Source organism: Dermacentor andersoni, chromosome 3, assembly GCF_023375885.2.
Source record: "Dermacentor andersoni chromosome 3, qqDerAnde1_hic_scaffold, whole genome shotgun sequence".
Lineage (NCBI taxonomy): Eukaryota > Metazoa > Arthropoda > Arachnida > Ixodida > Ixodidae > Dermacentor > Dermacentor andersoni.
The window spans coordinates 12,898,408-13,015,716 of NC_092816.1; the positions used below are offsets into that span (position 1 = coordinate 12,898,408).

General features: G+C 48.3%; 1 protein-coding gene across 1 annotated transcript; it reads right to left on the reverse strand.

The window, feature by feature from the left end:
• Positions 1 to 37,056: 37,056 nt before the first annotated feature.
• LOC126520590 (carotenoid-cleaving dioxygenase, mitochondrial-like) lies at positions 37,057 to 97,248 on the reverse strand. The gene is made up of 12 exons (XM_050169379.3): positions 96,798 to 97,248; positions 64,248 to 64,384; positions 62,980 to 63,104; positions 62,249 to 62,390; positions 60,942 to 61,083; positions 58,746 to 58,954; positions 58,045 to 58,202; positions 49,617 to 49,710; positions 48,454 to 48,565; positions 47,380 to 47,480; positions 40,074 to 40,188; positions 37,057 to 39,327 (listed from the first exon to the last, which is right to left on the reverse strand). The coding sequence occupies exons 1-12, from the start codon at positions 96,856 to 96,858 to the stop codon at positions 39,173 to 39,175; spliced, it is 1,551 nt and encodes a 516-aa protein (XP_050025336.1). The 5' UTR covers positions 96,859 to 97,248; the 3' UTR covers positions 37,057 to 39,172.
• Between the last annotated feature and the right edge of the window lie 20,061 nt (positions 97,249 to 117,309).

The following is a 117,309-nucleotide window of genomic DNA, read 5'->3' on the forward strand; positions in this document are numbered from 1 at the left end:
GCGCGAGTTTAATTGATCTCGTTGCCTACCATGGACTGATAGTTTTGAACGATGGCAGCCCGACTCATCTCCGAGGAGGGACTTACAGGAGCTGTTTGGACTTGACATATTAGTGTCGTATAGTTTAAGTTACAAAGTTCAATGGTTCACGGACAATGAAAGTCACGGAAGTGACCATATCCCTACGTACATGACCATCAGGGGCCTCTCTTCCCTGTGCTCTCAAGACAGATTGACTAGCAAATGTACCGAATTTTGATCGAGAGCAAGTGCTGACATGAACATCGCGAGGCCCTTGAAGACATGATCGTACAAGCAGTACAGGCTTCTACATGGACATATAAAACATCTACAAGACGCACAGATTTCTACCAAGAATAGGAGAGGCTTCGGGCGATCTGTCAGCAGGTAAAGAGTCGATATACGCGTACTAAGACCATTTATGACCTGAGGGAAGCCCGACGCATTCAGAAGAAAGTTCAGCGTCAGATTAACAAACTGAAGGAACAACAATGGAAGAGCTTCTGCGAAATTTCGGACCTTCGCAAGCTCTTATCACCCGTGAGGATAACTTTTCAAGGTCTTCGCTCACTTCCACAACAACTTCGGCCCTTCACAGCGCTGGCCCTACATCAAAGTCGTCCAGAGCTTTAGGTCACTGGTGATTTTTACGCGAAGGTTACGGCGACTTCGTTCTACTGACTGACCTCTCGCTACGTGACGTCCCTGTCGCGAGAGATCAAAGTATGGAAGTGCCTTTCTCCATGGAATAACTGCAAGCGGCTTGGGCTATGTGCAGGCGGTCGTCATCACCCGGTCCCGATGGGGTGACCTATGCTGCCTTAAGGCGCGTAGGTTCAACCGCGCAATGCTGCCTTCTGGATATCTTCAATCAATCTTGGCATGACAGTATAGTCCCCGACATTTGGAAGTGTAGCCGACTGTTGCCTCGACTGAAGCCTGGGAAGTCTCCGCTGGACCTTGCATCGTACCGGCCGATTGCACTTGCGAGTTGCATCGGTAAGGTACTAGAGAGGATGTTGCTGAGATGTATGGAATAATAGCTCGGATACTATAACATTTACGTTGAGGCTATGGATGGTTTTGACATGGACGGTCTTCAATTGACAGCGTCTTTGATCTCGCAACCTCTGTGCAGCAACAAAAAGTTATGAAGAGCCTCTCTGTGGCACTCTTAGATGTAAAAGGTACCTACGGCAGCGTACCTCACGAATCCATTCTCCCAGCTCATGAGGCCGCAGAACTTGGAGGCCACATCTTTAGGTAGATAAGGAGTTATCTCTCACAGAGATCTGTATTTGTCCTTACAGTAGATGACCCGACACTCCGCCTGGAGTGTAGAGCCCGACTCTCTTCAATCTTGATGTAGTGGGGCTCGCCGAAACGCTACCACAGATGGCTGCGGTCTCACTCTACGCCGATGATATTTGTTTCTGCGCTTCCGGCGTGACATGGCCAGAAGTGCGTGCCAGAATACAGAAAGCGGCAACCCTGATAGCGGCATACCTTCACCGACAAGGTCCCACGATATCTACAGAAAAATGTGCACTAGTGGCATTTACACGAAAACCAATGTATTTCTACCCAGTGTCCATCGAGGGCCAGTCAATGCGTATAAAAAAACTCAGGGCCCTCCCACTCTGTGAAGAAGGATGACCAGCTTCGCTGTTCACCCTTCTTCACGGGTCATCTTTTTTTACAGGTTCCTTCTTCGCCCGTATGCGGGCCCCTTAATGGGGAACTGCACCTCCGCCACGGGTCGGCCCGGCATTGTACTATCTTCACGAGAGTGGCTTGTTGGGCTAGTTGGTGTATGTTTATGCTAGGAGAACGCCAGTAAACTAGAAAATAGAAAAAATTGAGTGACAGACATAGGCAAAGCGACAGGAAGGTGGCTGGACTAACAACTGAAGTTTATTCATGACGTGGGGGACGTAGTTTTCATGAATAAACTTCAGTTGTTAGTCCAGCCACCTTCCTGTCGCTTTCTGTATGTCTGCCTCTCTACTTTTCCCTTTTTATAGTTTGCTGGCGTTCTCCTAGCATAACCACGCGCTATCTTCGAGGTCGGCGCACGTATGGGGAGTCCTTAACACCTGCTTCACCTCCGCAGCGGGTCGGTCCGGCATTGCACTATCCTCGGGATCGGCCCACATATGGGGAGCTTTGTGTCTACACACGGACACGGTCCTGGGGTAACTCGCTCTTAACAGTTTGCTGTAAAGACTCGCAGGTTCGTAGACTTTATTGTGGATCGTTATCTACCCTGGAGTCCCCAAGTCTCCTACATTAAGCAAAAACTCACCTGTATTGACAATACGTTTAAATTCGTAGCTGGAAAACTGTAGGGGCCCTCCGCGCGCTCCTTGTTACAGATATACACAGCAATTTCTCTCGGGTTTCGTTCCTGTCTTTTCTTTCGCCTTCCTGTCTTGTACAACGGATAGAAGAATAATCTCCTTGCACTACAGAGCGTTCAAGCCCAAGCACTTCGGACTTGCCTTGGCCTCCCGAGATGTCCTTCGACAGCGGCAACGATTGCCATTTCACAGGAGCACCCGATCACCCCTCACATCGTCGTTGAGACGCTAAAAGCGCACATTCAACACCTTTCAGGGCTATCATCCCTCCGCTTAGGTGGTTTGTCAGCGCGAAGGTGACAGGCTACATTCTGTGGTATTGTGAGGAGACTCCATGACTCGCTACCATCTGGCTTCAAGCCTGCAAAACGGGCAAAGTTGCCATTGCGATGTATCCGGCAAATTCAAATGTGGCTCTCGGTTCCTGGGATTGTTAAGAAGGCAGACTTTTCACCACTAGCAGTGAAACAGTTGTCTCTCATTCTAAACGAGTATTATTTTGACCGCATACACATTACATAGACTGTCCCACCAATTCCGACAGCTCTACCGGGGCAGTGGTTATTCCATAGGACGCCGTCTCCTTGCAGTTTAAATACTCTCACAATACCACGTCGACAGCAGCAGAACTTGAGGATCTTGGTGCACTCAATTACGTGCTCTAGCAACCATTTGGGCCATTTTATGATATTCGAAAGCAGCACTACAAACTCTGCAGTTTACCCTGATCGCGACGCTCATCACCCTCATCACGACGCGCTTGAGAAAGGACACGACATTGTATTTCAACGGTTTCCGAGCCATTGCGCAATTGTTGGCAACGACAGTGCAGATGAAGCTTCACGCTCGGCTCATCTAATACATCAACTTGTGGCTATGTCTTTCTTACGAACGGATATGGCGCGGCAACTTGAATCACTTGCTAGCCACATCATACTACTACGATGGGATTCACTATGCTTCATTAACTCACGTTTGCATTCTTTCGACCCTTAGTTGTGACGTAGCCTGCCACCTGGCTTCTCCCGTCACGAAACTACTTTACTGTGTCGCATGTGCGTCGCCTTTACAAATGTCTGTTCATTCCAAGTGACACTGAGCACGCGCTGGTGGGCGAGTTGCTTATACACGAGACACAGCGCCTACGTCCCGTGTCGCCTTCCTGCGTCCGTTGTTTTATTTGGCGCCTTCGTCGTAATCTAAAAGGAATGGCAAACAGTGCGGCGTGCAATTCGTGAGGGTGCGATGAAATCCTAGAGCACCTTCTGTGTCACTCCCCATCATTTGATGCTTAACGAGGTGCTCTACAAGCTAAATTCAGCCTGTTAAATAAAAGAGCGCTCTCGGATGAAAAAATCCTGGGACCATGGCCTATGCATCCTTGCATGCAAAAGGCCACAAACGCCCTTCTGCACTTCTTGAAGACTACTAGACTATACGAACGCTTGTGACAGCGGGCATTCCTCGCCAAGTGACTCTGCGAATGACTGACTTGTTGTTATTTTTCTTGCCTTACGGTCTTAACTATCCTTCCCATTTCCCCTCCCCAAATGTAGAGCGACCAACCGGGCACGCCTTTGGTTAACCTCTCCACCCTTCCTTCGTTTCTCTCTCTCTCGCTCGAACCACTCGAATGATCACCACAAAACCTGTTATACCAGCCGCTATAGCGACGGGCAGAAGTTAAGACAGCAGGGTTAACTTCAGTATATCTGCGGTTCGCTATCCTGTACTGGGGTAAGGGGAAAAGTGGTAAGAAAGATGAGAGAAAAGAAAGAAAGAAAGAAAGAAAGGAAGAAAGAAAGAAAGAGAGAAAAGCATGAATGAACAATATAAGTCTATTTGTGTGGGCGTTGTCACACAGTCTGGCAAGGCTTCACACAGTGTCGCATAGCGCTACTGTCACCTACACAGACACGCAACATCACGCAGTGCGCTGTGTGGGCCACAAAGTCACCGATTTGTGGCGCAGTCCTTCATCTTTTTAAAAACGCAGCAGCCCCTTCTCAACCGCTCGCCCTGATGTGTCTGTGTAGACCAGCGTCCAAAAATTTTGGTTCCCATGGGTGGGCATTGTCCAGCTAGGTAGAAGAGAGCGCTGCTATTCAACGTTTAAAATGAGTACACTCATAGACGCCGACTACGGGGGAAGGCTGTGGGGTGCGGGCCTCCTCCGCAGTTTTCCGGGAAGGGGGGGGGGGGAAGAGGCTCCCCCCTAATGTGTCATTAGCCGCATGATTGTCCCTTACCTGCATCGTTTGAGGTTTTTTTTTTTTAATGGCCTGTACCTTTTCACTTCAAAATTTACTGCAGGTACAAGCTTACTGCACCATTGTTGGCGCGGACGTGCACGGCTTTTAATTTATCGTTTCGTTTCATTTCTACAAATCCAGACAAAAGGAAGACAAGCGCATTAGAAGCACAAGTGGTGGTTACCTCTTCCGCATTTTCTCACTTCAACATTTTTTTTTTCAATTTTCACTGTGAGAACTACACACATACACAATATACTTAAATATATACATAGGACAAGGTCTATTATATTTTTAAAAAGGAGGTAGCCAATTAACAATTATTTCTGATGGTAATTAATAGCTTATGCCTAGAGACAGGATATGTTGCTGTATGTTCACCTCGCTTCAAATTGCTTTACGTCCTTTTTTGACCCGGCAAAGAAAAAAAAAATCCTGCAGACTTCGGTGACCTCTTCGGCAGAGTATTTTATCAATGGTGTGTGAAATGCATGTGAATGATATGCGTCTCAGTATTGCTTTTTTTCCCAGTAGGCAATGCTAACCAACTCATAAAAAATCTATTCTACTAATTTACAACCTTCATTAGGGATGGAAACATCGTAACTCGCATACAGAGGTCATACATATATATTTAATTCACTCAGCAACCAAAATGAGGCCAAGCCGCATTCACTCGAAATCGGAATCAATAGCAATCATGCTCTGCGGCGCTTACACTCGGACTCTGGAATAACAAGATGAGTCCACACTTTTGCCGGAAAGGCGAAGCATATAGCGATATCAAACTATCAGAGAAAAACACGAGGGAAAATTCTTACCGTATAAATCAGTGTTAAGGGCCGCACCCCAAACTTGAGAGCCAAATATATATATATATATCCAATCGAGAGGCAGTCGCGTCCGGTGCGCTGATTCCGATCGCGCTCAACGGCGAATTTTCGCGCACAGCGTACTTTCGCGCGTCGCTACTAGGTTTGCTGTCACAAGTAATGAAACTATTGCGTTGTGGAGTTACACTGCTTTACCTAATAATTCTAGCCATAGGTTGTGTTCATAAATTGTTATATATTATGTAATTTTTATATCTGTTATATCTAATCTTGTCAACTGACTTTTCGTCAGGAAAAGATTTCTTGATTGCATTTCTGCGTATTAAGCTTTCACAAGGCGTTACATGACTTTTTTCATTGATGTCCACTTTTGCGACTTCATAGGCACAAGATGCATAAATCTCCCTAACGAATGTTTAACTGAATCCGCTTGTGGCTCATCCGAGAGACGCCAGTCTCTCGGTGGTGCGACGGGACTCAAGCTGTGAAGTTGAGCACTGCCTCCTACTATGAGATCTTGTAAATAATCATATAAGGCCGTCACTTCAGTGAAAAATTCTTCAATTCTGCCAACAAATAATTGACAAAGTTTGCGCTTTGTGGAAGACGAAAGCTTCACGAGAAACTAAAAAAAAATGTAATTATGGGGTTTTACGTGCCAAAACCACTTTCTGATTATGAGGCACGCCGTAGTGGAGGACTCCGGAAATTTCGACCATGCTGGGGTTCTTTGACGTGAACCGGAGCCTAAGTACACGGATGTTTTCGCCCCCATGGAAATGCGGCCGGGGTTCGATTCCACGCCCTCGTGCTGAGCAACAACACTGAGCATCCGCGGCGGGTGACGAAAAATGAATGCGGCGTTGACGTCGACCGCACTTTGCGAGCTTTGAAAATACTTCCTCCTCTTCTGAAGCAATCATTAACGCTGAAAAACAAGGGCTCTATGCACCTGGGCCAAGGAAGTGACATCCTCTCAGAATAAGGATGAGCCTTGCCACGTGACTCGGTGACCAATCAGAAGGAAAACTGCGCGTCTTTTTTGCCTTCACCGGCCCGAGGTCCGATGATTGCTTCTATTGTCACATCGGACCTAGTTAAGCAGTCAGGTAGAAACTCTCTCTCATCTCACTCTTCCCTCAACATGTAAATGAATCGTTAAGCTTTTACAACAACAACGTATTCGTCCCATCCCGGTCGCTAGGTCACCTGATGCCCATGGCACGTCAACCTCGGTCACCTACCATTTAGTAATGGCGGACGGCAAGCTACACGGAACGAGAATCTGGCATCCTAGCAGTACCCACCATGACACGCTAGCGTACGCTGAACACCTCGCGTTTTCGATTACATACTTTCATGGTCAGTGAAGTCCGAATAAAAGGCTTTAATGATCTGCGTGACTGATGATGAGATAGAACCTCTGTCTCACAACACAGCAGCCCGATACTTTAGCCATCAGAGCACGATCGCACTTTTCTTTTTTTTGCTTCGATTTGTATACGCAATCGCACTCAGATCTCACCCATCATCGAAAGTCGCTCCCTGAAGCGTCCGCCGCGTGCCAGTTTCTCGTATTCTTCCCTCGCGCTTTGAGACGCAGTGTTAGACTGCACTGAGCTCGGTATCTGCCGACATTATTAGGCTGCGTTATCTTCGGGATCGGCTCGTACTTTTTGTCAGAGGAACGTTACAACTTCAAAGTTAGTGTGGTCAATCTATAATGCTGCCGCATTAAAAACAATAGCTGAGGTTTGCCATGGGAGCGATGCCAGGCAGCATGGTAGGTCCGTACACATCATGACAGCTGAAGGGGGAGAGAGAGAGAGAGCAAAGGATAAATGAAACGCACGAAAGTTAACCAGGACTGAGCCCGGTCACACTGGGGAAAGAGAAAAGGGTTGGAAAGATTAAAAGAAGAATGAGAAAGTCCACTGGGGATATCGATCGGTCACTCAGTCCTGATCACAGACAGTGACTCAATCAGGTAGTTTTCAAATATCGCAGCAGCGCTTTTGTCGCCTTTTGTAGCTGCGATATGCGAGGCTATCGTCCCAACATCTTCTTCAAGGTGAACAATTTTCTTTCTAACTGATTTAGAGCTGTGAAGAGGTCATGTCTTTCATTTTCAAAAGATGTGCCGTAGCACAGTAGATGAAGGAGTTTATGAACTGCTTATGAATTCTGAACTGACAAAAAGCGGTGACGTATAACAAGTATTTATTTAGTATTAAATGTCCACTGAGCCATCACGCGAAAAAAGAAATAGTGGAAGCTGAGGAGCAATAAAATGTTGGCAACCCTTCCACTACCGGAAAAACGGGGTAAGCGAAGCTTGTTCTGCGTGTACCTGATCTTCGTCACGGTTAAGTAACTCACGGGTTCCGGTGTTGGATTGCTTCGGCCCCCCACGCCCACAGCTCGCGATCTTCTCGTTGCTGTTGGATTGTCTGGGCTTTAACGGCTGGATCGGCGCGTCGATGGTAAGCTCATTCAAGGGCGAGTTGTCGCCCGTGAATGAAAACTCATTCACAGTCGAAAGCTGTTCGTTCCTCGGGGGAGTGCATAACGCGTGGCTGTCCCAACCGTTTGCCGAGACTGAAGGGAAACGAAGCCGGCGGCAGCGAGCGCGAGAACCTTTTCCGCCCTTTCCCTTCCCGGCGGAAGCGAAACGGCTCTTCAAACCGCCCTTTCCCGCAGCTGCTCTTGTCTGGGAGCAACTGTTATATTTTTTGTGTGTGTCTGTGTCACCACGACAACGCCACTTATAGCGAATACAAGCTGCGCTTGAAAAAGAAGAAAAAGGAAATGCCAGTTAGAAGTTGAAGCTTGGAGTGGCGACTGACACCGGTGAAAACGCCAAGAGAAAGTGGGGCTATACTAATCCAGGCACAACCTAATTAGGAAGACCCACTAAGCTTCAACAAGACACTACCTCACGAGAAGAGGAATTGGCTTCGCTGGTGCAGTATTCGGCCACTCCTTCCCAAATGACTCATTTGATTACCCGATAGCCCTCAGTCCCCAGCAGCTGCGGAGCACCTGACCAAGCGGGCGGTCAGACCTGCAACGCACCAGAAGGTGCTAAGAATCTCTGGACCCGGACAGGACGCCAATAGAAACTGACCCTTGCAACGTTTAACACCCGAACCCTCTCGAGTAAAGCTAGCCTAGCAGGGCTCTTTGAGGAACTGTCATGCGTTGTTTAGGATGTCATTGGCCTTAGTGAGGTTAGAAGAACTGGTGATGCTTATACAGTGCTGACAAATGACCACGTCTTCTGCTATAGAGGACTACCAGTTAAGAAGCAGCTCGGAGTAGGATTCCTAATCCATAAGGACATAGCGGGCAACTTTGACAAATTCTACAGCATTAATGAGAGGGTAGCAGTAGTCGTAACAAAGCTGAATAGGAGGTATAGAATAAATGTAGTACAAACCTACCCTCCAACCACCTGTCACGATCATGAAGAAATGTAACAGTTTTATGAAGATGTCGAATTAGCGATACGAAAAGTGCAAACTCAGTATACTGTAGTCATGGACGACTTCAATGCAAAAGCGGGGGAAAAAGCAGGCTGGTGAGCAAGCAATTGGCAGAGAGAGAGAGAAAACATTTAATTATCATGAGTTTGGGCGACTTCCTCGCAGGGTGGAGCCCTTAGTTCAGGGTCCCATTGGCTATTACGGCGTGGATTCTAGGAACATTCGAGGAGAAATGTTGGTAGAATTTGCAGAAAGGAATAAGCTGTGAATAATGAACACCTTGTTCAGGAAGCGTTGGAACAAAAAAGTGGACCTGGAAAAGCCCTAATGGTCAAACAAGAAATGAAATTGATTTCATACTTTCTGCCGATCCCAGCATAGTGCAGAATGTAGAAGTGTTAGCTAGGGTAAAGTGCAGTGATCATAGGTTAGTGACGGCCAGGATTCACCTCAGTTTGAAGAGAGAAAGAGTAAAATTGGTCAAGAAGAAACAGGCCAAGCTAGACGTACTAAGGGTAAAAGCAGACCAATTCAGGCTAGGACTTGCAAACAAAAAAGCAGCCTTAAACAGAGAGATGAAGATGATATATATATATATAGAGGTAATGAATGAAACCGTACCTACGCTAGCTTCAGAAGCAGCAGTTGAAGTTGGAGGTAAGGCACCAAGGCAACCAGTAAGTAAGCTCTCTTAAGTAACAAATGACCTAATAAAGAAACGACAAAGAATGAAAGTTTACAACTCAAGAGATCAGATAGAATTCGCAGAACTGCCAAAACTGATCAACATGGAGAAAGTAAGGGATATTTGAAATTATAACACGAGAAAGACTGAGGAAGCAATAAAAAAATTGACGCAGCATGAAATCGGTGAGAAGAAAATTCGGCATAGGACAAGCCAAAATGTATGCACTGTAACATAAGCAGGGTAATATTGCTACGGAATAGATTTCCAATGACGAAGAGGCGAGCAGTGAGAATACGACGACGACGATTGGAAGCTAGCGCGGGCTGTTGCCTCTTGGCCAAGTGCGGTGTATTTTCTTGTAAATAAACTTGTATATAGCTTTTCGTCTGCGTCTTCCTACGTAACATATCTGGTGGAGGTGGACGTTCCCTGTACCTCGTCCCGGAGCTTCGAAGTGGACGGTACGTCGAGCCTTCCTTCATGACTCCCGGCGACGACAACTCGACTCCGCCGGCTCCGACACCTGCTGCCACTTCGACGACCTACATCACTCTCCCCGCTCCCCGTGATCATGGCGTATTCTCAGGCAAAGATGGGGAAGACGTCGATGCCTGGATCAGCCTGTACGAACACGTCAGCCGCAATAACCGGTGGGACCCTACTATCATGCTCGCCAACGTAGTCTTTTACCTCGGTGGCACACCTCGAGTTTGGTTTCGGACGCACCAAGATGAGCTCACCAGTTGGGATTCACTTAAGCAAAAGCTTCGAGACTTATTCGGCAACCCCTACGGTCACCAACTTGCCGCGCAGAAACCGCTTTTCGGCCGTGTGCAGATGTCAACAGAGCCCTATGTCACGTACATTCAGGACGTCTTGGCTCTGTGCCGCTAAGTTGACGCACACATGACTGAGTCAGACAAGGTTTCCCACATCCTTATAGGCATTGTCGATGACGCCTTCAACTTGCTCGCTTGCAACAACGTGGCGACGGTGGATGCAGTTACAAAAGAGTGCCGCCGCCAGGAACTCGCTAAAAGCCGACGTATTGACCAGCAGTTTGCCCGTCTGCCCAACACCCCAGCGAAATCTTCCTGTGCCGACGCTCCTCGTCCCAACAACACTGGCGATGTTACCAGGATCGTCCGGCGTGAGATCGAGGCCGCCTGATACCCACCCGGCTTCTTCGATTCCGCCCCGTCCCGCATCTTCTTACCCACCACGTTTCCGCAACCCATCTGAATGGCGCACTGCTGACGACAAGCCCATTTGTTTTCACTGGTATCGAATCGGGCACATTTCTCGGCACTGTCGCAGTCGCTGGAGTTCCCCGACCCGGTCTACTTATACTGCCTACTCTCGCCCCCCGGGTGGCCCTTCTCGTCCCTATGCCGCACGCTCCAATAATGCCGCCACTGATTCTCCTGCACCAAACCGCCCCTATTCTCGTTCGCCTTCGCCCCAACGACGAAAATCTCGCTCTCCTCAGCCTCGTCGCTCCTATTAGGCGACTTCGGACGCCGCTCCCAGCCGGAAAACTAGACGATGCAGCGCCTCGAGATGACGCTGCATTGCTCCCTACGCCACCAAATCCTCTACTGACGTTGCCCACTCATCTGAACCTCCTTGACTTGCAAGTCGACAGTCTTTCTGTATTTGCTCTCATAGACACTGGGGCGCATTTGTCGGTAATGAGCGCTGACCTTCATAACCGGCTGAGGAAAATAATCACGCCCGCCACGACGCCTGTTGTCCGTGTCGGCGATGGCGGAACAGCGCCCGTAATTAGTATGTGTGCCGCCTGCGTCTCCTTCGCCGATCGCTCCACCATCGTGCTATTCACAGTCATTGCCCACTGTCCCCACGACATCATCCTCGGCTTAGACTTCCTCTCCGCACATTCTGCTCTCATCGATTGTTCCGCCAGTACTCTCCGCCTTGACCTGCCTGTTCTGGACCCCGCTGAACCACACCCCAGTCGCCTCAGTTCCGTCGACTTCGTTCGCTGGCCACCTTCGGCACTGACTTACGTTGACTTAGTGTCATCCCCACCAGTGCCCGACGGTCACTACATCGCGGCTCCTATGCAAGACGTCCTACTGACACACGGGATCACAGTACCTCATACCGTTTTATCTATTACGGCGAATTGCGTCTGCCTGCCAGTGGTCAATTTTGGCTTGACGACACAAGTGCTGCCACGCGGGATGTCTCTGGCCCAGCTTTGCTCACTCGAGGATCACTCAGTAGCATCTATTGCAGTAGACGACGATTCAGCCTATCCTCGTCTACCATCGCAGTCGGCAACTTGTACCATCGCAGACTAACAGAAAATGATTGCGCCCGACGTGCCATCCGAGCACGCTCGTGAGCTCTACCGCGTTCTATTTTCCTACCACGATACTTTTTACTTTAACGATCGTCCTTTGGCCCAAACTACAGCGGTTAAACATCGCATTAATACCGGCGATGCCCCTCCTATTCATCGCCGCCCGTATCGAGTGCCGCCGGCTGAGCGTCAAGTTATTCACGCGGAAGTTCGCAAAATACTTGCCAAGACCTTTATTGAGCCGTCGTGTAGTCCATGGGCGTCACCTGTTGTACTGGTAAAAAAGAAGGATGGCTCATGGCGCTCTTGCGTGGATTATCGGCACCTTAACAGGGTTACCAAAAAGGACGTGTATCCCCTACCTCGGATTGATGACACCCTTGACTGCCTCCACGGTGTTCGCTACTTCTCCTCTATTGATCTTCGCTCCGGCTACTGGCAGATTGCCGTGGACGATCTCGAGCGCGAGAAAACTGCTTTTGTTACACCCGACGGTCTTTATCAATTCAAAGTGATCCCGGTCGGTCTATGTAACGCTCCTGCCACTTTTGAACGCATAATGGACTCCCTTCTTCACGGTTTCAAATGGTCCACGTGCCTGTGCTACTTGGACGACGTTATAGTATTCTCCCCAACGTTCGCTACGGACCTCGAGCGCCTCTCGGCAGTCCTGGACGTTTTTCGTCGAGCCGGTCTGCAACTCAACGCATCGAAGTGCCAATTCGGCCGTCGCCAGGTTACCGTCCTTGGGCATCTCGTTGACGCGAACGGAGTGCAACCGGAGCCAGGCTAGATCCATGCTGCTACGTACTTCCCTGTTCCGAAGTGTGTCAAGGAAGTGCGCAGCTTCAACGGCCTTTGTTCGTACTTCCGCCGTTTCGTGAAAAATTTCCCCGCCATAGCACGACCACTAACCGAGCTTTTGAAAAAAGACGCCCCTTTCCAGTGTGACGATAACGAGGCCTCTGCATTCTCGCTTCTAAACGACCTTCTCACAACGCCTCCCGTGCTGGCCCATTTCGATCCTACTGCGCCTACCGAAGTCCGTACTGATGCTAGCGGTCACGGAATTGGCGCAGTACTGGCACAACGCCAGCGCGGCCACAACTGTGTTATCGCTTACGCCAGCAGGCTCCTCTCACCCGCGGAGCGCAACTATTCCATTACTGAGCGTGAGTGTCTGGCCCTAGTTTGGGCGGTTGCGAAATTCCGCCCATACTTACATGGCCGACTCTTTTCCGTTGTCACAGACCATCACGCGCTTTGCTGGTTATGCTCACTGAAAGATCCTACAGGAAGACTTGGTCGCTGCAGGGCCTTACGCCTCCAAGAATATTCGTGTACTGTCACCTATAAATCTGGCCGACTACACAAGGACGCTGACTGCCGGTCTCGCTACCTGGTATACGAGCCTGACGACGCCGACAGTAGTACCACCAACGGCATTTTCTCTGTGTCTGTCTTCGCTAACATCGCCGATGAGCAGTACCGAGACCTATCGCTGCGAGCACTCATCGAGCGTCTGCGCTGTACACCTACCGACGCATTGGTTCGCCGATATGTGCTCCAGGGCAGCATTCTGTATCGAAGGAACTTCCTCCCTGACGGCTCTGATCTTCTTGTCGTGCCAAAACATTTACGACCGACTGTGCACTTTGAGATGCATGACGCACCCACTGCAGGACATCTTGGGGTAACCCGCACGTACGACCGCGTCCGCCGCCGCTTCTATTGGCCTGGTCTCGCTCGCTCCGTCCGACGCTATGTTGCTGCCTGTGATCCCTGCCAGCGTCGGAAAACACCTCATGTGCTACCTGCCGGTCATCTCCAGCCGATCACCGTCCCTGTGGAACCGTTCTTTCGTGTTGGATTAGACCTCCTCGGTCCCTTTCCCACGTCATCCTCCGGGAACAAATGGGTAGCCATCGCAACTGATTACGCCACCCGATACGCTATCACGCGGGCTCTCCCTACCAGTTGCGCCACTGACGTCGCGGACTTTCTCTTGCGTGACATTATCTTGCTTCATGGCGCCCCGCGACAGCTGCTTACTGACCGTGGTCGAAACTTCCTCTCGAAAGTTATCGCCGACATTGTGCGTTCCTGCTCCACTCAACACAAGCTGACTACCTCATACCATCCTCAAACCAATGGCCTGACAGAGCGGTTAAACCGTACTCTTACCGATATGCTGTCCAAGTGCGTTTCCAAGGACCACCACGACGGGGACATTGTCCTTCCTTACGTCACAATTGCGTACAATTCTTTCCGGCACGACACCGCCGGATTTTCTCCATTTTATCTATTGTACGGTCGCGAATCGACCTTGCCCCTAGACACGGCACTTCCTACTGCTGCGATTTCAACCAGCGAGTATGCGCGCGACGCCATCGCCCTCGCCGACCATGCACGCCAGCTTGCCCGTGCTCGACTGACGGCCTCACAAACCACTCAGCAGTGTCAGTACAGCGCCCGCCATCGTGACGTACAGTTTTCGCCTGGTGCACTCGTGCTCCTGTGGTCGCCCTCTCGTCACGTCGGACTTTCAGAGAAGCTCCTTTCGCGATACACGGGGCCCTACTGCGTGCTACACCAGGTGACGCCTATGACGTACGAAATTGCTCCTGTGGGTTCAACCTCGTCCTGTCCTCTGGCATCTAGTGATGTCGTGCATGTCAGTAGGCTCAAGGCCTATTGCACTGTTTCCGAGTCCGACTTTAGTCGCTCCGGGACGGCGCTTTTGCCGCCGGGGGTAGTAGTGCTACGGAACAGTATTTCCAATGACGAAGAGGCGAGCAGTGAGAAGACGACGACGACGATTGAAGGCTAGCGCGGGCTGTTGTCTCTTGGCCAAGTGCGGCGTATTTTCTTGTAAATATACTTGTATATAGCTTTTCGTCTGCGTCTTCCTACGTAACAATATCAACAATTTCGAAGATATAGTAAAAGCAGCGGAAAAATTTTATACTGATCTGTACAGTACTCAGAGCAGCCACGATACTTCCATTCAATATAGTATTGAACAGGTTACAGAGGCTCCTTCTATAACTAGCGATGAAGTTAGAAGGGCCTTGCAAGACATGAAACGGGGAAAAGCGGCCGGAGAAGATGGAATAATATTCGACTTAATCAAAGATGGAGGAGATACAATGCTTGAAAAACTTGCGTCTCTTTATGCGAAGTGTCTCATGACTTCGAGGGTTCCAGAAAACTGGAAGAATGCCAACATTATGCTAACAAACAAAAAGGGAGACGTTAAAGAATTGAAAAATTGTAAGCCGATCTGTTTACTTCTAGTATTGTATAAAATATTCACCAAGATACTTTCCAAGAGAATAAGGGCAACACTGGACTTGAGTCAACGATGAAAAGAGGCTGGCTTCAGGAAAGGATAGTCTACAATTGAGAAACCTGCAGAGTACAATCAGCCTCTCTATATGGCTTTCATATGGCGGCAGGTCGCCTAGGTTTTTAGTACTGACCGCAACCGCGACTTCTAGTTCACTGCGCCTTGATAAAAACGTCCATGCATACTCGCGTTGTCCTCTTCTTCATCGGAGTAGAGGCGCGGCAATATGTTTTGTAACGTGTACACTAATGAGGACTTTGCGCGTATGATCGTTCATTTAGAGAACGCGTAGTTTTCTCGCGGAAATGCCGATGGCAGAACTGACACCTTTGGCAGCTGAACGAGGCGGTTGTTTACGTTGCTGTATCGAAGGCGCCTACGCTTGCTGTCCATTTGGGATGCGAGGCATGCAGTGAGCCTCGGAAGCTAAATAACGAGTCTACATAACAATACCTAAATATACCCCTATGTTCGTAGTCGCATTTAATTTAGGGAAGTGATCGCGAGTTTGACTGGCAGCTTTCCGCTGAAAACGGCAACGTACCGATGTCGATACGGCTCCGCACATTCATCACATCCTGTCATCCCCGCACATCATACACATCCTGAATATCGTAATAAAGAAAGTAAACGCCGAATAGAAAACACTGTTTAGCGTGGATTGTTGTTTGACGTCACGGGCTCTATAGGCAAACCACGTAGCCTTATCTCAGTTCGCTCACACTTGCACAACAGGTATGCCGCGTGCAGCTAGGACTGCGCAAGAACAGCGCGTCTACGAAAAACACCGTCGTAAACAGAAGCGGGGCGCGGCGGCGGCGGGTGGCGCGTAATATGGACGAAGATTGTGGCGCAAACGCCAAGCGTATGCACCTTTGATAGGACCACCCTACTGGCTCCACTCCCATCGTAATTGTAGGTGATTTCAACATAGACGTGCCTCGGCCAGACGGCAAGTGGTTCGTGGCGTTTCTCTAGGAAAGGTTCGGCATTCAGTGTTACACAAACATCAATATGCCCATGACGCGGCATCGGTCGTGTACAGACCTCACATTGGACAACCTTTCCAGTGTCGCCTCAGAGCCACTGGCCGTATATCATAGCGATCATAAAGCGATAGCCACCTTGGTGACCAAGTAATAAATAAAAAAGCGAGCAAAAGGAAGTTAAAAATAAAAAGAAAGCATTGAATATGGAAGGTAATAAAGCAACAAAGCAAAAATTGTGAAGAAATGAAATTCATTGTGGTATGTGTGTTTTATTTTCAATCAACACATTTATTATCACCGTACTTATCACCATACATACAGTCCCGCTGGTCATACACCTTCACAGAGTGGAATGGCTCTGAATTTTTTGCACATGTTCCCTTAAGCGGTTTTTCACGCAACCTTCGGTTTGTGCGATATACAACTGCCCACAAGACAACGGCATGGCACACGCAACCCGTCCAGAGCACTTAGCAAAGGGCTTCTCATGCTTAGTGCGGTAGCCCCGTCTGCTTTCACTGCAAGCGCCAGGTACAGCTTCGAAAGCTTGTTGTGTGCAGAAAAAACAAGATGCATACAATGACGGTTTGCAACCTTTTTTAAGGTTGTGTGGCACCTTGTGCCACGTAGGGTATAACCTCCGGCTCCAATTTCGATCGTTGGATTTTTGCTCCCGCCCTCCGCGCTCCAAGCTTCACTTTTTGCAGCAGAGACTCGGCTGCAGCGTTGGCGACCGTCAAAGAAAAACCAGCTGCCGAAAGGCGGCTATACTTGGCTTGAGAAACTAGACCGCACTTGGTGTTTGCACGATTTGCGGAGAACGGATTCCTACTGCTCGCTTCGCCAGTTTAGAACGTGATGAATCATACGGCAGCAATTGCCTCAAGGGACGCGATCGATAAGCCCAGCAGACGTGACCAACTCAATATGACAGCTTTAAACCTAAGGACTGCAGGCCAGTGACATCAGAGAGTTCATGCGTAAAAAGAAGGCCTTGGTTTTCGTTGTTAGAAGCTTCTAAAATGATAGCATGCAGGAGATGTGTGGTTACCTTGTTTGTTTGAAAGCACTCAAAAAATCATCAACATAATGGAAACCTTTAAAACCTGCCGCCCATTATACTTGCCCCCTCCCCATCAATGCTCCGAAGACCTATCAATAAAAGAAAAAAATAATGTCACATAACATCGGAGCGACACATTAGCCTATACACACTGCAGTGCGCTGTAGATATGGCTGCTCGTTAAAAAATATAAAAGTTACACCTAAATAAAACTAAAGAACAGTTAAAAATTGTATTGACAGGCTCGCTCTGTTCTGAAAGTCGGTTACATGATTATACTCAATACATTCCTTTAAGGAAACCAGAAGCCGCATCCCAAGGAACTGAGTTGAAAAGATGTTCTACACCAACAGACAAACCGTAGGCAATGCCGGCATTACACTTAACAAATTGAGCAACCTCCGATGAACATGGTATCAACATCATCATCATCATTATCATCATCATCATCATCATCGGGCAAAGGCCTCTCCCATACTTCTCCAACTACCCCGGTCATGTACTAATTGTGGCCATGTTGTTCCTGCAAACTTCTTAATCTCATCCGCCCACCTAACTTTCTGCCGCCCCCTGCTACGCTTTCCTTCCCTTGGAATCCAGTCCGTAACCCTTAATGACCATCGGTTATCTTCTCTCCTCATTACATGCCCATTTCTTTTTCTTGATTTCAACTAAGACGTCATTAACTCGCGTTTGTTCCCTCACCCAATCTGCTCTTTTCTTATCCCTTAACGTTACACCCATCATTCCTTTTTCCATAACTCGTTGCATCGCCCTCTATTTATGTAGAACCCTTTTCGAAACCCTCGGGACAGAGACGACGACGACGAACGTGCCAGTAAGCGGCGAAGACCGGCTCCCGCTTCAGAAAATGATTTCGGTGATTTAATTTGAGCCCAGTTCGACGATTTTAGTACCAACGGACTCGTTAAGTTGTGGCGATCCCGTAGACACCCGACTCTTGAAAGTGGGTGGCCTTGTTGCGATTTCATCGGCCTTTACCACGCCGGCCTTTACCATACCACGCCGCTGCGACGCTAACCCTAGCCGCGCTTGGGTTAGCGCGGCGAAGTGCTGCTGCGGTGCCAGCTTTTAACGCCTGTGTCTGCAGTGATGGAATGTGAAGTGGAAGGAGAGCTTCTGACTCCCGAGGAATTTTCCAAGGATCTCGGATGGCAAACAGTTGCTGCCAGGCGCTCCGGAGCCAAATCGGCGCCCGTCGAGCGACTTGGTGCCATTTCTACCGGCGCTAAGCCAAATGGCAACGTGACCGCAAAGGGTCGCCGAGACCGCGGTAGCGCTAAAGCGAAAATTATTCGGGGTGGAAGGATGCCTCCGCTGCGCAAAGAAGACGCGAAGATCATCGTCAAGCCGAAGGGAGGTCTGAACATCAGCAAGGTGGGGCCGACAGTTGTGGCCATATGGAACGCAGTCGGTTTCGACCCGGCGAAGCGGGACTCCGACACGATGTGCCCGAATTTCCAACAAAATATCATGGTCATCAGCACCCCCAGCAGAGAGAATGCGACCCACTACGTCATGGTCGAGTGCATCGCTGTTGGCGGTCAGCAGCACGAGGTGAACGCGTACGAAGCAGCGCCCAACTCTACGTGCAAAGGCGTCATCCGCGGCATCGCACCGAGTGACGGCCCGGAGGAGCTCGACCCCAAGATTGTCAAATTGAAGAACCCGCTGGCATTGGGAGCCAAACGAATCAAGAGCACGGGCACCGCACTTGTGGTCTTCGACGGCTACAAGGTGCCAAACTACGTTTCGTACGGCGGCATACTTGTCAGGTGTGCATTGTATAGGAAGAAAGTGGAGGTGTGCTACGCCTGTGGCCGCCTCGAGCATCGAGCGGACATCTGCCCCTCGCCGGACGAAATTATGTGCAGGGGATGCGGCATCGCCAACCCGGACGAACAACGCAAGTGCGACCCCAAATGCAGGCTATGCGGAGGCCGACACTTCACCGCTGCCAAGGAGTGCAAGCAGAGGTACCAGACGCTGTACCTCGTCAGACGCAGGCGCGGGGACCAATCCCGAGCCAATAGAAGCAAGTATCCGGCCCTCGCCATGGGTGAGCGACAACTACCGGCCGCCGCCGGTCGCTCCGCGGCTCGCGGCAGCTCTAGATCCAGGAGCTCTTCTCCGCCTTCCGGACGCCGTTCCAGGTACAGGGGCAGATCTATGTCCAGGGGCAGATCCGGAAGCCGCTCCAGGAGCCGCTCTGTCTCCAGGGCCCGGTATGGGTCCAGTGCCGGCCAGCAAAGGAAGATAAAGTCGACGATATCGTGGGCAGATGTGGTTGCTGGCGGCGCCGACGCGAGATCCTCCCAGGGCCCACGCGACCCGCTTCCAGAGCAAGCCAGGGACGCCGAGGTAGCGCACCTTCAGAAGGAAAACGCGGACTTAAAGGAAATGGTCAGAAAGATGGCTAGTGAAATGAAAGAGATTAAGAAATTGGTAATTAGTCAGAATGCTACGTCCAATGCGGCGGCGCCGACCGCCACAGAAGCAGCAGTTCCGGCCTGTGGCTCTGCCGGGGGCGCCAAGCATAGGGCAGTTTCCAGTAAGGAAGATTCAGATTCGCAAACTTATGAGATCAAATGCATGCTGGCCAAGCTCACTAAGAGCATGCAGCAGTTACAGCAAGGCTTAGCACAGATGCAAGTCGCCCTAGGAGACCCGAAGAGAGGCGTAGGCGCGCTGGCCGATCGCATGGACGCCCTCGAGCGTCTGGTGATGCTAAATAATACGTCCGTAACTCCGATGCAGGTCGTTGTTCCGAACGCGTCGGGGACTCAAATCAGGGCTACGAGAACATCGGTGCGTCAGATTGGGGGGCACTTTTTTGCGTGCACCTGTGCTTACAGCGGGTACCCCAGACAATTTATCTAATCATGGATAGTTCCAAAGAGGAGTTCAAAATTTGGCAATGGAACTGCAGGGGGGTACGTACTCCAATAAGAGGGCTCCGTTGCAGCGATATTTAAGATCGCTACCTAACAAACCACAAGTAATAGCATTACAGGAAACCTTCGTCTCTGGCGCATCCCTCTCTGGTTTCGTGCCGTCTCCGTGCAGGCCGAAGATCGGGGAGTATGCACGTTAGTTGACAGGAGGCTTACACACTTGTCTCACGACCTGAAGCTGGCGAGTTACAAGTCCGAATATGTCATGGCGGAGGTTCTGCTCAACACGAAACAACGCAACCAGCGGAGGAACAGCGTGTTTATACTTAACATCTACAGCAATCCTAGGCACTCGCGACAGCAGTTCAAAACGATACCCAAGAAGTCCGTCGACCTGGCCGGCACCCATCCCCTGGTCGTTGTCGGAGATTTCAACGCACCGTACGGAGTGTGGGGGCACGTCTACGACACGAGCAAGGGCCAGGGTCTGTGGCAGAACGCCAACGAAATGGACCTCACGCTCATCACGGACAAGGCGTTCCTCACCCGAATCGGCAACTTGGTGAGCTGGGACACCACCCCCCATCTGGTGTTCGCGAAGAACGTCGAGGGAGCCGAACAGAGTAACACCGCAATAAATTTTGGTAGCGACAATTATGTGCTCGAGACCCGCTTCGAAGTCACCCGAAGTTGCACCCGCCGTGGTTGCTCAGTGGCTATGGTGTTGGGCTGCTGAGCACGAGGTCGCGGGATCGAATCCCAGCCACGGCGGCCGCATTTTGATGGGGGCGAAATGCGAAAACACCCGTGTACTTAGATTTAGGTGCATGTTAAAGAACCCCAGGTGGTCGAAATTTCCGGAGTCCGCCACTACGGCGTGCCTCATAATCAGAAAGTGGTTTTGGCACGTAAAACCCCATAATTTTTTTGAAGTCATGCGAAGTATATCCAGAGAATTCACTATCACGGACTGGGACCGTTTTCGCAAGCTCCGCGGCAACGACAGCGCACCCGTTCCCAAGGACCTCGAAGATTGGTGCGAGCGAATCAAGAGTGACGCCGAGTCATCCACTAAGAAGATCGTCAGCGACCTGGAGGTAGAGAAGATGGACAGTAGGCTGGCCCATCTGATCGAGGCCAAGCAGGCGCTGCTTGTAAGATGCAAAGGACAAATGTTTAACCGAAGATTGAGGAAAAAGATCTGCGAGCTTAACAAGGCCATCGAAGATCACTGTCGGACCCTCGGCAGGCAGCAATGGGACGAGGTCTGTGACTCGATCGACGGGCAGATGCGTAACGGCAAGTCCTGGGGCATGCTAAAACATCTCCTCGACGAGGGCAACACCAGATCCAGTCAGAGACACACGCTCGCCTGAGCCCTGCACGAAGCTACCACATCCTGTTCCGGGGACGAGCTGGTTGCCAAGCTCATGGAGCAGTACCTTCCCATCAAGCACAGAGACGAGGAAGCCCGGTTTCCCGACTACCTCGGCCCAGCCCGTCCGGAATTGCACGAAGACATTACCGTGGGGGAAATTAGACAAGCCATTTTCGCGCTCAAGGGGAAGTGTGCGCCAGGTGCCGACAGAATCACCAACAAGATGCTGCGGAACCTTGACGACGGTTCGATCGGATACCTCACCGAGAAGATCAACGAGACGTGGAAAAACGGCAGCGTCCCAGGGCAGTGGAAGACCGCCAACGTCGTCCTGATCCCCAAACCCAGCAAGGCTCCGAACTTGGACAGCCTCCTACCCATCTTTCTCACCTCCTGCGTCGGGAAAGTGGCGGAGCACGTCGTCCTCAACAGACTAAGCAGATATCTCGAAGAGAACAACATCTATACTCACAACATGATTGGCTTCCGTGCCGGCTTCTCGTCGCAGGACGACATGAAGATGATCAAACATCAAATCATCGACGGCAGTACCAGAGACACCAGGGCCCTCTGCTCGGACTCGACCTCGAGAAAGCGTTTGACAACGTTCTCCACGAATACATTCTGGCCTCTGTGGCAGACCTCGAGCTGGGCCCCAGACTATATAACTACGTCCGTTCGTTCCTGACGGGGAGGAAAGCGAAGCTGCGGACCGGCGACTTTGTCTCCGACGAGGTGCTCCTGGGCCCACGGAGCACGCCGCAAGGCTCGGTCATTTCGCCTGCTCTATTCAACATCTGCATGATCGGCCTCTCGAGGAATCTGGCCCAAGTTGAAGGTATCAAACACACCATCTACGCAGACGACATCCCAATCTGGTGCACGGGCGGTAGCGAAGGGCAAGTGGAAAGCGCCATGCAAGAGGCGGTAGACGTCACGGAGCAGTACCTGCTACCCACCAGACTCAGATGCTACCCGACCATATCTGAGCTTCTGCTTTATAGAAAAGAAAAAGGCCGCAGACCCAAGGGCTGGAAACCGGTCTCGGAAAGTGACATTCACCTGTTCACTCGGAGTGGTGACCCGATACCCAGGGTCGACACCATCAGAGTCCTGGGTATGTTCATCGAATCACGCTGTGGCAACGGCACGGCGTTACACAAGATAATTGCGAAAACCGACAACGCTTTTCGCCTCGTCCGAAGGGTCACGAACAGACATCGTGGCCTCAATGAGGACAACCTGCTTCGGCTCATCAACGCCTTTGTGCTGTGTCTCTTCACCTACATGGTGGCCATGCACAACTGGCTCAGAGCCGAGCGGGAAAAGCTTAATGCCCTCATTAGAAAATTCGTCAAGAAAGCCCTCGGGCTGCCCGTCAGAACGCATACCGAGGACCTTCTTCGGCTCGGCATACACAACACCATGGAGGAGATAGCCAAGGCTCAGGAACGGGCCCAGGTAACTCGGCTGTGCGCCATGCCGGCCGGCAGGCATATCCTCGAGGAGATCGGACTCGCACCCACCAAGAACTTGGCGGAAAACACCCAAATCCCCATAAAAATAGGGGAGAAGATCGTGGTCACCCCTTTGCCCCGCAACGTTCATCCCGTTCACAACGCAAGCCGTCACAAGGCAAGAACATGGAATATACTAAAGCAAATAAACAAGGACAAGATCGAAGCAAGCTTCGTGGACGCAGCTGCATACTGAGACGGCAAGGATTTTGCGGTTTCCGTCGTGGACACGCTGGGCAAAGTCATCAACTGTGCTCCCGTCCGGACGACGAACCCAGAGGTGGCCGAGCTAGTGGCCATTGCACTCGCCATGCAAGACGGTCGGAGAGAAAGGGTGTATAGCGATTCGAAAGTGGCCGTCAGTGCATTCCAGGAAGGCCGGGTAGCGCGGCAGGCAATTCAAATTCTGAAAAGCGCCAAACACGGCAACACCTCCAATTCTGAAAAGCGCCTAACACGGAAACACCTCCATACACTCGATCCTTTGGTTCCCTGCACACGTCGGGGCGATTGAGGGGGTTCCTCTGAACCTCAACGAGTCTGCCCACGAGGCTGCGCGTGGCTTTACCGACCGCACTGCCCTCGGATCGGGTGACTCTCTCCCCGGACAAAGAGACCCTCCTGTCACGCACAACGCAATCACTAAATTCTTTTACTTAGAGAGAGGGATTTTCCCGCCGCCTCACTCCAAGTTAAGCAGGCCGCAGGCGGTCACACTCAGACTCCTGCAAACGAACTCCTACCCAAAGCCAGCGTCCCTTAACAGCATATATCCCGAGATTTATCCGAATTGTTCTTGCGTGGCCTGTGGCCAGGTAGCTACGTTGCCTCATATGCTCCGGGAGTGCGGGTCGCTGGGCCCGAAGTTCACCAAGGAAAAGTGGGACGCGCTCCTGCGAAGTCCCGTCTTTGAGGACCGAATCCTGGCCGTCCAGCGCGCCCGCGATCGGGCCGGCAGACTAGATCTGTCAGTCCCGTCGTAGGATTAGCCGGGTGCGCGTTTTATCGCATTTTGTTGGACCAAATAAAAGTATACTCACTCACTTACTCACTCACTCACTCACTCACTCACTCACTCACTCACTCACTCACTCACTCACTCACTCACTCACTCACTCGTAAGCCTCCAGGTTTCTGCCCCATACGTGAATACTGATAAGACACAGCTGTTATACACTTCTCTCTTGAGGGATAATGGCAAACTGCTGTTCATGATATGAGAATGCCTGCCAAACGCACCCCAGCCCATTCTTATTCTTATTCTTCTGATTATTTCCGTCTCATGATCCGGATCCGTGGTCACTATCTGTCCTAAGTAGATATATTCCCTTACCACTTCCAGTGCCTCGCTACCTATCGTAATGTGCTGTTCTCTTCTGTGACTGTTAAACATTACTTTAGTTTTCTGCAGATTTATTTTTAAACCTACCCTTCTGTTTTGCCTCTCCAGGTCAGTGAGCATGCATTGCAATTGGTCCCCTGAGTTACTAAGCAAGGCAATATCATCAGCGAATCGCAAGTTACTAAGGTATTCTCCATTAACTCTTATCCCCAATTCTTCCCAATCCAAGTCTCTGAATACCTGCTGTAAACACGCTGTGAATAGCATTGGAGAGATCGTATCTCCCTGCCTGATGCCTCTCTTTATTGGGACGTTGTTGCTTTCTTTATGGATGACTACGGTGGCTGTGGAGCCGCTATAGATATCTTTCAATATATTTATATACGGCTCGTCTACACCCTGATTCCGTAATGCCTCCATGACTGCTGAAGTTTCGACTGAATCAAACGCTTTCTCGTAATCAATGAAAGCTATATATAAGGATTAGTTATATTCCGAACATGGTATCACAAACAGCTAAATGGCGTGCCATTAAGACCAGTCGCGTGGCTGATGGCTGTACAATGACCATGTCGCCGAAAAGCTCCCAAATTTCCCACTCCAATTACGCACTTCTGTTGGAAACGCAGGAGAAAACGCTTTCTCCTCTTGTCCAATGGAGTGCTGGCAGACTCGGCTTTCGGTAGCACGGTCATAGTGCGCGCGGGTGCCATGATGCCGCTGCGTTTCGGCGAAGTGAATAGTCTGCTTTTCCATGTCCGAAACCGCGCCCGGCCGCGATGCCGACGCAGCACATACATCACTATCAACAACGTTACACAAACTTGACGATATATTTTTGTCGTCTAAATATTTATACTCGAAAAGTGACACTAATATAACTTTCGCATAATTTACATCAGCGCAATCCATTTTACGTAGTAAAATTGGACGCTGTGCTTTTCCTTTTTTTTTCATGTTTTATGCCCAGGGAAGAAAGGAGAAAAATACATGAAAGAGCGTTTTCTTTTTCTTTCCCCATAAATCTGCTTTTTTTCTTTCAAGCACTCACATCTTGCGACACTCTGCCGTCATCTTGTCACGATTGTGTACTTATGTCTCTCCCTTTGCAAACGCGCAGCTTAAGCCTACTTTCTTTTTCAGCAACGATTCCACGCTCTCATGAGCGCAGTGTCGATATTGTCACGTGGTAGCTAGTTACGATGAAGAAAACAGCAAAACTAACGAAACTAACGTTTTATTGAGCGAACCTGTGTCCTCAAAAACAGGCTACACTCAAAGCACAACGATAGCCCAGGGAACATCCACAGTCGGCGTTTGTCGAAAATTTCCTTTGTGGGGCTAGCGCGTCGGCTTTTATACATGAGTCATCGAAGGTTGCAGAATAATCGCTGGTGCCCGCGTGTCTTCCAGAAAGTACTACACAATTTGCTTAGAACGACAGAAAGCAGAGTTAGTTGGCAAGGATTCATAATGAAAAGAACGGGTAAGGCGTGCAGACACGGACACAAGAGAAGTGGACAACACCTACGTTTGTATTGTCCACTTCTCTTGTGTCCGTGTCTGCACGCCTTATCCCTTCTTTGCAATACACAATTCGCGTCGAGCATACATGCAATCAGGTTAAACGCGGTTCGGTGACAAGAGACAATGGATAGTATCATCGATAACATTCGAGAAACTTCCGATACATGCTGGCGCGTCCCGCGCCGGCATGTATCGATAAACAAGTACACGTGTCACCACCCCCGTCCTAAAAAGCATCGTCCCGATGCTGCGAACATAACAGAAGAGCGAGAAACAAAAGCACATTTAGTAAAAAAAAAGTAACAAGCCAACGAAGAAAGGAAGTAACGAAAATCTAAATAATTGGAAGATATAATGTACAGCGCGCGCGGAAAATCTTTGAGGCCTTTTGCATATTAATAAGTGGCGACGCATGCGTCAGTTCTGCGTCCATCAAGCTATCAACAAAGGAACTGGATTATCTCCGTGCGCATATGGCCCTAACGCTTGTTGAGACGCATTTCTCAACACGGGAGCTATATATACTTGGAAAACAGCAGTCCCCTTACTCATTGCTGCGGTACGTACGAGCAGCAATGTGCTTAGTTATCGCCTCACCACTGGATCAACATAAACCCTTCCCGGATGTGTTTACGCGGATCCAGCGGTGAGGCGATACGGCTCTTTCGCTAAGCATTCGTTCGATAGTGAGTGAAGGCATTGCCGACGCTGCGAGCACCACATCGCACGACATGCGCGGATAAGACGCCGCGCGCGTCGGTCGGTTCACTGCCCATATATGTTTTATAAAAAATTGGAGGACGCTTAAGCTTCGCCTTCAAGAGTGGGACGCGACAGCGTTCCCGTCGACCCGCCAAGGGGTGTAAGACAATGGGCTATGGCGCAGCGACTACGCGCCCCGCATCGGACGCGGTGAGCGTCGAGCAACGCAGCGTTCAGCGCGACAACGAAATGTGCGCCTGAGCAAGCGACGCACGCCTGAGCCTTAAAACAGCTCGTTTCTAAGGCAACACCGCGTTCACTAGAGGCGCTTTTGTACCGCTTGGAAGCATCGAACTCGTGGCTCAGTGGTAGCAATAAAGAAAAAAAAAAACTCGTGGCTCAGTAGTAACGTCTTCGTCTCACGCTCCGGAGACCCTGGTTCGATTCCCACCCAGCCCATCTTGCAAGTTGTTTTTTATTCATGAAGTGCCTGCTGGGATTTATCGCTCACGGCCAACGCCGCCGACACCGGCTTTTCTGCGACACGAGCTCCTTAACGCTGTCGCGTTAAAACTATTGGCACACGTACAGGCGATCCCAGAATATTTCGGAACGCAACACACACAGCCGCTCGCCGGCGGAGCGCGCCCGTGAAAATAGTAGTACCATGGTCTGCGCGTGCGCGGTCTCCCTAGCGAGCAAGGTTGGTCCCTAGTGCATCTAGCTTGTGTTGCCTGGCTCCAAAACGGCAGCCCTAGGTGCCCCTTTGCGTTTTGTCAAGGGGGCCTGGGCCAGTGATGTCTATGACAAGCTGTGCCTGCGCATGCACTCGAGTTGGAGCATAAGCGTTCGTTTCTGCATGTTCGGGTGCTTGGGGGCCTTTTTCTTTCCATTTTTCATGTGGGTCGTATTTATCGTTTGCTCAAAATATTTATGGTAGGTGACCGTGACTAGCGCTGGCAAAGGGCGGCGTTTTTGTCTGATGCAACCGTGATGCTATCGGCGGCTCGATTCATAAAGAGATACGAACGTATTTAAACAATGACAGTTACGCGAATTCCGCCCTATTCCATTCGAAGCAACATGCCGAAAAGAGTGCCGATGAATGTGCGGGGAAATATAATTAAGTTCAGTTCGCAAGATATACCACAATGTGAGATATGCTGCCTCACAGGGAAGTCTATAAGTCTATCCAAGCATACAGGAATGAAGATGGCCGACTCAAAGATGCAGCACGATCGGGACGACACCGATGCACGTCGGAAGATTCTAACCTTCTCATTGTTGTTGCAGCCGTTGCCAATCCTTTTCAGAGCGCCCGTGATGATCAAGAGAACCCTGAACCTGCACACCAGTGAGGAAACAAATAGAAGACGCATGCGAGAGGCTGGTCTTCGTGGATTTGTCGCGGCACAAAAGCCACGCCTTACGGAGCGCGAAAAATGCTGGCGCCTTGAGTTTGGCAGGGCATATGAGCGCTGGGCGACTGAAGAATGGAAGGACGTCATATTCTCATATGAATTGACATATTCATCTAGATGGGATCAAGAGCGCCGCGTATGGAGACCATACAAGTGCAGGTACTTTCCTTTCCTTTCTGATCTTTTAAACACAAATTCTTCGGACGCGCAAAAGCTATCTCATCTGAAAAGACCATTATCTATTGCCTTCTTTTCGTGTAGATACGAGCCTGGGTATCTTTCCTAGATCTACAGCAGCGGCCGCTGTGCTGTCAACGTTTGGGGGTCAATTATCAAAAAGGGCATCGGTCCGCTAATCCGACTGTCCCCATCGTTCACACCTGAAGCTTACTGTGAAATTCTAGGCTACCACCTATTGCCATACGCTCTGGACGGGCCATTTAAAGATGGCTGCTACTTGTTCCAACAAAAGCTGAGCCCGGTGCGCACCGCCAGAGCTGTGGAAAAACGTCAAGAACGTGGTGTTCGCGTTCTTGACTGGCCTCCGAAAGGTGCAGATTTCAATGTTATGGAAAACATGTAGGGCACGATGAAGGAAAGTTTATCTAAGCTGAATCTGGGAGGGGCCAGTGCCGACGAGCTCTGGCTCGCCATAACGCGCGAGTGGAAGCGCCTTGGTGAGAGGAGGGACTTCTTAGATGCGAGTCAATTCCACGCCGCCTACAAGCATCGCTTCGCGTGGACGGCGCATTCGCGAGATATTGATAGCGGAAGATAGCAACCTCTTTAGACGAAACGCAGCTACGTTTTGATTCTTTTTGTTTCTGTGGAAAAAATAAACCCAGTGTTCTTCCTATTATTTAGATTTACTATGTTCTCCTTACTAATTATTTTTTTTTTTGCATTCAGCTCAGACAGCCTACCCTTGATTATCATTGTATTTTCCCTCTGGGCAAAAAAATAATGAATATGAAAATGATTATCTACGTCAACAAACGCGAACATGCGATCAATACGTAAGGATACTCGCTACCAATGGTCCAGATTCCGTCATTGATCGGCGCACGATATATGCGAACCACGTAACGTGGTGCGCCAATAAAGGACTGGAGTCGTGAAGAGTTCATTGGAGTGCCATTTGCATGAAGTGACTTCCTGTGCGTGAAATTGGCCTTGATGAACGTGCCGCGTTATTTCATTTCGTGAACTCTTTTATTGCGACTATCGCAGACACACGCGTTAGGAGGGGTCATGTAATAGTGGAAGTTGTCTTATTACGAAGCTCGTAGTAACACGGATCGGGAGATAATTTAATAAGAACGAATACTTCGTAGGACAGACTAAGAGGGTGGAAAAATCAGACAGCGATGCCGTTGTAGCCAAGCCGCCTCACTAGCACGAAATCACGCAAAGCATTGCTATCTCCCAGACGGGATGCAGACCATGGCGAGAATACGCTGCAAGGAATCCACAAGCCTTTATTTATAGATTACGGTGCATGCTGTGCCACAGACATTCATTCGCCCAGCTCCCATTGAACAATGCTAAAGGGCACCTAGCGCTACCTTTTTTTTTTTTTTTTGAGCAAAGCAACGACAATCGAGATGCACTAGGGAGCGAAATTTGCTCGCTAGGAAGACCGCGGATGCGCAGATGTTGCCTGTATTTATCCGCCGGCGCGCTCTGCCGACGAGCACCTGAGCGTCCGGCGTTCCGAATTATTGTGGAAGCACCTGTACATTGGCTATCTTTGTCCGCTGACTGATTTGATGCGAAAGCGTCAAATGGCTCGTCGAGCGAAGAAGCCGGAGTCCAGCGTCTGCAGAAGCGAAACGGCATCTAAATTCCCACGGGCTCGTCGCCAAGTCGCGAGCACGCCTCGACGGAGCAGAGCGGGAGAAAGGCTTCACCTGCTGCCGCAGTAGCGCGAGGTGTTGCGTACGGGAGAGGGCATCGCCGCGACGCCACGTCACCCTCGCTTTCGGAAGCCTATGTTATCAGCGCGTTTCTTGCCCGTGCAAGCTCACACCTGCGTTTTAATTACGCCTCGCTAAAGTCAAATCAAAACGCGTCAAGCGTCTCAACGCGCTCGCTTGCCCGTGAGGAGTTCAGAACTCGAAGGATCACTTAGCGGCGTTCAACATTAATGCTTTCGCATTCACAACAAGCGCTTAGGTGTTCTCGGATTTTTTCTCCGTCTAATCCCCATTACAAGGCTATGGTTCGGCGCAAGACGCCCCCATATACATACGTCTGAAATGTGCAGAATGTTGTCGCCGATTCTTTAGCGATACAGTATTATGTAATAGTATAGCGCGCGCGACATGAATAGTGGTGGAATAAATACCATCCGACAGAGATTTCACGACCTCTTTAATGACTATAGACGCACGTTTGTATTACCTGCGTATGAACGATTGCTTTAAACCATTGCGACCAGCCAGGAGGAGTGCACGGCAATGAGCTTGAAGAGGAGCGCATGAGCTGACATGCACGGGCACCCGTGCCCAGACAGAGCTGAACAGCTGTGTCGCAATTTGAGCGCTCAACGTGAAGGCGCGAAACCCTAGCATGTGCTACGAAAGGATGATCCTGGAGCGTGTCCTGGAGCCATACTCACGATCTACTTGCATGCAGTGCTGCCCAAGCTGTGATCAGCGCCAGCCGACCAGAGAAACCAACGTATACAGATAGTGCCCGTCTGGGACGCGGCCGACGAATTAATATTTGCCAGTGTCGCCGGCTCTGAGGAACATAGCCGATGCCAAAGCAAACTCTATTGCCAAAGCGCGGGACTACACTCTGTTGCGGACTAAGTGGCCCCTCAGCACACCTCTTAGCTTGCTGTACACTGCATAAGTATCTATAAGCGTTCAATAAAGATATGTTTATGCTCTCTTTCCCTCCACTCGATAGCTTTTGCCTTTGTTGTAGGCGCATGAAATTACGGCGGCAGTTGTCCCATTCTTTTGACAACTCATGCACATGCGTCGGAGGTTTCAAGGAAGTGTGCTGTCACTGAAGAAACAGATGCTGGTGCGTAAGCACGGATGCACGCACACACGTAGACGCACAGAGAAATATCACTTCATTGTTATGCGAGCACTACACTAAGAAAGTGAAGCATGTGCCGACAGCATGCAGCAAAGATACCTTCGTCGTGTATGGCGTCACAGAGTGGTCTTGCAGATTGACACGTGTACTTGTTCATTTTTATCGGGTGACCGCTTTTCGACATCTGACAAATGTTATCGCCTGTATGTATCGGAAGTTTCTCAGACGTTATCGATGGTTCCATCCGCTGTCTGTTGTCACCGAAACTTGTACAATCGGATTGTATGCGCGATGCGTATAGTACAGTACTTTCTGGGAGACGCGTAGGCTCATGTATAAAAGCCGACGCGCTTCCAGCGCAAAGATTTTCGACAATCGCCGACTGTCTTCGCCGCTATCGTTGTTCCTTGAATTTAGCCTGTTTTTGAGGGCATAAGTTCGCCCAATAAAACGCAAGTTCTTTTATTAACAGTTTTGCTGCCTTCTTCACCGTCGGTACTACGTGACAATATTTATGTATTTTGTGCGAACGTATGCAAACGTAGTATGCATACGTTATGTGTGTTTTATGCAAATATATATATATATATATATATATATATATATATATATCTGTGTGTGTGTGCGTGTGTGTGTGTTAAGTGGCCGAGGTGGCCTAATTGCTTCGGTGTAGCGCTGCTAAGCCCGAGGTTGCGGGATCACATCCCGGCCACGGAGGCCGCATTTTGATTGGCGGTGAAATGCAAAAACGCCTGTGCATTGGGTGCACGTTAAAGAACCCCAGGTGATAAGAATTGTTCCGAAATCCGCACTACGGCGTGCCTCATGTTCAGTCATGGTTTTGGTACGTAAAGCTCCGGAGTTTTTTTTTTTATTCTTTAAAACAAATTTTCGGCAACTCACTGAATGTGTGAGTCCAGGTCTCAAACCAGAGTTCTGCTTCCTATGTTTGCTACGACACAACGTTCTCTTTCATATGCAGCGAATTTCATTCAAGATTATTCCAGCAGTTGTCTCATAAAAGCATTTCCGTGTTTTACTTGCGTTTGAAAAGGGAAACTGGAGTTGTCCCTAAGCTACCTTTTAAGTTTAGGCCATTTCGATATCACACAGAGGTTTCCTCTGACTCGCTAGCAATCTTTCTGGTCTACACGCCACTTATACCGCTTATACCCATGCACAGTGCGACTCATGGTGCGACTGCTACTCGGTGGTGACATCTTCCGCTCATCGCTTGTACGTCTGTAGCCTTTTCAAACGCGCGAAATACAAATACCACGTGACGATCTCTGATCGGACGGACGGAAAAAACTTTAATGGGAAAAGGACCTGCGAGGTTGCCAGCCCGGGCTCAGGCCACCCGGGCATTATGTGCGGTGATGCATAGCCTTTACACCGCTGCCCGGGCCCGCTGGATAGCCCATAATTGGTCGTGTAGTTCTGAGCTAGTCAGAGCGCTTAGCCATCGCTCCTCGAGAAGGTCCGGTTCTATCTTGTCCTCTACATATACTGATCTGATCTGTGTGCACTTCCATAAGATGTGTGCCATGTCTGCGTGTTCGTGTTTGCAGAGCTTGCAGCTCACGTCTGGATATCGTGTTGAATTTATTCTGTTTAAGTGTACTGGGTTTCGGAACGTTCTGGTTTGCAATCTTCTCCAATCTGTTTCTTGAGACTTGTCGAGTTGTTTGTGGGGTTGTGGGTAGGCGTCTCTTTGTTTCGTGTAGTGTGTCAGTATGGCGTGGTACGTAAGCAGCCTGTCCCTGTCGTCTTTTATCGCTTCTTCGTCGTCCTCGCCTCCTCTGTCTTCCCCATCGCCTCCGCCGCAGTCCTTCCCCCTTCCCCGGGGGTTGCGGGGTGTTGGGCCGTCACTGTCCGGGCCGTGGTGGGTTAGTTTTCGCGCGACTCGGTGAGCCTTCTCGTTGAGGTTGGGAGGGGCATTCATGGTAACTTCTCCCATATGTGCCGGGATCCACTTGAGGTACTTGGGTGTAACTGTGCCGTTCTTAAAGTCTTCTGCTCTGCGGTTCAGGATTTTGGCCTAATCGAAACCTCAGCAGTCATGGAGGCATTGCGAAATGAGGGTGTAGACGAGCCGTATGTAAAAATACTGAAAGATATCTATAGCAGCTCCACAGCCACCGTAGTCCTCCACAAAGAAAGCAACAAAGTCCCAATAAAGAGAGGCATCAGGCAGGGAGATACGGTCTCTCCAATGCTATTCACAGCGTGTTTACAGGAGGTATTCAGAGACCTGGATTGGGAAGAATTGGGGATAAGAATTAGTGGAGAATACCTTAGTAACTTGCGATTCGCTGATGATATTGCCTTGCTTAGTAAATCAGGGGACCAATTGCAATGTATGATCACTGACCTGGAGAGGCAAAGCAGAAGGGTGGGTCTAAAAATTAATCTGCAGAAAACTAAAGTAATGTTTAACAGTCTCGGAAGACAACAGCAGTTTACGATAGGTAGCGAGGCACTGGAAGTGGTAAGGGAATACATCTACTTAGGACAGATAGTGACCACGGATCCGGATCATGAGACGGAAATAATCAGAAGAATAAGAATAAGAATGGGCTGGGGTGCGTTTGGCAGGCATTCTCAGATCATGAAGAGCAGGTTGCCATTATCCCTCAAGAGAGAAGTGTATAACAGCTGTGTTTTACGAGTGCTCACGTACGGGGCAGAAACCTGGAGGCTTACGAAAAGGCTTCTACTTAAATTGAGGACGACACAACGAGCTATGGAAAGAAGAATGATAGGTGTAACGTTAAGGGATAAGAAAGGAGCAGATTAGGTGAGGGAGCAAACGAGAGTTAGTGTCATCTTAGTTGAAATCAAGAACAAGAAATGGGCATGGGCAGGGCATGTAATGAGGAGGGAAGATAACCGATGGTCATTAAGGGCTACGGACTGGATTCCAATGGAATTGAAGCGTAGCATGGGGGTGGCAGAAAGTTAGGTGGGCGGATGAGATTAAGAAGTTTGCAGGGACAACATGGCCACAATTAGTACATGACCGGGGTAGTTGGAGAAGTATGGGAGAGGCCTTTGCCCTGCAGTGGGCGTAACCAGGCTGATGATGATCTCTGATCCTCCAATGCGCAACCTTCCATTCTGAACTTAACTAAATTATGGAGTTTTGCGGGCCAGAACACGCTGTAGTGGGGGACTCCGGAAATTTTAACCACTTGGAGTTTTTTAACGTGCACCTAAATGTAAGTACACGCGTGTTCTCGCCCCATCGAAATGAGCCCGCCGTGGCCGGGATTCGATCCCGCCACCTCGTGCTCAGCAGCCCAACACCATAGCCACTAAACAACCATGGCAGGTCTATCCTGAACGTGGTACCTTCAGAGTCATTCATCCGACAATGCTTCGCTACGTCTGCTGCTTTCTCAATGGGCGCGAAATACAAGTAGCATTTGACGATCACTGGTCCTTAAAACACGCAACCTTCTATTCTGAAAGGGGTGTCTTTGGAGTAGTTCATCCGACATTGCTTCTCAACCAGCTGCTTATACAAAGTGGCTTTTGAAAGTTCAAAAAAAATTAAATTATGGGGTTTTACTTGTCAAAACCACTTTCTGATTATGAGGCACGCCGTAGTGGAGGACTCCGGAAATTTCGACCACCTGGGGTTCTTTAACGTGCACCTAAATCTAAGTACACGGGTGTTTTCGCATTTCGCCCCCATCGAAATGCGGCCGCCGTGGCCGGGATTCGATCCCGCGACCTCGTGCTCAGCAGCCTAACACCATAGCCACTGAGCAACCACGGCGGGTTTCTGAAAGTTTGCATACCACCTAATATGAGTAAAACTGTCATGGTCTTCCGTTTCTGCAACTCGCAATGTGAAAGAGATCGGCAATGAAGAAGCTTTCTTGCAAGCTCTAATTAACTATGATAGCCGGAAGCTATTTTATCAATTTTTGATGAGTTTGCGGGTGCGTTTCTTTAATTACAGTGGAAATTAATGAAAGTGGTTGAGCACAGTGCCTCCACACAACCACTTATCTGCTGTCATAATGTGATGATGATACATTCACATCACGTAAAACCACCCTGGTATCACTATATTGAGTGATTCAGTCACTTCCTAAAATTAACTTGTCTTACACTTACGGTGTGTTACACGTAACTTGAACCAAGGATTTAAAAGAAGTGGATAGCCGCAGCTTAATGAAACCGACGACATACAGTTTGCCGTCAGGAGGCGCTCCTTAGAGTAGTTCTTCATATTCCGTCTAATTAGTGAATTAACTAAGATGATTTATGCAGAATTTGTAATATTCACTTAAGGGCCAAATGCGTTTCGTTGCGTTGTAGAGGGGATTCAGAAACGAGCGATCCAGTTTTTTGCGACAACGCACAGGCGCCGACACAAGTGGTATACTCCACGCAGCGGGAGCCGGAGCAGCGGCACACTGCATCGCGACGCCATCTACATTGACACGAGTCAAGCGACATGCTTGCAGAAATAAAGGGCACCCATTGGCTGTCTCGATCCCAGATGCTGCTTGCAGATGGCGTTGCGATGCAGTTTGCCGTTGCTCCGGCTCCCGCTGCGTGGAGTATACCACTTTTGTCGGCGCCTGTACATGCTGCGCGGCAATTTTTTTTTTTTCGGCGTTTAAAGAAATCCTGCGAAATATGAAATAGAACCACGTGACTGGGCTCATGCGCTGTGGTGTTGCAGCGCTCTCAGCCGCGCTTCGTGCGAAAGAACCGCGCTGGCGGGCCGTGGCAAAGTGAGCGGCCGCGGCTCTGGGCATCGGCTTCACGGTGCGTCGGCATCCGCGGCGCAGTCGTCCCTGATAGGCGATAAGCTTGACGCACGGTTGAGAGCACTGCAGTAGGAGAGCGCACGAGCGCGCAGTCACGTGCTTTTATTTCATATTTCACGGGCTTTCTTTACACGAGGAAAAAAAAACGCCAAGCGGTATGTACGTTGCCACAAGAAATTGGATCGGTCACTTCTGAACCCCGTCTACTCTAAAGAATACTCTAAGGAGCGCCACATAACGACAAACCATATGCGGTTGGTTTCATTCAGCTGCGGCTATCCACTTCTTTTAAAATCCTTGGCTCAAGTTGTGGGAAACACCCTGTATGTGTAAGCTGAGTACGAACACTGCACTTTACTGTACAGGATTTACTACATCTTTGCATCTTGTGGCTCGCACTGAGCCTCGCACTGAGCCTCCATACAGCCCGCGGGCGGCAGCGCTGTATGGAGGCCGAACGCCCTTTTCGTTTCGAGAGAAGGATGTTTGCGTGTCCCTCAGTGAAACGGGAACAACTCACTCAGAGAGAACAGCCATGAATCCGGTGGTACGAGGTTTTAAAATAATATAATTATGAGCAAAATAAAATGAAATAAAATTAGGTGCTGATAATCGCGAAATAAAATGTTAACGGGTACAGATATGGTGTGAAAATAACTAGATATTATCGAAAAAAAATTCGAGAAAATAGAAAATCTTAGCATGCAAGTCTTCATCTTCTACCTGTACGTCTACAAAAAGATTACGGAGGGCACCGCAAACGTTCCTGTCGTTAAAGCCTAGCTCGGTAACCTCAAAGACCACCGGAAGAGTCAAGTACATTCGATCCAAGCTTTCGAAGGGTTGCGCCGGAAACAACTACGCGCATTTATAGCATTGGCCGTAGGTTTTCCTCATGAAGTCGAGCGTAAATAAGGCTCGCTCTGCTCACGCATGCGAGGCGAGCAACCCATCTACGATGATGCGAGACATCAAACGAACAAGGGTTCGTTTGTGCTTGCAGTTCGCAATCAACGAATAATTCAGAGAATATCAACGCAAGTCGATCCGTACTGTTTTGTACTCGTTATAACTCGATTCTTGTCTGTATTCCAGTAAGGCTGCACTCGGGACGTGTTTTGTTTTCCATGGCGTCGGACGTGCGTGTCACGCCGGTGAATCGGTACACTTGGGTTTACTTCGTTTGGCTGTCGATGTGACCTTACCTGGAGAAAGCGTTAGGACTCGTCGGCACTTTCTGCAACTCTGTTCAGTGTCGGCACCAGTCGAGATCGGCGAAGAACAACGAGTACACAGTGTCAGAGCACAGGCGACAGAAAAGGCCTCCTTTACTAACAATCGCGAAAGTGGGAACACATGCGTGGCCTCCCCATTGTAGCCTCGGTCGAGTAACCGCATGTCGGCCATCGCAGATGAAGACACACGTGCCCGAGTTGGACGCCCCCGTGTAGAGAGAGCACATGCACCGGCCCCGAAGAAACAGAGCGAATGCATACACCTCGCTCCGGACACCCTGTTTGCCACGTGTTCGTAGTTTCCTTAGCTATATAAACATAAAGAGTACAGTACTGTTTATCAATATCCAACTTAATGTTAACAAAAACATCTGTAATACTCCTTCAGGGCAAGCTATGACGCTACTGTGAGGACCGCTAAAAGCGAAGGCCTGCTCTTCACGCTGAATTGTTTTTACGGAGTGAAATATACTCTCGTGCTGCTTCGAAATAAACATTACTTTTAGTTATAACTTCCTCAACACCTGCGCAAGGCGAAAATTTTATCAACAATTGCATACCTGAAAAAGCTGCGTGATGTACTGTTATATTCGGGCCTTTCGTTAGAAAAATACTTTTTGAATGTCTTTCTTTTTCATTGCGTTAGAACTTCACACGCACTGATTCATCAACGTATCAAATATTTTCTGTTACGCGGATGCTAGAGACATTCACTGAATTGATATCCAGGATTGCATGCGACGCTGATGGGTGAAATAAAGTTTCTTGCTGATAATTAAAGAGACAAGCACAGTTGCGCACGAGGCATGCTCGCGCCTCGAATAAGCCACAATAGAGAACAACCACTCGTGGCAGTATGTACGCCAGCAGTTCAATAGTCTGTCCACTCGTCTGTCAGTAGAAGCTGTTTTCCTTTCCGACTGCGGCAATCGTAGACGTCACACTATACAACATCTGCCACGAATAACACTAACGTTGCGACATCATGGCGAATTACGTTGGTTTGGAGCACAAATTGCTCCTTTCTATAAGGTCATCAATACTGCAGACACTTTCATTCCTACTTCTGTGAAGCCAACTTGGGTCACATACCTTCAACAACGAAGGCTTCAACAATGACAGTTGTAAAAAAAAAACAAAAAAAACAAGTACCTTAACTCATGAAACTAAAAGCGATATGCAGTATAAACGGTTCGATACATAATAACTTATACTTATTTACAGATGACCTAGCTCGATCGCTATCGGCATGACAAGATATCATTGGTAAGCTAGTATACGTGAGTGTGGACTCGAAAACAAAGGCACACACATATATTGCGGCTTCAATGCAGAAGTAATGTTTATACGAAGTTTGCCACTTATAGTGTAGTATAAATGTAGCGGCGCAATTTTCTTACGTTTCTCAACTAATACTTGTGTTTCTGAGTTTTGAAGTTTTTATCTTCGGCAAGAGCCCCTACATTTACTTTCAATTCTAGTTTTACTTTCAGCAAGTAATGTTGCTTCCAATAACGACGTTACTCCAGCAATGCCCCTCTTGCTGTATCAAGCGATGCAAAATTTTGTTCACGTGCGAAACCAAGCCGCGAGACGAGAAGCATATTCTGGTGCACGACTACAGAATAGCCAACGTGCTGTGAACGCTTTTAAACAGCCCACGAGCTTTGGTATCGACAGGTCACAACTGTTTCGACGGCCACATCATTCTCTGATAATCAGCAACCAGAAAATTTCATTGCAACGAATTAAAATCGAGACATTTCACTTCAAGCCCTTGCCGTCTCGTATGAAACTGCTCGTGTAAAAACGAAACGAGCAAAAGCACAGCGCGCAAACGAAGAGAACGCTCGTGCCATGGAAGACGTATAAGCAATCGAGCGCATCGTCAGTTCGAGCCTGTCTTCGGAATGGCGCTCGCTTCAGCTCTTGATGAAGCAGCCGTGGATCGATGTACAGGCGCGCACTGGACGGGGAACTTCTGCCCGCGCAATCTCGGTCATCGTCCTGGCGTCCAGCACCAAGAGGAAGTCCGGTTTGTCGTAATCTGTGTCGTTCACCACCGACAGCAGGACACCTGAAAGAGCAGACGGGCGGAGAGGTGGAGGCGTCACCACAGACGATCAGTGGCGGATTCGGCTGCGTCACCCCCTGTGACGTCTATTGCTCATTCATTTCTCTCATTCATCCGATGTACGTGTCTCAGAACTGTAAACAGTGCACAATCGTTTTTCTTTATTTTCTATCAGAATTCGATAGCTTGTCTCGTGGCATAAAAATGTGCGATGCATTTTATATATACATCAATAAGTTGTTCCTTTCCATACAGCCTAGTAGAGGTCTACAATAGGAACCGTGCATCCACTGGCTGTATCTTGGTGGGAGGCTTGGACGTCGACCCATTTCGGACACGTAGAGGCATCTTAATAAGTGCCGTCCAGAACAGAGGCATGTGACAGCCACTGGTGAATGAAAATTTTGCTGAAAGACGGCCGTCACACTCGTGTGTTATTAGCAGCAGCTCTGACGTTGGCATGGCTCCTTATTAAATTGAGCGTGGTGTCAGCGCCTCAGTAAGGGGCTAATTGCATACACATGAGCTAAGCACTAGCATGACTGCAGTGCGCTACTCGCTTTCGTCCACTGTGACGAATTCACTCAGCGAGTGAGCCTGAAACACTTCCTCGTTTACTAGCGCACTTTCTTGATGGCTACTCTTGTGAGCCTCTCGCTTTAGGCTGCATTCGATCTAGCCCAAGGTCGAGCTGTACAATTTTGTGCGAATAAAACAGACCTAGCGAAAACCTTTTTGTAAATACTCACCGTCGTCCTCATAGATTCCGTCGGGGTTGGCCATGAAGACAGCTTCGCTGGGGTACTGCGTGTCGGATTCCCTCCAGAGATGCATCTCGCGCCTTAGGACGTCCAACTTGCAGATCTGGATGCGCCGCCCGCGTAAAACGAAGCACTGTTCAGCACAGCGACGCCACACGAGAAGATCTCTGATTTGAATCAAATCTCACTACACTGACCCCTTTCTCCTGCGGATCTACATCAAACTATCACCTTACGACGTGCAAATTTTGACGCTCAGCATTGCTTTAACAAGCGTTAAAATCTCCTTTGAGTCGGTATTTCTTCATTTCAAGTGTAATGGCTCCTCGCATTGTGGCAGCAGCGTGCATCATTCCTAAAGAAATTGTACCTCTCACTGTCCTCGCAAAAAATAAAAAAAGTAAAGGGAACAGAAAATGATTCCTTGTTTTCTTTTTTTTTTTTTGCAGCTGTGTGAAGGGCGAATTGCGGAGTTTACAGTGATATGGCTTGGTAGTATACTGAAAGTAGATCGTCCGCGACCTAGTTGAATGAATGTTTGATGTTTTGTGGCGCAAGGGCCAAGTATGGCCAAAGAGCGCCATGTCCGTGTTAATGGGCTTGCAGTGAAATCATGAGTTCGATGAAGTTGGTGTGACGTGGCTGTAGAGGGGCCTTAAAAACGGTCGCGCTAAAGTGCGCAAAATCTGTATAATAAGATTATGGCGATGACTTATGACGTGTGCTATGAACATTAAAATGCATTTAAATAGAATGATACGATGCGTAAAAATATATAAGGTTATAAGATATGTTCGAGCACTACTGCCTCCTTAGAGCCCTTGAAAAAACAAGGGCCTGGAGGCATGTGCTAGGCAAAACTCTTATCGCAGCGGCATCCTCTGGAGCGAGGATGCTCTACGAATTTCTTGGGCATATAATGTGTAGTACGACATTATTTAAGAAGCTCAGGACTGTCTTGGTGTCAAAAAGCGGTTCCTTACCAAGAAACATAACCGGGTGTAGAGGGATGTGATGTTTGTAAGCAAGCGGAAAATGTTTCTTTCTCTCCGTTTCGGCTTCCCGACACTCCAGGAGCACGTGGAGGACAGTAAGCATCTCACCGCATCTACCACAGATTGGAGGTTCACTTCCAGTAAGCAGGTAATTATGGGTGCCAAATGTGTGTCCTATTCTGAGGCGACAGAATAGGACATCTGTTCGCCGAGATTTTGTTGGGGAGGGCCAAAAACCTAACTGCGGCTTTATAACATGCAGTTTATTATTTATCTCTGCGTCCCACATGCGTTGCCAGCGGTTTCGCAGTTTCTTTCGTATGTAAGGTTTCAGATCTGTGAGAGGCACCAAATGAGTATTATTAACAGCAGGGAGTGCAATTGACGTAGCCATCTGGTCTGCCAAGACGTTACCCTCGATTCCCCTGTGGCCGGGCACCCAGCATATGATGATTTGCTGGTTAGACAGATAAGCTTTGCACATGTCGGAATAGACCTCAGTAAGTACAGGATTTTTATGTTTGTAGGGTGACATTAAGGCCTTCACCACACTTAGGGAGTCTGTATATATTACGGCCTTTTGGAGTTTTGCTTTCTTTATATGCTTCACAGCCGACCATATAGCGTAGGCCTCTGCCGTAAAGATACTTGTTTCTGGATGTAGTACATCGCATTCCGAAAAAGAAGGACCGACGGCTGCATAGGATACTCCGGCATGTGACTTGGAAGCGTCTGTGTAGAACTCTGTGCACGAGTGTTTGTACTGAAGTTCTAGGAAATGCATTCGAATTTCTACCTCTGGAGCATGCTTTGAAACTTTTAGAAAGGATACGTCACATTCTGTGACCTGCCAGTCCCAAGGAGGTAATAGCTTGGTTGGGCGCATTAAGCGGTGCTCCAGGAGTGGGACATGCATTTCATCGCTAAGCTCTTTCACACGCAGCGAGAAAGGCTGTCTTATAGACGGACGGTTGCGGAAAAGTGTAGCATACGTCATATCGGTAAGGATATTAAAACATGGGTGTTCAGGAATGGAATGCACTTTAAGGAAATAACTAAAGCTGACGTATGATCTCTGTAAGTGGAGCGGCCACTCATTCGATTCGGCATATAGGCTTTCGATCGGGCTTGTTCTGAAAGCACCAGTGGCTAGTCGGATACCTAGATGATGGACAGGATCCAGCATCCTTAGCGCGCTCGGGGCGGCAGAGTTATACACTACGGCCCCATAATCCAATCGCGACCGTATTAGGCTCTTGTAGAGATTCATTAGACACTTTCTGTCACTACCCCACGTAGTCTTGGATAGAAGTTTTATTATGTTCATTGTTTTTAGACATTTTTCTTTGAGATATTTGATGTGTGGAATGAAAGTGAGTCTATCGTCAAGTATAATACCTAGGAATTTGTGCTCTTTGTTGATAGGAATTTGTTGTCCACACAGTTCTAAGCAAGGATCCGGGACCAGGCCTCTCTTTCGTTTAAAAAGTACACAAGAACTTTTGTGAGGATTGATTTTAAATCCGTTTTTCTCTGCCCATTTTGATACTTTGTTTAAACCATGCTGTACCTGTCTCTCGCACACTGCGAGGTTACAGGATTTAAAAGCTATTTGAATGTCGTCCACATAGATAGAGTAAAAAATGGCCGGAGGTAATGAAGCACGGAGCGTGTTCATCTTCACTATAAAGAGCGTGCAGCTAAGCACGCCTCCTTGGGGTACACCAGTTTCTTGTGTAAAAGGACGTGACAGTACATTGCCGACTTTTACACGGAATGTGCGATTGGACAAATAGCTTTCTATGAGGTTTAGCATATTACCATGAATGCCCATTTCTGACAGGTCTCTTAAGATTCCGTATCGCCACGTTGTGTCGTATGCCTTCTCCATATCGAGGAATATGGATAGGAAAAACTGTTTGTGTACAAATGCGTCACGGATGTTTGCTTCAATACGTACAAGGTGATCAGTTGTGGAGCGCCCTTCCCTGAAGCCACACTGATAAGGATCAAGTATTTTGTTCTGTTCAAGGAAATGGATGAGGCGCCGATTTATCATTTTTTCAAATACCTTACACATGCAACTTGTGAGGGCTATCGGGCGGTAGCTTGCCACTGAGGAAGGATCTTTGCCTTGTTTTAAAACAGGGACCACAATGGCTTCTTTCCATGCAGTCGGAAGGTACCCTGCGTCCCAGATAGTGTTGAAAAGTGTAAGTAGTGTAACTTGCGTGTCATTGTGTAAGTTTTTCAGAATTTCATACATGATTCTGTCAGATCCCGGTGCAGAGCTCTTGCATGCGCTCAAGGCAGCTCTGAACTCTGCAATACTAAAAGGACGGTTGTATGGTTGATTTTGACGACATTTTCTGTTGAAAGGCTTACGTTCTTCTATTTGTTTGTATTTGAGGAAGGATTGTGAATAATTTGATGAACTTGACACGTTCTCAAAATACTCCCCAAGTGAGTCTGCCTGGTCTTGTAGTGTATCGCCCTGTGTGTTTACCAGGGGGAGTGAATGTGTTTGCCGCCCTCTAATCCTATTAACTCTGTTCCAGGCTTTGGCCTCATCCCTAAACGAGTTAATACTCGATAAAAACTTGTGCCAGCTTTCTCTTCTGGCCTGTCGGCGGGTTCGCCTGCCTTGGGACTTTATTTTCTTAAAGTTTATAAGATTCTCTGCCGTGGGAGAAGCGCGTAGCAACGCCCACGCCTTGTTCTGATTCTTACGGGCGATCCTACATTCGCTGTTCCACCACGGTACACGTCGTTTGCATGCCAGACCACTCACTTCGGATATGCATTTTGATGCGGCATCTATTATGAATGATGTAAGATACTCTACAGCAGCATCAATTTCTAGAGAAGACATGTCGGCCCATGAGATGTTAGTGAGACTTCGAAATTTCTCCCAGTCGGCTGTGTCTATCTTCCACCTAGGAGCTTGCGGAGGATATTCGTTTTCTTTAGATGTTCTTATCAGTATGGGAAAGTGGTCGCTCCCGTAAGGATCCTTCGTAACTTCCCATTCAAGTTCGAGCAGTATAGACGGGGAAACTATACTAAGATCTATTGAAGAAGATGTTCTGTTTGCTAGAGTAATATGTGGGTTCCTTTTTATTCAGCAAGCACGCACCGGAAGAAAAGAGGAACTGTTCAATAAGACGACCTCGCGCGTCTGTACGAGAGTCGCCCCACAGGGAGCTGTGGGCATTTGGAGCTGTGAGCTGTGAGCTGTGGACCTAGTTAAAAACAAACTGCTCGTCATGATGACCTTGTGGTCGAACGACATAGCCTTGCGCGACGGAACAAGAACAGCATCAAGCAATAGACAATCGAACAAAGACAAATCGCAGCACATATCGTAGGCATTCGCACATTATAAAAACGATCTGGTGGTACCATCGTGTCAGATCTGTTTTTAGAACGAAGCGCCTGTTCGCTAAGAACAGCAATGTAATTGATAGCTTTTACCTGGTGCAATGCTTCCAATGTTGGCAGCATTATTTCTAGACAGAATCGAAAATCACAAGCAGAAAAAAAGCTGAAAAGAAAAGGCATGCAGCACACGCACGGCGCACTATTTCAACAGCACTTTTTGAGACAAGAAATGAAGTAGGAGAAGGAAAAAAAATCTTGAACAGTGGTTTTGTAGAGTTCTATTGGCTATCGGCATTACTGCCTCAAGCATCGCGTGAAACTGCTCCCATATTCTAAATGTTTTCACATAACTGAGCGCGGTGCGTACCGTTCCGATATGCTAAATCATGATTACAATTGCATTGAGGACAGTTGATTTTATATGAGACGAAGAAAAAAAAACGAATTCTAGTGATCTGACATTGTACATAAAAAGTAGTCGCAACGTGAACATACGCAAAGGCGTGAGCGGCGAACACTGTTTGGACGAACAGATCTTGTGGGCCTCGCAGTATACCAAACATATTTCTTCCCCAATTTGCCGAGTCTCCTGCAAAATACTTAATTCTTTTTCGCACCTCTTTATTGTCAGCGGAATTGCCAGCCGACTGGAGAACAGCACGAGTTGTGCCGATATTTAAAGAAGTTGACCGCCTACTCCTACAAAATTATTGCCCAATCTCGCTGTCTTATTTATGTTACGAACTCTTTGAACACCTTGTGGCTCACAATTTGAGCGAATTTCTAGAAGAACATTTAGCCTTACGCAACCTCCAACATGATTTCGGAAAGGTATATTCTACTACGACTCAATTGGTTACCGTAATTCATTCATTTGCAGCTCGGCCTGATACTATAACAGCCAAATTGATAGAACATTTCTTGAGTTCAGTAAACCGTTTCATATAGTCCTCCACAATACGCTCATTGCAAAGGACCGGTTAAGTGACATCCCAGAAATATTTCTATCATGCATGGTTATAGGCTTATCTCTTAAAACGTAAACAGTTCGTGGAAATGGGAGAGCAACGCTCGGGCTGCCTTCCATCAACGTCTGGTATTCCGTAGGGCAGTATGCTCGGCCTATTGCTCTTTCTCATACACACGTGAACGATATTGTGAACGCAGCAGATTTATCAGCGCAGATTTGGGTATTTCGACGAGTGTGTCCTGTTTAGAGAAGTTACCTGCTGCAGTTTTCAGTCAGATCTTAAAAATAACATGAATAATCTGTTTGAATGGCGTAAGCAATGGTATATTGTTCTCAATGCAAATAAATGCGTCTATCTTCCAATAAAGCGCGAAAGAATACCATTAACATATCCGTATGAACTGGAATCATCCCCTTTAGAGTAAGTATCACGCTATAAATACCTAGACCTAACAATAGCAGGTATCATACCTTTGGCGACAGCGGACACCGCCAGGGAACTTCGCCTGCTTGCCCGCAAGAAGTCGCAAGCTTTCTTGAGTTCAATTGCCTTCCACTGCCAATTGCATGTGCTGGACCCCTCCCTGCGGCTACAACTGCCATCTAGCCTTTCCCGCGGCGAAACAACCTTGTTGTGCCGCTTGTCGCGGGCAGTGGCGTTCACGAACGCTTACTCCTGTCGTATGGGAATGGCCCAGAGCCCGATGCGCGACTCCTGTAGGTGCGAGAAAACCGTCGAGCACCTATTGTGTACATGCCCTCGTTACGACGTACAACGCCTCTCTCTCTCAGTACAACTTTAAACCGACCGGACTCGAGACCGTTCTCTGAGTCAAAGATCCTCGGACCATGGCCCCACCTGTCACTGGCACAAAAAGCGATTCGTACACTAGTACACTCCTTGAAATGCACCGGTTTGAGAGAACGCTTATAGTGACCCTATGCATCATCCCACGTGCACTCAGTACTGACTTTCTACCTATTTTCCTCTTTATATTCAGCCTTAACCTTACCCCCAGTGCAGGGTAGCAAGCCGTGCGCCTGCCTGGTTAACCTCCCTGCCTTTCTTCACCTGGATATCTCTGTTATCTTGGGATGCGTACATCAGCAACATTCGCTCCTTCTCTTTCATAAAGCTATGCTTTCTAAGTCGTAGGCTTCAAGCCCTCTAGTGTACCTTTCTTTAATCAGGCCCAAACTCGAGTACGCCTGAACAGTGTGCGTCCTTTTTACAAAAGATATGATTAAAAACTTGGAAACAACCCGAAGAAAGGCCGTACGGCTCATCTTTTAGCAAATTTTCAGGCACTGACTCTCAAACTGCATTATTAAAAGCTAACGAGTTATACATGTCAGAACATAAAAAGCAGAAATGCAGATTGGAGTTCCTTTTGCACCTACTTGATAAAAAGCCGGCCTTAGATCCCTCTCCACACATATATCCCTCCATAACCAGACATGCTAGGCACCACAACCCTCTTGCTCTTACACCACTTTACGAGAACAGATACATTTAAATTCTCTCTCTCTCTCTCTCTCTCTCTCCTTTTTTTTTTTTTTTTGCTCACGAACAGCGGAATGGAATAAATTAAGCGCATTGCCCATCATCAGTGTTGTAATTATTGTTTACTTCGTATCATGCCCACCCTGCTTGGACCTCCCATCTGCAGTATGTTGTAAATAAAAATAATAAAAACTGAAACTGACAGTTGGGAAAGGCCTTAATATGCTGAAAACAGACGCAGAGAGCGATGGTGTCAAAATCAGGCCCGCCAGTGTCAGCTCTCTCGGAGTAACAAAAACAATCTCAAAGGCGATGATATTGTGCGCGATGAGAGCCGTAAACGATCGCTGAAGGCGGAAATCGGCCATGGTCGCCATGTTTGGACACCACCCCTAAAAGGCACACTTTACGTAATGTTCCCATACAGGATCAGAAGTGCATTACCGCATTTCGGCACTCGCCAAGTCGCTCAAAGTTTCCGCTGCCGTACGAGTACCGGTACGGCTTTCCTTGGTACTTGGGGTTTATGGTCGGCAGGTCGTAACCTGCAAGTAGACATAACACATCGTCGGTACCTACGTATGTGCCACATGCTCGCTCGTGTCTTCGCTGAACAGACGGCAAGCCTAGATGCAGTACTGATGTCTTTCACCTCCTGGTTATTTGACATGTCGACTGCAGTGCATAGTAAACTAGCAAAGCTGATCAAGCGGGGCTAGTTGGTTGAGCTGTAGGGTAAAGCGCGCTGCCTATGGCTCTCACCTGTAGCGCACCTGTATACGGAAAGGAAGTGATATGTTCGTTGTCTTGGCTATAAAATGAAACGCATGTTTATAAGAATTAACAGTTATTTCATGCTTCATTTCGTCCGTACCTTCTGTCACGTTGACTAGTTACGTGCGTCCGCGTCCTCTAGTGCCATAACCAGCGTGCTTTAGCGGCCTGGAAAGTAGCGCACTTGTCGGGAAACGACAGTTCGAAGTTGTTGCCCGCATGTCGTCCATTCTATGCGTTACTAAGTCTTCTTCGTCCTGTCGCACTTACTAAACTACCTTGAGGGCACCTGATACGGCTGCGCTCTTGCACAAGTACATGCTTTCAGCAACATGCAGTGCATTTAAACCTGCCTTTTCACACACTTTCTATTCGCTCTTCATGGCGAAAAGCGAGAAGTTGGCGGCAATATGTACTGAACGTTCTTCTCCTTGTTCGCAAGTCCTCTGTCCTGTCTTTCCAAATTTGGCAAAATATTCTTTGCCAACAAGCCCAAGCAGCTGCCTCGCAGAATGGACGTTAGTAAACATGGTAGGCCGTGGTCCATATTCTCAGCTCATTATCGTGTGACCCCAAGTGTCAGCTCACTAATACGGGCTTCGGTGCCGCATGCTGTATTGACAACGTAAGCAAAACTGGTAGCGCACACGCTAGAGTCTCAGTTGGTCCAAGTGTTTGTAATGGAAGCAGAATACCTCATGCGAAGTGTGCGCAGCGAAAAGTGAGGCGAACGCGCATGCGCACCTTTGTATCCCATCTCCTCGTGGGTGAGCCAAATGGTGTTGTCGTCCCGGCGGTAGGCCCGAGCCTCGCTGTAGCCGAGGCTCACGAGGTCGCCCTCCGTGGCGCTGCTGGCCTGTTCTCGGCGGGTTTCGTGAAATGGGAGATTGGGAAGAGATAAGGGTACGGCGATGCGAACACGTGCCACTCTCTCTACTGAAATGCAAGGTGGCGATTGTCATGCCACGATCCCACCCACGGCGCAAACGGAAACAGACGCGCAAGCCAACGCTTGTAAAACGTGAGTCTTGCTCAGTGCGTACTATCAGCGACCCCACGTGCTCGCGAGAGGGACATGTTCACAAAGCCATTAAGGAAGAACCGTGTTATTGAAGCGCTGACCCAAAAACTGGTGTCGCACTCCTTTTAACTGAGCTTGTGTATGGGCTAACTGAGCTGTATTTATAACATGTTACCGACATTAGCACTGCTACGATAATACTGACAAACGAACGAATTATATAATAGCCTTGTCAACTTCTTTTATTTGGCCGTAGTCGATACAGTACTGTGCGTGCGGGGTCGGATGCGCAGGCTTGACAAATTGCAGCTCGCGAGCAGGAGCTTGTAGATACCTCATTTAGCAAGGCGGAATCCTTAAAAAAAAGTCTTCTTGGCAGACGATGTTTACCGCTGTTTGTGACTATTGACCCGCGAATTTAGTTCAACGCGGCCCATCCGAATCACAAAAATATTAATAGCTCGTACGTTAAGAAAAGAAATTTTTATTAGCTATTTATGGGAGTGTGCATATTGAGCTAAATGAAAGATGCAACTAAACTATCAAATTTCATCAACTGACGGCCTGGCTACGATGCCTTAATCGTTTAATCGCACGGAGGCAGAACTCAAGATCACCCGATGGGTCCCGTTTTATCAGCTACTGAACGCTGATCAGCTGAGAACGCAATGCTCACTTCACAAAGAACGAGTTTTGTGAAATCCAGAATGGAAATGCCGACCTTCACCGGAATTATTTTCACCACCAAAATAAACAAGCCGGAACTTATCCTTGGCGTTATAGCTCCCGCAGCGACATAGTGCATGATGACAAGTCTAATTCCATAAAAACAGGTATCTCGAGTCCGTATTTACGAAGCCTAAAGTGAGCAGGTTCACGTGCCTACCTTGGATACTGGGATAACAAAGCGACGGAAGTGGCCTTGGCAGCCAGGATCAATATCTTCGTTCATCCCGTTTCGAATCCTGTCCAGGTAATACCTGGATAGAAACAGGGAGGAACGCATCCAAAGGTTAAATACTCTGGAGTCGTGGGTTACACAGAAGAAAAAAACGTCGTGTCACAGGTAGTCTGTAACGACTAATTCCCGTGTAGAATAACAACGTACTCGCAACGCACTTTATCCGTAATCATCATCATCGGCCTAATTAGGATCACTGCATGATAAAGACCTTTCCCGGAGATAAAAGGCACCGAGCGCAGCTTCTTCAATAATGCTAGGCAGCAAGTGACACAAAAAACAGGATTAAATAGACCATCGGAGGTTCTTTAATGTGCACATATATCTAAGTACGCAACCATGTTATCTTTCGTTTCTTTATTCATTTGGGTTGCCACGCGGCATAACCTCAGTATGAAATTAAATATAAGCATGCAGGTCCGTTTCACCAGTTTACCACGTTCTGGGAACGAATAGCTGCGAAATGGCATTGATAGCTGTTCTATGGTGACAACTAATCATCGCTGTTTAATGAAAATACTGCAAACAAGATTTTGAGCGAGAAAACTGGGTGTGTGAGGATTACGAACCAATATGATAAACTGCGCGTGTTCACATGCCATATGTGAAGAAAGTATCGGAGCCTTGGGGATAGCTATCTGTTTAAACACACACGAGAAGTGTGCTAACTCGGCACAGCATATGGTGTATACAGAAGATGAATACATGCAGGCTTACAGTGGATAATGGCGATGCAATAAGGAGCGACGAGCGAAATATGGCATGTAGTTCAGACAAATGCACCACTATTTCAAGGTGAGCACCTGTAACTCAAACCTTTCAACGAACACGATCTACTCGCGCTCTCGACCCTTTCACAGCGACGAGTGCCATCCGTCAAGTACACTCTTACACCGTGGTCCATAACATAGAAAGAAAAGAAGCAGCGACTACCTGAACCACTGCAAGCTTGCATAGATGTTTCTGAAGGTTCGCTATTGTTTCAAGTTTGACACTTATGGGCCAGGAGAAATAGTTTAAGTTCTTCATGATTGACTAACTACTAGTATGAGTAAAGAAATTACGCAGCCCCAACGCATGTGTTGGAATCTATGCGAGGCGAAGCTTTCGTGAAGCGCCTAATTAAATCCACGATAGAATGCGTAAGCGCGAGTGAACGAGGGCGTAGAAAGACACGCACAAATACAGCGCTACTATCGACTACAGATTTTATTTTCACACGCATCAATAAATACATACCGAAGGAGCGGATACGAGCGTTTTTGCTCGTTCGGTGTACATTTATTGATGCATCCGAAAATAAAATGTATAGTTGAAAGTAGCGCGGTCTCTGTGCGTCTGTTTCTTTCTACGCCCTCTTGCAGTCGCGCTTACACATTCTATCATGGATTCAAACTGACTAGCCCGCCAACATGTTTTAACCAAGCTTGATTAAATGCTATAAAGCTAAATGCAACGAATACAACTGCCTTTGTGGGCCTGCTGAGGAACGTGACATCTCATTTAATGTTTATTTTTGAGTCCCGCACAGATCACAACCTTAATAGCATGCAATTTTTATGTTTATGGATTGCACCGTTCACGTGTCATGCCGAAATGCTGACAGCAGTTCACGCGAATGCACACGGGGAGACGTCGACAGGGTGACGTCAGCAGGAGGAAGGCGATGTTTGTCGAAGGAAGAATGGCGAGGAGAGGTTGTACGCTGTTGCGTACACCAGGGTAGCGTAACGTACTGCTGCCGAGTTGTAGCGACGCCTGCCTCGGGGGGTGCTTAGAATCGCGAAAATACGCTAACATAAAGAGAATGCACAAGAACAATTTTTCAGTACACTTAAGCACTTCCGGCACACAGCAAGTGTCGTCTGCTTGTATTACAACGTACTACATTTTGACGAGAGCTCCGCGGTCATAGTCGGTCTCAGTCTTTTCGCGAGCACTATGATTCGACTTTGTTGCCTTGTGGACTGCAAACGTAGCGACTGGCAAGATGTCATGCTGCGACGTCGTGTCCCTCTGCAAGGCAGCATACGAGCGAACTGGCTGCTGCGCATCGGACTGCCGCTATCCGATCGGCGCCAGGAGTTGCGCGTTTGTGGCCGTCACTTTACACCGGGAGATTACTAACGCAATAGCGTTTGGCGAGTCCGGTATTAGGGCAAACGCAAGCGCAAGGGGACAGGGTCTACCCGCTTGACTGTGCCGTAACGGGATGAGCCATGAGATGAGCAGATTGGCAAATGGGAATGGTCTGCATGGTGCAGCCACCTGGTGGCACAGAGCTCAACCATACACAGTAGCAGCAACAAAGTGTGTTCTTCTTTGCTGCTGGTGTGTATTTTTCGCAGGAGTGTAATCATCAACACGTTGTTTTTATTAATGTTTAAAATGTTTTACACTTGGTTAGAGCAATATTAGCGCTTTGTTTGGCTGGTTAAGCGCTGCGCCAACAAGTGCCTGGACCGTGCAGACCGATCAGACCGCTCAGGTACGTCTACGCTAAAGTTCCTTCATCAGCTTGAGTTTATGCCTCCAGTCATTTGCCGAAATGACCAGCTTGCCTGTGGTTACCGGAATACCAGACACGTTCGGCGCTACGACAGAATACTCGCAACGCACGCTGCTTCGATAGCACTCGCTTGGGGTCGAAGGCCAAGCGACTAGCGGAGAGGTCTCGCGCGGGCGGGGGCGGACTCCAAAACAAACGGAAGTGGACGATGTGACGTCGCATCGTGACGCGGAACCAGTGAAGGCGGAGCTTAGCCCCGCTCGCTCGGCAAACGACTTGAGGAGGAAAAGCATGGCTAGGAGGGAGGGTAACATCTAATCGCTTGTAGCTCCATTAATACGTAACGCTTCACTTAAATTGTGGTGCTAATGTTCTACTTAAGCTGTACCCTACGCGTCTACAAAATTTGTCCGAACCATTTCAGGGGCCCTTTAAGGCACATTCACACCGAAAGCGGAGCGTCTACGCGGACAAGCGGATTTTCAAAGCGGCGAGGTGGCGAGCGCCCGCTCCTATTCAGACCAGCCGGGTTGTCTGGCTTCCCGCGCCGCCGGGAAGGCGGGGCATCTCGCAATTTCTTTGGCAATTTCAGGGACGTGCCGCCATCTCGCGGCACTTTGGGTTTGTACGCGCGCTTTCGAAATTTGTTAGTCGTGGGTTGGCACGCTCCCGTCCGCTATCTACTTCTGCAAAATGATGAGCTCAGACGAAGAAGACGAGTTCGTTGGCATTTTACTCGTCACTTGTCTAGTCGCTTTTCAAGAATTGTTACAGCGCAACACAAGACAAGGTCAAAAGAAGGTATAAAGCGACGACACGGCGCCGTGTCATCGTTTTATACGTTTTGTCCTTGTCTTGTGTTGCGCCGTAACAAACCTTACTATGAATCCCAACCAACTGGCCCAACTTGCCGTTTTGACGCTTTTCAAGAATAGAAGCGAAAAGCTCAGAGAAAGACATTTGTTTACATTCGTTCACCAGCGCTTCTGCCGTGTAGGGTTCTGATTGGCTGCGGCCAAAGCGGCCAACTTGTCCGCGCGGGAAAGAATCGGTCCGTGCGCGATCCGGCCAAGCGGCCGCGTATTTTCCGCGTATTAGAACTGCAGCGGTTCGCAGTCTTTTCACATTCCAAGACGTTTGACGAAGCCGCGGGAGGGCACAACAGTGAGACAATACAACAAAGTTAGTGATATTGCTCTGAACGCCCGCCTTACATGCGCTTGCCTCCAGAACACGGGTATCATACGTGGTCTTCCGAGATGGTACTCAAAAGACAATTTGCTTAATTTCTTGAAGGTGGTGGTAGTGGTAGTTCTTTACATCAGACAGATTGTTCACTTATTGTGTTCCCAGAGGCAGAGTGAGGTCAAACTCGCGCCCTCGGTGGTTTTAGCATTCGCCCTAACACTTAGGGGCCCGACGACACAAACCTTAAGTTTACGCAGCATGTAGCCGCAGATTACACGGAGCCATTTCTGTGTTGATACGAATGCCAACGTTTAGAGTACGCGGCAAAATCCTGCAGAAGAGAACAGTTCTGCAAACGGAGCCCATGATTTCAAGTGTTGTGAAGCAGACTTCGCCCGTGCCAACTGCAGCGGAGACCGTCCTGCAATTTACAGCGAAAGCCGTTTCGAGTTAGCGGACATCACAAAAAGGTGCTTCTGTCTGTTCTCGTCTATATCCTCAACAGCGACGGTGCCGTCCACTAACTGCTTCACTGATCTGATGAGAAATGAGCATGCTTCTGGGAGCAAGACAGCAAATGTCAGTCGACGACCGGAAGTTGGTTCGAATGAGGCACAACCGGTAGAGACCAGGCAATCGCGGTATCGGTACCAGTTCCGCCTAGCCTTGGGAACGGGAAGCGTCAGCCAGCCTCCGATTTTATATTTCAATGAGGGAAGGGTGTCCTCGGCACCTGGAAATGTAAGTCCAAGAAACCACTCTGACAATACGCGTCATATCTGTGGCGCTACCACCAAATTTAGCGACACTGCCTCCAAGTTATGGGATGACCACTCTCGAGGCAGTTTGACGATGTGATCCGCCCTGCACTTCATTGAGAACTGCGCCAGTGTAACATAGCATTCACGAAGCAATCATGTTATCCCAGATGATCAAAAGTGCTTTTTATAATGCTATGAAATTGTTGTAGAGTAATTCCTCGATTATGCGAAATAAACCTCGTTTTATGAGACTTACCGATTGTTCAAGATCTATGATAGTGTCAAAGACCTATGATAGGGTTCTCCAGGGCTCAATAATTGACTGGAGAACAATTGGACATAGGCCTCAGCAGTCACCTTTTACTGTTTATAATTACGTCGATCAGTGACCAGCAGATTCAGGTGAAATTAAGGATGACGCTGAGTACCACGAGAGCAATATCGCGAGACGCTCCACAGGAATGTGCATTGTTCATCATGCTGTTTAATCTTGCATTGGCTGGATTTCCACATGCCTTGAAGCGTACGTTCGCGACTTGTCACTTGTCAATTCGACAGATCATAGCTACCTTTGGCTACCCGGATACCAGCACAAGCACCTGGCAGCAATAGCTTAATGGACTGCCCTATTTCCACAAGCTGATGCCGCATCGGTAGGTTTAACAATCTCAGCGGGCAATTACCGTTTTATGATGTTCCCTGGACTTCGGCGAAGAGCAGCAGCAGAACGACTCCAGTATGCATTTTCATACCGAGGTCGAAGAAGTTTTGGGCATATTCATCTAGTCATCGGGAGGAGTCAAGTTCACGTTCGAACTGCGAAGAAATAATCGCATGCAGTCCGTTGACATTACCATCTGTTTTTCTCCTAATGTGCATGTATGCTGGGCGTATCATCCCAGATACAAGAAATCCATGTTGCCGTGTGACAGCGCACGTGCACTCTATATTAAGAGGGGCGTAGCCGCGGCGTGTATTAAGGCAGCACCTGTTAGGAATGGCCGTACGGGGTGACAACGTGCCAGCTATTTCAGCCCGCTGCACGTGTTCCCAACCAACCGGACGGGGCGCACTTCAGAGAACTGCGAATAACCGGCAGCCACGTGGCGTGGGGTCAGCTCAGGAATGTGCTACCCGCCAGCGCCACCCTTGACGGAGCAGAGTTCTACGAAGCCCCCCTGACGTCGGCTCCGGACCTTTACACCTGTGTGCGTGTGCAACACGAGTATGTGAGCCCGCCTCCTCCAAAAGGGCGGGTCATCTTCGGTGACGTCGAACGGTGACGTCGAACGATGACTGGACGAACGTTTCCGTTCGCTTGGAATCAAGGGGGGGGGGGGGGGAAGTGCTTATAAGCAGCGGTTGTCGGCTGCGAGAGTGGGCTCGTTGTCATGCTCAAGATGTACTAGTGAGCTGTGTGCTCGTTGTCGTGCGAGAAATGTACTCGTGAGCTGTGTGCTCGTAAGCTGTTTGCTGTATGCGTCGTCTTGCGGGCTCCATATGGGAGTCACGCTAGACTGTCGATGTATGTCTTGTTTTAAATGTATATCCTACAAATAAATCCTGCTCTCCTAAGTCCAGAAGAAGAGCCAAGGTCCTCCCTGCAACTACGACCGCTCCAATCCCAATACACCGAAGTCATGTGAGTACGAGATTGAGCAAAGTTTGTTAAATCAGACAGCACGGTTAACGGAAGCAGGTTTTCGCCGTTCTCTTAAACAACTTTGGAAAAAAATGGATAAGCTTTGAACCAGCATGCAAAGAAAAAGTCAAGAGACCAGTGCATAAGTTATCACACAACTTAAAAGGGAAGCACCAACTGACATAATGTGAATTTACGTTTCAGTGACCATTGCAAGCTATCGGCGGTGTGCACAATCGGATGAAAGATCATAATAAGCCCCAGTGCACCAAAGGACTAAGTTCAGACTGCACGCACAGCGTGTTATATACCAGATACCGCTAATTTGTGGGAAAGTACATGTAGGACGAACGGGACAGTGTTTTAATGATCGAGCACACCAATACAGCAATAACGTGAGAAATGGGTATGAAAGCCGTTAAGCGGGCCATTGCAATGAGTGTACATGCGCTCCCATGTTCGAAGCGGTGAATTGCCCCGGCAAAGGAAAAAACTAAGGAGAAAGAAAGACTAACGGCAACATTGGACCATGTGTTGTGGGAGTGCGAAGCCATCGGCTCCTCCTTCAGCGAGGATAGGTGGGCTGCGCTCTTGGGCAGCCCCGAACTCAACGACCAAACCCTGGCCGTCCAGAGTGCCCGCGATCGGGCCGTCAAGCTCGGCTTCGCGCTCCCTACGTGGGATTAACCGGGTGGCGCGGGGTCTCCCCTGCGTCTTCTCTGGACCTATTAAAGTTATCTCACTCACTCACTCACTCACTCACTCACTCACTCACTCACTCACTCACTCACTCACTCACTCACTCACTCACTCACTCACTCACTCACTCACTCACTCACTCACTCACTCACTCACTCACTCACTCACTATATTAAAAAAGGTTGGAGATAGCTGTGTAAGCGTGCCTCCTCTAGCCTTATAAAAGAAGAGTAGTCTTTTGCATGATGGAGTATGATTGCGTCAGGTACATGACTTTATGTACGCATTCCTATTCTGGAATGGATATCTAAAGGCAAGGGTTCTTCAAATAAAAAAGTCGCAGTTTCGCCCGAAAGGCGTAGCATTGATTGCGATAGTAAATTAGTGGACAGCTATACAAAGCAAGGATAGTTGTTGTACAAAGTTGTCAACATAGCACACTAACTATTCAAGAGGGGGGAATTTTGGGACAGTTGGCCGGACATGTTTAAAGATCCCATACGGTAATAAACATCAGTTACTAGTTACCGCTCGTCCTGTCCACTCCTTCGTTTTACGTTCCGTCTGGAAGTCGCGGTTCTTTTCCTCTTTAAACACACGAACTATATTAACGAGCCTGGTGTCACGCGCGCGCAAGCAAACATGAACACATCTGATGCGATGGCCCCGGAGACTTGCTGTCAAGACGTTGGTGTGACAAAACGCGGCAGCAGCAGCTAGCGAAGTGAAATTCATGTTGTCTATCGCTTCAACGCAAAGTGAACGCCGAGAAAACACAGCACGCACAAAGCTACGAGCCGCCAACGCAGCGACACTCTGCCCCCAACGCAGGTTGCTCTGATCAGCTCTCAGGACACGGCCACGCGACCGCGCGCAGCCGCCACATGCGCAGTTGCAGCCGGAGTAGAGCACCGCCCCCCACGATGCCTTCCAATTTTGGGGGTGCCTCGCGCACGACGGAGGACTGCGCGCTTCCAGGAACCCCGCCTTCGTCTCTTTCGCGCGGGCGAGATTGAGCTGCAATTATCGGCTACCCTGGCACGCCTTCACTCGCACATACAGCGTAGGGCACACGGCAACGGTGTTATCGCCCTTGGACTTTACACAGAACCTCACGGCGACGGCGACGCCCATGCCGACACCGGCGGCAGAATTCGGCTTGTAGTGCCCATATAATTGCTATCGCAATAAAATTCAGTTGGCAGTCAGCGCCCGTTCTGCGGTATTTGGCGCTGAAAGAGAAATTTTTTCTAACGACGTTTTTTATTCTAGATATGTTCGCTCGTGAACATATCAACACACACACACACATATATATATATATATATATATATATATATATATATATATATATATATATATATATATTGGTTCTGATGACATATCTTGGTATGCGAGATTATTATTATTTGTTTTCAAAACATATATACATTTGACAGGAAAGGGAGAGCGAGGAGCATGGCTTTGCAACTACCACCGGAAAGGGCACAAGGCCTGCCTACACAGCACATAAACGTGCAAATCCAATTTTTGTTCTCCTCAGGGAACGCCTACCTGTCCATGATGGATGCATCGTCGTAGGCGACCATGTCGAAGACGATGTGCCCGTCATCCTCGAAGGCGTTCACCGCGTGGAAGAAGAACAACGGGTCAGCCAGGAACCGCGTGCGCAGGACGCTGCCTGAGTTGCGGTCGAGCACCACGAACTTGGTCTGCAAGGTTTGCGGTAATTTATCATTTCTTCTTTTCAATTAGTAAGCTCAAGTAATTTCCCCTTTGTTGTCCTTGGTGTCTTTGTTGGCTTCTCATGATAAGATTAATAAAAATCAGGCACCTCGGTTAAGCCCATTTCTTCTCGTTGCCCGCAAGAAAGAAAGAGAGAAATGGTACCACCGCGTGCGTGAAGTGGGGATAGGTCAGCAGAAAGCACTACTTAGCTGAAATTATAGTTCGTTGCCCATGTGTTCAGATTTTCCCCATAAGGAGAATTCCAGCACCTGTTTTCAGTTATTTGCTGCTGAAGGAGCGGTTTTTCTTTGTGCGTGCGTGTTTGATGACACGTTACGAGGCCATGACACTGAAGCGACGTTTAGGTCAAATATTACATGCACTATAAACGCACCTTGAAAACTGAGTTCTTGCAAAGTTATCCTCGAGGCTGTGCTCTATTAGTTTTGTTTTCGAAGCGCACGGCATCGCGCACCCCGGAGGAAACACCGTGAAGCCTGATTGGCCGGCGGGGTTTTGCGCGTTACCTTCTCCTTGGGCATCCAGTCGAAGCAGTCCTTGAAGGAGTAGCCCTTGATGCGAGAGCCGATCAGGCGCACAGCGTTGATCACGAGGGGCTGCTCGACGAACACCACGAAGTTGCGCGTCATGCCGAAACTGTGGTAGTAGCTGAACGTCGTCTTCCAGCTCGACGGAATGTTGTACGCCACCGAGGCCCGCTTCAGGCCTGCGCAGCCTGCACGGGGCACGGGCTCCCATAACTACGCACACTCGACGGCTCGCACGGTTGCGGTGATTACCTACAAAGACTAACAAAGACTATGCCTCGGCACACTTGGCGCTTGACTTGAAAAGCAGCGCCATTGGCTTCCGCTGGAGTACACGAGGTGCAGAAAAATAATTCTTTTGACCGTTTTGACAAAACATACCTGAGTACAACGGTTAGAACGAGTCAGCCCGTCTTTGGCTGACAAGACAGGATTAAAATTTCTTCAATACGACCGAGTCATCGTGCACAGTGATCCAAGCTGGCCGTTCCAAGCCAGGGTCGCGCATACAGGCTTTTCTCTCGCGGCAAAGTCGCTCCTCGAAATGGCTGGCGCGTGCGTCACGTACCAGTTTCTCGCATTCTTCGCTCGTGGCAGCTTTGAGGCCTTGTGTGTACGACACTGCCTCCGGGATCGGGCCACATTTGAATGAGAAGCGTTTTACGGGAAGCTCTCAGCAAGGTTATGCAAGGTCACTTTCAATTTTGCGGTTCACCTTAAAAAAAATCAATTTTCCGCTTACAAATCAGCAAAATAATGCTAGAATCTTGAACTATACCTAATAATGCGCATAATACTAACAAAATCATGAGAATACATGGAGTAGATGACTAATAAAATTTTAGATAAGACAATTTCTTGGTATTTTGAAAAGTGTGATATGTTCTAAATAAACTTAGAAGTTTGGAAATAGCCAATCTACATTGTCTGTGTAGCAAGGGTTCATGCAAGGTAACCACATACGATAATTTTGGTGTCCCGGTTCCTCTGGGCACGAAGGCCAAGTAACCCGCCACAAAGTGCGAAGCTCTTCACGCGCCAGACGCGCACGCATACTGGGCCACTGGCTCGCAGCTGGCGCAGAGGCGCTCTTCGCGGATGCTCTCGGACTGCACGCGCGCGTCGACATGGCTTCTACGTCAAGCTCCACAGCAGCCAGGAATAGGCAGCGCTATACCCTAACCTAACGAAACGAGAGGAGCAAGAACGTTCAGCTCGCAGACCTGCGAAGAGCCCCTACATTGAGCCCCTACCCACTAACAACTTAAGGTTATCGCTCAGCGCAAGATGTGCCTGCAGGATTGGAACTTACTGGATTGCTATCGATGGTTCTATGCGTTGTCTGTTGTCCCCGAAGCTTGATGTAATCAATGCGGGACGCGAATTATGTAGTACTTTCTGGAAGACACGTGGGCACCGGTGATTACTCCGGAAACTTCGATGACTCGTGTATAAAAGCCGACGCGCTTGAACGGCGGATTACACTTTTCGACGATCGCAGATTGTGTTCGCCGCTATCGTTGTGCTTTGAAAATAACTTGCTTTTTTTTGTGGGCACAGGTTTGCCCAATAATAAGCTAGTTAACCTATTGACAGTTTAACTGCTGTGTTTTTTTTTTTTTCATCGTCACTGCTAGGTGACAATATAATGCTTCGCACCATGATAATTTCCCTCGCGAGAGTTCCGGCCGTAATTTTTTCGTCCGACTGATACCTACAAAATGTGCGATATCAACCTATAATGTTATCGCATAATAAATAAAAACATAAATAAATAAATAAATAAATAAATAAATAAATAAATAAAACCTAAATTCGATCAATCTGCTTGCATTGGCATCAAACCCGTACGTTCACCCTTTCTTCTTAGCCCTTCGTCCTTGTCTTTTCGTTTATGAACTTCTTTCGGAGCATTATTTCACTAGCTCTATAGCGCTTAGCAACCTGTTCTTCAACCAATACGTGAAAACAAGTAATACATATGCCTCATATTCATATTCTCATAATGTAGCATGTTATCCTCCGTAATAAACCGCATATAAACCCATATATTAACGATAGTATTATCGCTATTACACTTATAAACATTTTTAAGAAGGACGCTATTGCCCCTCGTATGTAAACACTAAACTCGAGCGTCTTCTATGCGCACAAACACGCATGCTAATCAGTCACCTTGGCTGGGCGGCGGTATCTTGACGATGTGGTACTTCAGGCCCGCTATGAAACTGGCACCCAGATTGTAGCTCGTGCCGTCTTCCAAAGTGATGGGGTGCGCACTTGCCAGGTTTACGGACACCAGCTTGTTCACGTCGTACTGCGGATGTACACAGAAATGTCCGAGTTTCGCCCGAAATGCGAAGCATCGAGTGCGACAGCAAATTAGTGGACAGCTATACGAAGTAAGGATATTAGTTTTATTAGCCGTATAAACTCGTTAACATTCGCTCACTAACTAACTTAACGAGCACGGTGTCATGCGAGCACAGGCAAACACAGACACATCTCACTCGATGAGCGTCGACACTCGCTGTCAGTACGCAGGCGTGAGCAAGAGCGGCAGCGCCAGCGAGCGAATTGACCTTTGTGCTGGCCCTCGCTTCAACGCGAACTAAGCGACGAAAGCACAGCGCACACGAAGCTATCAGCTCTCCGGCACCTAGCCTCCCTACTTATCGCAGATCGCCATCAAGACAGGGCCAGCAAGGCCGCACTGTGCCACAGCATACGCAGGCGCCGCCGGTGTGCGTATATATGCACACCGGCGACGGCTGTGTATGGCGGCCGCAGCTGGAAGGACGAAGTTTAGACAAGTACGTACATGTAGTGTCCTGCGTTTCCATGCTGGCTGAACCACCCTGCGTGCAGCTCCCGTGTACACTTGTGCCTCGCAGTCACTTTTAGGGCAATCCCTGTAGGAAACGCTATGCTGTGCGGGACTGTCGCGCTCGCCAGCCTGAGCAAAGGCAGGTCGACTGACCAGGACACTTCCAAGGCCAGTGTGTGGCGTACCATGCCAGCCGATACTCTTTTTAGCCTCAGGTGTTAGGCGAATTTCGAGACAGAAGCAGCAGCCCCAGCAGCACTAATGGCGACATTTCGTAAGACAATATATACATCAACATCCATCTGTTGTCTGGCACTTCCACGCGAAATGGTTAGCTTTAGGAAGCTTGCATCACCGCGAAATCCTTTACGGCAGCAGATTTGTACACAATCACAGAATGGAAATGGAGGTGTACATTTGGTCAAGCACAATATAGTTATACATGCCGCGACCAGAATATGCTATGAGTGGCAGCGTTCTTGTATATATATATGAGACGCACGCGTCGCGGCTCAGACTGTTTAATGAGTGTTGCCGAAATTACGATTTCCCGGAACGCATAAATAATCGTTAAGTGCGTAATCAACCGATATTCTGCAATGTTCTTCATTTCTACAGCCTAGTTTGCAGCTTTCGACACAATGGCTGCACTAACCCTCTGGATGGCTTCCAGGGAGTCCTGGTCGACCTTCCACACGAAGCACGTCTCGGACGTGCAGAACAGCTCATCCCCGAGTGTGTACACGTTGCCGAAGTTATTGTCCGTCAGGTCACTGGGCACCAGAGCCGCGAAGAACCTGCGAGTTTACACGGTCGACGCGTTCACCCTTTAGCATGGCTCGCAAGAGGAACGCATGCGCAGATCCTCCGCGGCAAAACAGCAGCGCAAACGGCATTTCAGTGCATTCTATCGCTTTTAAATAAAGTTCCACTAAAAAAAAGTTATATAGTGACTTTGCTAAAGCCACCCGACTGTTGGCCAATCCATCTGCATGCGTAGGTGCCACTGCCTTTAAAGGTAATAATAATAATAATAATAATAATAATAATAATAATAATAATAATAATAATAATAATAATAATAATAATAATAATAATAATAATGTTTGCCATTCTGGTACCACTGCGGCCCAGCAACTTCGAAGAACGGGTCCTTCAGCAGGATATATAAGCAGCCTCCCGTCATGCGGTTTCTTTAAAAAAAAGACAGGTCTGCGATTTTTTTTTTCTTTTTATATTTTCTCCCCTGGACGGGTTCACTGGACGGGCGTTTGAGCCTGCTTGATGGGGCAGGCAACCAATGCACACACAATGCAGTAAATCTTTGCACGCTATGCACGACGCCATCAGCCGTGGAACAAAGTCGGAACGGACAACGACACTCACCGCGAAAAGATGTTCTTGCACGGGTCTGGGTAACATTTGGTGCCGAACTCGGTGACAACGGGGCGATTGACGGTGCTCATTTTCTTGTACGCCTCGGACTCGAGGTACCGTGAGCTGTAGTAGACCTGCGTGGTGCCAAGGTCATGCACTCGACGGGCCTCGGAATTCTAGTTCAAAAAACATCACTCATTCTTGCTCAATTTTTGTTTTGTGCGCAGTAAGAAAAATACAATGGGTGGTTTGTTCCAATAATGTTTTTATCGTGTCGAATATATGCCGAGACGAACTGAAGTAATCGATTAGTAATCAATTGTTCAGTAATGCACAATGTCAAATTGGCGACACAATGTAAGGAGCGCTTAAACTTCCAGGACTTCGTGGTGCGAAATGGCTCAAGTGCGACTGCTTTCAAATGCACGGCTGAATGTTGAAACTAAAGTCTCGCGTGCTTTACCATAATGACACGCTCCTTTCAATTCGAGGCAGAAATTATTCGCAAAAGAAAAATTTACGCTGACAGACCGCGTGGCCACTTCGCTTTTCGTTTCTTTCATATTGATGGCGGTGTCGAAGAACCAAAGTATGTTGAACGCAGAATACATATATATATATATATATATATATATATATATATATATATATATATATATATATATATATAGCGTCAGCAAGTCAAGAATATTCTGAAATGATTGTTCTTTCTTTAACCTAAGTGCTAGCTGGTTCCACCAGGCAAAGTTGCCGCTCTCGAAGTTACGTTGCTGTCCCCTGGTAGACTGGAGCTTGCGAGTTTGCTTCACCCTGTTATGACAGGTGACTGAGGGTTGGTGTTCGGCGCGGTTAGGCGAGGGGAGAGAGAGAAGGGAAGAAGGAAAGGCAGGGAGGTTAACCAGACTGCGTCCAGTTTGCTACCCTACACGTGGGGAGGGGAATGGGGAGTGAAAGAAAGAGAGAACTTAAGTGTAGGATGTCTATAGTCGGGCACTCAAGTCTGTTGCCTTCAGGTAGTGAAAAAGCGCTCGAACTGCTTTCTGCGCTAATGAACTGTGAGGCCAGGCTCCGAAGATCTTCGCTTCCGTAAATGGCCTGTCATCCAGTCTATTCAAGGCACAGGCGAGATCTCTACCAGAGCTTGGTAGGTGACGTAGTCGAGGCTTCCAGCGCGGATTTCAGACGCGTTACAGAGATTGGCGACCAATCTCGCGAGGCACACAAGCTAGCGTGTCCGCGCGTCAAAAAAACGCCGGAATAAAACCACGTGCTCGCACCTTTCCCTTGTGTATCTCGTAGGCGGAAAGGATGGCTGCGCCGTCGAACCAGTGCTGCAAGGAGAAGCCGCCGTCCAGCTCCCACATGCCAGGACCCAGCCGGAACAGCTTGCCGCTCACCCACTCGGGCATTGTGCCTGCGCAGCGAGGGAATAGGGAGATGGCGACCACTGCTGAATGTCGTTGCGCTCATAGAAGAGCTTACCAAGTGCACGCGCTTGTTAGGATTTTCAGCAGTGTGGAAGCTGTCTATAGAGTGTATCCGATAGCTTTGATCACGACAAGCCGACGTCGGCCCGAACTGCTTTAAAAGTGTTAGTGTGCTTTTTAAAAGAAGCGGGACTCATTGAGAGACTATAGTACATGCGAATTTATGCGTTCCTTTTTTTAAATCTTCTCTTGTTTTCTTATCGAAATTTTCCAACTCCAGGTAAAGGAATCCCACAGCATTACAATATAATGTTTGAGTCTATGAACATTAAGGTTGTGAAAACAATTAAAATTCTTGGTGTAACCTTCTCCAACAGCTTACAATAGGACGACCACATAGACTCAGTCCTCAAGAAGCTCAGCAGCATAGTTGGTATGCTAAGTCGCAATAGACACACTTTCCCCACTTCTGTTAAAATACTGCTTTATAATGCTTTGTTTGCCTCGCATATCAATTACGGTCATTTAGTATGGGGTATTACCACACAAACAAATCTAAGCAATACACCTGTCATGCAGAAAAGGGCGCTACGTATTATTGCGAATGTATCTTACACTGAACACACCGCACCACTCTTCGATAGGTACCACATAAGAAAACTTCATGACTTGTACAAATATAGACTCCTACGGGAGTATTACTTCAGTATAAAGAAACGTAATGTTACGCTTGTGGAGATCGCCAACCTGCATTACAATGTACCTGCCTACATCACCCGCCGCACTGAAATATGGAATGTTGTAAGACATAGGACAAATTATATCAAGCGGATGCTTGAAAATAATTTACCAAAGTTATTAAATTCTTTTAAAGAAATAGAGATTGATTTTGGAAAAATTAACCCTCCAGAATTTAAGGCTTTTGTACGCTCTTATACTTAGGTGTTACAATATAACATGTAACATAATCTTCCCTCAATAATTCTTCAATAAATCTTCGATATCGCTTATGTCTTAAAACTGATTTGGAAACCTTACATTGCCTTGTTTACGAGCTTCTTTTGACCATCTTTGTGTTTTGTAACCACTGCTCTGCCAAGTGTATAGGATGCACGGCCGGTCAAGCTTCAAGAAGGCTTTTTACCTGTCATCCTCAGCATTGCATTCGCATTGTAATGTTGGAATAAATATTTTGATTTGATTTGATTTGATCTTTTCGGCCTTTACCCCATCCCCCTGTGCAAAGTAGCCAACGGGACACCTAATCTGATTAACCTCTCTGCCTTTCACCGACTGTTTGTAACGGCCTGTTGGCACTGAATAGGCTTGCGTCCAATTCGGTGGAAGGTGAAGAAAGAGAAAGGTGCCTGTTGAAAGGAGTGGACTGCCCTCCAAAGAATGTTCGGCATGAAGATATGCGCTGTAAGGATCCAACTAGACAAGTGTTTTCCTATTTTAAGAAAAACAATCTTCAGCTCCTGCTGGCCGATAATGAGGGAGGATTTTTTGTTACGTCATTCAGAACCTACAGTGAACAAGCTGCACTTGCAATGGGAAAGAACTTCAAGTCAGTGAATATCCAAGCGAACAAGGTAAAAGCCAAGGTCACGTTGCTGTGTAAAGATCTTAAATTTTTAAGACTGTCCAGAGTGGCTAATGCTGTGAAGCTAGGTGTGCTGTCTTTTTTAGCGTGAAAACGCATAAACCAGAGAAGCCATTCCGGTGCATTGTTAGCGAACGAGATTTGTGTCAACACCTTGAAAGGCGGTTTCTTTTAAAGCAACTAAAATCACTTGTAGTAAAAGATCCGTTTGTTGCAAAAATTAAGATGGCGTCACGCAGTTCTTGATAGCTTCTCAAGGGGGTGGGTATGCGGACTCAGTAGATGTAGTATATTTATTTTACTCGGTGCCGCATACAGAATTAGTTAACGTTGCGAAAACATGTATAGCCGAGAACAGCGTTCGTGCTTTTGAGAGGGTTGCAGCGATTTCCGTATATAATTTTACAACCTTACTGGAATGTTATCGGTGTTCCACATTTGTGACGTACGAAGAGAAAGCTTATATTCAACGAAACGGGACCTTTATTGGATCATGCGTGGCACCAGTGCTCTGCGACATGTTCTTAGCCTTTTCTGACAGAGCGTTGGCTCAGGTCCTTGACAATGCAAATGTACATAGGGTTTTTAGATATGTGGACGATTTTCTAGCTGTGTTAAAACACAAACCGAGTATGACTGCCGCTATCTTAGTGAATAAAATCCTAAAGGAATTTAGACAACATGCGAAGAGGTTGTCCTTCACGCACAAGTTGCCTATTGATAACCACACAATTTCTAGATATGAGCCTCACGCTGTCAGAAAAACATGTGCTGGGCCTACTGTCCCCGATCATGTAACGAGTTTATGCCCTATGATGCGGCCCACTCAAAAGTCATTAAGAGAGGTATTGCCTCTGTGGTTTTGGAAGGTGCGCTGGTGATATCGTGCCCTCACAGGATGGCGGACAGCTTGGACAGTCAGGTCTACCAGCTTTACTCAGCTGGGTATCCTCGCTCCGTCGTAGGTGCCCTAGTTTAAACCCTCTTCAAAAATTGAAAGGAAGAAAGAAGGAATGACATTGGATGGTAAAAAGGTCATTAGTTGTACCTTACGTACACAATGTTGCGCACAACCTTAAGAAGGTAGCTAATAGGTACAATTACAAGTTACCTTTGGTCTTCTCGGCACCAAAGAAGCTGTCGTGCCTATGGCTTCGGTTTTCAAAAGCGCCTGAGCCATCTATATGTTGTAAGAGGCATGCAAGGTCCCACGTCACCTGTTCGGTGGGTGTGGCTTATGAAATTCCGCTAATCTGTGGGAAGGTTTACATCGGCCAAACGGGCCGACCTGTTAGGACAGAGTGAGAGAACATAAACTTTCCATTAAGAATAACCTCTCGGCACATCTACCTGTGCACTGCAAATCCTGTAAATGTAAGGCAACATTTAAAGGGATCACCATCCTTGGCAGAAGCAACAAGGTGCTGGCACGTGAAACGTTGGAGGCATATTACATAAGAAGAAAAACTATATCTGTGTTAGCGATACGTCAGTAGTGTTGCGCAGTGCTGAGTTTGAATTTTTTAGATGCTTTTTAAGCTAGCACATGATTGATATTGACAGATTTATGATGGTGTGAGGCGCAGAACTTTGCTGCTCATATGTGGCGTGGCTATATATTGCGATGTTCTCAAGGAATAAAGTTAGTGTGGAGTGACGCCCTTCTGGATCGCCTGTCTTTCTTGGTGTGTGGCGCCATTTTCGTTGTAAAAAGTTGTTTGCCCATATTGACGTATCTGTTTGATTTCAGTGTACATTACTTATCTTTGATGCTTTCGGGACGCTGACTTAATACGTTTGACTTTCTTGGATTAAGGTGCACTATTAATGTGTTCTGTTGGCATGTTTTTAGACAAACCTAGCTGTTCCTGTGTTGCATGTAGTCCCGTCTACTTGGACCAGAGCTACGGCTCGAAGTATGTGTAAATAAATAAATAAATGAATAAATAAATAAATATGCAGAAGCTGCAATATGCAATATGCAATATGCAAAATCACAGCATTCATGCTCGCTTCTTTCACGCTAAACCATCTGCAAGCGCGTTGTCGCCTTGCGAATAACAACAATAAAAGATGTACTTTTAAACAGTCCTCGCTGATCTAATGCAACGTTGGAATTTAAACCACACGAGACGTGTTTGAGGTAGCGATATAGCAGCAGCTGCAGACGATCGACACACTCACGGCCTTGTTGCCTACCATACGGCTTTGGGCTATCACAAGACGGACGAAAGGGAACGAATGTCCGTGACACAGCACAATATCATGAGTTCACATTATGAAATGACCCGCATGCCCCTACAATAATTGAAAATAGTGTCTCAAGAGAAACCGACCCGAATCTCACCTTCACAGCGCGGGGATACCCCAGGTGGAGTGGACAGGACTCGAATAAAAACTGGGAATCGACCACCACGTGGTATAGACGGAAGTCGCTCACAGGAGAGCACCTCTCAAAATCGATAAGGCAAAAATCACGCACTAGACCGCTTTCCGAAAAGAAGGTCCTACATCAAGTGCCATAGACTTCGATGAATAGACCAAATTCATCACAGAAAAAAATACAGAAATACACAAAGGAAATTCAATTGGCCATGGAAACACCGGCAGTGGATCCCCGCCTTCTCCACCTGTAGGAAGCTCGTAGAAGCCTTATTCGCAGATCAAAAAAAAAAAAAAAACAGAACAGAGTCCTGAAAAGAAGGCAATGCGGAGCTTGCCAAGCAAGCTGAAGAATACGCCGACCAATTAGAAAGGCAGAACTGGCACCAGGTGTGTGACATACTGGAACTCCAAGCAACCGCAAGGCATGGAACATCTTCAACTCGCTGTTAAACACTACGAAATAAAAAAAAACGAAGTCAAGAAAGAACCTCACGAAGCTCCTCCGCCATTACGGAGGCTCAGAAGACGAAATCTTCGAAGCAGTAAAGAAGAAGCTCACAGGAGGCACACAAGCTACATTAATCTCTGGAATGCGCCTAGGTTACACGGGCAAAGTAAATAAAGAACTGGATCACCCAGTCATACAGGCAGAAATGGAAGCGGCATTTGCAAAGCTCACCCGAAACACAAGCCTAAGTAAAAACCGCGTAAACAACAACACCCTCAACAACCTATAGAACACGGCAGAACACCTCCTAAAGGCCATCAACGAATGCTGGGTATCCCAGCAATCTGGAAACAAGCTGAGGTCATCGTGATCCCGAAGCAAAACAAACCACTGGGAATAGGAAACATGCGACCCATACCCCTGACATCATGCGCAGGCAAGCTATACGAGCATATGGTTCTCAACAGACTAATTCCATACATGGAAGAAAACGGGTACATGCCCGGCAACATGCATGGATTTCATCCCCTTTTATCGAATATCGAAATGTGAAGTGCGATGTTCCACAGGGCAGCGTATTATCGCCGCTTTTGTTTAACGCGGTACTCGTCGCGCTTCCAAGTCGTTTGCCTCGAGACACTGACTTCCCTGTGAGCATAGCTGTCTACGCAGATGACATTGCTCTGTGGATAAGCGGCCCTTCGCACCTTGGTCCGCGGCTTCGTGCAAGCTTGCAAAGAGCTCTCAACGCTACTTCGGAGTGCTTGGGTGAAGTTGGCCTGCTCATATCACCTGCTAAGTCGGCTGCAATAGCATGTCACCCTAAACAACGCGCGCGTCGAACAATGAGCCGACTGTATCTTGACGAAACGCCTATAAGCTGGGTGCGACAACACCGTTATTTGGGGTTAATTGTAGATGATCGCATCTCTTGGCGTCCTGCCGTTAAATCTGTACGACGCAAATCACACTCCCTTCTCAAGTATGTGGCAACCAGCTCGAGGTGCTGGTTGCGACCAAACAAAGGCTCTTCAGGTGTACCAGTCATCTGTACTCTCAGGCATGCTGTACGCATTACCAATTTTGAACATACCACCTAGTTTGATGGCCCAACTGGAGCGAGATCATCGCATTGCCCTTCGACTAATGCTTGGATTACCTCGTGAGGCGCAATCTATTGCATTACTTACTGAAGCGCATCAGTTACCCCTGAGGCTGCAAGCAGATCAGAGAGCTCTATATCATATTGAGCGTCTGCACCGCGCATAGAATGGTCAATCGCTCCTTCATCGTCTGATTCACCGCCCATTATCTCGCATGGGAAAAATGGCGGCATTATTTATGGATATCACTACCATTTATGAACATGCTGCTTCAGATACGTCTCCGCCTCCAAAAGGTATCACGAAACACGTATTTCCAATTTTCCTCACAATCCCTGACATGCACAAAAAGTCTGATATGGCTGTTTCGGCAATATTCCAATTGGCTCAGTCTCACTTGTTCGAAAAGATTCCAGATTATCTTCAAGTTTTCACAGATGCATCTGTACACAACGACGGTCAAGGCGCCTCTGCAGCTTTTTACTGCCCTTCAACTCAAGTACGACGTATCTTTCAAATACCTCATCCAACTTCGTCAACAACTGCGGAACTAGCAGCGATTAATGTTGCACTGAAATACGTGCAAGAGGAGTTAATTACATCGAAGGTTGTCATATTTACGGACTCCCGTGCTGCCCTTAGCAGGTTACAACGCAGTGAGCTTGATTGTCCACTTGTGCGCAGCATTAATGACTCCGCGAGCAAAATTACATCACGTGGGGTATCTCTCGTTGCTCAATGGATAACTTCACACGTAGGAATCGCCGGAAATGAAGAGGCTGATCGGCTCGCTTCGAGTTGCGTTCATAACAACTGTGACTGCCCAGAGATTTTGTGCAAGCTTTATGACGCTCGTTTGCTGATTCGTCGCCACCTACTCAAGCAGCATCCAGATCAGCGCGTCGCAAATGGAACGTTCCCGCCCCGTGTTCGTGGTCGAGGCTTGCCTCGTCGCGCTAGAGCACAACTGCTCAAGCTGAGGATTGGTTGCGTGGACGTGCACGAACGTTTATACAGACAAGGCCGTGCGGAAAGTCCATTGTGTACGTCTTGTGGCTGCTACGAGACACTTCAGCACCTTATATTTGAGTGTCCCGCTTTCAGTGCGCAGCGCATGTCGCTAGTGAGAAACTATCATCTCCTTGGCCTGCGGTGTGCGACACTCGAGGAATGTTTATACCCCAGTGGCTGTGCATCTAAACGTGATCAGGCCCATCGCGCCCTACTAACCTTTATAGAACTAACTAACTTAGGTTCACGTTTGTAGCATGAACATTCGACATTCCGTAGTAGCGTGTCCTTCAGTGACCGTGCCTACTGTGTGTGATCAGTACTGTACCCTAACGCTTCTTCCTTCGAAGATGGGAGGTGGCGGGTTCAAACACCTTATAGTGTACATTGTGAACCGACTACCGGTGAAACGGTGATTACGTGCAGCTTTACTTGGCGTCTCATCGTGGAGAACACAATTAGCCGCATAGCGAACTAGCCATGGATGTGGTTGATAATTGTGGAGGCTGTTCGACGCGGCGTCACTTTAATTCCGGCTACAGAGTTCTACTTTAGTCTTTAGATTTGTCCTGTTGCAGTGTTCTACTCTGGTCTTTAGATTTGTCCTGTTGCTCCCCTTTCCTCTTTCCTTTTTCCTCCCCTCCTCCCTATTTTCCATTTCTGTGTTGCTGTCACCTCCCTTCAGAAGAGTAGGCAGGCGTTGTGCCCCTTCCGGTTGCAGTTGCCAGCCTGCTCCTCGCTTTCCCTTTCCTGATACCTGTGTATATGTGTATATGTGTTCAAAACAAATAATAATAATAATATCGACTCAAGACATCCTGCAACACTGAAGGAGGACGTCATAGATAATCTAGGCAAACACAGCAAGAGCGAAATCCTGGCCATGAACGTGAAATGAGCATTTGACAACGTCTCTCACACGGCAATGCTGAAGAACCTCCCGGACACGCACTGTGACGAAGGAACATACCGCTACATAAAAACTTTCTAATCAGCAGAACAGCAACAATGCGCCTGGGTAGCCTCAAATCCGACTTGTTTAGAGATGGCGAACGAAGGAACTCCTCCGAGCTCTGTCATCTCGCCTCTCCTTTTTAACATAACCATGCTAAAAATACCCAATATATTAAACGGAATATAGGGGATGAGACGCGCCCTCTATGCAGATGACGTCGCCATCTGGATGACAGGCGAATCCCCACGAACTCAACAGCATGCACTGCAAGAAGCGGTGGACCGCCCAGAATAAAATTCAAGGTGCACTTGGTTATCCCTACGTTATGACTTAATTGACTATCTTAATTAACTGTGCCTTAGCTGACTTCGTGTTAACACAAAAAGTCGTGGGTTCGACTCCCACCAAAGGTCGAGGATTCGAGTGCCTTAACTCTGCCTTCATTAACTGTGGCTTAATTAACTTCGCCTAAATTAACTCCAAATGTATTGGGTTCGACTCCTACCAAAGATCGAAGGTTCCTAGCCTTTTTAGACCATAGTTTTGGACCATCAGACCATTTAATGCTTCCGCATGCAAACCAGAAAAATCGGAGCTTCTCATACTAAAATCAAGAACCAGGGGAAGACTGCCAGAAGGTGAAATCCAAGAACCAGAACTATGTCTTAATGGAGTGCAAATCCCTAAAGTAGAGTCGCTCAGAATCCTCGGCCTACTGCACACAAAGACGGATCGGGAGCCGCCAACTAACACAAACTGCAAGAAACATTCACGCAAGTAGCCCAATTGGTACGATGGGTATAGCAAACAGAAGATAGGGCTTCAAAGAACAAGATGTAGTAAGAATCGTTTAAGCCCTCATCATCAGCAGAATCATCTACAGCGCCCCTTACCTAGACTTAAAGAATGCAGAAATCGAAAAACTGAACACCCTCATCCGGAAGGCCTTCAGATTGCCACTGACAACTCCGAACGCTCCTCCCCACAATGACTACTCCGCTTGGGTCTCCACAACACCTGGGAGGAGCTCGTCGAAGCATGCAAAGTTCCGAACGTTTCAAGCTTACTAAGACAGGACGGGCAACACTCAGAAGATTAGGATATACTGAAGCTATGAAACTGGGCGACGGGAAAAGAATACTCCCAGAGACAATTGGAGAGTACATCTCTGTAGTGCCCATTCCAAGAAATATTCATCCAACCCACGACGAAGGAAGAAGAAAAGCCAGAATAGAGACTCTCCGAAAAGCCTATGGCCGAAATGTGGACGCACGATACACCGATGCAGGGAAATATACCGGAACTCCGGCCCATGCGATCAGTGTCGTCGACAGCAAGGGTAAAGAGAGAACGGCAGCTAGCATCTTAACAAGAGAAGTAGATACGGCAGGACAAACAGCAGTAGCCTTGGACGTCTCAGCCCGTGGGGAGGGAGCAATAAGACTCACAGATCCAGAAAGGGAGAATCTCCAGGCAAGTCTTACAAACACTCACAGTAACGGCAAAGAAGCACCTACCATATACATACATCGTTTGAACTCCGGGGCACGAGCCCCTGCTAAGGAATGAGACAACCGACGCCTTCGCGCGAGCTCACGTCCAACGGTCTTTCTCACATGACGTACCAAGGACAACGGATGAAGTCCCGAAAAAGCACAGCAATATTCTGCAACACTCCAGGCTAGACAGAAGAAGTTATCGACTCTTGACCCCAGCCTTACTAGCGAAGAAACAGTAACCCTAAGGAAATTGCAAGCCAACAGCTACGTCCACGTATCCTATTGCACCAAATCTCACCTACTCAGCATTCATACTTCTGCACGTACTCAGATGTCTTAAACACCCTATGCCACATGTTAGGGAAATGTGTAAGAAAACACGGCACCGTATACACACCCAAACATTAACCAAGAGCAGTGAGAGGCCAAGCTATCAGACCAGGACCCGAATAGGCAGCGCAGCCTGATCGACCGGTCACGGGAGGTGACCAGGGCCTGCGGCTACCCGGAATAGGGAGGCCGCCCACCTAGGGTGCAGACTCCGCTTGTTAACAATAAAAGCTTATTCTCTCGCTCTGGGCACCACGAGGACTAAGGTGATGCGTGACGCTTGCAGAGGGAAGTGCGTTGATGAGAAGTGTAAGGGGGGTACAGATGGGTCGCTCAGGAGCAAGCCGGATCTTTTGAGCTGCTCTTCTAAAAGAGCGAGTGAGCCGTGGCTCAGTAAAAGTGAGCGGCGGTTCTTTTGGAGACCCGGTTCAGTGAGCCGTAATGAGCCGTGCCGTACCGTTCCGTCAGAGCCGGGTGTTCTGCCGGGTGCGATTTGCGCGCCATCTATTAGCAGTGCGAGAAAGCTGGTTGAGAGCCGCTTCTCTCTCGTTCAGTGAGCCGTCCGGCTCTTTTGGAGAGCCGCTTCTCTCTCGTTCAGTGAGCCGTTCGAAGAGCCGGCTTTTTTGGAGAGCGGCTTCTTCCTCTTTCAGTAAGCCGTTCTGACCCGTTCACTCAGAGTCGGGTCTTCTGGCAAAGTGCGTATTTCTGGGTGAGTTGGTTGAGAGTCGATTCTTTTGGAGAGCCGGTTCTCTCTCGTTCAATGAGCCGGGCTGACCCGTTCACTAAGAGCCGGGTCTTCTGGCAAAGTGCGTATTTCTGGGTGAGTTGGTTGAGGGTCGATTCTTTCGGAGAGCCGGTTCTCTCTCGTTCAGTGAGCCGTCCGGCTCTTTTGGAGATCCGCTTCTCTCTCGTTCAGTGAGCCGTTCGAAGAGCCGGCTTTTTTGGAGAGCGGCCTCTCTCTCGTTCAGTGTGCCGTTCCGACCCGTTCACTCAGAGCCGGGTCTTCTGGCAAAGTGCGTATTTCTGGGTGAGTTGGCTGAGTCGATTCTTTTGGAGAGCCGGTTCTCTCTCGTTCAGTGAGCCGTCCGGCTCTTTTGGAGAGCCGCTTCTCTCTCGTTCAGTGAGCCGTTCGTAGAGCCGGCTTCTTTAGGAGAGCGGCTTCTCTCCCGTTCAGTGAGCCGTGCCGACCCGTTCACTCAGAGTCGGGTCTTCTGGCAAAGTGCGTATTTCTGGGTGAGTTGGTTGAGAGTCGATTCTTTTGGAGAGCCGGTTCTCTCTCGTTCAATGAGCCGGGCTGACCCGTTCACTAAGAGCCGGGTCTTCTGGCAAAGTGCGTATTTCTGGGTGAGTTGGCTGAGTCGATTCTTTTGGAGAGCCGGTTCTCTCTCGTTCAGTGAGCCGTCCGGCTCTTTTGGAGAGCCGCTTCTCTCTCGTTCAGTGAGCCGTTCGTAGAGCCGGCTTTTTTGGAGAGCGGCTTCTCTCTCGTTCAGTGTGCCGTTCCAACCCGTTCACTCAGAGCCGGGTCTTCTGGCAAAGTGCGTATTTCTGGGTGAGTTGGTCGAGAGTCGATTCTTTTGGAGAGCCGGTTCTCTCTCGTTCAGTGAGCCATCCGGCTCTTTTGGAGAGCCGCTTCTCTCTCGTTCAGTGAGCCGTTCGTAGAGCTGGCTTCTTTAGGAGAGCGGCTTCTCTCCCGTTTAGTGAGCCGTTCCGACCCGTTCACTCAGAGCCGGGTCTTCTGGCAAAGTGCGTATTTCTGGGTGAGTTGGTTGAGAATCGATTCTTTTGGAGAGCCGGTTCTCTCTCGTTCAGTGAGCCGTCCGGCTCTTTTGGAGAGCCGCTTCTCTCTCGTTCAGTGAGCCGTTCGTAGAGCCGGCTTCTTTAGGAGAGCGGCTTCTCTCCCGTTCAGTGAGCCGTGCCGACCCGTTCAGTCAGAGCCGGGTCTTCTGGCAAAGTGAGCATTGCTGGGCGAGTTGGTTGAGATTCATTCCGAGCAAAAGAGTGCTCGGAGAGCGCTGTATGTGTTGTCCTCGCTTTGTGTTGTCCTGTCGTGTTGTGTCTTCCTTGTTGTCGTCCGTTGTCTGCGAGCGCTGTTTCGCTCAGAACGTGTCTTCTGGCATATCATTAGCAAAGGATGGCGCCATTCGTTAACAGCTGTTGTTCGAGCGATGTCTCACGACTCCCACCGATCGTGCATCGTGAGGTGGTGCAACATTTCGAAGGTATTAGTAAAGATACCTATGACACGGTTATTCTACTAATGTACATATCGTTTTTTTAAAGCCAAATAACTAGACTCTATGGCAGAGGTTACAGTGTAACCTGTATTATGAAGTCGTTATTTGGCTTCCATGAAAAAAAAAAAAACGATATATGCATTAGTAAAATAGCCGTGTAGTAAATTTAGGCATGGTCATTTCCTTTTCTTAAGAGGGGAACAGGGCCTCTCCAGGCAGTGTTTGAAGATGGGAACGATTCACGAATGCAGATGAGGAAGAGAGGAAATATGTTTACATAAATGTACAAAGGCAAACTGAGTTACAGAAGCAGAGTCACACAGGCGGCTGAACTAACTGTAACAAAAAAAAAAGGTAATTCTCCCACAGAGAACACACACTAGAAGACCTTACTTATCGACCCACGTGTTCAAGCCTAGGTACTTGCAGAATTACAAGCCACTGCACGGAGCCCATATATTGCTCTATATTGCTCCATAAATTAGCTGACGTTTATTTCGTGTATAATTGTACAATTTTAGCATACCATTAGCATCTCAAATGCTTACTTGCACTTAGCCGTTGTTGTACATTGTACTATACATTTGAAGAATCGAATGACCATGGACATTGCTACCATGAATTTTCACAGTAACCAACGCTGTTGTAACGCGCAAAATTGTGCATATGTGTGTGATCTGCTGTCAAACCTGTCGTTCGTGGGGGCTGAGACCTTTGTCAGGCTTGATGCCTTTAGTCTCAGTCTACCCTCGCTTGAATTAACGAGAAATAAAATTCAATTCAATTCAATTCAAACTAGACAATACTGACTTGTGACTTCTAATGCATTTGCTTGCGTTTTTGTAAGTTTTACAAACAAAGAAGTTAGGGCGGCCGTATTTCGAGGCCCGTCCTAAGCTTCGATAACCAATGAAGGTAGCCACAGTCCCTGAAGTAAAGGAGTGGCTCAAAAGACCCGGCTCGCTCCTGAGCGACCTAATCCCCGTTACAGATTTAAGTGAGCCGGTGAGCCGTTCAAATGAGCCGGCTCATTTCAGTGAGCGGAGCCGTTCTGAGCCGCTCACTGAAGTGAGCTGCTTTGACACAAATGTAGCTGCATTGCGATGCCCCGTTTCAGAAAGCCAAGATTCGATTTCGAAATAAGAACTAAATAAACCGGGAACTGGACGAAGCATACCGTACGCATAAGGATTTCGCCTCGTATCTTAGGCTCATCGTATGTACCTCGTATGTGTGAGGTTCATCTTGTATTAGCGACACATGAGTTTTAATCCTACAGGAAAAAAAGATTTTTTGATAGGCGGCTGTGATTGGGCTGTTGTGCGATTGAAGCTGTTCGGTATGTTGCGCATTGGCTTGCATATGTGTGTTGGATGTAATACAAAGTAGAATAAACAGTCGAAAGTTGGTGCTCCCCTTTTTCTCTTCTGTCCTCCCTTGTTCGCGCTAAGCGATCATAAATATGTATGGTCTACAGAGCGATCTACCGCCTTGCATAACAAAGAAATACTATTCATCAGTGGCATGATTTGCGGACGCGCCTTGCATACGTACATGCATCACGTGCATGCTAGATATCTATCAATTAATAAATCACTAAATCAATCAATCAATAAGTCACTTAATTAACCAATCATTCATTCCAGTTGTTTTACAAAAGCTGGAATAAGTGTGTATATACCTCGTCAGCGTAATAAAAAGCTCAATTGTGAGTCAGCGCCCGTGCTGTCCTTTCGCGCTGTTTAACTTCAATGATGCTAACATACCAACTTGCCATATTTCCTTACTTATCTTTTTTAATTTTACTTGGGAAACAGTGTTCATAAATTATTTGGACAATGTTCACAAAGGTATAGTAAGCTTCATCTGCATCTATACACTCTAGTTACTTTCTATACACTCTCGAGTCAATACTCGCGAAGTTGGTGAATTATTCTTGAGTTGCAATTATGCGGTTAAACAGAACAGCAAAGATGGCGTAACTCGGTCCATACAATAGCCAACAACACGCATTTTGTCATTTCCACGTGGTGTGCTTCGGCATATTTTTAAACCTTGGCGACATCCTGTATGTACCGACGACGACCTCATAGCTAATGACCACATCTAGAATCTTGCTTAAAGGTGAATGGGAAAAAAAATTAATGACGCAGTAATGCCCCAGAAAATAACGTCAAGTTACAGAAAAGCAAATAACATGAAAAGGCATTAATACAAAAAGAACAAATTTATCAAATGCACAGTTTATCAAATCTACGCACGCACTCCGCAATCAGGCTAGTTGAAAAAAATCAAGGTACTTGGGTATCACATAGAAGGAAACAATGCTAACTATAGAACAACAGCATATCTTGAATAAAACAGATGAAGTCATTAGGTAACTAAGGAGAATTACCAATAGACAAAGAGGCTTAGGGGAAGACAGCGCTTTGAGGCTAATACACTCCTTTGCTCTCTGTCACTTCATTATATGACTGGATTATTCAAATGGAAGCAGGCAGAACTTAACAAACTTAATGTGATGCTCAGGAAGCTTGTTAAAGTAGCCCTAGGGATACCCAGTAACGCTGCAACCGACAAACTCATGAGTCTAGGGGTGCACAACACAACGGGAGAAATCGCGGAGGCCCAACAGCTAGCGCAACACGAAAGATTGACAAAAACAAGAGCTGGCAGGAACATACTACAGACAATAGGTGTAGAACTGAATAGATCAAGCAGCCCAATAGACGCTGAAGTAGAATTAAGGACTGAAGTTAGGAACAAAATCAGAACCAACCCTCTCCCCAGAAATATGCATCCAGAATATAATATGAAAAGGAAAAAGGCAAGAGCTAAAGCACTCTTTCAGGAAATATAGCAGCAGAACCAAGTGGCACCTATAGTTGATGCTGCCTGGGTGTAAGGTAATGTACATGCGGCCATTGTATCAAATTCTCAAGGGAAGGTGCAAGACGCTGTCACTATTTTATCAAGGACCCTATGGTGGCGGAAGAAGCGGCAACTGCTCTAGCCATCAGGAATAATAAGTAGGCCTGCATTTACAGTGATGCAAATTAAAAGCCATTATAAAGGGTTTTGATAAAAGCTACGTATAGCTGGAGTTGCAGCTAAACTTTTTGAAAACATTGGGATTATGAGAACTGAAATCCGATGGTTTCCTGCGCATATGAGGAAAGTGGACGAGACTCAGGTAAACCTCAATGAGGTTGCTCACGACTTGACACGAGGACTCGCTAACCGTGACAGTCACAACCAAGCCGTTCACCATCGAGCCAGGGAATAGAGATCATTTCAGAACTTAAAATAACATTACGAAACATTACTATGAAGGACACAGGCAATTCCCATTGCCACATTCAAAACTTAACAGCGCTCAAGGAGTTTCGCTGTGCTTATTGCAAAAAGGTACATATTCCGCGCCGTACCACATTCCGCGCCGTACCACATTAATAAAATATACCCAGAGAGGGAAATTAAGATGGACTGCAATGATTGTAATGGCATCATGGGTACCAGACTTATGCTGGCGGGGTGTCCCGCGACTCTACCCAACCTCGTTGAAGAATGGACGCAGTGGAAAGAAAGGATTCGAAGCCCATTGTTTGACGGCCAACAAAGGCAGTCCGGAGGGCCCTGTAAAGATTGGGAGGTCAATCCCACCGTTCGTAACCAGTTGTCAAGATTGGAGTCGGGCATGAATTAGATGGTAGCTGGCTCATGCCGTCGTCCAACTTATCCTCGCTGAGGACGTTGTTGAAGAGAAGGACTGCTTCTCATCGAGAACGAGGAATATGGGTTTATTTACAGTATCTACATAAGGACATTGCAGTTCATCAGTCTAGCATGACTGCGAGAGAAAGTACACTGATCAGCCGCACAACAGCGGTTTATAAACACTCGGTCCTCCCTCGATCCCTAGGTGAGGGAAACGTTCGACTAGTAGACGAGCCGTCTTGCGGGAGGGCTTACACACACACACTTCCGCACAGGTTCACGGTCCCCACCGACGTCAGATGGTCTTCGCAGAACTCCGGGCTTACGTCAGGAAAGGCGCATCTTATTCCCCGAGCTGACCCCCGCAGCGCGGCCGCCGGTTCTCCATTGTCTGGCGTCTTGAAAGGCGCGTGGGAAGGGGCCTCCAACTACGTTCCCTCGGGCATTCCCTTGCTCACAGCAGATCGGGTCGGTGGTGGTGGGTTCCGTCACAAAGCCTGGTTCGTCGAACTCATCTCGGCAATCCCGCGACGCAGAGTGGCGGACGTGGAGCATTGTCGTGCGGATACAGTGGACTTGGTGACGCCGTTTGGCTAGAGGGTGACGGTTGCTTTCCAAGAAAATTTGACGTCGCTGTCGCAACTGGCTGGCAAAACTTGCACCTCAGCCGGCCGTTCTTAACAGTCCATGATGTCGCTGAAGGGCATGGCCCGACAGTGCCAACGTGGGAGCTTGGCTTAAAAAGTCGAGCTTAAAAGAAGTCGAGCCAATAAATGTTTTCACACACACACACAACACACACAACGCGGCGCACACGCAGAGCGTACGCACACGCGCGCGCGCGCGCGTACGCACTAGGTCACACATTCCAGATGGCTGCGACGTGACGTGTGCGATGACGCACGCACTGGGCACATCTCTATTGAGCCGTGAAGCCACCGTGGTGTCGGCGAAGCGTGCTCGTCTCACACCATGCAAGCCCAGATTCAGTTCCCACCTAGACCGAAATTTACCAAATTTTATTTTCAAATCCAATAATTTACTTTGTTTACAGGAACCAGCCTGAAAAATTTGGCGTCAATCCAAGCATCTTGTTTACGTGTTTTCACTCCTTGCGCCGTCAGCCATTTTCGATACCATCTTTCGGTCACGCCGACTATGCCGACAGATTTTCGCCTAATGGGGCATATAATGCATTCGCATTAATAATATTTCCGACTGTCTTAGAATAATGTTGATGAAGAAATAGTACTTAAAGAACAAGGTACGTTAATCCACCATTTTATCGTCGCGAAAGCTGGGGCAGACTTTTTGCACGCACCCACTGACTCAAAAGTTAATGTGCGAGGACCCTTCCCCGAGGTTACCTCAGCACAATGGGAAAGCAGGAGGTACGGGAGCGGCGTTATTAGGACGAAGAAACGGGGAAGCGCGAAAATTGATCCGCGTAAAGAAGCACCGGCCAAGCGACCTTTGCAACGTAAAGCAAGTAGACCGGAAGTGTTCAAAACAGCGAGCGATTTGCGAGGCGCTCAGACGGCGCGGCGACCTGTTGGCGAGCACCGCCGCAGCCGCGAGAGGCGCCTCGAAATAGCAGCCGTAAAAGGAAGGCGAGCGAAAGCGGAAGCAAGGGCGGCCATTGGGAGCACGACGCGGCCGCCGCCACGGTGGCGCGGGGCTCTGCGTCAGTTGCCACCTTAACCCAGTGGCCGCGTGTGTTGGAAAGCTCCCCGACACGCTACTGCCCGGTTCACGGGTGAAGGGCAGGCGACGGAATGAGCTCAGCTTTCACTTCAGTTGATTTCCGCGCAAGAGGTCGTGCTTGGGCGCGTTGGTATTGCATCGCCAACTGTAAAAGCTCGAATCACGGAGACGGAGACAACAACGCAGTGCTCCGCTTCTAACAGCTTCATTTTGAAAAGGGGGCTACATACGTTTACGAACGGCGTACGGTGTTTCATATGGTTGCGAGTGGAGTGCTTCTAATCTGTCGTAGCGCAGTCACACCGACGTGGGCAAAACGATGCGTGGAGCTGCAGGTTGCGCAGTGCTGTGGTGGGCTTATACATGTGCCAGCTTTGTCTGTGCGCCGTAGTGCCTGCGCTGCGACAAATTAGTACGTGAGCTACCAACAAATCCACGTGGCCACGCTCGTATACAATGCGGTGGCGCACAGCTCCCCATCTGCGCTTGTGCATTTCGCCCGCTCTTACAGTTATTCGCACCGTTCACGTCACATTAATACGCTAGGCTGTTTGGGCACCGAAGTGACAGAACGCAGTGCAAGCGACTTCTCTGCATGCTTGACGACTAGGGCATTCTTTAGAATAACGTTAATATTCATCGCACCTTGTGTTGTAAAAAAATAGCTACGTGAAGAAGCCTTTGTAGAACCGTGCGGCTGTGCATTTCAGAATGCACAGCCGCAATAAGAGACGGTCCAGAAGGTACGGCTTTTGCGATGTAATCTGAACAAGGCCACACATACAGATGCCATGAGAAATGTGCAGCAATGTTAATCGCAATCATGTTTACGATCAGCGTTTGCTCTGCTTTTCAAGATTTCCTGGAGTGGCGCGCATGCACGCTCTACGCCCGCGCAGCGGACAGGGAAATCGTAATCGTGGAGAAACAGGTCGTTTACGCGTGTCCGCTTTCCGACGCGCTCTGCGTAGCTCGCAGTAGGTCGACCGAAACGGCGATGACGCCACGCCGTGCACGAAAGCGGAGCATCGGAGTCTAAGGCGTCCAATTGTCCCACGTCCCCTCGCGAGTCTGTCTACAGAGTCGATTAAGATCAACCCCAGCGCAGCAGCGGCGTGGCGACAACACGCAACAGACAGCGCGAGTTGGTTCGCGACTGCATTTCGTGCGCTCATCGTCAAACTGTTATTCAACTTCCTCTCGGATACGCCGCGCCGGTCCAAATATAGATGAGCATTCCACTGACGGTTGAACGGTACGAGCCTAGTGCATGTTCCTTTCCGTACAGGCGCAGCTGCGCAGTTGCGAAACGGAGAATAGGGGACAGCAGAGCGTAGACAGACGAAGATATAATAGATATAAAGCAACGTCCCGTGAGAGGGATCTCCTGCAGAGAGATATTTCCATCCGTGGAGGTTGCACTCTGTCGCGTTCACCGCTGCTCGGGACGAGGGAATGGCCGGGTCATTATCTTCTGCAAGGTTTCCGTGTCACGGTTCTGTACCATGGTCTCGGCACTATGTGCACATTTAAACAGCTGCAGGCCCGTGGGCATGCAGGAGCGCTCCTCGTTGATCCGCCGAGCAGAGACGGAACTCGGACGGTGCGTTGGCGTCCCTTCCGAATTGATCGGGTGAATTGGCTGTTTTCAGCTCTTTTTGAGGCGTCGTTTGGTAACGGCGTGGAGTTATTTACCATGTTAAAATGCAGTCGTTCAGCCGTGCGGCAGTGATCCTTGCCTTAAGCGATTTTGACACAAGCTCTTGTTCGTCGGAAAGCACCAGCAGTGACGATGAGGAGTTGTACGTGCCTTATGAAATTGTATTCGAGGTGCAAATGATGAAATCGCGATGCGGCTGGCGGATATGGCGGGCGCCCAACTTCCGCTGCAGCTACCTGCCAGAGTGCGTGTTTTTTATTTCTCTGGTCAATCGAGATGGGGGTCGCACCGTGCCGGATTTTCTTGATCTCTCGTGGATTCAACACTCCACTCAAGATCGACCAGTGGAATTCACCATGGTGCCCGTTCCTGGGTTGAGCGTTGGCGTCCCACAGCGTAACCGAGCGAACGCGCTCATGCCACTGCTCGCGCATTCGTCGTCATCTTCTACCAAAGCTGGGTCCGATGGCTCCGATGTCGCTCCCCATGCCAGCGTTCTCACACTGCCCCTCGCGCCCGTGCCACTTCTCCCGAGTTCGTCGTCGTCTTCTACCACAGCTGGTTCCGATGCCGCTGATCATGCGCAGCGCTCCCATACTGCCCCTCCCTCTGCGAAGGCGCTGACGGCACTGGCCCACTGCCAGTCGGTATCAAGCTGCGCTGAAAGAAACGCGTATCAAGCTGCGCTGAAATGTCGCGTTAGGGAGTATTGTAATCGTCGGACAATTTTTCTTTATATGATAATATTTCTGCTCCAACTTGTGAAATCTGCCTCGGCGCTTCAGATGCCGTTCCTGCTCAACGCATACCGGGAAACAAGGGAATATGTCTGACGCTTGCCCTCGGTAAGTGCTTGCGCACACTAATATGTGTATAATGGCAGTGAAAGCACGTTTCGTAACGTGCGTGTGCAAACTCGCAAGCCTTTCTATGGACGACCACGTGCTTTGTGCGCAGGCGGGTCCCGATATGGAAACACAACTTGGAAAGTGCAGTGAGTCAAACCGTTCGCGTTGCGCAGCAAGGAAGGAAGGAACCGGCCGAGCGCGGATCCTTCCTGGTGGCGCACTTCCTTCCCGTTACGGAAACAGACGTACGCTGTTGCGCAGACGATGGCCGAGCGGATAAGGAGGCCCGCGAGGGCGTCTTTCACCGTCGCGAGAATGGTGCGTGCCCACGCTGTACGTGTGGTTTCAAGTCACTGGGTGTTGTGATGGCATTTTTGTTTCTGCACACCGAGTGAGATAGCGAAGAGGCGCGTGTTTCTGCCTATACTCCGTTTCATACATCAGGTGCAACGCTGTGGAAGCTGCGCAAGAAGTCCGGTCACCAAAATTTATTACTCCGCGCGCTTCCGTCTATGCTTCGCAGCGTGCCAGCGGCGTTCGCTCGCGCGAGCATGCACGTGAAGCTGCCGCGACGGGCTGCAATTAAAAAATAACGAAAAGCAAATTGATTTAAAACAAGGTGTTAGCAGCCGTATAAGTAGATGGATTGTTTCTATGGGCAAATTCCTTTTCTTTTCATTCAGAACTGAGCTTATATAAAGAAAATTTTCACAAAAATCGGGTAAAGAAATTTCGAATTATTTCTAAATGCGATCGTAGCCACTGCAAGAAGTATCTCTAGCCTCCACAGCGTTGCACCTGATGTAGGAAACGGAATATACATGAATGATAAAAACTTTAAAGACACACATTTATACCAAATTTATTGAGCTTGCCGAGAAGGCACTAGTCCTCTCTTTTACTTATTGATATTGGTTGCTTCTCTGTATTTGTTCCCAACTACTCTGTATATATATTTTTTTCTGAGACAAACAAACAAATAAAGAAGCCAGGATTGCAAATATACATATATGCGTCAAGGTTTGTACGCCCACTCCTGTAATAACACCCAAGGGGTTGACAGTATGTTGAAATAAATAAATAAATAAATAAATAAATAAATAAATAAATAAATAAATAAGAAATGAACTGCGTACATTATGGATACTATAAAAGGACTGTCTGGTCAAACCGATTCGTATTCTTGTGACATGAAAACACTACCTCGACGATAACGCTTTCCGCTTCCAGGAGCCGGCACAAGGATACGCCGCAAGTGGTGGGATATACTAAGGGTCTCCTCGACTGCTGAAGCCCGCGTGTACAAATGGTGCACGCGTTTGAGAGGCGTGGCTTTTCCATAACGACTTCCTTCAGCTGATCACGGTGTCGAGGGCTCCTATGACGCGAACGAATAAAGTGGCGCCTCTGTCTTCGTCCGCTCAGCTTGTTGGAGCAAAAGTGCCAGCGAGACTTCTCCTTTATGTTGTAATTTTGCAGGATGTGCAAACAAAGAGAGAAAGTGCCGGTTGGACAGGCGTCAAAAAAAAGAAAGCAAAAAGAAAGAAACAGTGATATATACTTTTCTAATTATTATTATTATTTTTTGTATGCTTCGGGTTCTAGAAGAAGCACCGAAGTGTGCTGGCCTTTACGGCACAATACAATGCCGCCGAAATGTATTCTTCTCACAGAAAACAAAAATTTACCTGGATGTCTCGTGCTGGGGGCATATTGCAGGAGAACTATGAACACGCTGTTCGGCCAGCGCCGCTAGCCAAGTATAGTTCCTTTGCTCGAAGTCATTTCAGTGAGTGTCTTTTGTACTTCTTCTCCATCGCTTCCTCTATCCCGTCCATAAACAGAACAACACGTGCAGGGAACCATATAGAACGCTTGGAAAAATGACATTAGATATCTCGTTAAAGAACTATTCTTTCGTTCTGTTAGGTTTCTCGATGAAACTGTAGCTTCGAGAGCACATTACTTTACTTTTGGACGGTGACCGTTTTTCATCGCGGTTTACAATGTTATCAAATTATCACTCGGCTAAACACGCACTTACTGCAATCGAAATTTCTTTAATATTGTCGCCGATTATACAGCGAAAGTATTAATTGTCTAATGATATCTCGCGCCGTGCGACGATAATAGCAGTGTACATTCCGAAACGTGCGGGAAACTTAAATTTGTGCCACGATATAATTACGAGGCACACCGTAGTGGGTGACTCCGGATTAATTTTTACCAGTGGGAGTTCCTTAACATGCGCCTAAATTTAAGTAGACGAGTGCTTTTGCATTCAATTGCCCGAGCCGGAGACAAACAGAAAGAGACTAAAAATTGTATTTCGGACCGAATCTTTTGCCGGAACACGAAAAGTACGCCAGGGCCAAGAAAACCTTACGTTCTCAAAAAAAAAAAAAAAAAAAGAAAGGTATGCGGGTGATTACGTAAAGCCTCAGCTCGGCCTACATTTCGCTGCTCGGAAGAGAAAAACGAAGAAGCGTCCGCAGCAGAAGAACACAGACGACACTCTCCGCGGCCTTGCCTGAGGCGCCAGGTTTTTTTTCGGCGCATCCTTTGTGGTCGCGACGTAAAGACATTTCCTTCGCTGCACGCTGACCACCACCGGGAGGGCAGTGCAGGTGCCGCATCACTTGCGCAGCCAGTTTTTTCCTCTGCCTGCACTCCTGAGCCAGCTGGCGTCGCTTGTTGACCGGCTCTACCGCGGGCACCGCAGTATAGACGGGGCCACGAGACCGCGGTGGAGACAACGCGGAAAATAGATGCAGAACAAAGGTGCAGAGGGAGATAGGAAAGGTAAACGGAAACAGAACACACTTCAGATCCTTGTGACTTAAATGTTTTTTCGAGCGAGTGGTTGAGGGTTGTTGTTACTGCTATAAGAAAGGATTTTGATTCCCACGCAGATAAAACAAGATTCCATCTGGTGTCTTCTTCTGTGCCTACTTGCATAGAGCAAAGGTCCTGGGCCGAATTCACAAAGTTCTTTGTGCCTAAGCCCTGTGTTCCATTGGCTGGTCGCCTTCTCTCGTAAAATGTCCGACATCAGGAATGGCTAGTAACTGCTCATACGACCAGTTGCAGTGTAAGAGGTTTTCTGTGAATACGGGCCCTGGCCCATCACCACTGCTAAAATGTGGTTGTTGCGCAGTGAAGTCGTCGCGGCTCCGTGGGCTTTGGTTGAGATTTGCTTCGCTGGTGAGACTGAAAAGAGGCAGGCTGGGCATCTCGAGGGTAGGAGGTCATCAAAGTGTCCCTCAATTACATTCTTGATCGTCGGTAGAAGTGGCTGGAGTCCCGAAAGAAGGGGTGTAGAGGGAGTTAGGTGTGGGGTCGGGGAGAGGTGTGTTCGGCGCACACTGCCACGTGTTCACTATATCAGTATATGATGAACGGCGGTGGGGACCTTAGTGAGTACTGGACGCGATGTATACGCGCACGGAGGGGAAGGCTGCCTACACATTTCAGGTGCAAGGCGTATGCATTTATCGAGAGCTGGGTGAGCACACAACGCTATTTCCCTTCCTTGTTGGTGAAGCGTTGTTATTTCCACAAGTCCCGATGAAAACAGGTAGTGCTAGCCTCGAGGACAATATAGAAAGTTAAACGTTCATCTTGCCGCTAGAGTATGGTAGGCAAGAAGAGTGATAGATACTCCGGACGGTTATATTCAGAGTGTAATGGTAATCATGTACCTAAGTTTACCGAAGCTTACGTAAGTTTGACTAAGTCATGTACCACATACCTAAGTTTTGCTCTGCGATAAAATGCACCACCAATCGCTGATCCCGTAGCGCGAAGTTGTTGCGCATAAAAACGAGAGCACTGGCATGATACACGTTTGTGCATCTTACGCAGCACCAACATCAACAGGCACTGAACGCTGTCCGGGAAAGTAGCGTAGAATCGCTGCGGTGTTTCACCACATCTGGCCAGTCTCTCTTAAGAATGCAATAAGGAGGCAGTGATTCTATAAGAGAAGCTCGAGCAGAGGAACTGCCACCTTTGATAGCCAGGCCCGCGCCTGCTGCTACAACCCACCACCACCAAAGTAGTGTACCAGCGTAGTCCTCTTTAGTGTTCGCCTCTGATATCACGTGAACGGACAGAAACCAGAACAACTACATCTGCAATGTATAGCTGGAGTATACCATTTTTTACTGGAGCCAGTGTACCCTTTATCAGTAAACTTAGCACACCGTAATATTGTTTTATTGTAGTTGTGAACCAAATGACCGAGGACAAAGTTAGGCTCAGGTCATTAGCGAGGAGAGCCGAAAGTGCTCATTTGAGTCTCATGCCAAATCGGAGATTGCCCTAGACTTGTATATAATAGTTTATTATCTCTCTTTCGCTCGTTCTTTCTCTTTTTCTCGTTCTATGTGACTCATTGACTCGTTCCGAAAACCAAGTAGCATTTCACGATTGCCCGGTCCTTACCCCAGGAAAATGCAAAGCAATACTAAACGCGACAGCAGAGATTATACCACGTGAAGTAACCTTCTCTTATAAATAGAGGCTAAGCGGCAATTCGTCAAAATCGCGTCAGCTTAAGTAGTCTCGGAACACGAAAACTATAATCACAGGCAATTTTTTCACCCAATCAGTTAAGCCGTTTTATTATTCGGATCATTTATTCTGATAAAAACGAAAGTGCCAAAGTTAAACACTGCACCACGGTAAGTCTTGGGAATAAAAACCGATCGAAAGCACCAAGTGGCCGAAACACGAAAAAAATTTCAGATTAACTACACATAGAATAAAACTATACGAAGAACATGCCGACAAGCGAAGGAGCGTTAGGAACACAGATAGAACAATATAGATGCACGACCTGAGCTATAATTTGAGTCTTTATCATGAAGAATTCAGTATTTATAATCAATTTAGGAAGTGAACCTGCCCCGGTAGGTTCGGTATAGCATGCAACGATATAGCCACCACCACGCGAGCATCTCGATAAATGAGAGCAGTGATATGAGAAGACGCGAATATAAGGAAGTAAAATAACCAAACAGGCAACTGTGAAAAACAAGTCAGTTTTCAGAAACCATTTAAGTATCAAGACGTAATACTTCACTCATAGGACAGAAAGATAGGTGAGCAACACAGATTTACTATAGTCATTTGGTCGCGATACTCGGAGTCCCGCTGAGGTGACTTGGTGTTCATGGACCGGCTTCTTCGATATAACGAATTTCCCAAACAGTTGCATGCCGGATCTGACGCACACTTCCTTGCATTCGAAGGTATTATTAGATAGAATGTGCAAGCGCGACTGAACGAGGATGTAGAACGAAACAGGCGGGCAGAGACAGAGGTCATTTCAACTATAGGTTTTATTTTCGCATGCATCGATAAATATATACTGAACGAGCGGAAACAAACGAGACAAAAACTTATTCAGTGGTGCTTTTCGATGAAGCGTACACGTGTCTAAGGCTTGATCAAAACATACACTGCAATAATTACAGTGATAAACCGAGTAATCATATCTCTTTTTCAGATAGCAACACTGATGGCTTGCTCACGCAGCTTTCTTCTCACTTTTGTAATTTCATAGGCCTCCATCATCTCCCTCGTCATCCTGCTATGAACCCTATACAAAATAGAAGTACTTTCAAACATGGGTTTGCAGGGACAGCCTCGGCAATTAATACCCAAATGGCCCGTGATTACTCTAGCGACGTTATATTGATGCTATTTTAGTCTCTGGTTGATGCATCTGCCAGGTTGACCACACGCGTTCTTCCGCACGAACGCGGAATGCCATAGACAACACTAAGAGTGCAGGTTACAAATTGTTTGCGATGTCAAGTTTTGTTGTTCTCTGAAATAACTTGTTTGCATAACTTCTACAGATGCTCAGGGGCAGAGAAAACCCCGCCTACACTCGACCTTGCCGCTATCCTTCTGAGATTATAGAGTGTTTTAGTTGAGCGTCTTTACGGTACGCTCCGCTCCGAGCGGCCCCGCTAAGCCACAGCGGAGCGGCGGGCGATTTTCACGTTTTAGTTGCACGTTTAGCGTAGCGGAGCGGACCTTTCGTAGTTGCAGCGCCCCCTGGCTAAATTCAGGGTAATGAAAGAAAATAAAAACACTTTATGATCACTCTTATACCGTAAAACGTATATATGTATATATATAACTTGTTTCTCCATGAAGTATCTAGACGTGCGCTTGTAATGCGTTACCGGTCCATTTTATCCAATGGAAAATAAAGCGCCGTCTTGGGGAACGCCACGTGTTAGCCAGCACGCTTGCTTTCGGCATCCAATCCAATCCGTTCGGACGCCAACGCTAGCCAAAGTGCTGCGCGGCACGCTCCGCTCAGGCAGCTTCTAAGCGGACCGTGTTCCTCGCTCCGCTATCCCGCTTACGGCTAAGCGGACGGCGCATGCGCATTCGCGCTTCCGCTCCGCTTAACTGCTTAGCGGAGCGTAAATACGCTCAACTAAAACACTCTTATGTGAAATACAATGAATGTGTGGTACCACAGTAACTTTCTTTGCTCTAGGAGTGCTATACTGCTTCCCTTCGATACATTTTTATGCTTCCTGCTCAAGCCCTCCGCGATCGAGGTGAGCATACGCATCGGGCAACCAAAATCTCCCAGGCGCTTGGTATGATCTCTGAAACTGGTTTGCACTTTGTGGTCACACGACTTCATGAGATAATTATTGAAACAAGATGTTACTACTGCGTGTTCTGCGAATTTTGAGTGAGCGGATGTAAATGGTAGGACTGACTTATTGCCTCTCGGCTGATAACTCCAGCAGAACATTTGTGGTGAAAAGCCTTTGTCGTTGACTTCATGCGTCAACGACAAAGGAGACAATTCAGTGAACGAGGTTAGCCTTTCTGAAACCACCGAGTCAAAAATGCCTGCTTCGTTGTTCAGAATAATTAAAAAATCTTCAACAATGTGAATGCCTTCACAACATCGGTGCTATTTTACATGTATTCATCAAAAACCTGGTTGCGGTTAGCTAGATGTAAGTTACTTAAGATAACGTAGCGCTGTCTCTGTGTGCCTGCTTTTTTTCTTCGTCCTCGTTCAGTCGCGCTTACAAATTCTATCGTGGATTCAAACCAACTAGCCCGCCAGTGTGTCTTAACCATGATCTTAGAATTATAGTGTTGTGCTCAATCGTATTCTAAATAAATGCAACAAGCGCGATTTGACCATCATATGTTCAGGCGCTTAGTTGCAGCAAAGAATGAGAAATAAGGGGCCTCTTCCTTCAACGTTGAGCGGACAACAATCGCCGGCTATCAGGACGCGCCGGGCGCCTTACTATTCTCAGCGCTTTACAGGGAGCACGTCTCGGCGCCGTGGCGAGTAAGCGGCCGAGTATCGGTGCACTCGTGTGGCGCCGCCTGCCTAAATAGAGCCATTGCGCCAAAGGCTTCCCGTAAATAGTCGTCCATTCACGTTTCGTGGGAAAGAACGCGTTGCCGGGGAAAATGCCCGCCACGGGGTCTTGGATGATATCATAAGCGCAGTAACCTGGTGCACCGTGCATGTAGCGGAATCACTCCTGTGCACTTGATGTGGTATGTTTGCTCGCTCCGAGCTCGCGAATAGCCGGCGGTAAAACAACGGAATGTTCAGAGTCCGGGAGGAGTTCACAGAGCTGTATTACCATTACGACATCAAGGCACTTTCGTTCGTACTTTTGGCAAATGCCAGTGCAAATCAGTGCAGATCGAGTGTTGTTACACAATCATATTCAAGAACGCTCAACTTCAGTATGCATACTTTTTTTTTATTTTACTCGACCATGTCGGAGATGTGATCTTGAGAAGCGCGTTATGAAGAAGGCGCTCGAAACCTTCGTTCCACACAAGCAGAACACCATCCTTGGATTGAAGATGTCAAGGCATCAATCGAGCATTTCGTTTTGGAGGCGCAGCGAGGTATAAAATCTCGGAAGTGCCTGGAGAGTCCACCAGTGAAATTTGCAAACAGTGCGCGTCGCGTGACAGGGGTTACTCGTCGATAATGAGCGCAGTCGAAGGTTGCCACTGGAATGCCGTTGGAACGCCTCTCGGCATTCTGCACCCGACGACGACTGGCTCCGGGCTTTAGATACTTGTGTTGCACGTCACTCGTTCACCTGTCAACGCGGCAAGCGCGTTAATGGTGCTTACACGGCGCGTATAATTTCGTAAAAACATTTTCTTTTTTGTTTACAACAGCTCACTGCTCTGCGTCATTCAACATGAGAATGAGAATTGAATCACACCATGTAGCTGGAGATTACGCTGTTTCCGCTCTGAAGTGCACCGGAAATCATATTACACTGAAACCGTTCAGTTGAAAAGCACTTTATTGAATCGTTTCTATATCACGCCGCCGCACGTTAAAAAACCCAGATCACAAAAGTACAAACCAGCTCACATTTGGAGAGCTTCGTGGTAATAAGCCTGTAAACTCACGTCGCACGTACGAACGATACCAAGGACATTAGCTGCATCTCCGATTTGTTCATCAGTTGATTCGCCCCACCCTTCTTATCGTTGCCGTCGGGCACGTGTTTGGGTAACGCACAGGCATTACCCGCGTTGCACGGACATGTTGCGCCATTTAGTAACATTTTACAGAACCACAAAGGCGACGAGATAGATACCTGCAAAATGATTCGCATAACATTGATTCCCACACTGCACGGGATCATACTTAAGAGGAAGCTTTAGCTCGGGCCCAACTCCGACGCGGCCTATTCAAATACATGTAAAAACGCAAAAACATTTTTCTGAGATAACCCCTGGACCGATTTGAATGAAATTTGTTGCATTTGAGAGAGAAAGTTAAATTCTAGTGACTGTTGGAAGCGGAATTGCGATTTAGGGCTTGAATTTTGTTAAAAGGATTTCCAAAAATTCAGACGTTTGAAAAAAATAGAAGCACGAAGTTTACAAGCTAATAGCTCTCCATCAAGTACAGATATCGCGATTCTGTAAACGGCATCCATTAGACCATTCAAAGCGGACAAATTTGATATGTCAGTTTACATCTTACGTGAACTTGTTACGTTGTTTACTAAGGTTCTGCAAAAGTTGTAATTACACTTTACTCCATTTCTTGAGGTTCATGTGTAACATATCAATTTTGTCCGCTTTAGATGTACTATCAGGTACAATTCACAGAATTGAGATATCATTTTTTCTTGCTGAGCTACGGAGTTGTAAACTTGATAGTTTCGTTTTCTGAAAATTTGCGATTTTTGCCAAATTTTTATAAAAATTTGACGACCTAAATCGAAAATTCGAAACCAACAGTCACTAGATTTTAAGCTCTTTTTTTAAATGCAGCAAACCCCGTCAAATTTGGTGCAGTGGTTACCGAGAAAAACGAATTCTCCTTTTACATGTATTTACATAGGAGCACCCGAGCTAAAGCTTCCTCTTAACACTGATTTTCTTTTTCCACGCTTAATATTGTCAGGTAGTAGCGGCGGTGAAGAAGCAAGCAAAATCGTGAATGACGAAACTACCGTTTTATATATAATGGGCGAACCTGTGCCCTCAAAGGCAAGTTACCCTCAAAGAACAACGACAGCGGCGAACACAGTCGGAGATCGGCGAAAATCGGATCAGTGGCCAAGCGCGTCGGCGTTTGTACGCCAGTCATCGAAGGTCCCAGGGCAATCGGTGGTGCACGCGTGTTTTCCAGAAAGTTCTACACCTTTCGCGTCGCGCAAATCAGATTACACAAGAGACAGCGAATAGAACTATCGATAACTTTCGAGAAATTTCCGATACATGCAGACGCGTCTCTTGCTGTGCGATAACATTTGTTAGGCGGTGAAACATGTTCACCCAATAAACAAGTAGACGTGTCAATATGTTTCAGCAAACGAACACGACTATGTCTTACCAAGTCGAACAGAAAATGGTGTTCTGTAGTATTTCATCCCTTCTCGCAGTGATTAGACTAAAGTCAAGTTCATTATTGGCTAGAAGCTTGCCAATAAACGTTGTCATAAACGCATTTACAGAAAGTTTCATCAGAGTGCTAACTTGGGTTGGTTGGTAACTATTACAGCTGAACAGACTAACCAACACCTGAGGCAGGACAAACGTAAGGAACGGACGAAGCGCCGTTAGAAGACATAAAATGGCGAGAAACATGGAGTAACTTGTCACGCATCGCTGTCATTCAAAATATGCGCACAGGATGTGACATCGGGAATAAAGAATTGCACCCGCAATAGCTGCAGTTTTATATATTCAGTAACCTAACCTGTTCCCAATCTCCTTCCGCTGTATCGTTTTTTTCTTGTTCTTATATTTATTTTAAATAATGGTCGCTCACATCGGAGCGCTACTATGGGCCGCGATGTCAGCGTCTTAATATGAAAACTGGTAGCCCGCAATTGCGTGGACTTCTTTACCCATACCGTATCGCGGGAATATAAGCGTGAGCTTTTTTGAGCGCACTTTCTGAGAGCGCGAAGTTACACGCGCTCGTTTCATAGCCACTGCAGTGGCATTTAGTCATTGATTTCCCGTCTTCAACAGTGTGCGCGTACTAGTTGTTTGCCTAAATAAGAACCCAGGACATTAATCTACATTCTCCTGTCGAAGAAGACACTGTTGCGTCTACTAAAAATAAATTTAAGCTTGATATTTTAGAGCCCACATAAGTAGTACTGACTGAGACGACGAAACACTTTGTAATTGCATTGTTCCACTTCATCAACGATTGAACATGATACGCAAACATCCTAAAATCACAAACTTTCGCACGAATTTGGACTGCTGTTTTCTCACAGACCGCGTTCAGATGGGACGCCCGCAGGTGTTGTTGTATTCGTCTGACGAATGAGCGGCCTCCAAGCGCTAAACTACGCGGGAGAGTTTAGCGTAACTTTGAGCACGTGCACTTCACTATTCAGATTATTCACAGGCTTGTTACATGGAAAGGATTGGTGATACTTGGTGTATAACGCACGTGCACGCTAGTGTTTTCGTTGAACACCTTCGCTGGCCATAGAGGTGTGTGACTTCGACAGTAGTGCTTCAAAAATTAATGAAGTAATATTCAATGTAGAGTCGACACTAATTCCGAAGGCTTCTTCTTTTTTGCGATTTCAGATGTTAAGAGCGTCCCCATGCCACTTGGAATGGAGGCCAGCAATGAATTAAAACCACCCAACGCTTCGCCCCTCTAAGCAATTCCCTTCCAAACATGCAGCGCATCGATGCCGTCTTGTCTCAATTCGGTATGGATGGTTGGATGGATGCAAAACTTTAATAAGGTCCTGAGGTACGCGACTCAGCGCGCTGCGGGCCGCTCCCACGTTGGGACAGTCAGGCCTTGCCCGACCGCCGCATTGTGGGCCCTCTGGACAGCTCAAATCGGGAAGCTTGATCATACTGTTTTCTTGATGCGAATGCGACAAATGGCTCATTGAGCGAAAAAGCTGGCGTCCGGCGTCTGCAGCAGCGAAACAGGCAGCTAAATTCCCATTGGCTGCGAAGCCAGATCACGAGCGCGCCTCGACGGAGCAGAGCGGGTGAAAAGGTGTTGCGGGGAGGGAATCACCGCGTCGGTGGCATGCAGCGTTGGCACCGCAGGCTGCTGCTGCTTGCTGGCTCGGGCAACACCTATGGTACGTACATTACTCGCAGCGCAGAACTCGAAGGACCGCTCAGCGGCGCTCAAGTGGGCATTAATGCTTTCCCATTCACACCTCATAAGAAGTGCTTAAGTGTCTTCGGAATTGTTTATTAACTATGTCATGTGACGTGTAACACGACACGCTGAACGCGAATCTGAAGGAGACCAACTCAAGAAGAATGCCGCGTTGCAACCATAAGAAAGGCATACCTGCGTGTACCTCGTCAAAGGGGAGCACGCTGAAAGCTGCGGCAACAGCAAGCAAATAAACCGAATTTGTCGTTGCGCAAGCAAAGTGACTTTTGCATACTTGCTAACTTGGTTTCCTTCAAAGCGGCAGCTTGCAGCTACCCTACCGTGAATTGAATAGAAGAGTGTTTGGACAATTGCTGTTTTCCCATTTCGACAATAACATTTCGCTTCGTTTTCTGTATCGGCGACCTGTATCGGCGGTCATGAAATACATCGTAGTCAAACGGACGCCGACCAATAACATAATAAGAAAAGACGTTTCGGCTCCCACATGGGGGCCTTGTTTGTGAATTTGGGAACAAGGCCCCCGTATGGGAGTCAATACCTCTTGTTCTATTTCCTTTGTGTGTGTGTGTGTGTGTGTGTGTGTGTGTGTGTGTGTGTGTGTGTTTTGGGTCGCCGTCCGTTTTACGTTTGACTATGAGCGATCCTACCAGACGAGCTTTCGTCGAACTCTTGATTTCATAAAAGCCCCCCCGTCAACATTCGAATGTATGTGTTATCGATTTCCTTGAATCTCACGTGTCTTTCTTCGGCTGCAGTGAGCACTGTCGCCGATCTGGATTTGAATGTATCGTTTCAGATAATGTCATTTCTATTACCACTCCTTGTTTCGGCTCTTTATGTAAGTCAAAGTGAACTAGTTAACTTTATCTTTACTTTCTATTTTATGCCACAAGAAAAACGATTACAACCGATTTCAAGTACAATGAACAATTAAGGTCTCCTATTGTTATATTTAGGCGAAATCAGCTGTCGTAGTTCTTGCAGCGACATAGCCTGGAAGAGGCGCCTATTCCGTTGCATAACTCACACCATGATCTCATAGTGCGTGCGCTGCTCCTCTTGTCAGTCGCGAAGTTTGTCGGTTCTACCGGTAAATTGCGCACAGGAATAAAAAAATAAGAAGCACGCGCCAAAGTCTTCGTCCATATGCGTATACCGCAAAGTCGACGCTCCGGTGCGACGCCCGTCAGGCCGTGCAACGCGTTCGAGAGTCGCGCAATATAGCTCACCTGTGACGTGCGTGGCGACCGGTTCGGTGACCTCCTGGCGATTCTCGATGAGCCTTTCCATGGTGGTCGTCGCCCGCGTTTATTCCACAGCCAGCGTGTCCGACCCGCCGCGTCGTCGTCGCGCGTTCTTGACCGAGAGTAGCGCTCCGCCGGTCACGCTTTCCTGCGACCGCCGACCGCTGCTCGCCGTCCCGTTGTGCACCAGCCGCCGCGGCACCTCTCTCGGCTGCGTTTCGGTCGCGGCCGCTCGTTTTCGCGGGGGCGCTCAACGCCCGAATGGAGGAGGAGGAAGGAAGTATGTAACCTCCTTGGCGCCTACAGTTGCTTCCAAGACTGGCAGCTGCAACACCTTGCGCTGGCGACATCAGAGACCTGCGTGCCGGCAAGTGCCTCCGAAAGTGACGCAAAGCGAGAGCGCTTTTCAGCTGCATAAAATTGCTGCTAAGCGGCTCGTGTCCGCTCCATTTTATTACAACAATTATTCGGACACTCGAGGCGCGTTCGCGCCGTCGCGGCACCGATGTGGCACGCGCGAGGAGGGAGACGCGCAGTGCTGCAAAAACGACGAAGCCAAGTGGACGCACCTGGACGCAACAATCGGCTCCGCCAGAGCCAAGTTTGCGTTGTGGCTTGCGCTACTGACACGAGCGTTCTCGGTGCATAAGCTAGCGTTCCTGCTGAGGAGAGAGAGAGCAAATGATAAAGGAAAGGTAGGGAGGTTAACCAGGACTGAGCCCGGTTGGCTACCCTACACTGGAGAAAGGGAAAAGGGGACGGAAAGATTAAAAGAAGAAGAGAAAGTCTACTGGGTATATCGTTCGGTCACTCAGTTCGGATCACAGACGCTGACTCAATCCAGTTGCCTTCAGATATCGCAGCAGAGCGTTTGTAGCCTTTTGTAGCTGCGATATGCGAGGCCATGGTACCAAAATCTTCTTCAAGGTGAACGGTGTTCTATCTAGCTGATTGAGAGCTGTGCAGAGGTCATGTCTTTCGCTGAGGAACTGTGTACATAACCGTGGGGAATACACGGGTCTAAGCAGGACACTCAACATCGAGCTAAATCGACCTAATTATTTTAATTGGGCGCTTAGAAACGCCTATGGCATGTCGCACCTCGACGCCTGTATGCGCCATCGCATGTGTTTCTCATCGCACCAGTTTCTCATCGCACCAGCGCTGTGGCGCACGCGTGGCAGGCTTGCTTAACCCGGGTGAACGGAGGCTGCCTTCCACGCTATCTTACTTGCGGATCCGATGACCATCCCACCATTGACCTGAGTTGCCCGGCTCGTCAGAGGAGACTCAGGCCCCGAGCGGTGAAAGAGCGGCGCCAGCGCCCAAAGGGACCCGATACGACTCCACCGAGGCAGAGTACCGAGATATTAACGACAAACCAACAACCTGACGACATTCCTAAGAATGCCTGCAGCCAAGCACCTCACAGCACCGCTCGACCGAAGGAACCGAAAATATCATACCACGAAAAGAAAACCAAACAAGCACATGTTCAACCCCGAGTACCTCCTGCCATACGGACACCTGCGACACCACTCATGAACCACCCGCCACGCCCTGCTGTGCAGTGCGGCACGAGAAGCGACGCCACGTGGCCGGCGCTCCCACAACGAGAGCCCGCACATGCGCCTGGCTCGGCGGCAAGAGGGGGTCTGAAGATTTCATCTGGTTTGGCAACCGGGGGGCGCCTGGATTCAGACCCACAGCTGCAGCAACGGCAGGACCCCCTGGCCGACACTGGTAAGTCACCCGTTGAGCAGGCCTCCCCAATACCTCCCCATCCAGCGCCGCCCCATGCACCAGTCCTCTCACAACAGACCTGTGCACAATATTTCCAAACTCCAGAATTCACACAAGGCCTCACGCAACTAGTTCTAAAATTTGTAAGCGACAGCCTCGAGACTGTCAAAACACAAATGGTTAAGGAACAAGAGCAGGCCCTACAAAGAGTGGAGACCGCGTTTAATCAACGCATCGACAAAATATAATCTGCAATTAATCACCTCTTCGATTTCCATGCCCAATCATCACCCACCCGTAAGCATAAACAACCATAACCTGGCGCCGCCGCTCACTCCCCTCAGCCCACGAAGGAGGTGAACAGCCCACAGTTGGGGGTTTCGACCCCCGTAACGACTCAACATGGCCAACTCCAATAAGCGACAGAATTCGGGTAGAGTGGGCTTTACTCCTCCACCCGGAAACCAAACTTTATCTGACCTAATCATATGGCAATGGAATTGTAGAAGCATCAAAAAGAAACTCGCCCAATTGGCCGCATACATTCAACTTTTTCCGAAGCCGCCAGATATACTGGCCCTGCAGGAAACAGGGTCCGCGTCTCTATCCTTGCAGGGATATCACGTGGCATCCGTAACATCGCGTACCATTATTCTTATTAACAAAACCCTCCCCTTCATAGACCGAACCCCTACCGGGGGTCCTTCAGAAGGAGGAACCGAGTACACCGCTCTGCGAGATTATCCCGTCCAACCCTACATCGGGAAAAGGGCTGTTGGTTGTAAACATATACAGTCCCCCTAAAGATAAGGGCACAAGGATACCGGAAATTTTTACTCAAACACGCTATACACATCGAATCATAGTGGGCGACTTTAACGCCCGCCATACGGCATGGGGTTATATAAATAACACGCCGAAGGGTAACCTTATACATAACACTATGATGCACCACACACTTACTTTAATCACAGATCCCACTATACCAACGAGAGTGAGCACCAGTACGGCAAGAGACACCACGCCAGACCTCACGATGACAAGCACACATGTGATAGTGAAAGCACACGAGGTCCGGCCGGACACATTAGGCAGCGATCACCACGTGATACAAACAACCCTAACGCAAAATTCCAAAATTTTTCGGCCCAAAATTCAGACCCTCGTTGACTGGGATAAACTCCGCTCGTACATCGCCGTGGAGGATACAACACCGCAGACCTTGGAGTCTTGGACTCAAAAGATACAACATGCCCTCGACAGAGCTGGAAGAAAGATTAAGAACACCAAGAATGCCCCCCAAGTAGCCTCCATCTGTGGGAGGCTCGTCGAAGCCTCTCCAAACGATGGAAGCGCCAGAGATTAAACCGCAAACTTCGCCTTCGTATCGCTGCAGTCACGAAGGAGGCTGCACAATATGCCACCCAGCTTGCTCAAACAAACTGGGCCAACTTTTGCGGCACACTGAAAGGAACGCTGGGCACAAAACGCACTTGGAACCTCCTGAGGGCTCTTCTCGATCCCACTTCCACCAAAACCCACGCGGACACTACTACTCAAAAGCTTATTTACTTAGAGGAGCAAAAGGGCACGGAACAAAGGTAAGCGCGGGAGAACAGATATTTACTCACGAATGGCATAGTAAGTGACAGATGCATACTCTTTTTGGGTACAATTCTGTAGCTGTTAAGCAATTAGTAAAGGAAATTATTGCTTTTCCCGTGAACAACGTCAAGCGTTCAGACCATTGACCCGTGCTGTTGCTGTTTTTCGCCTTTTGCGTATGCATTTACGTTTACTGTGTGGATTGTTCCAAAGGTATCATTCAGCATACAGAAATATAAAAAAAAATCAGTCAGCTGAAATTCATTTCTTTCTTCATTTTCGCATGATAAATGATACCTTTGGAGCAATCCACCGAGTAAACACAAATGTATGTGCAGGAGAAGAAAAACAGCAACAGCGCGAGCCAACGGTCGGAACACTTGACGTTGGCAAAGCGAAAATTTGCCTCATTTATTGGTTAGCAGCACCACGATTGTAACCCAAAAGAATTTGAGGCTGTCACTTACAATATACTATTCGAAAGTAAAGAAATTTCTGTGGCTCCCGCGCTCACCTTTGTTGCGCCTTTTTGGGGAGTAGGCGGCATTCTTTTGTCTTCATATCCTGGAGGTCGAACAGGAGATGTTGCGGTACGCCTAACGTCTAAGTTGCCTGCAAAACGCAATGTTTCTTTTTTTTTCTTAGGCTGAAAGGGACACAGGGACACACTTTGCCCTGGAAACTGCACGAGGTGGACACGTGAACTATTTCGAAGCGCAAGCGCGTGTAAAGGCAGCCTCCGAAAAGGACAGACCGAGGGGCGCCCTCCGCGAGAGCGCACATTTCTCCGCAAGCAGAAAGAAGCCCGAAAGAAAGAAGAGCCGCGTCCCCGTTGCTAGGCGACACCGGATATACGGAGCATGCGCAGAGCGGTGTCCATCTGGGACCTCCAGCCAGCCGCTTTGTCTAAACATTTTAATGGTTGAGCCGGTATACTGTAGCAAGTAGCCTCTGTATTTAGGCAAAGGCGCTCAATACTGTATGCCTATATTAGAGGTTAAAGTGTTGTAACCTCTAGTTTAGGTACACGCCAACTTACCTTTAATAGAAGTTAAATTTGTAAAGGTTGATGTTTAACTTATAGATTAAAGGTACACAAATCTGTGAGAATATACCCATTTAATAAACGTTACCGTGCTAAGAATGCATGAATGGCAATTAGTCACCGAGGCTCACTAAACAATTAGGCCGTGACACGAAAGATGTTGACATAAACCGGTAGTAAGGGCGAAATATTCCTGAAAGCTAAGTATATTTTTCTGCGAGCAAATGCTATTTCTTTCCTTTCTTCTTTTCTTTGCTTTTGTTTTGTTTAAAGCTTTGTCACGGAATCTATGCATCAGGTTTCATGGTGGTTCAGTTTAAAAAACACGTATGCATAAGTGCGGGGAGCTTTTTCTTTTTTTTTTTATTGACATGTTCAAGGATATGTTGGTTCGCGCATGTGGCGGCGGCTAGTCCTTGCCTCATAAAGAATTACTGTTCCATACGTATGGTGCTATACACTCTGATATTCTTGTACACGTAAATTATACGTAAAACGTATTGTACCTACCTATATGACATATACTGGGTGTTTCAACGAGCGCTTTCAGAAAGCGTTAGATCCACTATGTTTCAAGGTTGCGTTGTGAGGTACAGAAAATCGGAGCGCTCGTGCCACTGCTCGCGCGTTCGTCATTGTCTCCTTCCACATAACTGCCACATCGATGCCGCAAATCATGCCAAAAAAGGCTCAGTTAATTCATATGGAGTTAATTAAGACACTCGAACCTACTTTCTTAATAAATTTCTTAACAAAACGTCGTTTTATGCATTCAAGCACAAAAGTAATTGGAACGCCAATGCATTTCTCCGTAAAGTTCGGGAATTAATATCCCGGATCTGGTGTTATCTTGTGAATTCGTTCCAAGTGCCTTGCGTGCCTTGCGAACTCTACGGCTAGAATTTGTAAATTGCAATATAGGCCATAAGGTACTTAGTCATAAATTAGTGCATTTTTGTTAATTAGTCGATTGTTCGTTTCAATTTTTTTGCAAGTAGTGTCCATCGCTTCGAGTAGACCGCCTCATGAACTAGGATTGTGCTATCCGCCACAGGCAACCTTTAAATAATTTTGAACGTGTTCGCTGAAGCACTCTGTATGTAGGTCAATACTGTATATATGCATAACATGCATTCTTTCACATACTATATTATCAACAGCAGAATATTACAAAGAAACTGTTAATTCAACAGTGCAAACGAAACAGCGTTTCACATATGAAGCAATATGACAGTAACAATAAAACACTCCATATGAACAAGGTTTCTTTTTTTTTTTTACGGTTTGGTGTATGCCGATCCACTAATAGCACTGGACTAAGTCAATTTCCTCAAGAAGCCTTTTCAAAGCTGTTAGACAGTACTTTTGTTTGGCATTTGTTGGCCACGATTTCACTAATCTCTTTAAACTGAATATGTCATTATTGAAAATTTCAGTCCATGCCCTTGTATATTGCTTACCTCTTGCATGTGCTGACTTCACAGTTATGGAAGTAATAATATTGGCATACGTATGTCGAAGAAAAAGGAGAAATAAATACCGCTCGAGTCGCGGATACGACAGACAAAGAGTAAAGGCACTTCAATGGCGAGATCAATCATGGCCCTGTGACACGCATCCCGGTGGGACGAAATACCGGTGATGAAGCCCTTAAAATACAATAGTAAGAAATGAACAAAACCCACGTCGTGCCCTTACCTGAAGGCACCTAGATATGGGATATTTCATATATTTCATAGTACATAGGATATTTCAATTAAGAATACACCCACAGCGATTTCTTCGCAACTTTTCGACCTTCTCTTGGCAGCAGCTTCAACATATTGCGAAGCTTTTTTGTTTTTAAAATAAATTACGTAGCTGCATGGAGTCATTTGATTAATTCTTCCGCCCGCCACCACCACGTATGGAAGTCGTCTGCGTTGTACCACATTTCGGAGCATGGGGCGTCACAAGAGCGCAAATTATTCTGAGCAACCCCCCCCCCCCCCCCCCTTTTTTTTTTAACGACGCTTGACACCACGGTGGCCGACGTGATGCATACGCCCAGCTATCCATCCTCGAAACCAAGCGGAGGAGCGATTCGAGGAGCGCACTCGAAAGAATTCTCCAGCTCTGTGTGCAGACTCGCGCTCCTGTCGACATTCATCCTTGGCACGTTTCTCCCGCATGCTGCGTCGGCTCTTGAGCGATGCCAGTAAGCACTACAGGAGCTTCGCCGGCTACGGCTTCGTGTCCCAATCGGCGGTCCCCCATTGTGGAGCGCGAGTGGGCCGTGAGACGGCCTCTGGCGCGAACTTTACTCCATGGGGACATGGCGCCGTGCCACCACGTCGAAATGCACCTACAATAGCATTTGTATGCCACTGTCCGGCCGGTCGCGCACGTTTGACTGAAATCTATCTGTGCGCGGTGTGCTGAAAGACGTGATCGGTTCCAATAGGCACGACGACGTACGGTTTCCGAATGCAGTGTGCGAGGCTCGGGCGAGAAATCTGCGTTATCGGAATAGCCCGTGCTTGTTTTGATCGTGCATTTTCGCGTCTCGTTCACTAATGCCTCAGTGCCTTACACTAAGGCTAAACCGAACGATTTATCCTGAAATTTGGTCAGTTTTGTTGTCGTTGAGGCAGGGAGGAAGTAAATTTCGTGAATTAAGAAATCTTTGCAACTTCAGAAATTAACAATTTTTTTCACCCGGCTGAATGCTTTCTGTGATCCACGCTGCTGTCTGCACCGTCAATACAAGCTGCCATCGATGATGCCATTTTTTTTTTAAATAAAACTTATAAATGCAATCGGATACGAGTTCGCACAAAAATTACTTGTACATCCGCGACAAAAATAATTATCAGCTCTAGCAATTTATGTTCTGCGCAGCAGTCAAGAAATATCTATGGCGTATGCAGTATAAAGGTAGGTAACTGAAAGCTGAAAGAGTGGTAGCCACCAGTGCCTCCAGTGTCCACGATGGTGTTTTCTTGATAAGTATAATGATCTCCTCCACCAACAAGCTACCGCAGACTGGTACAGTATTGAACATTGCCATTAGCAGCACGTATTGTGTAGCTGGCCGAGATGTTGTACTTGTCCTGAACGATTGCGGTCTTTGACACTGCTGCGAAAAAAAAAAAAAAAAAACAAGTGCGGAAGACGACAAGGACGCACTGTCAATAAAAGCGTCAGCCTGAAACGTTGGCTTTCCTTCAGGCTTTTATTTTTGTACTGGTTGCCTTATTTTTCATGGCTGTAAGCTCGTGAAAAATCTTTTTCGCCTGCCACAATACAATGTAGCAGTTCGGAGAATATTATTTTAAAGGTTATCTGGAGAAGCCAGTGGCAGTCTACTGAGTGAAAGATTGCAATTCGTGGTATACACTGGTTTCATGGCTGAAACCTCTGTTAATTTTAAGCACAGCAGTAACTAAACTGGAATGCCATTGTTCGCTCTGTCACTACGTACGTACATCAATTTCTTGTCATCGACTCGAGTTCCACTTTCCGTTAAGTGTGGCACCATGATCTCGTCTACATTCAGGTAATCAATGCAGTGCAGCTGTTTGCTTAAAAATGTCAGTATCATAATTCGCCCCATCAATCCATGGTATTTTAACAGGGGAGTTCTTGAATAGTCGATATATTTTGAAGCAAAATAAACCGCGAACAAACGTTATAGGATGAATATATTGCACGCAGTCTCGGAACTCTTTTTGAAAAAAGCTGCCAATAAAATCAACATCACCAAGAAGACATTTTGGGATATACAGGCACATTTCTCAGGATGTCCATGAGAAATAACGGAAATAAGCATTCGAGGCTGCCGGCACTTACGCACTTTAGGAGTCTCTATGCTGATCACGAAGTGCTGCGGGTTTCATGTTCGCAAAAACCGCCTCGCGATGAAGTAAAAAATACAAAAACGTAAACACTACCTAGGAGTCTCCCACTGTTAGGGTTGGCGTCTGGCACCACGTGTTGAAAGGAATTTCAACCGACAATCTCTCACCCTGCATCGTCGAAATGAGGCGTGACTTCGCCTGCTATTGTTGGCGCCCCGAACCTCGTGCACAAAGAACTTTCTCTCACCGACCTTCTTCCACCAGGCCTCGTAGAAATGAAGCGTGACTTCCTAATTCGCCATGACCATTTCGAGTGTATGCCTGCCTGCCGGAAGCCCCGCAGTGTACAGGCCTCTTTTGTGTATGTGTGTGTGGGACTTGTGTTCTTCGTATTGGCTGTTGGGACTGCCTTGCGACACGACCAACGCGCTGCTTTTTCCTGTTGCCCACTCGTCTATCGTCAAGAGTGCGCTTGTGGCACTACTTTACTTTTGCAGTGCGACACAACTAATGTTGAATTCCAATGACGGAGTCGGAGCAATTTTTCTGCTCGTTTCGGAGCAAGTTTGTTCCAATGACAGAGTGAGTGCGGGAGTAAGGTGTTCCAATGAGAGAGTCGGAGTGGATTCAGAGCGGGAGTCACTCCGTGGAGCAGAAAAAGATGCTCCGCCAAAATCGGCGGAGTAGACCGGAACTCTGCGTGACGTATTTCCTTTACCACGTTTGTCTGCTGGGAGGCGCCACCGGTCACGACTCGCGAGGAAGCAAAAGCTGCTGCACGCTTGGCGAGATATCCATTCCGCACTTTTAAAAAAACAACAGGCGAACGGCGCTGAAGAGACAAGTGACCGGTGCGGTGGTGCTGGGATCAAACAGCGGAAGGAAATGACAACACGCAAGGTATCCTGGGTAACTCGGCGATAGAAGTTCCGCTTCCGTCTTGCTCCGGCGGCGCAGGTTGTGTTCCACTCTCGGATTTGAAGGCGTTGCTCAACGCCAGAGTCGAGTGCTCGCTTGCGGAGTCCGTCGCCTGCTCCGACTCCGCCATTGGAATTCAACATAAGAGCGCGGCTCTGAGCTCCGCATTCGCTTATGTTTTTTCCTCTCTCATCTTTTTCTCCCCACACCCCTTTCCCCGTGCAGTGCTGTTGAGGTGTCCTCCTGCGAGAGACAGTTACGGCACTGCACTTATCTCTTCCATTCTCTCTAAAATCACTTCACACACACAGTTTAGAGAGGCCCTTTCCTCGAATTGAACCTAGATGAGAACTTCCACGAACCCGCAACGTGCAGAAGAGACGGACAGGCGTCTACAATTCCAGGAGGCGTGACGACCTCCTCCTTTCAGCAGGCTCGGTATAACCAGAAGAGGAGGGGCCTCTTTCTGTGCCAGTCACGTGACGTCTACGGAAGCAAGATCCCGCCCACTATTGTAGAGAGCCTATCTAAGGGGCTCCGAAATGTACTCTAGAACACTTCATGCTCTTCTAATTTTCTTTCATCTACCTTTGAATAAACCGTGCAAGTTTCGCACTAGAAATCGTCTCGTACCTGCCTGGTCGCCATGGTCTACCGGATGCCTGCAGCCCGCCGACAACGCCACGGTACCCAATAGTAACGTCGGTCGAGCTTCGATAGGCAGGCGTCGCTACAACTTGGCAGCCGTACGATACGCTACCCTGGAGTACGCAACACACTGACTGGCAGCGATTGGGATACGCAACCCAGGAGACCCCAACTTGGACGACAACTACGATATCGTAGCCTCTTCGTCCCGGTGACAACGTTCGGAAGGAAGGTGGCCGGATTCATGACTGTATATGGTGAGTGCACGGCTTTTCTTTACTGAGATATCACTTGGCTTTTACGTATTTTTTGGAAAGTACAGTGCAGTGATTTTTCTTTAACCGTTGACGGAAGTTTTTAGAACGTCAAGGTTGTTATAGAGTGAAGAGTTAGCAGCACTAAGGGCAGCCATGAATTTGAAGGCACTAAAGAAGCCGGAATTGTTGAGCTTGGCCAAATAGTTTGGCCTCCAAATTGCCGAATCATAGAGAAAGCCCGAGGTCATTGAGGCGATCGAAGCGATCGGGGCAGACGACGATGAAGTGAAGGAATGCCTAGAGGGCATCGCAGAGAAAGCTGAGGAGCGTAAGCGCCTAGAGGAAAAAGCAGAGCGCGAGCGGGCAGCACGTGAGGCCAAAGGAGAGCGCGACCTCGAAATGAAGCGCCTAGAGATTGAGCTCCTGAAAGCTCAAAATACTGAAAGACCCAGTACAGAGGCACGTGAAAGCGAACGCAGAATGACAGACTTGATGGCGCCCTACGCAGTAGGAGGGGACATAGGTCTTTTTCTGGTACAGTTTGAGCGCACGTGTGAAAAGGCAAAATTCGCGAGAAACACGTGGCCGCAACGTGTGCTTACGTTACTGCCACGTGAGGTAGCTGATATCATTGCCCGCATGGGGAAAGAAGAAGCAGAGGACTTCGATGAAGTCAAAGCTAATCTGCTTAAAAAGTATAGATTATCAGTAGAAGCATTCAGGCAAAAACTCAGGGAAGTCGAGAAGACCAAAAGCGAGTCATACTCAGATTTTGCATACATCTTTGAGGTAAACCTGAAGGAATGGCTCAGAGAAGAGGGTGCAATCGGCGACGCCGAAAAGACAATGCAGTGCGTTGCTTTAGAACAGTTCTACCGCCGGCTGCCAGTAAAATCAAGTATTGGGTTCAGGATAGAACAGGCGTAGACACTATCACGAGAGCGGCCAGTCTCACTGAGGAGTACGTAACCCGCCGTGCGTTCGAAGGCAACGAAGCTTCTAAGAAGGAGGTGGTTAAATACAGACCCGACAAGCCAGAGCGATGGTCGAAGTCGAATCAATATAAATCAAAGGAAAGGTCAGATTCAGTGAAAAGTAGTGACGAGAACAGCAAGGGAAGGGAGGAGTCACCCGAACAGAGGGCAGAAAGGCAAAAGAAAAAGGCTTTCGAGGCCAAGAAACCAATAGTTTGCTACAACTGCGAGCAAACGGGGCATATCTCCGTGGGATGCAAAAATCCCAAACTAGTGTTGATGTCACTAACTAGTAACGACAGAGAGAGAAATAAACTTTATTGTTAGACCAGGCTTCTTGAGCCCAAAGGTGGGTGGCCTCCTCAGTTCAGGTAGCCATGGCTCGCTGCCGCCGCCCGAGCCCTGTTCACCAACCGTAGCTGGCTGTCAGGGTCTTGCGTCGCCAGCAGAGCCTCCCACTGGTCTTCTGATTCTTCCTCTATATGCGCTTCTTCCTGCATGTTATCGCCTGGTGGTGATGGTGACGGTGGTACTTCGCGGTTATTTCTGCACTCCAGCACCATATGGCGCAAGGTGTTGGGCGTGTCCGGCGGGCAGAACTTGCAGTCTCGCCCGTAGGCGCCCGGATACATGGCGTGCAGCAGTGTTCCATGCGGGTAGGTTCCAGCCTGGAGTCTTCTCCAGGTTACCGCTTGCTCCCTACTCATCGTCTTATGCGCGGGCGGGTAGCGACGCCTCTGCTTCCTGTAGTGCGCCAGGATGTCCGAGTACTTCTTGGATATCCGTTCATCATCCTCGTCGCAATCGTTGGTCCGTGTTCTCGGCGTGTCGGAGATGGCTCGGCGTGCATGATCTCGAGCCGCGGCGTGCGCTGCCTGGTTCCCTGCGAGAGATTCGTGTCCCGGCGTCCAGAGGATTTGTGCTGTTTCTATCTCGGTGTTGGTCAAGACCTGAAGTGCTGCCTTTCCGATCCTTTCGTTCACATATCTCCTGCATGCTTCTTGTGAGTCCGTCACCACGGTAACCAAGATCTTCTTGCACGTTGCGTTGGCCAGGGCTATGCCCAGCTCCTCCGCTGTGCTCGCGTCCTTGGCACGTATGGATGTGGCTGTAAGCTGCTCGCCCTTCTCGTCGACCACGCTGATTGCAAATCGGTCGTTTGTTCTGTACGCAGCTGCGTCCGTGTATCTCACTTTTTCTTCTTTGCTATTGGTGCGTTCCAGTATGTGCTTGAGCGCTTGTATTCTTGCCTGTCTCCTTTCCTTGTCGTACTCGGGATGCATGTTTCTGGGAATGGTACTTATGTGTAGCTTGTCTCTAATCTCGTGGGGAATACGCTGAGGTAGGTGCCTCTCATCCTCGACTTGGTAGCCCAGATCTTGGAGCAGGGCTCTTCCTGTTTTTGTTAGCTTTAGTCTCTCCAGTTGGTTGACGTTATGCGCTTCCACGAGCTCTTCCCACGTGTTGTGAACTCCCATTTTGAGTAGTTTCACTGTGGATGTGGAAGGGGACAGGCCCAACGCAATTTTGTAGGATTTTCTGATGAGGGCGTTTACTTTGTCTCGTTGACTGTTCTTCATGTCAACATATGTCCTGTAGGTGACGATGCTCGTGAGCAGCGCTTGTATTATTCTCGTGCAGTCTTCCTCCTTGAGTCCGTGCCTTTTGCTCGTCACTCTTTTGATAAGGTGGGTTATTTCTTGCATTGTTCTCTGAATTTTTACCAACTCTGCTCCCCCGGCCCCGTCCTATTGAATCAGGAGTCCGAGGATGCGGAGCCTCGTTACCTGCGGAATCATGATGCCTCCCACCTTTACTTCCAGGTCTGGTATATGCTGCAGTTGTCGGCCTCTTGTGCGCTTTCTTAGCACCAAGAGCTCTGACTTTTCGGGGGCGCACGTCAGTCCACATGCTTCCAGGTACCTCTCCGTTGTGTCAACCGCTTCTTGCAGAGCGTCTTGCTGTTTACCTGTCGACCCTCCCGTAGTCCAGATGGTGAGGTCGTCAGCATATATTCCGTGACCAATCCCTTCTATTTCCTTCAGTTGTTTGGGTAGCGAGCTCATCGCTAGATTGAATAGCATCGGTGAAATGACGGAGCCTTGTGGCGTTCCCTTTCGCGGTATGTCGAATTTCTCAGAAGGTAAGTTGCCTATCCCCACTGTGGCTGTCCGTTCTTTCAGAAAAGCTTTGATGTAATTATGTATATTTTTACCGCAGTTATATACGTTGAGGTGTTGCAGTATGGCTTCGTGTGACACGTCGAAAGCCCATTTCACGTCAAATGCGAGGATGGCTCTTTTGCTGTGCGTCTCCAGTTTGTCGATGACTCTTTCTTTGATCTGCAGTAACAAGTCTTGTGTGGACAGGTGAGCTCTAAATCCGAACATGGTGTTTGGGACGTGTCCGTTGTCTTCGAGATGTTCGATCATGCGGTTGAGCACCATGTGCTCATAGAGTTTTCCAGCACACGAGGTGAGGGATATAGGTCGAAGGTTCTGCACGCTGATGGGCTTGTTGGGTTTAGGTATCATGGTTACCTCGGCATGTTTCCATTCCGGTGGTACTTTACCGTGTTCCCAGCACTCGTTGATGTATTTTAAGAGTGCGTCTACGGAGGGTCCGTCAAGGTTCCGGAGTGTCTTGTTGTTTATTCTGTCGTACCCCGGCGCCGTGTTGCGGGTGAGCTTGCTCAAAGCCCTCTCGATTTCTGCTTCTGTGAAGGGCCGATCCAGTTCTATATTTGGTTTGCCTCGATACTCGTCGATGTGCGAATCTACAGTTATGTTCCGCTCTGTACCGAGGAACTTCTCCTTCACTTCTTTGATGATGTCTTCCTCTTTCCCCGGGTGGTTGTGTATAAGTCTTTGCGCTTTCTGTTTTGCGGCGTTCTTGTTCTCCTTCTTTGATAGGAGTGTCTTGAGTACCGCCCAAGTGCGCTTGCTGCTTAACGTCCCTTGAAGCTTGTTACATTTTTCGCGCCAGTTCTGTTTTTCAAGTTGTTCAGAGTACTCTTGCGTTTCCTTGATCAGCTTAGAAATTCGATTTTTCAGTTTCCGGTTGCATTTGTTACGCTGCCAGCGTTTTGCGAGTCCCCTCCGCGCCTCCCACAGGTGGAGTAAGTGGGGGTCGACCACGGGGGTGACTTGCGACAGATGGATTGTCTTCGCATGCTTCTCGGCTCTTTCCACGACTCCTCTGATCCATATTTCTATGTCGTCTATCGTCGCATTAATGGCGCTCTCGTCTTTGCGAAAGGCCTGCCAGTCAGTGATTTTGGCTTTTCCAATCTTCATCGTCGCTTTGTGGTGCGGTATGATCGTTTGCACTATATAATGGTCGCTACCCAGATTCTCGTCCATGCAGCTCCACTCATACTGTTTGAGTCCGTGTACGAATGTGAGGTCAGGGCTGGTGTTTCTAGATTCACTGTTGCCGATGCGCGTGGGTGTGTGCTGGTCGTTGAGTAGCGTGAGGAGGTGTTGGGCTACGTTGTGTACATCTCCTTTTTTCTTTGCGGCCGCATATCCCCAGGCCACATGGGGAGCATTAAAATCACCAATGACTATCAGTCCGTTACCCTTGCTCAGCTTCTTCACTTCTCGCATTAGCTCGTCTAGATCCTTTAGGTGGTCCTTTGGCGGGCTGTACACGTTTAACACAAAGAGGTTTCGCTGCTGTTTTTCCTCGGGTACGATTTTGAAGAGGGTGTGTTCGATGCGGTGTTGGATGTCGTGTCGTTGAGCGTTGATGGCTTTCTTGGTCAGGATTGCTGTCCTCATCTTACCGTCGGTGACGTGAGTGAGGTAACCACTGACCTTGAAGTCTTCAGCTTCGGTTTCTTGTAAGGCTATAATGTCCGGGATAAACTGCGTGCAGAATTGTACAAGGCTGCTTCTCCTACTTCGGATAGAATGGCAGTTCCATTGCCAAATTTTGAGCCGTGGGTGTTGCTTGTAGTCATCTTTCTCTTTAGTTAGCCTCGCCATCTTGTTCGCTTAGGGTCTGCATGATCTTGGCTTCTCTCGCATGGTACTTAGGCTTCTTGCGAGTATTATCCATTTCTTCTAGCATGTGGATGCGTTGACAAACTTTCTCCCGATTGAGTCATTTTGTTTTGTAGGGCCTGAATCTGGTTGTCCATTTCGCTCTTGAGAGATTGGAACCCAGTCTGTATTATCTGGGTTACCGTGTTTTGCATAACCCGTGTTACCGTCGACATTGTGGTTTCCATCATGGCAGTCACGCTGGCGTTGATGCGGTCTTCAAGTGTCTTGAGGTCGTTCTGGGTTATCACCACTTGGTTCGACAGTGTTGCTGGCTTTGGTTGTGTTGCTGAGGATGGTGGTGGTGGGCCCAGCTTACCTTACGCTGGGTGTTGTCGTGTTCCACGCCCGTTGCCGGTATCCGGGGGATGCTCTGTTCTCTTTCCCTCGATCTCGACTTGGATCTCGATCTTTTTGTCTGTTCGGTCTCATTCGGTGACTGTGGCGATGGTGACATGGTCATCATGTGCTCGTTGTCGTTGGTAGTTACTACGCTGGCCTGGTACCAGAATCTTCTCTGTCTCGATCTTGACCTCTCCCTTACTCTCAACGGTGGCGGGGCCGGTTTCAGCTTCCTTCGACAGTCTCTACTCGCCGTTTCATGGGGCATTCCGCAGAGCTTACATTTCGGCTCGCATTGGTGGTTGTTTGGATCAGGGTTGTGTTCTCCGCAGTTGTCACATAGTTCGTCGTTCAGATTAGGGCAGACGTCTTGTCTCTGTCCTATCTCCCCGCAAGATCTGCAGTACTGAACTGACTTTCTGTAGGGTCTGCAGCGGGTGAGCGTACATCCAACTTTAACGTAGAACGGCACAAGCGGGCCCTCGAAGGTGATCACTGCCGACGTCGATCTTCCCAGCATTCTAGCGTAGAGGATATTGCAATTGTTGGTCGTTGCTAGTAGATCTACTAGCTGCTCGTCGGTGGTGCCTTCCTCTATTCCGTGAACAACGCCACGTACAGTGCCCGGAATTGGCTTCAGGTACGGCGTGACTTCGTATGTTGCGTGTCCTATTTCTATGCTTGTTATTTCCGCTAGTTTAAGTGCGCAGTCCTCTTCTTCGGTACTTGCCAGAATTAAGTTTTGTTGCCACTGTGTCTGTATGATCACTTTGGCGTAGAGCTCCTGAGGTGTGACTCCGCATGCTTGGGCTAATCCTCTTGCTATCACTCCGCCTTTCCAGTTTGATACTTTCACACCGGCTTTAGGTCTGTACACAATCTTGTAATGGTTTTCTGGTAGCGGTGGAGTCGTTGGCCAGCGAGGACGTGGCTTGCTTGTGTTGGTTTGGCGCCATGGCTTTTGAGGAGCTTGTTGTCGTTTTCCTTCATTCGTGTTCTGCCCCTTGCTGTGTTCGTATGAGAACTCCTTCTGCGTATTCGACGTTGCAATGGATCCTTTCTTCTTCTGATGTCGCGCTTGTAGCATCACCCATGGTCCGGTCTTGCATAGTGTTTCTCCGCTGTTGCTGTCGAACGTCGGCTCCGTGTCGTTCATCTCTGCTTCATTATTTGTTATTCCTGCTATGGAGCTCGTTCGGTCAACTTCCATAACGCTTGGTTGCGGCTACGTTTGACGAGAGAAAAAAACATTAAAAAGCCGTTGTCGGGCGGCCCGCCGTGCACGTAGATCTCGAGGCACAAGGCGCGTGGCCCCGGGCAGCGAGATCGGCAATCGTGGGTAGGCTTAGCTGGGCACGGCCGTCGCCTTGCAAGTTTCAGGAATCATACTTGCGTGAACAATAAACTAACGTCGGTGTGCGTGGTCTGTCTGAATGGCGTTTCTTGAGATCGGTCGAATGCTGCGGACAGTCAGGCGTTGCGAGGGGGCGATCCGCAGGAATTGCAAGCTGAATCGGGAGCACATGTATAGCAAGTCTGCTCGGTTGGCCCTCGGTCTGCTCGGTAACGAGGGAAATCTGAAATAGCTAGAACCGTATATTCGAGACCTTTTGGTAAACGGCAAACCGTGTAGGGTGCTTCGCGACTCGGCAGCCACAATGGACTTAGTGCACCCGTCGTACGTAGAGGAAGGCCAGTTCACGGGAGAATGTGCTTGGATAAGGCAAGCCGTGGAAACCTCCAGTGTTTGTCTCCCTGTGGTCAAGATTCGTATCGAAGGCCCTTTTGGAGTACTGGACACTGAAGCTGCCGTCTCGGCACATCTGCCGCCTCAGTATCCATATTTGTTTTCTAACAAATCTGAGGATTTGTTGCGACGCAGAGGGATCGGGTTTAGTGAAGGGATAGGGCAAGCCTTAACTTGTTCCAAGGCAAGGGAGCTCGCGGCCAAGGCAGTGTATGAGTGTCCAGTGGTGGAGGAAACAGGTTTGACATTCGTCAAGCGGTACCGAACACGACAGCCCTATAGGTGATAATGCGGAAAGTACACCAGCTAATGAAGAAGTCAGGAAAGCATCAGAGCCTGAAATGTCTCGCGAGGCAGAATGCAGACAAAGGTTATTGAATATAAGCCCTGCCACGTTGATTGCTGAGCAGGAAAAAGATTCCACCCTACGTAACCTAAGGCCGGACGCTAAAGAAGGTGTGGCCAAACGGAACGTGACGTTCCTCAAGAGGGCAGGCGTCCTCTATAGAAAGTACACCAGTCGAAAGGGAGTGCAATTCGATCAACTCGTGGTGCCGCATCCCTATCGTGAGCAGCTCCTGCACCTGGTTCACGGGGGCTTTTGGACAGGGCATCTGGACATTCGTAAAACAAAGGACCGCTTATTGCAGGAATTTTACTGGCCCAGCTGCATTCGAGAAGTAGAAGCATTTGTAAGAAACTGCGACACATGTCAACGCATAGGCAAGCCCGGAGATAAGGCTAAAGCGCCAATGAGACTTGTTCCCATTATCACGGAGCCATTTCGCAGGCTCATAATAGACACAGTGGGACCACTTCCTGTAACGCAGTCTGGCTATCGACATATTCTTACTGCACTATGCCCCGCAACGAAATTTCCCGAGGCAGTGCCTCTCAAAGAACTAAGCTCGGTGGAGATCGTCAACGCGCTTTTATCTATCGTCGCGCGAGTAGGGTTTCCCGCAGAAATCCAAACAGTTCAAGGATCCGTCTTTACGAGCGCACTGACCTCGACGTTTCTGGAAAGGTGCGGTATTAAAATTATTCATAGCTCAGTGTACCACCCACAGTCAAACGCGGTAGAGAAAGTCCACTCAGTCATGAAACGGCTTTTGCGAGCCCTTTGTTATGAGCACAAAGCCGATTGGGAGATTTGCTTGCCTGCAGCAATGTTCGCGCTTCGAACTGCACCGCACGAATCAACAGGTTTTTCACCTTCAGAGCTCGTTTACGGACGCTGCCTTCGCGCCCCTCTTCGCATTGTTCGAGAAGCCTGGGAAGACCGGGCAGACGATCCTTCGGTTGTGGCGTACGTGCTAGAGCTGTTGGACCGTCTGCACGCTTCTCAGGAATTAGCAGGGCAGGAAATGCGTAAGGCAGAAAGCAATGCTAAACATTACTATTGCAGGACGGCTCGCATGCGACGCTTTGAAGTGGGGGAAAAGGTAATGATCCTGAAACCCTCGTTGAAAAACAAACTAGAGCTTCAATGGGAAGGACCGGTTGACATATTTCAGAAATTATCTGAAACAAGAGAGAGAGAGAGAGAGAAAACAAGGGTAGGAAAGGCAGGGAGGTCAACCAGAACAGCATCCGGTTTGCTACCCTACACTGGGGGTGGGGGAAAGGGGAATAGAAAGAGGAAGAAAGGGAGAGAGGAAGCACTGAGTACGTGTGGGAGCGACACCATACACAAGGACACTATAAACGGTCTGTTAAGCCCGTGCACTTCAAGTACCGCACTAGTGCACGAATCGCTTTTCGAGCCAGTGACGGGTGTGGCCACGGTCCGAGTATCTTTGACTCGGTGAAAGATCTCGAGTCCAGTCTGCGTAAAGTTGCCCGCAGAGAGAGGCGTTGGACATCGTAGCGAGGGCAGGTACAAAATAGGTGCTCGATGGTCTCCTCGCACCCACAAGAGTCGCACATCGGGCTCTCGGCCATTCCCATACGGTAGGAGTATGCGTTCGTGAACGCCACTCCCAGCCACAAGCGACACAACAAGGTTGCTTCGCCGCGGGGAAGGCTAGATGGCAGTTGTAGCCGTAGCGTGGGGTCCGGTTTACGTAATCTGCAATTGAAGCCACTTGAAATCCAGAGATCTTGGGACTTCTTACGCGCAAGTTGGCGAAGTTCTCTGGCAGCGTCCGACCTCGCCAAAGGTGTTGGGCGCGTCTTGGTATCTTCGTGGGCACACCGGACAGCCTTGTCAGCTAGGTTGTTGCCGACGATGCCACAGTGAGCAGGAATCCACTGAAATATAATGTGGTGTCCACTTTCCAGAGCATGGTGGTGCAGTTCCCTGATTTCAGATGTCATTTGCTTGTAAGTTCTGTGACGTAATGCGGACTTGATGCTGTGAAGGGCTGCCTTAGAGTCACAAAATACGACCCATTTCTCTGTAGGCTCTTCGGTGATGTACATCATAGCGGCATGGAGAGCTGCAAGTTCTGCCGATGTAGATGTAGTCGTGTGCGACAATTTGAATTTAATTGTAACGTTCTTGGCTGGAACGACGAATGCGGCAGTTGAGCTGGTAGGTGAGGTGGAACCATCGGTATATATATGTATGCGGTCATGATACGTCTGGTGCAGTAATATGAGCGTAAGTTGCTTCAGAGCCGGCGATGGATGATTGGACTTTTTTGTAATTCCAGGAATAGCAAAATTCACTTGAGGCTGTCGCAGGCACCACAGGGGAGAGGAAGGCTTCGCCGCCGGTGTAAATGATGCCGGTATGTACTCATGATGAGCGCTAATAACTCGTGAAAAGGTCGCTTGAGGTCTCTCGACTGGTAGGGAGGCCAAATGATGGTCGGGGATCCTTGACAGATGGCGAATGTGCGCTCTGAAAGAGTCGACAGCTACATGTGTCTGGATTGTATGGTCTCCTGCGATGGCGATTGTCGCTGCTGTTGAGGTGCACCTAGGCAGCCCTAAACACGTGCGTAGGGCTTGACCTTGTATGCTCTCCAAGGCGCGAAAGTTCGTCTAGCATGCATTTGACAATACTGGTAGGCTGTAACGAAGGAGTCCGAGAAACAAAGCCCTGTACAGCTGCAACATAGAATGGACTGGTGTACCCCAGTTTTTCCCGCATAGAAATTGGAAGACCTGAGCAATGGCGACTAGCTTCTTCTTCAGATAGACGCAGTGAGGGCTCCACGAGAGGTTGCGGTCAATGATGACGCCGAGAAAGCGATGCGTCTTAACATAGAGTACAGCTTGACCATTGATGGTAACAGGATACGATGACATTTGTTTCCGCGTAAAACCAAGTAATGCGCACTTTTCAGTAGACACACTGAGGCCTTGCTCTCGGAGATAAGAAGC

Bases quoted from the DNA above. Each gene is read 5' to 3' on its own strand.
- LOC126520590 (XM_050169379.3), bottom strand. From the start codon at position 96,858: ATGGAAAGGCTCATCGAGAATCGCCAGGAGGTCACCGAACCGGTCGCC. The intron at 58,955-60,941 runs GTGACTGATTAG...TGCCCCGTGCAG, and splicing joins GATACCGCCGCCCAGCCAAG to GCTGCGCAGGCCTGAAGCGG. The intron at 40,189-47,379 runs GTAATGCACTTC...CGGCGCATCCAG, and splicing joins TTGGCGAGTGCCGAAATGCG to ATCTGCAAGTTGGACGTCCT.